General features: G+C 41.1%; 3 protein-coding genes and 1 long non-coding RNA gene across 12 annotated transcripts in view; 1 reads left to right on the plus strand and 3 right to left on the minus strand.

The window, feature by feature from the left end:
- Nucleotides 1-11,282, minus strand: part of si:ch1073-291c23.2 (uncharacterized protein LOC799862 homolog) — a 17,192-nt gene extending 5,910 nt beyond the window's left edge. Inside the window, exons 1-3 of one of the 5 annotated variants that reach the window (XM_061252726.1) lie at nt 11,165-11,222; nt 10,971-11,024; nt 10,435-10,551 (exon numbers count right to left, since the gene is read on the minus strand). In XM_061252726.1, coding sequence (XP_061108710.1) covers nt 10,435-10,551; nt 10,971-11,024; nt 11,165-11,176 — 183 coding nt within the window. In that variant the 5' untranslated portion in view covers nt 11,177-11,222. Of the gene's footprint in view, nt 1-10,434; nt 10,552-10,715; nt 10,828-10,970; nt 11,084-11,164 lie in introns of those variants that run through there. The other 4 variants (XM_061252728.1, XM_061252730.1, XM_061252729.1 and 1 more) reach the window with 4 other exon arrangements.
- A 30,735-nt stretch (nt 11,283-42,017) lies between these two features.
- Nucleotides 42,018-113,888, plus strand: LOC133134730 (carnosine synthase 1-like). Of its 4 annotated transcripts, none has more exons than XM_061251064.1 (10): nt 42,018-42,109; nt 58,336-58,510; nt 58,696-58,785; nt 98,145-98,638; nt 100,324-100,522; nt 101,751-101,810; nt 102,683-102,768; nt 103,032-103,263; nt 111,146-111,435; nt 111,630-113,888. In XM_061251064.1, exons 1-10 carry the CDS (start codon nt 42,068-42,070, stop codon nt 113,091-113,093), a joined length of 3,132 nt encoding a protein of 1,043 aa, XP_061107048.1. In that variant the 5' UTR covers nt 42,018-42,067; the 3' UTR covers nt 113,094-113,888. The 4 variants fall into 4 exon arrangements, with proteins under 4 accessions (XP_061107048.1, XP_061107050.1, XP_061107051.1 ...); XM_061251066.1 differs by having other exon boundaries at nt 98,145-98,596; XM_061251067.1 differs by lacking the exon at nt 101,751-101,810.
- On the minus strand, nt 80,452-84,031 carry LOC133135545 (uncharacterized). The gene is made up of 3 exons (XR_009709407.1): nt 83,848-84,031; nt 82,777-82,876; nt 80,452-81,767 (listed from the first exon to the last, which is right to left on the minus strand). It is a non-coding gene; the product is annotated as an uncharacterized LOC133135545 (long non-coding RNA).
- A 4,036-nt stretch (nt 113,889-117,924) lies between the features above and the next one.
- Nucleotides 117,925-138,022, minus strand: LOC133135783 (uncharacterized). Of its 2 annotated transcripts, none has more exons than XM_061253058.1 (7): nt 137,916-138,022; nt 135,842-135,920; nt 128,273-128,653; nt 126,393-126,515; nt 124,287-124,328; nt 120,942-121,010; nt 117,925-118,122 (listed from the first exon to the last, which is right to left on the minus strand). In XM_061253058.1, exons 1-7 carry the CDS (start codon nt 138,003-138,005, stop codon nt 118,046-118,048), a joined length of 861 nt encoding a protein of 286 aa, XP_061109042.1. In that variant the 5' UTR covers nt 138,006-138,022; the 3' UTR covers nt 117,925-118,045. The 2 variants fall into 2 exon arrangements, with proteins under 2 accessions (XP_061109042.1, XP_061109044.1); XM_061253060.1 differs by lacking the exon at nt 137,916-138,022 and adding an exon at nt 137,655-137,813.
- Between the last annotated feature and the right edge of the window lie 6,157 nt (nt 138,023-144,179).

Genomic DNA, 144,179 nt, shown 5'->3' on the forward strand with positions numbered 1-144,179 from the left:
AGTAATAATGAACGTAATTGACAAAATACATTTACTAATCAGCACATGCACACTGATTAATTAATTTACTTATTAATCCGTTAGGAAAGTCGTTTGGTAGCATGCAGTCCTCAGTTGAAAACTGTAGCCTATTTGTTGTTGCTGCATCATTTACGTTACTGGGAACACTAAACGCAGAAGTCAAGAAATCAAGAAGTGCGCGGAATCCCCCCAAATCTAATGAACAAGCAAATGATTTTAAAACTTTAAGTAGCTATCCGTCTCCCATTCCCTTGTAGCCTACTTGGATAGCCACTTCTGCAACGATGACGTTGGCACATAATTGATCATTGTCTGTCATTCTCTTCTGAATATCACTGATTTGGAGCTTCTACACTGTGTCTCATGAAACTATTTTGGTTTTATTATTATAATATTCTCACCAATGTGAAGACCAAGTGTAGGCTATGTATGAAACGAGGCATAGGCTACGAAAATACGGGATAAATCAATTGAATCAATGAGGGACACAGCAGGGACAGATCTAGGAGCTGACGAGGTCTGGGGCTTAGCCCAGAGAAAATTTTTGGGGTTGTGTCTAGAAAGTAACCAGTTTTGCGAATCTGTTCAAAAGAGTTCAAAACCCAATGGTGGAATAGCAGCGATAAAGCAACATATTATATATCCATCCATCCATCCATTCATTATCTTAACCCGCTTATCCTGAACAGGGTCGCAGGGAGGCTGGAGCCTATCCCAGCATACATTGGGCGAAAGGCAGGAATACACCCTGGACAGGTCGCCAGTCCATCGCAGGGCACACACACCATTCACTCTCACAGTCATACCCACAGGCAATTTAGACTCTCCAATCAGCCTAACCTGCATGTCTTTGGACTGTGGGAGGAAACTGGAGTACCCGGAGGAAACCCACGCAAACACAAGGAGAACATGCAAACTCCACACAGAGAAGCCCCGGCCGACGGGGATTCAAACCCAGGACCTTCTTGCTGTGGGGCGGCAGTGCTACCCACTGCACCATCCGTGCCGCCCATTATATATATATATATATATATATATATATATATATATATATATATATATATATATATATATATATATATATATATATATATATATATATATATATATATATATATAAAAAATGAAATTAATATATTAATATAATATATTTAAAAAATATATATAAACAGTGGTGTGAAAAATTGTTTGCCCCTTCCTGATTTCTTCTTCCTGATTAAATATTAGTCAAAGACAACACAAGTAAACACAAAATGCAGTTTTTAAATGAAGGTTTTTATTATTAAGGGAGAAAAAAAATCCAAACCTACATGGCCCTGTGTGAAAAAGTGATTGCCCCCTAAACCTAATAACTGGTTGGCCCACCTTTAGCAGCAACAACTGCAATCAAGCGCCCAGTCTCTTTCTTATGGTGGAGTCATGAACACTGACCTTAACTGAGGAAAGTGAGGCCTGCAGTTCTTTGGATGTTGTTGTGGGGTCTTTTGTGACCTCTTGGATGAGTCGTCGCTGCGCTCTTGGGGTAATTTTGGTCGGCCGGCCACTCCTGGGAAGGTTCACCACTGTTCCATGTTTTCGCCATTTGTGGATAATGGCTCTCACTGTGGTTCGCTGGAGTCCCAAAGCTTTAGAAATGGCTTTATAACCTTTTCCAGACTGATAGATCTCAATTACTTTCTTTCTCATTTGTTCCTGAATTTCTTTAGATCTCGGCATGATGTCTAGCTTTTGAGGATCATTTGGTCTACTTCACTTTGTCAGGCAGGTCCTATTTAAGTGATTTCTTGATTGAGAACAGGTATGGCAATAATCAGGCCTGGGTGTGGCTAGAGAAATTGAACTCAGGTTTGATAAACCACAGTTATGTTTTAACAGGGGGGGCAATCACTTTTTCACACAGGGCCATGTAGGTTTGGATTTTTTTTCTCCCATAATAATAAAAACCTTCATTTAAAAATTGTCTTTGACTAATATTTAAATTTGTTTGATGATCTGATACATTTAAGTGTGACAAACATGCAAAAAAATACGTAATCAGGAAGGGGGCAAACACTTTTTCACACCACTGTATATATATATATATTATATATATATATATATGTATATATATGTATATGTATTTTTTATATATTAATTTCATTTTTGTGACACACAGTTTATCAATTATCTAATTATCTAATTGCTTTGTTGAACCCATTTTCAGTGGTACATCAACATAAAAAAGGACAACAGATTAGTTTTGAGCGCAGTTTGTACATTACATCAAAGAGAGAATACGCCATCTCCATCCATTTGTAGTGGTATTTAGAAAGTGGTATTTGCCTTCTAGTATGTTTTATTCAATCACTCAATGATGTGATAACATCCACATAGTCACATTACCAACCCCACTTGGTACAAAGTAGCTTCAATGTAGTTAGCTAGCTACTTTCACTAAGTAACCTTTTGAGGGATAGCTTTGTGTAGCTCAGTTACTTTTCATGAAGAGTAACTAGTAGCTTAGCTAGCTACATTTTTAAAGTAGCTTGCCCAACATTGAGAGTGAGACTAGCTAATTTAGTCTAGTTAGCCTTAGTAAAAGCAGCTAGCTGGCAGACAGACTGACTTTTTTTCTGGCACAAAAAAAGGCTAGCTTGCCAAAGAAGAAAACAGCACAACATGACTAGCTAGGATATTCTCAATCTAAACAGCACATACTATTCTTTTTCATTAATTTTCTCATTTACTTTCTTACCTTGCACGTACAACAAAGTGCATACCCATAACCAGGGATAAGTGCGCTGAAAGACCCGACAGGGAAGTACAATTTCAATTGCTACCCGTACAACAAAGATAAGGACCAGGGCCTATCTTTTTTTTAAACAAACAAATAAACAAACAACAAAGCAAAAGTGACCAAACTTAACTATCCAAATACTGCTTACCTAGCCAACTAAAACTACTGAAACACAAAGTAAATCACAAAGACAAGAATGAAGGTTCACAGGGAGGTAGGGAGGGATGGGGAGAGGTGCTGCTTGAAGAGGTGCGTCTTCAGTTTGCGCTTGAAGGTGGGGAGAGATTCTACAGTTCTGACCTCAACGGAGTTTGTTGAGCGTGAGGTGGAAGTTCGGAGAGGGGGAGGTGCCAAGCGGCCTGTGGAGGCTGAACGAAGAGGTCTGGCAGGGGTGTAGGGTCTGATGATTTTTTGTAGGTAAGCTGGGGAAGACCCCTTAACTGCTTGGAAGGCGAGCATCATGTTTTGAATTTGATGCGAGCCATGACAGGCAGCCAGTGGAGGGAAGTAAGCAGGGGGGTGACGTGTGAGTATTTGGGAAGGTTGAATACCAGACGAGCTGCTGCATTCTAGATAAGTTGCAGGGGTCTGATGGTGGACGCTGGGAGGCCAGCCAAGAGGGAATTGCAGTAGTCCAGGCGGGATCAAGTTCCATAACGATTTCATACAACGGTTACCTGCATTAACGTCAGCTAGCTTTCAAGTTACACCAGACGACACTGACACACACAAGTCATTGTTTTTGTTGTATACGTTTATCAGCCAGGTCTGCCAGGGCTACCACTGATCCAGAATGCTGCAGCCCGTCTGGTATTCAATGTTCCCAGACATTCACATGTTACCCCCCTGCTCAGCAACCTCCACTGGCTGCCTGTTATGGCTCGCATCAAATTTAAAACTTTGGTGCTCACATACCAGGCAGTTAAGGGATCAGCCCCTGTATATATTCCCCCTCGCCACACCTGCACTTCACGCTCAAGACTGCTGTCTGTCCTGGTCCCACGGTGGTGGAATGACCTCCCGGTGGATGTCAGAACGGCAGAGTCTCTGACCTCCTTCAAGCGCAGACTGAAGACTCATCTCTTCAGGCTACACATTTCCCTCCCCACCATGACTAGCCTTAGACTGTAATGCCACTTATGTATAGATTGTATAGATATTGTTACTTGTATAGATATTGTTGTTTTTTATTGGGTGTTTTATTGCTGTACTCAGGGTATTCTACCTGCCAACTGTGGTATGCTAGTTTGGAAGTTGATTGTACTCTTCAAGGGTTCTGATTATCTGTATGTTTACACTAGGACTCGGAACTGTACTGTCCTCTCAGGTCCTCTTCGCACTTATACTTGTGTTTGATCTGCACTTCGTTGTACTTCACTCTGGATAAGAGCGTCTGCTAAATGCCATGTAATGTAATGTAATCAGGACACTGCCAGATAATGTGCAGGTATTGAAATAACATGTCGCTATCATAATAATAATAATAATAATAACTCGAAAAAATTCCAGGGAAATTTTAAGTGTGCTGCTGCTGGTGCCCATCCCTCACACAAACACAGATGTAACCCACAATTTGGTCCTCACAAAAATGGAGAACCTCATCTATACACTTGTGTGTGTGTGTGTGTGTGTGTGTGTATTTGCCCTTATGATAAGTTCATAGGCCACACACACACACACACACACACACACACAGATCTAAAACAAAATTTGGTCCTCACAAAAATAGACATCCTCATCTATACACATGTTCTGGGCAGTTGCTAGGGTGTTCTGGGCAGTTGCTAGGGTGTTCTGGGCGGTTGCTAAGGTGTTCTGGGCGGTTGCTAGGGTGTTCTGGGCGGTTGCTAGGGTGTTCTGGGCAGTATAAGGGTACAATTCCCAAGGTGGCGTTGTCTGGCTAAGTATGGGTTGCTCAACCACACCCACCCTCCTGTTACAGTTAGCACAACCATTAAGACATGGACATAGAAATAAAACAGTTAAAAACCTCGGTATTTTCATATAATGTGGACAGGATGGAGTCAGTCAGTTAGCTAGTTATTTAGTTAATTATTCTTATTAATTACTTAGTTAGACGTGTTAGGCAGAGGCAGAACATACATACAGTTCAACAGCATCACAAACTACAGATAACAAACAACCAAATCAACACCTCTCTAAAATAATAACAACTTTATAGAATATTACACTGCATTAGTTTTGGTAAATATAAATTACAGTGACAGTTCACTAATCAGCTGAGCTTAGTTACCCAGTCAGCTGACTAGTTAGCCAGTCAGCTAGCTAGCTAGTTAGTTAATCAGTCTGCTAACTAGTTAGCCAGTCAGCTAGCTAGTTAGTTCGTCAGTCAGTCAGCTAACTTGTTAGTTTGTTAATCAGTTAGTAATAGTCACTTAGTTAATCAGTTAGTCAGACCGTCAGTTAGTTAAGCTAGCTAGCGCCGAAGCTAACGCTAACTAGCGCGACGAAGCTAACGCAAGCTAGCGCCGAAGCTAACGCAAGCTAGCGCAACGAAGCTAACGAAAGCTAGCACCGAAGCTAACGTCAAACAAATCGCTCTATCTTGAAAACTATAACTCACTTTTTTTTTTTTAATCATTTTGAGTGAACCGAGACTTCAGTGGCGAGATCGATCTATGAGATGTGTCGGTAGGATTTAGAATGCAGGAGTTGTGGCAGTTTAAAAATCGCCATATTTTATTTATTTTACTCTGCAGTTTACCACTCAGATAACATGGGAAGCTAGCCAAGGCTAGCGCTAGCTTCGGCTACTTCCGGTTCTATTCCGGTCACAGGCTGTGAATGCGAGAGAGTGTGCTGGGCTTGTGCATGTTCTGTGTGTGTGTGAGTCTCTGTCGGTTTTTTTTCTGACATGCTCGGGTTTAAACGCTTCTCTTTCCAAAACTATACGTCATATCTCTTAGATATTTGAATGTGAGTGACAGGGTGAAAATATGAACAGTTTGATATATATAATATGTCAAGGTAAAAATTGAAAATTGAAGGAGTAGCGGCAGTTTGTGTGTACAACTTTGTGTAAATGTTTAACTGCGTACAACTTTGTGTAAATGTTTAACTGCTTACGGCCTGAATGCTAGTGGTGAAGCTAACTGGCGCTGGTGCCGAACAAATCCATGTATCTTCAAAAGTATAAGTCAGATCTAATTTATTTTTGTATTTTGAGCGACCCAAGACTTCAATGGCGATTCCGATCTATGAGATGTGTCTGTAGGATTTGAAATGCAGGAGCGGTGACAGTTTATAAATCACCATGTTGTGCCTACTTTACGTGGCAGTTGACGCTTCAGATAACATTGGAGTCAATGAGAGCTGGATCCGGCACTCTCTGCACTTTTGGGCGATTTATTAAAAAACCGTGAGTCCTATCTCAATGGAAGTAACATTGAATGAGAGAGGACAAGTTTCTCTACATTTTGATGTATAAATTGTTGTTGTAGAGTAGAAGCTGTGGGAGTAAGATAAGAATGTCTTGAATATTTTTGATACAATTTAGAAGGGCTGAATGCTAGAGTGGGTGATGTCATCGCAATCTAAAGCCACGCTGAAAATCTGAAAATCTCAAAAATTTCATAAAACATAAACTGTGATTTTGTAAAAACCGTAGAAGATATCAAAAAGTGTCTTCAGACCAACACAGTTCAAAGTCTTGTGACCCGTTTAAACCTTTAATCACGTTTCTGCGACAAAGTATGACGAAGTGGTGTGGCTCCAAAGAGGGGTGGGTTTGATCAATTTGTGAGATTTTTTTTTACGAATTCTCATTCATTCCTATGGGCAAAAATCGGTCGGTTTTTCGGATTTTGGAAGAAAACGAGATGTCGCAGACTTGAGAAAAGTCTTTCCCATCGATTCCCGTCTATTCCGGTCATTTTGATATATATCTTGCTATATCAAAGCTCTGCTTTGTATTGCAATGCGCAGCACACAATAATAATAATACCATTTATTTGTATAGCACCTTTCATACAAGAAAATGCAGCTCAAAGTGCTTTACAGCAGAGAAATTAAATGTCCAGAGTGTTTCACATGAGTCATCATTTGCTTCGCTGGGGTTTGGTGGTCTTGCTGGTATTTCGATCCGTTGCCTAAAAGTTGTGTTCCTGCTCCTTTCCAAATCAAAGGACACTTTAAACTCACTCATTTTATTTTACTTTACTTTGGTAAGCTACTAGAAGCAAGATGCTGATAACGCTAAGTTCGGTTACAAAGTAGATAACGGTGATCTACAAATGCAGAGTAATTTTTAAAAATTCCATTTAGCCTTGCGTTGGCATGGCTGGAACGCAAACTGACGAATAGAAACAATGGACCCGACCTATCCGTTTTATAATGTCGGGTTAACACTAGAAAAGTGCATACTGCCGGGGCACCACCTACCATACAGGAGCGTAATTCCGGGACCCACTTGCAAGTTGCTTACCCGCGTGAGAGAACAAAGCAACACCACTCATATGCCATTTCATTTCAGAACAGCCTTGGATTTATATATATTAAAATTTAAAAAATTCAATAAATAAAAAATTCATAATTCTAAATTACATTCGGTGCTCAAGCCCCAGTAGCCACCCCCTAAGTCCGCAGCATTTCATTTTTCAAAAAGGGATGATCCCGTCTAAGGGACGGATGGCAACTCTACTTGCTGCAGTAGCTATATCTGTTTCGTTACCATCCACGCGTCAGTCCTCGCAGCTTCGTAAGCAGCAACTCTACATCGCGTGGGCTTAATTGTATCAAGCCATTTTTCTAAAAAATCAACTAGCCTACTAGTTAACGTTGCGTGTAAATCAGCGCTACAACCACCTGATTTCACTATTTATTTTACCTGCTTGGTTAAGGTAAGCTAATTAGTAAAATCAGATGGTGTAGCACACGGTTGAAGAAAATGCCTGCAGACACTGCGGCCCGCAGGACGAGGAGTTGAGTAGCGATGGTGTAAGTAATGACCATCTGAATGGTTTTCTAGCTTTCGTCAACGCGATCCATCTGCATTTGGAGTTTTGCTTGTCGACGACTGGGATCAATGAAAAAAGGCGGTTTCTTTTCATAGATCATCCACAAAGCTACTTTTAGTCAGTCTTTCGTGTTAAAGGGATAATTCGTATTTTCAGACTCATGTCCGAGTGAGTTTCAGCAAAAATTTGAAGAATAAATTGCAATCAATGCACTCCTATATCGAGTTTGCATGCCTCACTCTCCGTAAGCCGTTAGCCCAAAACTAGCCAAATAACATTGATTTAACGGGGGCCTATAAAAACAGCACCTGTCAGCTATTTAAAAGAAACAATAAACTAGACTCAAATAGACATGCTGTCATGTGTTTATTTGTTTGCATAAATAGGCTACATATCCTGTAAAGACACCGTGCCAATATAGCAACAACAAAAGTTTTTTTAAGTTGGTTTTGGACCACTTGCCTAAACCAACGGGAAAGATACGTTGCTTGGCTACTCTTGCTGAATGCATTTACTGCAACGACTTCTCAGGATTACCTATGATCGCTGCACCACCAGTTTTAGTCTACCTTTTCCTTCGTCTCACTGTCAACTGATATGCTACAGCTTCAGCGAGTTGCGCTGGCTCTCCTTTAGCCCATGCCCTCTCAATCTGTATATTCGGGCTGAAACATGTAACCCTCAGTATCAGTTGAAAAATGATTCTAGCCTAACCACTCAAAGTTATTTAACCACCGTTTATAGCCAAATTAGAGAGGCTAGAGGCTAAATCGGCCCACACTTAAATCTGCTTACACAGACCACTATTTGACAATTTAACAGTTAGTTAACACAAAGCTGGAACAGGACGGTCAAATGCTTAAAAGAAGGCTGTGACATCTGCCAATAGGCCTAAGTGTTGTTCATATTATAGGCTACATAAAATTAATTTAAATAAATAATATTGTTAATCAAATTCACAAATATGGTAATGACAATGGGCCAAAATTATGTGAAAATGCATAGGTTTTCATCAAATAACATACATTTTCTGAACAAAATAGCCAAGGCTGCCCCCTTCCCAGTGCCACAGCACCTAAGCCCTCTGAAATGCAAGTAAGTAATTTTGTTGTGTTTGTTTTTATATGTCTTAACTAGCTATATACTTACTTGATTGCAATTTGTATTGAATGTGTTTTTAAATAAAGACTTAGAGCTACTGTGTTTGCTGAACTTAGTACTTTACTGAAAAATAGTTTTCCAGCAGTAATGACGAATAGGCCTACACTAATAGTGATTAATGAGGAAACAAGCAGAATATAAGGAGTAAATGAGTAGTTTCTAAAGAGTGATTCAACGGGGATGTGTAGTAAATGAGAAGTAGGCTAATGTGTCGTGACTCAATTAGTGAAAGTCCAGTAGATAGTACACAGTACTGGGTAAACGGGTAATTAGTTAGTCATGGACAAAAGTATTGGCACCCCTGCAATTCTGTCAGATAATGCTCAGTTTCTCCCAGAAAATTGTTGCAATTACAAATGTTTTGGTTTTAATATCTTTATTTGTTTGGCTTGCAATGAAAAAACACAAAAAAGAATAGACAAAAATCCAAATCAGATATAATTTTAAACACCTAAATCAAAAACAAAGCTCTACTTTAGTCTCATCTGTCCACAATGGAGTTTGCCAAAACTTACCTGAGGAAGCCAAAAACCTTTTGGGAGAACGTCTTGTGGACAGATGAGACAAAAGTAGAGCTTTTTGGTAAAGGATATCAACGCAATGTTTACAGAAAACAAAATGAGGCCTTTAAAGAAAAGAACACAGTCCCTACAGTCAAATATGGTGGAGGTTCCAGGATGTTTTGGGGTTGCTTTGCTGCCTCTGGCACTTGACTGTGTGCATGGCATCATGAAATCTGAAGACTACCAAAGAATTTTGGAGCGCAATGTAGGGCCCAGTGTCAGAAAGCTGGGTCTCCGTCACAGGTCATGGGTCTTCCAGCAGGGAAATGACCCAAAGCACACTTCAAAAAGCACTCAGAAATGGTTTGAGGGAAAGCGCTGGAGAGTTCTGAAGTGGCCAGCAATGAGTCCAGATCTGAATCCCATAGAACATCTTTGGAGAGATCTCAAAAAAGCAGTTTGGAGAAGGCACCCTTCAAATCTGAGTGACCTGGAGCAGTTGGCAAAAGAAGAGTGGTCCAAAATTCCAGTAGAGAGGTGTAGGAAACTCATTGATGGTTACAGGAAGCGATTGTTTTCAGTTATTTTTTCTAAAGGCTGTGCTACCAAATATTAAGTTGAGGGTGCCAATACTTTTGTCCGGCCCTTTTTTGATTTAGGTGTAAAATTATATCTGATTTGGATTTTTGTCTATTCTTTTTTGTGTTTTTTCATTGCAAGCCAAACAAATAAAGATATTAAAACCAAAAAATTTGTAATTGCAACAATTTTCTGGGAGAAACTGAGCATTATCTGACAGAATTGCAGGGGTGCCAATACTTTTGTCCATGACTATGTATTATTAATTATTATTATTATTATTATTATTATTATTATTATTATTATTAAAAGCATAAATAAATAACTAGCGACCTACGTTTACTACATGCAACAGCATCAAACAAATAGGGTTAGTGTAGTGATTAGCTATATAGGCTAGTAGTATCGCGGGTCTTACCCCAAGACATTTGGGTTCTCCGTTAAGGAAGCGGTGGAGTGGTTTTTGGTCTCCAACCATCGTTTCACGATTCTTCATCTCGATATCTCCCGTCGTCTCTGTGGGTGGGTCCATCTTCTAAAGTAAATAAATAAACAAATACATACATATTTTTTAAATCACAGTTGTATTTTCCATATGCGCTGTGCTTAACAGGGTCCAGCACAGAAACAAAGACATGCCGTGGTCCAATCATCGTACATGGGGAGAGAAACACGGGAATAATTCAGAACAGCGTGTACCAGAAAATGAGACAGACAAGCCTTGTGAGTCAGTCATCTGAAGGGAGCAAAGTCATAAGTAGACATGAACAAGTAAGTTAGTGAAAAAAATAACCAGACAGAAGAACACACGGTGGTTATAAACGATGTTGATCAGGGACACACAGCCATGCTGAGAAGTGTGCGTTGAAAGGGCAAACAACATATAGCTGGTATATAGGCTATATTGAAAGCAATAACATACAAAAAGGAAAAGGAGAACATAATGTCACCCACCCTTTTCTGTTCAGTGCGATTTCTTTCTGTTGAAATTGGAGTTGGAAAATAAAGCTGAAAAACAAGCAGGGTGGAGAAAGAGAGGGGGGTGCGAATGTTTTGAGGGACGGGGGTGGAAGATGGAAGAGCCCCGATGGGGATGCAACTTTTTCTTAAAGAGAAAGTAAGAGAGGTTTAATTTCAGTGATACGAACCATTCTTTGCATCCAAAACCCGTGGCGTCGGCTCGTCTAATCCAAATAGAGAATAACGATTTACACCAATCCGCTCTACTCGATCATTTTTGATAGATATTTTTGCCTCTTGTATGTTGTGAAACCAAGGAGTGACGAATACGGAACGTTCAGAAATGTGTTAGCAGCTTGGTACGCTGATGCATTTTAAGCATTTAAAAATTAGGATAACGTAGGTTAAACGTTTACTGAATAATCAAGTCGACTTTTAAATCTCCAGAGAGTGTGCCATCCTGGAAATAGCTCACTTTAAAAGCATTTGGCAGACTGTCTTTTATGCTCTATTTGAAATAACTCACTTTAAAAGCATTAGGCAAACTGTCTTTTATGGTTTATTTATTTCAATACAGCCCTATTGGGACTGGGAAGCGATCCAAGTCGATGCATCTTTCTCTAACATCGCAGCCTACATACGTCATAATTATCTTTTTAAGGCAATTGTCAAACCAAGAATAGAGCATCACCGCCATCTGAGTGTAGGCTACTATATTGCTTCTCTTCTTATTTATTTCTTAAACTCACAATCTTTACCATATATCAAATTCCTTGACTAAACCTGAAACCTTTTCTCCAATATTCCCTGAATTTCATCTCCCTTCACATCAGATACAGTATACCAAAAGTCTCTCTAGTTGCGTCTACCACAATTCTAATCCCCAATTCTGATTTTGTTTCCATCTTACTAACACAGTTCATAACTATTGCAATAAAAGCTACATATCTCGAAATGTACAGTTTGTGTCATATCAACCTTGTCCTTTCCCCCCGTCCCAATCACGCGGTCAATGAATAACTACTATTTGAATAACTATTTTCAGTGAATGAATCACACCTTCAATGAATCATTGAATCACACTTTTATTTACATTACATTACATTACATTACATTATTGGCATTTGGCAGACGCTCTTATCCAGAGCGACGTACAACAAAGTGCATACCCATAACCAGGGATAAGTTCGCTGAAAGACCCTAGAGGTAAGTACAATTTCAACTGCTACCTGTACAACAAAGATAAGGACAAGGGCCATTTTTTTTTTTTTTTTTTTTTTTTTTTTTTTTTGAACAAACAAACAAACAGAGCAAAAGTCACCAAAGTTAACTATCCAAACACTGCTTACCTAGCCAACTAAAATACTGATACACAAGTCACAGAGACAACAATTAAGGTTCACAGGGAGGTAGGGAGGGATGGGGAGAGGTGCTGTTTGAAGAGGTGTGTCTTCAGCTTGCGCTTGAAGGTGGGGAGGGATTCTATAGTTCTGACCTCAACGGGGAGTTCGTTCCACCACCGTGGAGCCAGAACAGACAGTAGTCGTGAGCGTGAGGTGGAGGTTCTGAGAGGGGGAGGTGCCAAGCGGCCTGTGGAGGCTGAACGAAGAGGTCTGGCAGGGGTGTAGGGTCTGATGATTTTTTGCAGATAAGCTGGGGAAGACCCTTTAACTGCTTGGAAGGCTAGCACCAATGTTTTGAATTTGATGCGAGCCATGACAGGCAGCCAGTGGAGGGAAGTAAGCAGGGGGGTGACGTGTGAGTATTTGGGAAGGTTGAAGACCAGACGAGCTGCTGCATTCTGGATGAGTTGGAGGGGTCTGATGGCAGACGCTGGGAGGCCAGCCAAGAGGGAATTGCAGTAGTCCAGGCGGGACAGAACCATCGCTTGGACCAGGAGCTGGGTCGAGTAGGGGGTGAGAAAGGGGCGGATTCTCCGTATGTTGTATACCTCACACCTTTACCTAAGCAACAAACCTATGATAAATAATACATTTCAGATCTATTTGTTTAATTGTATTTTTTTTTCAGAAGCACTGGCAAGTGAGCTTCAATTAAGCCTGTTTCATTTCCCCCCTAATGAACAGGCTTGTCTTTCAAAAGCATTCATGAAAACATGGCATGACATTCCCGTCATTTTACAGTGGCAGTGTATGTGAAGATTAGCCGAGAAGATAAATGAAGAATGATACATTCCCATTCAGTTTCAGAAGCCAGGCCTTGATAAGCATTAATGGCAGATTACATTACAGGCATTTGGCAGATGCTCTTATCCAGAGCGACAGTTGATTAGATAAAACAGGAGACAATCCTTCCCTGGAGCAATGCAGGGTTAAGGCCCTTGCTCAAGGGCCCAACAGCTGTGTGGATCTTATTGTGGCTACACTGGGAATCAAACCACCGACCTTGCGGCCCCAGTCATATCCCTTAACCCCTATGCTACAATTTTGCCTGTTAGCTATCTGGGCCTATGCCTCATGGAAAGAGCACAAATACAAACTGTATACTGTAAGTTGCTGCATACTTAGTATTCAGAATCAGTAATCACAGATGTCCAGGAAGAATTCTAATTTATTGACCACAAGAGGGCGGCAGTTACTTGCGTAATTCATTTTTTGCAGCCCAGCAAATGCTGTCTATTGTCACGTCCTGTGCCTGTGTCTTAGTTTATTTCCTGGTTTCTCTGTTTCTATGTGTTTTATGTGTTTGCATTCAGTTTCATGTTTTACCTTCCTCACAATTTCCTGTCCATGCCCCCCCGCACCGGATATGCGTTTCCTCTGTTGTAATCGTCTCACCTACTTCTCGTAGTCTAGTCATTAGTGTGGCATATTAACCTGCCTGTTTCTTTGCCTGATTACCTTGTGCCCTGCATTCATACTTGTGTCCTTGTACTTTCCAGTGATGTTCCTGCATGCCTGTCCCGTCCCGTCCTGCTCCAGCCCTCCTGCCTGTCTTACTCGCCTCATCCATGCCCTGCTCCAGCCCCCTAGTTCTTGTACCTGTCTCCAGCCTATCCACCTTTCTGTTCTCCAAGCCCAAGACATTTGTGTTCTCCATTAAGGAAACAGTGGAGTGTTTTTTGGCCTCCAACCACTATTTCACGATTCTTCAACTCGCCATCTCCCGTCGTCTGTGTGGGTGGGTCCATCTTCAAAAAAATAAAAAAATAAATATTTTTAAAATCAGTTGTATTACGAAGAAATGCCGCGGCCCAACCATCGTACATGGGGAAAGAAACACAGGAATAATTCAGAACACCATGTGTTGATCTCCTGGCTTCGACCTCCGCCTGTTCTGGACCTCACCCTGCCTTCTCCTCATTGCTCTGGTTACCTGGACTCTGACCCACTGGACTTGACAATTAAAGCCTGTTATTTGTTACATCTTGGTGTCTGCTTGGTTCTGATTCGTTCTCCTCACAGTCTATTAGGAAAGTTATGCTTTATAGATTATGTTGTGGTGGTGAATTTATACCTATTTTACACTAGCCTACAGCAAATACAGGTGATCAAATGGCAGGCAACAGCCAGCTACTGAAACGACCGGAATATAGATAATTAAAAACACACACACACAAATATGAACAAACAAGCAGTGTAGGTTAACTTAGTTGCCCAACAGTGCTGGATGTGTATAGAGAACAATAATTTACAATTATGAAAAATAACTAGCATATGCTAGAATTTTCTACAGTAAATTACTAATTTATATTTTCTGAAAATAGTGTTTACTCATTATTTAGATTAGTTTGAAAAAATAAAAAAGATTTTATTTTATTTAAAAAAATGTCAGAAGATTTGATGTCTTTGGTATTGCCCAGCAGATAATATCTCTTTAGAAATAAGCAGGAAGAACTTCTATAATCCTGTTGTGATTATACAAAGAAGCCGGAATTCTGACAGGCTCTCCTACCTTTTGTTAAGTTTAACAAGAACTCTTAATTTTAATTAATGTCCCACTTTCTTTTTGTCTGTGGTGTTACTCGTTTATAACATGGAGTATAGCTATTGGATGGCTAAAATGGCTGTATGTTAGCTTTGAAGAAATTATCATACTTGTGTGCAGTTTTGGTGTTACTGTCTGTTACTGTTACCGCACTTCACGGTTCTGTGGTGTTACTTCTCACACCACTTTGTAACATAAATGATGTATTGTCCGTGGTGTTACCACCCCACATACATGAAATAAATTACATTGAACATCTGATCCCTACATGCATTTCTTTTACTTTTCGGCACAATAGAGACTGAAGGTACACACTTTAATGTGTTTTAAAAAGCGGATTCATTTTAAAAATGGAAAATAATGAAGCTCTGAAATTTGTGGAAGAAGAGTAGTAAGATGTTGCCAAATATATATATATATATATTTTTAAAAACATTTTCTCAGCTGGTTTGCAACAGTTAGCAAAGAATCACCCTTGTATTGTCAGATTTAAATTGACGAACTAGATGGCAAAAAAACACAACCGAATAAACCTAATCATAATATCTTAAATAAGATAATATCATTAATGATACTACTTCTAATAATGGACTTAAATGTTTTTATTTAACAATTGTTTTACTATTCACTTCAGAGAGATGGATCTAGGCCAAAGAAGTCCACTGTGGGCCGAGTACTCCGTAGGCTACTGATAACCTGAACTTCAATGCACCTCAGGGACGTTAGCTAATTGTTAGCTAACATTAGCAGCGAACAGAAAAAAGTTAGAATATATAACGTTAGCTAACAATTTGAAAAGGTAGTGCGCTGCGAACAGAATTGGCTGCTGATGGGGAAGGCGTGGAGAGAACAAATGATTATTATTTGGCTCTTATAATACACTTTAATCAATGTAATATTTGTTCTTACCTTAAAAATAAATCACTGATAAGCAAGGAATCAGCTAGCTAGCATTCTGAAATCTAAATCGCATCCATTTGTATTCAAAATGCATTGGTGGCGACTGTTTACTGCAAAATCGTTCACTGTGAATGTTTGCTGTCTTGAACACACCAGGACATATTCACTACTACATTTTAACATTGAGACAGAATATCACAAAATAATCCACAATAACAACATCATATACATTTTATAAATTTAATATCATATTTTCACATGAAATAAGTATTTGATCCATAGAACAATAGGACTTTAATACTTGGTGGAGAAACCTTTGTTGGCAAGCACAGAGGTCAGACGTTTGTTGTAGTTTTTCACCAGGTTTGCACAGATCTTGGGAGGGATTTTGGTCCACTCCTCTTTGCAGATCCTCTCCAAATCCTTAAGGTTCCGAGGCTGTCGCTTGGCAACTCGAAGCTTCAGCTCCCTCCACAGATTTTCGATGGGATTTGAGCCACTCCTGCCATACTGCCTTGGCCGTATGTTTTGGGTCATTGTCATGTTGGAAGACCCATCCACGACCCATTTTCAGTGCTCTCACTGAGGGAAGGAGGTTCTCGCCCAAAATTCCCTGGTACATGGCCCCATTCATCCTCCCCTTGATACGGTGAAGTCGTCCTGTCCCCTTAGCTGAGAAACACCCCCAAAGCATAAGGTTTCCCCCTCCATGCCTCACAGTGGGGATGGTGTTCTTGGGGTTGTACTCAGCATTTCTCTTCCTCCAAACACGGCGAGTTGAGTTGATGCCAAATAGCTCTATTTTGGTCTCATCTGACCAAATCACCTTCTCCCCAGCCTCCTCTGGATCATCCAGGTTTTCTTTGGCAAACTTCAGACGGGCCTGTACATGTGCTTCTTCAGCAGAGGAACCTTGCGCACACAGCAGGATTTCTATCCTTCACGGTGTAGTGTATTACTGATGGTTCTCTTCGTGACTGTGGTCCCAACTGCCTTCAGGTCATTAACAAGCTCCTCCTGTGTAGTACTGGGCTGATCCCTTTCTCATGATCATTGATATCCCACGAGGCGAGATCTTGCGTTGAGCCCCAGACCGAGGGAGATTGGCGGTGACTTTGTGTTTCTTTCATTTTCTAATAATTGCTCCAACAGTTAACTTCTCACCAAGCTGCTTGCTTATATTCTTGTAGCCCATACCAGCCTTGTGCAGGTCTACAATTTTGTCCCTGATGTCCTTAGACAGCTCCTTTGTCTTGGCCATGGTGGAAACATTGGAATCTGATTGATTGTGTGGACAGGTGTGTCTTTTATACAGCTACATAATGATGTAACGAGTTGACACAGGTGTTTTGGGTCATGAGTTGAGATTAGGAGTGCTTCTTAATGGAAAACTAACCGGTCTGTGGGAGCCAGAATTATTGCTGATCGGTAGGGGATCAAATACTTATTTCATGCAAAAATACGATAAATTTATAAAATTTATATGATGTTGTTATTGTGGATTATTTTGGTGTCCAGCAGTGCCATCAGCTCAAAATTGGCAGAAACCAGGGGGCCCTACTGTGCGGAGAAGTCTGGTCAGAAGTGGTCTTTGTGGAAGAATTGCGGCCAAAATAGCCATACCTCCGACGTGGAAACAAGGCCAAGTGACTCAACTATGCACGAAAACACAGGAACTGGGGTGCAGAAAAATGGAAGCAGGTTCTCTGGACTGATGACAGGCAGATACTTATCCATCATGCAATACCATCAGGGAGGCATCTGATTGGCCCCAAATTTATTCTGCAGCAGGACAACGACCCCAAACATACAGCCAATGTCATGAAGAACTATCTTCAGCGTAAAGAAGAACAAGGAGTCCTGGAAGTGATGGTATGGCCCCCACAGAGCCCTGATCTCAACATCAAGTCTGTCTGGGATTACATGAAGAGACGGAAGCATTTGAGGCTGCCTAAATCCACAGAAGAGCTGTGGCTAGTTCTCCAAGATGTTTGGAACAACCTACCTGCCGAGTTCCTTCAAAAACTGTGTGCAAGTATACCTAGAAGAATTGATGCTGTTTTGAAGGCAAAGGGTGGTCACACCAAATATTGATTTGATTTAGATTTTTCTTCTGTTTCTTCACTTCTTCTGTTCATGCATTTTGTTAATTGATAAAAATAAACTATTAACATTTCTATTTTTGAAAGCATTCCTATTTTACAGCATTTTTTCTCACTTGCCTAAAACTTTTGCACAGTACTGTAGTAATTCAAATTTGCAACATTCAAAAATTGTGCTGAAAAGGAAGAAGTTCTCTTTCTGTTTGTATTGTGTACATGGTCCATCATGAAAATGTAGAACAGATACTTGTGGATATGTAGCTTGTGGATAATTCAGCACCGGATTCATGTGTTCCCATATAGCTGGGGGGCTTTTGAGTTTGGAGGGTGACACTGTGCTAAAGCAAATCGGCTCTTCTTCACCACCTATGTATAAAACACCAGTGTGCAGCGAGTGGCTTGTTGGTGCGAGGAACCAAATTGGATTGCTTGAATCTCTGAGCAGTATTTGTGTAGTTCTCAGTGAAGTCAATGTAAATCACTGCCTCCTCTCGCAGTAAGAGTACTGTTGATTTATGTTGAACGTTTGCCTTTTGAATTTATGCAGAAGTGTGTGGAATAACTCCCACAAGAATTGTTTTCTTCACTGTGATCTTGTACGACCTTCCCTCGCATCTTCTCTTTCTTTCTCTGCTGTGGCCCACTGAGTGAACGCAACCTTTGCCAAGCCATCAAACCTGGAGAGCTGAACAGTCTTGTGTTTGCACTCTTCATACTCATCATACATGCACATTTTGCTGGAGCTGTCACAGGTTATTAGTTTGGTCTCGAGATCTGAGGTATCTATGAGTCTCAAATGATGCAACTTCTGAACAGCAAATCTGAGATTTTAATGGATCTTGAACAGGCAGGTGTTGCGGTTAGGGATATACAGCCCAAAATGGCCGAAGCTCATAGAAAAGGGAGTATGCATTTTTTTTATTTGTGTTTTTAGCAAGAAATTTAATGTGGAGATTTCTAATTGTATCAACCAGAAACGTTTTCTGCTTCTTCACCTTGTTCCTGGTAATTGTTTGCTTTCATCCTGTTGTTATCCAACTGACATCATCTCAGGTGAAGAAGGTTTTGACTTTGGACTTGAAAGCAGTGGTGAACCTGTTTGTGGGATGTCTGATGTTGATACAGTATTCAACGGGATGTCTGATGTTGATACTGAGAACACTGCGGCCCTTCTTCAAGAATCCTAGGACATTCTCTGCAAATCCTTGTAGCCTATACCTCCCCCAATCCTCCCCACTGGTACTTTCACGATTAGTTTTTTTTCTTTTTCCTTTCTAGCATGACAGTACTTATTCTTTATATCTTCAATCAAGACTTCATGATAGAGTACTGTTTTTCGGATTCTGGAGCTTGTTCTGCCTGTCATTTACTTTTGAACGAGGATTTGATCTTATTTAAGCGCTTATATCTTTTTCTGTATTTGTCATTTGTCTTTCCTTCTCTAGCAATTTATTTAGTTTTTCAATATCTTTGTGTAGTCTGTGTCTGGGCTGTGTCGAAGTGTCCCTGAACAAGACACCTAACCCCTAAATGCTCCTGACAAGCTGGTGCCTTGCATGGCAGCCAATCACCGTTGGTGTGTGAGTGTGTGTATGAATGGGTGAATGAGAAGCATCAATTGTGCAGCGCTTTGGATAAAGGCGCTATATAAATGCCAACCATTTACCAACCATTTACATCCCTTACCACCGTGTCACAATAAAACCTGTGATGGGGTGGTAAATTTCATCCTAAAATGGCCACAGTTCATGACCTTACATGGTATGCAATTTGAAATATAATTTTCTTTGCATTAATAGTGTCAAAATGTTAATAAAAAAACTGTTTTCCCTATCTAATGGGTGCGACGGGGTAGTTGGGCTGAGCTTGACTGACCCCATCTAACATAAAATACCAACAAATAAATAATGTAAAAGAATGTTTGAACTTGGCTGCTTTTCAACCTGGCTCCTCCTAAGGCAAATTATGTAATTTCCTCTTTGTGATGTCACTTAAAGCAACTGTACATTATTTATAGACAAGTGATTAAACCAGAGCCAAGGTATAATTGCTCATACAATCGAATCATAATCTTCTAGCAAAATCATATCAATCAGACCCAAGGCAGAATCACTCATACAATCAAACTATCGTCTTCTAGCAGAATTACATTACTGGTGACCATTATATGTAGTACATCAGTGCCAACAGAGGTTGAGTGCAGCTGAAAACCTCCACTTATGGAAGAGACGGGGGTTTGTAATTAAGGAAAGGAAATTATGAGCATATGTAGTCCGAGAGCAACGCGAAAAGCACAACGAACAAAGAAAACATTAGTGTATAGAAAAGATGTGATGTAAACCTATGGGAAGAGTTAAGTTTAAAGGTCACAACAGTCTTTTCTTACTGAAAAGATGTTCCGCTTTTGACTGGATACAGATTATTATAGCTGTGGCTTGTGTGCTTAGAAATGCAATGGAGCCAAGTCACAACACTGGACAAAACTCCTTTCAAACTTGAGAATAATATCACCAAAAATGAGGATTCTGCATTGTTTTTTCCAATCTACTGTATTTCCAGGCAGTTTTCCAAAAATGACATTTGGAGACTCGAAAAGGAGACATGGAAACAAAATGATATTATGGGTCTCAAGAGGTGTAAAATACTGTATTTCACTTATTAAATAAAATTTGGTTTGCTGGACCTTCGCCTACGTGCTATTTCGACAGTGCCGCAATACACCTATTTCACATCACCATGGTAAAAGCCTCTGCTCCAGCAAAGCAGTACTGTAAACTAGAGCTAGCGTAGGATTGTACAGTTGTATTTAGGGCAGCTAAACTACACAAGACAATCTAGGTAAGTAAGATGATGGAGTTCACGTCTTCACTTCAAGATCAACCAAAAAGCCGTCTCAATTTTTCCCTCTACGTAGTGCCAGCGGCCTCTTGCCCCGAATACCAGATGCTGTAATTAACTTGATTGTCTAGCCTCCCTTTTTTTCCCTGACCATCGTAGCTTGGCCCCACCCACCATCCGAGCCACCACCTCAGGACCGTCGCCTAATTTAAACTAATTTCATTAATGTGAACAATGACTGATTGGCCGGGTTGGTCATTAAAACCCATAACTTGAGCCGGTCAGAGGAGGAGGGCTCTCCCTTTGAGTCTGATACCTCCAAGGTTTCTTCCTATCGGCCATCAGGGAGGTTTTCCTCATAATTTATGTGGGGGATTAGGCCAGGGTTTCTGTGAAGTATATATGACAATTGTTTGAGAAATGTGCTATTTAAACATTTTGATTTGATTATTTATTTGAACACTGTGTTATGCACTCTTGCAATATGTTCCCATGACTTGTTCAGATGTTGTGTAATGTTTTCAATGTTTTCTGACTGTTGTTCATGTCGTCTCATATGTATGCATGTACCTTTACTTTGAAATTTGCTCTAGATGATGGCTACATCTAAGTGTCTTGATTTATACACTTCTGTAACTTGATGGGCCCTGTCTTGAGTGGATAAGCAAAATATCCAGCTCATAAAAGCTTGTAGAGAAAGCACTGAATTGCAATATATCTTAGTAATTCAATAAAAAGATATTTTAATTGTGAATAATCTGACTGATGTGATCTGTCCTTTTTAATATTTCACAGGTGAGCATCGTCTGATGAAACAGATCCAGTAAAAACACAACAATAGCTATTCTTCTGTTTAACTTTCGTATTTATTTGCAAAGAAATGACAGAAAGTGAGAAAGCTTACTGGCTTTCTGATTTGCATCAGACACAGTAAGACACTTATACACACTTTTCCAGAAGGGGGGGCTTTACCAAAACAAAAAGACATGAAGCTGGCCACAAACATTTATCAGTATTTTGTCTTCTCAATACCCCTTGTTGACCTTGCTGTAAGACCAGAATGTGCTAGCTGAGAAGCAGAGACATTAAGGTCAAAGGCTGTCTGTCTGCTGAAGAGAGACAGAGAAAGATAGTAAGCATTTAATTCAGAAAGTGGTCTAATAGTAATAAGGATTATCACTAAAAGGTTATTTGAAATCATGTGATTGTCTTTATGTTAACACGCATTGTCAATTAAGAAAATTACCCTTACATCTGTCAATTTTCAAACAAATACTGCAGTACATTGTCAATATTATCTTTTAAAATCTGATGGTAAATATATAGTAATAGATAAAATTGTCATCACATGAATATTAAAAATGTAATAATGAGTATTGATTACAGTGAGAATAATATCAACATAGAACATTGGTTTAACATGAGTACCAATACAATATCAGATCTTAACATAGCACAAAACTTTTTTTTTTTTTTTTTAAGAATGCGACACCCTTTTAATTTTTTATGCATAAGCTTCCACCCCTCTGCAAAATCTCGACATGTTCCTGCATGCTGTTCACGTCACTACAAACTACGGTAAGTATCAACATGTTGGATTTGGAAAGCATAAATGTCCAAAAGTATCGAAGCGAAGTATCCAAGTATTACAAATAGGGTTATTTGAGTAGCCATTTGGAATACACCGAAATAATCGTTATTTTCTATATTAATGCATTGTCGCGGTTGTATCATTGTTCGGCACCATCTTCATATTTAGCACAATGTATTACGGGAATTGTAGTTCTTTAGCAAATACATTTGCAATAATTGTCCAGTAATGACACACTAATATAATATTTTTAGCTGCCAAAAAAAGTACTTATGCTAGGTACATTCAGAACACAGAGACAGAACAGAGATAGTAAACACAGATAATCAAAAAACTCGGGTGACCCTGAACTGTTGGTCTTCATGTGGCAAGTGTATAACCACATGAACTCTCCGCATTCTGCACTGACCCAATGGCCAAAATTATACCACTCATTAACTGTGCTCCAGTCTAGCTACATTGGTGGCTAATCTGTGTAACCTAGACCACACTAAAGCGATCACTAAGGTTCTGAGTAACTAGGTCCGGGAGTAACCCGGTATTCCCCACTATCAGATATTCAGATGAATGCATGAGGAGACGGTGTACAAAAATAATGCACCTTAATTGCTGGTGTATTTTGGTTGAAGTAGCATATATATCAATAAATACTTTGTAATTAGTAATTGACATGCACGAGAAACGTAAGGTAACATGAACACATGATTAGTTTGTTAGTTCTACCCAATCCTGATCTAGCGTTAGTAGTTTTAGTAAATAGACAAATGGAAACAATTAGGGTGTGAATGACAGAAAGAGAGAGAGAGAAAAGGCGGAACGCAAGGTTTGCGGAAAGACATGTAAAAGTGTATGTTGAAAACAGTAACCAGTCTCCGTAACAATAAACATAAATCAAAACAACACAAAACGAAACTAAGACGATGACCACTCAACATAACAAGGTAATATAATCGTAACGAAACATAACTAGACATGACGAGAAATAAACGAAACAACATGACGAACCTAGACTAACATAATACATGATAAGACAATATAAGACTAAGACAAAATGAATAAACATAAAACATGGCGAGACAGACCTGAAACATGACAGGACCCCCCCCTTAACGACCGACTCCTGGCGGTCCTTTGAATTTGTCAGGGTGGTCACGATGGAAGTCTCTGATGAGCGAATTGTCCAGAACGAGACTGGGAGCGACCCAGGAACGCTCCTCAGGACCATAGCCCTCCCAGTCAACCAAGTATTGCACCCCACGGCCCCTCTTACGAATGTTCAAGAGTTTTTTAACAGTGAAAGCAGGGTGGTTGTCAATAATGTGGGGGGGAGGTGGTGGGGGATCCGGGGGACATATGGGGTGAGAGGATACAGGCTTCATACAAGAGACATGAAATGTGGGGTGAATCTTAAGGGAAGCAGGGAGTGACAATTTTACAGAGGAAGGGTTGATGATACTGTGAATCTTAAAGGGACCAATAAAGCGGGGTTGCAGTTTGTGGGAAGTGGCTTGGAGGAGAATGTCCTTGGTGGACAGCCAGACGGAGTCACCTGGTTTGTAGGCCGGAGCTGGAGTGCGGTGGCGATCAGCAAAACGCCGATTACGGTCTGCCGTGCTTAACAGTGCGGCCCTGGCATCCCTCCAAACCTTGGCGCACCGTTTCATGTGGATGGCGAGGGAGGGAACAGCGATCTCGGCCTCCTGGTCAGGGAACAGCGGAGGTTGGCCCAGGGAGACCTCAAACGGTGATTTCCCGGTGGCGGCGCAGGGTAAGGTGTTGTGTGCGTACTCCACCCAGGTAAGCATCTTGCTCCATGCGGCAGGATTCTTGGCCGATACGCAGCGTAGAGCGGCCCCCAGGTCCTGATTGGCCCTCTCCATTTGGCCATTGGATTGAGGGTGGTAGCCTGAAGAGAGGCTAGCTGTGGCCCTGAGGGCCACGCAGAATGCCTTCCATACTTGGGAGATGAATTGGGGGCCGCGGTCGGAAACAATGTCCGAGGGAAGTCCGTGGATGCGGAAAACCTCTCTTACAAGAACATCAGCGGTTTCTTGGGCGGTGGGCAATCCAGCCAGGGGGATGAAGTGTGCCGCTTTGCTGAATCGGTCCACCACAGTCAGGATGGTGGTGTTGCCCTCGGAAAGGGGAAGTCCGGTCACAAAGTCCACTCCGATGTGGCTCCAGGGTCGGCTGGGCACCGGCAATAGTTGAAGCAGTCCAGCAGGGGACTGGTGAGATGCTTTGCTTCTGGCGCATGTGGTGCAAGCCTTGATAAAGCGTCTGGTGTTGGGGATCATGGAAACCCACCAGAATTTCCTCTTCAGCACCACCAAGGTGCGGGTAAAGCCGGGATGGCAAGAAAGGAGGGATGAATGGGCCCATTGCAGCACCTGTGTCCGAGCGGCTGAAGGTACGTATAGGCGTAATCCGGGGTTGGATCTGGGATCGGGTTCCTCCCGTAGAGCCCTCTGGATCACCGACTCGATCTTCCAAGTGACTGACCCCACGGTGCAGGAGGCTGGCAGGATGGTCTCCGGAACCTCACGCTCAACACAGGTGTTAAATTGGCGAGAAAGCGCGTCAGGTTTAACGTTCTTGGAACCAGGACGGTAGGTGAGAGAAAAGTTGAACCTCCCCAAGAACAGTGCCCATCTGGCCTGTCGGGATTTCAGCCTCTTGGCTGTCTGGAGGTATGCCAGGTGTTTGTGGTCAGTCCAAACAATGAACGGCTTCTCGGCCCCCTCCAGCCAATGTCTCCACTCCTCCAATGCCAGTTTGACTGCCAGCAGTTCTCGATTACCAACGTCATAGTTCTTCTCCGCCGGGGATAGCTTCTTGGAGAAGAAGGCGCAGTGGTGTAGTCGGTTGTCCGCGGCCGCCACCTGAGAGAGCACAGCTCCCACCCCCGTGTCGGAAGCATCCGTCTCAACCACAAACTGGCGGGTGGGGTCGGGGTGTACCAGGATGGGCGCGGAAGGGAACAGTCTCTTGACCTTGGTGAAGGCCGTCTCAGCTTCGGGGCTCCACCGGAATGGCGCCGCAAGGGACGTGAGCTTGGTTAGAGGGGAGACCACTTGACTATAGGAACGGATGAATCTTCGGTAAAAGTTGGCGAATCCCAAGAAGCGCTGGAGTTGCTTACGTGAGGTGGGTGTGGGCCAGTCGGTGACCGCCAGAATCTTCTTGGGATCCGCCCTGATCCGTCCTCTCTCAAGAATGAACCCAAGGAATTCAACTGTGTCGGAGTGGAAGACGCACTTCTCCGCCTTGACGAATAGTCTGTTCTCCAGGAGTCTCTGTAGCACTTGCCTGATGTGTTTCTCATGATCCTTGGCATTAGTCGAGTAGATTAGAATGTCATCCAGGTAGACGAACACATGGCAGCCCAACAGGTCCCGAAGAACATCATTCACCAGGGCCTGGAACACAGCAGGACCATTGGTGAGGCCGAATGGCATGACCAGGTATTCGAAGTGTCCAAGGGAGGTGTTGAAAGCGGTCTTCCATTCATCGCCCTCACGGATACGGACCAGGTGGTAGGCGTTGCGGAGATCCAACTTGGTGAAGATGGTGGCCTCGTGAAGAGGGTGGAACGCGGAGTCCATCAAGGGCAGAGGATACTTGTTCCTCACCGTGATGTTGTTCAGCTCCCTGTAGCGGCGTAGGGAGCCATCCTTCTTCTGTACAAAGAAGAATCCTGCACCGACGGGAGAGGAAGATGGGCGAATTAGTCCGTTAGCCAGGCAGTCAAGGATGTATTTCTCCATATCCTCCCTTTCTGGTCTGGAGACGTTGTATAGGCGACTTGAGGGGAGTGATAAACCAGGAAGGAGCTCAATGGCGCAGTCGTAGGGTCGATGAGGCGGCAGTGACTGAGCCTGTGTCTTGGAGAACACCGTGCCCAGGTCATGGTAAGGAGTGGGAACGCTCTCCAGGGAGGGCTTGGGGGTCTGAGGTAGAGCTGGTACTCCCTCTGCTGGTGGTGGGGCGGAACGCAAGCAGGAGAGATGACATTTCAGATCCCATGCTTGCACCTGGTTAGAACTCCAGTTGATCATGGGGTTGTGTTTCTGGAGCCAGGGTAATCCTAAAATGAGTTGGTCATTGGGGGACCGGATGACGCGGAACTGGATCATCTCCCGATGGTTTCCAGAAATGACCAGTTGTATGGGAATGGTGATTTGTGTCATGCGGCAGAAGGTCCTTCCATCCAGCGACCGTGCGTTCTCAGGGTGGGGTAGAGGAAGGGTGGGAATGTTCAGTTCGGACACCAAAACTTTGTCGATGAGATTGGCGTCCGCTCCAGAATCCACCAACGCGTTAATCCGGGTTGTTCTGTCGGGAAGAATTAATAGCGTGGTGAGCATGGGGCGATGGTTGTCTCCGTTAGAACCCTCATCTCTGTCGACTGCTCTCACCTCCACTCGTCGCCTGGTCCTGAAGGGGCACCGAGCCTGGGTGTGACCTGGCCCCCCACAGTAGTAGCACGAGCCGGTGGTTCTGCGGCGTGCTCGTTCCTCGGTAGAGACCCTCGTCCCGGTCCGGGACAGATCCATGGGTTCGGATCCCTCAGTTTGTTGCTCCTCTAGTCGAGGACTTGGCCCCTGCCTGGGGTACGGGTTGCCGGGAAGGACCGGTCTCTCTGACCGACGTTGTCTGGCACGGTTGTCGAGGCGGATCGTGGTGCGCACGAGTTGGTCGAACTGGGTGATGGGGTCCAGTCGTGCCAACTCGTCCTGGAGCGTCTCGCTCAGGCTGGCCAGGAAGAGATTCGCCAACGCCGCATCGTTCCAACTAGTAGCCGCCGCAAGGGTGCGGAAGTTGATGGAGTGGTCTGCCGTGGTCTTCCGCCCCTGGCGCAGAGTAATCAGTCTCTGGGATGGCTCCTGGTCGCTGGATGTGTGTTGGAAGACTTTCCGGATCTCATCGGCGAAGACTGGGTAACGAGGAAGGAAAGAATCCCCGGACCACACCGCTGTAGCCCAGTCCAACGCCCTCCCCTTGAGTAGTCCCATCACATAGCCAATTCGACGGTCGTCGCTGTTGTAGGTCTGGGGCTGTTGCTTGAACACAAAGTCGCATTGGAGTAGGAACGCCTTGCATCTCTCGGGTTCTCCATCGAACCTCTCCGGAGGGGGTTGTTGGGGCTCTTGGAATTGCCAGGTTCCCGTGGGGTTGAACGCCGGGGATGCGGGTGAGTGGGTAGGCTCCTTCCGTGGTTGTTGCAGAACCGCGACGGCGAGCCTCTTCATCTCTGCACACAGTTCACAAATCTCCAGGTGAAGCTCGGAGATTCCTTGGGAATGCTGCCGGACGATGGCTCCTTGTTCCTGGAGGGCGTGGAACATGGCAGTAGAGTCAGCAGGCTCCATTGTGGCGAAATTGTTCTGAGACAGGTGCGTGGGAGTTGGACCCAAAATGCACGACTCAGAAACAATGGTTAGATAAAGTCCTGTCAGGGCTTTATTCGGGACGAATCCCAGGGGCGTAGTCAAAACAAGCGATGTCCATACACGTAGATCCAGCCAAACAAACACAAAACAAACAAAAAGCACGGTGCCGAGGGAAGAGGCAAATTCGTAGTCGGTAGACGTGCAGGAAGGTCCGGTAGCAGGAGAGCTGTCAGCGGGGCAGAAGTACAGGCGGACAGCAGGCAGGGTCGTAGTTGAGGGCGATGCGGAAGTCGAAACCATGAAACAATCAGCGAGGTAAAGGTACAAAAACGGTAGGCGAAGACGTGGTCAAAAAAACAAACGATGGTCAACGAAACAGAAATCAATAAACAATAGTCGGTAAACAGGCTTGGATCTTAACGTGAATGAATCAGTAATAATGCTCAAGAGTTGCGTAGTAAACTAGAGGCAGACAATTTCGCAGTGAACATTAGCGCGACTGGGATATAAATGCAGGTGTAGACAGGTGTAGACAATTAGAGCGTAGCAGGGAAATGGAAAACAGGTGCGATGGATGACAAGTTTAACAAGGTAATTAGTAATCGTTAGTAATAAACCTATCCTGCCCTAGCATTAGTAAATTAGTAATTGACATGCACGAGAAATGTAAGGTAACATGAACACATGATTAGTTTGTTAGTTCTACCCAATCCTGATCTAGCGTTAGTAGTTTTAGTAAATAGACAAATGGAAACAATTAGGGTGTGAATGACAGAAAGAGAGAGAGAGAAAAGGCGGAACGCAAGGTTTGGGAAAGACATGTAAAAGTGTATGTTGAAAACAGTAACCAGTCTCCGTAACACTAAACATAAATCAGAACATAACACAAAACGAAACTAAGACGATGACCACTCAACATAACAAGGTAGTATAATCGTAACGAAACATAACTAGACATGACGAGAAAATAAATCGTAAAAAGAACTAAACAACATGACCAACCCAGACTAACATAATACATGATAAGAGAATATAAGACTAAGACAAAATGAATAAACATAAAACATGGCGAGACAGACCTGAAACGTGACAAATACATAATCATTCCCATAAGGGCGAGGAAACAAAAGGGGAACGCCAGCCGAGATCAGAATCACCCAGAGGTAACAGCCAGCTATATACTATACCATAGATGTGCTATAGTCGGCTTAGCCGCACACACCAGTTAGGTATATACTACACCATAGAGTGCCACAATCAGTTCTGTTATGCACAACACTTAGGGAACAATCCACTACAAATCCTCCGATGAATTATTACGATTAGCCCACTACAAATCCAGCACAACCAGTAAAGTTACTGTGTCACACACTTAGTAGAAGGCCTCACCAAAGACAACACTGCCTATGACCACAGCAGACTGGCTGGACTGGCATGTATATTACCACCCCTCTGCATTCCCCCGGCCCCGGCTGGCAAAGAAAAGAAAAGAACAGGCCTCGCCAAACAAACAAAAAGATAATAAACAAACAAACAAACTTGGAGGTGGTTTTACACACTAGTAAGGCACACAGAGTGACTTCCTACAACCTAGCTTTGACCCACATTGGCTACAATTCGCTCCTGAAAACAACAACACTACATTAGCCAATGTACAATTGCAATGTAGACTGGAACATATTTTTAGCATGGACAACTACAAAGACAATGAGTGCATATTCAATACCCAGCAGCGCATACATTTCTTGTTTGAATTGATAAATTACACTGTTTAATATACATAACATTTACCTTCCTAACATCCTCAATCAACATTCACACCGCTAGCCATCCTCCGTTCTGTTGGGTCGTGACGTGAACGAGGGAGCTACAATTTTAAACCGCAATAAACGGCCGGACCAAAAATCCTTTTTCTTTTTTTAGTACCTGAGAGTATTGGTGCACCATGCACGTACTACAGCCAAAGATGACAACCAGGCACCAGACGACTGATACACTGTCATGTTTTAAACATATCACGCAGTTACGGTATGTATTGACGGATCTATGCATAAAGAATTTCGACAAAGACGCGGTTGAGACAAAGGCGCTTCCCTTACCCGCTTCGTATTAGATGACCGCCGGCAGAATCTGTCGTGAGCCACGGACCCCTTGCTGAGCTCAGACCTCACGTTCCCACGAGCAGTACCCCACGAGGAGGTGTCTCGGGGACGAACTCTCTTTTCCTTTAAGTACTCCGAACGTCCTGGAGCCCTGGTAAATTCTACTGAACTTCCTGCCCAGTCTCGAAGTGAAGGGTGTGATGCAAATCTGGTATACGATTTCCTGTATTCACTGTATTCCTCTAAAAGAACCTTTCTCACATATGATTATAGTCAGATATACTTTATTATAATCAAAAGAATCAAAAGAATAGAGTTATACAGCTGACAGGTTAAATATCATCTTTCAGTTTGCTAATCACATACAAGGTTCATATAACCCATTTTGCTCTTTCTAATTCACCTTTCCACCAGATGTTAAATTCAAGGTACACCCCTCAAATATCCATCCTCTTTGGCCTTTACCTTATCCTATAGCTCCCCCTTCTGGAAGTTAAAAGAAACTATTCCTAGAATATTATGTGAATCTACACTCTATAAAACTTTTCTACATTTTTTCTGCCTTATATAGTGTCTTAATGAAAAATAAAAGACATAAAAATGAAAGGAAACTTATTAAACTTCTATGTGCTACTTTTCCTACTTAATATAGTAATATAGATGATAATTACCACTCAAGCATGATTATAGTTGTTCTGCATTGCTCTTTCGACATCAGTCCTGTTGCCACAACTCTTGGGCTGAGTCCGCACCGCGTACATCACTCCGTTCTCCATATCCATATCCTGGAGTGGCGCGCAGAGGGAGCGCGCCACTCCAGCTTGACCACAGCTGTCCTGCGTTGCTCTCTCAACAGCCCTTAGATATCTTCAACAGCAAAATCCTAAGAGGGTTTCTTCTTTCTTCTTTTCTGCTTTCTAACGTTTTCAACTTTTTTAATGAGCCTATTCATCACTGTTATTTGTCTCCCTGTCATAATCGCTCCTTGGACTCTCTCCAAACTTTGACGTCATATACCCCTCCAATAGGGAGTTTCCACCATCTCAATACATTCTTCAGGTGCTCTTTTTTGTGGCGCCTTAAGGAATCTACAAAGGACATCCAATTAATAGCCAAGTGTAATTCATCACCCAACTCCTCTACAGTCAGTCCTTTGAATCTATCCAATAAATTCTCAGATTATCATTTCCCCATCATCTATATTGTTTTCCTCATCTTTTTGCTTTAACCAGGCATTATGTTCTTCCCCTGTAGGGTTGGGGTATTCCCCGACTGCTCGCTCAGCTTGTTGAATCTCCTCCAAGGTCATGCTGGAACTCATTCTATGCATGGCCTCAGTCAGACCTTTAACCTTGCTCTCTAGAACCCTAAATCTAAATCCCCCGACTTCAGACTCCTCTGCTGACAATTAGGGCTGCTCATTAGCTCTGAACCACATATTTTTCCTCTTACGGGCGTTCTTAATACCACCTCAATGGTGTGTGCGAGGGGTTAACAATGCATTCCTGCCTAACTGATCCCTGTCAATCTCTCATCAGGCGGGCCTAGGGCCGGGTCCTCGACAAATCCCTACGCAAACAGTGCTCTCACCACTGCGTTTGTCGCACCAACTACTTTCAAACAAAGAGTGGCTGCCCGGCATACTATTCTACCTGCATTACTTCTGGTCACATGAGGAGAAAGCATCAGGTCACTCATTAAACCTGATCATGTGAAATGAAACCAGGTGTATCAGTAAATATTGTATATTAAGTCAGTAAATTGTATATTTCCATGGTTTCACGTTTTTTTGGTCTTTTTTTTTTCATAAATAACATTTGTGCAGAGAAGATAACTTTCAGAGATAATTTACCCTAACCACCTAACTAATATCAATTCACATGCAGGATTTACTTTATGACTGTGCTTTATTTTAATGTCATGCAGGAACAAATATTTAGTATTATCTTTTAGTTGATGGTTTACTATTTACGATTACGTGTGACGACAGACAACTGCTTCTAGTGAAGCCGGGGTAGATGGTAGATGGATTATGTTTTTGTGATCTTGATCCTGCATCATGATCGAAGCAGTTGCGTTGTATGTATCAAAGGTACGTTTAAAAAACAGTGAATAAAAATTAGTGTCAATTGTGAGGAACTAAGTTAATTAATGTTACGTTACAAAGTGAACTTATGAACTTACCTATTACGTTAAGTAGATATGTCTAAATTAGTTTGATTGTCAATATATGAGATTGTTTGGCTATGTATTCACCCATTAGTATGCATTATGCGGACTTCCCCAAGTATTTCCCCTCCTTAAAATCTTCATCCGGCAAAAACAAAGCTTGATGTATGTATAGATGGCATGAGTTATATGAATATATGATAGGATATATGATACTTTGGGAGTAACATAATTTGGAGAAAAGTGAGATGAATAAAATACCTACTGCTTATATGGTTATACAAATAAATGTTTCAATCCAATCTCCTGTCATCAGCTCCTGGTTTATTATATTTTCTCATACAGACTGATAAACATTACAGAAATTTAACTTGTAAAGGTAAATTGTAAAAGGTAAAAGGTAAAATGACTGATGATTAATTTTACATAGTGCTAAGAGCAGAAATAAGGATGTGTATCCACCTGCAACAATATAGCAACAACATGGAGCACATAGATGATCCATGTTAGAGTCAAGCAGTGAGAGGTAGAGGTGGTCAATGGAATGGCAGATGATAAGTACTCCGTCAGAGAGGTGGCCTTGTTTCATGTCTTAGAGGTGGTGGTGGTGGTAGGCGGGTTTACGTGGTAGAGGACAGTGTCTTTTCCTGCAAGTGAGGATTTCTTTCCCACTCTGTATCTATAATTTTGTTGCTATGATTACAGTTTTTTTCGATTGCTAACAATTCACTTTTTCATAACTCTTCATACAACTCTCTGCACCAACAAGCAACTTTGCACAACAGTTCATTCCATTCACAAAATGCATTAAAACTGCCAAACCACTGCAAACACAGCACTGTCTCAACACAGCACTAGATTTCTTTTGTCAATCATAATACAATGACTATTTGTAAATTGGACAGTAGAAATGGTGGTTCAGCCTGATATTTTGTAAAAGCAATGAGAAAAACATTCAGTTTGGTTGTCATACAGTGCTCTTGTGGTAATTGTATGAAAAGTTCTAAAAAAGTAAACTATCAAAAAATGCTTGTTTGCAATTGTAAACAAAAACTGTGAAACAAACCCACAGTATATTGTAATTGTATATTTTTTACATTTTGATTTTGTCCAATGATTCCACTCTCTTCTACCGTTTCCACTATTCTCTTTATTTAGAACCACAAGAATAATCATTTTGAAACATGTATCAAGTATTTTTTCCTGCTATAGTAAAGTATTGTAAAAACAACTAAACAGTGAATCTATAGGTATATTTTGTGTGGGCAATCTAAACAAATCTTCCTATAGTATTCAATGAAAAATTAGGAATTTGAACCAATGAGTTTGGAAGTGCAGGATTTCTTCAAAGATATGAATACGTTAAGTAGATATGTCTAAATTAGTTTGATTGTCAATATATGAGATTGTTTGGCTATGTATTCACCCATTAGTATGCATTATGCGGACTTCCCCAAGTATTTCACATGTAATGTAATGTAATGTACACAATGCATGTTTTGAACAGGCGAACAGGCTGTGTTACAAGTGCCATTTGGAGTGTCTAAGATTTTGTCTAAGAAATTGAGCAAAAGTTTGCGAGATTAGCATCGAAGTGATTGTAAAAAACTGTAAAAACTAATAGTAACAATCTGTCCATTCTCTGATCATTGGCTGATTCACAATGATTACCATGTTGCATGGGAAATCCCCCCAAAATAATGAACTTTGTGCATATTAAGAGGATAGATCCATGAAGAATTTTAGCTAGCCACATAAAGTTACATATAGCAGTCAGGATATAACTTTGCCATCAATGCTGGAAATAATAGCCTAAGCCTAATTGTAGAGTATATAAGTGTTGAGCTAACGTTTGCTGTTTTAACTTGGCAGACCTTGTAACCCAGTGTTTTTCAACCTTGGGGTCGCGACCCCACGTGGGGTCCCGTGGAATTGAAATGGGGTCGCCTGAAATGTGTAGTAATTGATTAAAAAAATTTGTATAAAAATGTATTTCCTGATCAGGGAAAATAAAATGTCACTTTGTGCACTAATATGGCTACTCTGTATTTGCAACACAGTATAACAAACATGATCGAGAACTAATTCTAGAAAAAAAAAGTCTCTGGGGTCGCCAGAAATTAGTGATGTCAAAATGGGGTCACGAGCCAAAAAAGGTTGGGAACCACTGTTGTAACCGCTTGGTTCATATCACGGTTCAATCTTGGTTCAATACATGACTCTATCAAACTTCCAGCCAGCTGCTAATAATTCATAATGCAGTGGCACCATAGTATCACTCCCTCATGTAATCAACATAACGGTAGGTTTCACATTTGGGATACAGACAGCTTTACTAACTTGCTGCTGGAAACAATGTTTAAACCATTGCAACCACATTCAAGACGATATAACCAGAGAATAGACAATTAACTCAAACTATCTTGACTCCTCAAAATAAAGAGCGACGGCTTGCTTGTTGAGATGCTGCACTCGTGTCGCAGGGCTGCTCTCATGATCTTGTGAGCACATATGGATCACTCTTAATCACATGACAATTTGCTTGACAACAAGATTTTGGGCCATATTGGAGAACAAACAGCCAACGCAACATGTAGCAACCCGTTCATTTTAGTGGTCAAACACCCGCCGACACACACTATTCCCACCCCAATGTTGCCACACTGCTGCCATCCATAATGACACTGTGTTCATAACATGGGACCTCTTTAAATTCTACTGAAACACATTATTCCATGAAGAAACCACAGATTTCATGGAATCCTGCTGACATGTTTGAGACATAAACCACCTGAATTTGGGGTTTCATCTGTGTTCATTTTCTGTATCTGTCAGGTTCTGTGTTTTTCTGTATCTGCTTTGTCTAAGTTCTTTTTGTTCCTTGTTGCCCTCTGTGACCACCATAGTCTGTTTCCTGCTCCATTCCCTTCATACACTTGTTTCAGTTGTGTCCCATTTTGTGTCTCCGCCTCCCCATTCATTATATGGACTTTCTTCCTGTCTCTTGTCATTGATTCCACCTGTTTCTCGTTTATGGCTTGTTAATAGTGTATTTACACCTGTCTTTTTCAGTTTCTTGTAGCTAGTTTGTCCTTCTGTTATTCTGTTCCCGACCCTGGTTCAAGCTTCCCCGTACCTGTGCCCTTTTATCTGTTTAGTTCTGCTCCGCTCCGCTCTGTTCTGTTTTTGGATTTTATGTTTTTGATCTCTGCCTGGTTTTTCAACTGTGCTTTGGATTTTTTGGATTTGTACCTTTGCTTTTCCTCAGTTTTTGAACTCCTCGGTTTTTGAACTGTCTCACGATTACGCTCTGCCTGCCCCACATGTAACTGTCTGCCTGGATCTCGACCATTGCCTGTTTGTGGATTACGTTTTGGATCTGCCCCTTGTCAATAAAGCCTGCTATCTTATCTTATCCCTGAGTCTGTGATTGGTTCCCTTTGCCTGATTCCTGACACCTACTCCATTCCTCACTTATGCAGTATCAGACGAGAGCAGGCCGGCAAAGTCAGGGTGGCTTCAATGTCTGCTGCAGAAAAGCAGTGTGCATAATGTATATTCATAATAGTAAACTAGTTAATACTAATTACTTTTAGCTTTCATCGGCATTGAGTATCAGTCTGTCAGGTGACTCAGTGAAGTGGGTCATCAAGAGCTGAATGACATGCAGTGTCAACTCACTATTTTCTCTCTGGGACAAGACAGTCTGGACATCTTTGGTCTTCACTTTTGTGCAGAAATACTCCACACTTGCATTTCCGCATTCCTCAGTCGCCAGCTGCAAGGCACAGAGGACAGGCACATCGGTCAGTAACTCAAAATGCAAGCAGTACAAAGCAAATTCTCACACCAGTGACCAAAGCTTTCTTCTTTATCACAGGGTAAATTAACTTTCACATGTCTAAAATCTAACATGGAGGCAGGAAAATGTCTACATATTGTATCAAGTACAAAAGACACTTCACCTTTGATGAAGTCCGGATTCACTGACTACAATTGGTCCTTACTCGCATGCAAGGCTAAATCAAAATAAAATACCAGAAGTTACATAAATTGCCAACTATCAAAGGAAAAATACACCCTCGCTACTGCAGCAAAATACGCTTTGAATTAAAATTGTTATTAGGCCGGTCTTACATTAGTGAGGAAAGTGTATAAAAGCAATCAAACAAAAAAAGTTTAAACTAGACCTGCAAGCAGTTGTCCCAGCACACCTGATAATAATGGTTAAAGTATACACTGTAAAACGTTTAATGTAAAATGTACAGCAACTGGCTGGCAGCAATTAGCTTGTAATTTGCTGTGATTCACTCTACAGTAAAGCTACTGTGAATTAGATCACAGTACTAATGCAGATACTGTAATTACTAACAGCAGTAGTGATATTGATGCTGTAATTAATACAGTAATTTTACACATACTGTAAAAAAAATCACAGTACCCACAAGGATTACTGTAACAACTGACTACAGTAGTGATATTGATGCTGTAATTAATACAGTAATTTTATGCATACTGTACAACAAATCGCAGTACCCACAGGGATTGCTGTAACAACTAACTACAGTAACAACATAAACTACTGCAATTTATACAGTAATATTGACTATTGTATTTTCATTTACAGCAATTCTTCATTACTCTAAAATATCTCAAATATAACATTTAAAATACAGAGAAAAAGAGATTAAAGGTTTAAAACGGCCTTTATTTTAACTGTGCACACATAGTCAACAATCACACTGTGTGTTATCAAAACACTACATGGGTCAATTTCTTATAAACACCAAGGCTAGACAAATGATGAGCGAGCTGAAAACTGCCATTTCAAAAACTCTTCACTCAAAAAACAAAACAAAACAAAACCAAAAAACAAAGATGCTACTTTGAGTGAACAACAACAAAAACACATCTTTGATTTAAAATCAATTACAAGTTGTAACTGAACCCTTATCACGATCAGGTGAGGCCATGGGAGTGTCAACTTGAGTGTTCTGTGCGCCTGAAACAAACAAAGAAACAGAGAAACACAGCAGTCAATTGGTGCATACCATCCAATATACAGTCCTCTATTATAATACTGGTGAATTGGCTGATACATGTGAGCCTGTACCACAGATTTAACACCCTAAATGATGCATTTCTTTAAAAGCCTCTCCCCTCTAGAAGGAATATGACATGCATTAAAAAATGTACCAGTTTCCTCAATGCCATGGACAGCACATGGTTTTCTAATGTATTTCTATTGTAATGAAATACAATGGTTTCCAATGGGAATATAGACATGGGCCTGAAACAGGCAGTGCATCCCAAAATTGTCAATGTTAACATTCAAATTCATATTCAATATGGCTAAACCCTTCAAAAAAGTTGGTTTCGTTGGAAGGTGCAGGGGGTGCACTGCGGACCCCTCTGGTCCACGTCCTATTGGTAATTTGGTGTAAAGCCTGAGATTATGACCCAGATTTACCATGTTCCGCTACATTACAAATGGTCAAGAGTGTTCTGCTTCACAATATATATGCCGAGGTCCATGGTAGCGACTGACAGCAACGTCTCACACACAAAATAAAGCTCCTGCTGATTGACAAGTAGGATGACAATCTCGCCAACTTCATAACCACTCTCATCACCGCCAAGAAGTACCGCCATGCCTTTGCAGTACGTGGTACCCTTGTAGGTGGCAGAGGCAGTTTCTGCTATGAGGTGGTTATAACCACTCACAGCTCTCTGTATGGCATCATTGTATAATCGAGAATCAAATTCATTGCACTGTGCTACCTGAAGCATAGGTGGAAACAAATCACATGAGAGATGCCTGCAATAACTGGTGCCTCTCTGCCAATGTGCTGCCAAGATTTTTGAAATTATGAAGCTTTCGAGCACACTCTTTAAAATATGTGTGCTTACTCTCAAAGCAGAGTGTCCAGAGGCGGATTAGTGGGCCAAATTGCAAAATGAGATTAGGATAGTGGAGGAGATAGTGATGCTTTGGCTTTAAAGAATGGTCAGCAAAGAGTGTAGCTCTGGAATTGACAAATTCCTCCACAAGCACCTTCAAGTAAGCAACCTGATTGGTATGAATCTTGGGAGCACAGACTATTTTGACAATTGTCCTCAACTTGAGGCACAACTGCCAAACCTGGTCATCAAGTGGGTTTTTGATGCGTGTGCCTACCAGAGCTGGCAGAAGACGAAGAAGGCACCAGTTCTGAGCCGCGGTTCCTCCTATCTTCTCTGCATCAGTTTTAACTGTGCAAGGGCAGTTATTAGCATCACTGCCTTTTAGTTGTATCTGACTAATACTCCTGTTTAGCTGTAGAAATGTAAAGTGCTTTCCGGTGTTCACAAGATGGTCTAGAAACAACTTTAGATCTAAAGATACGACCCCCTCAAACAGATCATGGCCTAGAGAAGAAGGAAGTCCTGGCTGGCAGATGTGAAAATTCTCTAATGCATTGAAAACACAATCAAATTTCACTCCAACTACAGACTTTTCGGGTACCAATGTTAGCTTCCTCACACTGTTTGTGTAGCTCTCTGGGGGTCTTGCAGGGCCAAGCCTGGTGGGCTCACTCATGAAAACATTTCTCGTAATAAGGCAGTACCTACAGAAGTGCTTGCTCTTACTAAAGTTCTCGTTAAAGCCTCCAAGGGAATGTGAACCCAGATTGTCATCTACAATGGCAATTAATTCACGGCTCACCTTCACTCACAGCAATACCATATGTTTCAATGTCTTTCATATCTTTCACAAGAGAGGAGAATACCCTCTCCTGTCCAAAATATTCAGAATCAGCCTGCCTGCAAAGCATCACTAATTGAATTGGGTCGATAGATGACCTGTTATGAGGCAGTATATCCCCCAGCGTCAGGTACACACCAAGGAGCTTGTGCTTCTTCTTTCCAGATGAGAGGGGATTCGCTACCTCAAAGGCATCTTGGTATAGGATAATAGAGAACGAGGATGGAGATTCTCGGAGGAGGGAATTTTCTCTAACAGTCTTGCCATCCCACACATCCTCAAGCACATCTGGACATACTGAACAGATTCTGGACAAATTGTATTCCTCCTTTACAGATGGTGAACTCAACAGCACTTTCAGAGTCTCTTTAACCGGCACATACTGACAGAATCGTTCTTTACCAGAAGCATCTAAACCAAGACGGACCTGTACAGGTGCAATGTAACTCTTTCAGTCATTTCTGAAATTCTTCTTGAAGTACGTCTTACGAGTTGCGTCAGATCTGAAATGGCCCTCATTATACATTCTCAGTAAATTTTCCCTTGACAGTCCGTCTATGATCTTATCAATTGCTTCAGCAGCAATCCCTAGTTTGGACATTTCTTTGCGGAGCCTGACAAACATGTGTGACATTGCATTGGTGCAGATTTCCTCAAACTCTTTTACTTGCATTCTCAAGTAAAAGAGGGCCAAATTGGTTAGAAAAACTTGCTTGTCACTCTCTTCACCTACAGAATCAAAAAGTTGAGAACATTCTGCAGCTTCAGCCAAGTTCTCATTTCCAAAATCAACCGATTCATTGTGCTCACTTGCTTCACCCGCCAATTCAGTTATACCAGAGACACAGTCACCCTTATGCTTTCTGCTCACATGCGAAGTAAATGAAGATTTGACTCTGAACTCTGAATCACAACCACTGAAAGACAAGCTACCATTTCCCCACAACTGATATGCAATTTCAAATGCGCACACAGGCTACTGAAATCTGCACATACAACAGGGCATCTTTCCACACGACAAGTAAAATCAACATGTGTCTGCCTAACTGGCTTGGGTGCTGAATGTTTTTTATACATGTGAGTCTGTAATGCACAGGCTGTCTTCAATTGAGAGGGACATTGAGCAACACCACAGGGGAAACAAAAGTTGGCGCGGTTTCGGTGCATTTTCGTATGTTTCACATAGTTAGGGATGGTGTCTAAAGATGACTCGCAGTATCTGCACTTAAATGCCATGTCATGCAAACTCCACAATACCTGATTTTGCGGTGTTCCGGTAGCCTTTACCCTCCGTACCTCTCCTCCTTCTTGCTAATGTAGCCTACCTGGCAAGGGAAAATTTTGACAATTAGCATAAAGACTACACAAGCATTCACAATTTTGACATCAAAATGTCCATGAAATGTCAATGAATGTGCAGTAGGCTAGCTAGATCCTCGTCTGGGATCAAGCAACTTGCTAACTAGCAAGTGGCTAGCGAGACGTAGCTGCCACCCTAGCAGACCACTACAGAATAAAAAAAAACCTCAAAATAAATTGCTATACTTCCTAATTAAACGACTCAAAACCAAGAAATAGGTACCAACATGAGCCAGCCAAATGAACAAACAGCAGTACTTTCTCTATCCAAGAGAGTGAACTGAACTTGCCTGCAGCATGAATGCCTCTACTGGCACAGCACACTGGAGCAGACTGAAGTGAAGTGTCCAACGACGACGGGACGAACGTTAGCGAATACCGTTGTGATCCTCCGACTCCCGCTCAAACTTGCTGTAGACTGATTCACAGGATGAACGAATTTACTGTAGAGTAGATCCCACTTGTCCAAGATCCTTGGCGAGTGGAAATGACAAAATCTGGCTCCACACACACACACCGAGTGGAGGCAGTCAACCAGGAATTACAAGTGTGCTAATTCTGAATTCCGCCCAGGGTGATCGCATCATTTGTCTCAATTGTCTGCCATGTTGGACTTTTCATGAAGTTGACAAGAGGGGAGGAGTCAGACTGCTTTTTACTGCGTTATGATTCACAGCAAAATTTTATTACTGTAGTTTGGCGAATTTGCCAAAGAGGAACGTTAGTACAAGCACTGAAAACTTGCAACAGGCATTTTTTTGTTTCAACAGCCGAACGTTCAGACAGATCAATGCTTACTTCTCGCCAGATTTCACAAAATATAGTAATAAAATAGCCTAACTTTTTATTTATGTGCAGAAAACCCCAACCGATTGTCCGCCAAGTTGACAAGAGGGGAGGAGTCAGATTGATATTTACTGCGTTATGATTTGCAGCAAAATTTCATTACTGTAGTTTGGCTAATTTTGACCATAATCCGTAGCAAAACTACAGCAACATACTCTATTCACAATTACAACAAATATTTCTTCCATATACAGTAGAGATGCTGTGAAAACCATAGAATCTTGTTACAGTGTATGAACTTCCAACTGCTGAAGACACACTATATGAAAATGCACTCTTCTGCACTGACAGATGCTTTCTAATTAATGCTAACTTACTAGCAAGTTAGCATAAATTCTCACACAAATTTGGTAACCAGATTCACAAATGTAATTAAATTTCTCTGGATGATGTTACCAACGTTTTGTTGGTTTCAAGAAAGGAGGTTGAATTATGATTGAATGTTGATTGTTGCATGTGGCTCACTGCTCTACTACTGCAGAAAATAAAATACTGCATTGTACTGTCAAATTTTATGTTAGCCTGCTGTCAACGGTCAATCTTGTTTTGCCATGAAAAAAGCATCAGACTTTACAGTATTTTACCATATTTTGGAAAAACAGTACATTACTGTTGGAATTTAATTAGTTAAAGAAAACAATGATGAAGTATACAGGGGGAAAGGTGCTAGCTAAAGCTAAGTTAATGCTAGCTACACACAGTAGATGCACACATGACTATGTGTAACAGGTGAGAAATTGCCGAGGTGGGATTTGAACCCCGGCCTCTCACTTGTCCAAATTATTTGTTGAACGAACGCGTTACCAGTCAGCTAAAGACGAACTCGCCACTAGCCAAGGGCAACAACGTTCTTTTTGAATTTGAGGGGTACGTCATCGGGGAGTGTTGTCGCGCTAACCTGCTACCAGCCTTCGCTTTCACTGCACTTCACCATGCTTACTAGCAAACTAGCTGAGCTAACCATGCTACATATGGTTCAAAGCCCACCCCTCTCACTCCCATTCATTCGCTCTCTTTCTCTCTTGCTCTGCCTTCGTGTCTCATTTCCCCAACCCCTCCCTCTGTCCTTCTCTTTTTACCCTCTTACTCTTTTACTTTATGTCATTTACAGACCACTGCTTCTGCTGCATATTGACAATGGTGAGTCTGGATGAAAGATAAGAGAAAAGAGTGTGAATGAAAATGTTCTAAAGAAAGAAAGTCTGATGGAGGGGTGATAGGAAATGGATGTGTCTGTCATTTCAGTTGTGTTGAAGTCTCTTTGGGTTCTTTCAATTTCTTGAGAGCACTGGGAAAATGTGTTTAATTGTCATATGAATATTTGTTTGTTTGTTTATTTAGCTTTTCTATCTTTACATGAGGAGTTTAGTTTTGCATTTCACGTGGATGTCATCACTGGTTGTTCCAGTAACCGCTTGATCCCAATTCAAAGAATCATTCATTCATTATTCATTTGTTGACCAAGGCAAAAACATTCAGACCTTCTTTTGGGTCTGTTACTTAGCTCTAAGTATTTTTTAATGTTTCATATTTCCTAAATGTGTGACATTGGCACGACATTGTACTAACAAAGGGTAAAGATATTAAATTGATTGGCACAATGTTGATGAGTTGACCAATTTCCAAGACAAATGAAAAAACATTTCCGTTTGCAATAAAGAAAAGTTTAAAAGTAAAGTGAATCCAAACTGTAGTGAAGGCTGTGAAGGTCCTAGTACGCAGAGATGACTACTGGTGACAAACAAGTCTTTCCACTCATCATTGGAGAAATGACTGACCTTCAAACATTAGCCTCTAGAATGTATTGATATTTGGTGGAATCCATTCTTCCTTCCACAGCTCTCACACAACCCCAAAGCATAATGGATTCACCTCCATGCTTAACAGTTGGCAAGGTGTTCTTCTCTACAAAAGCTTCACCCTTTTTCTCCAAACATACCTTCTTTGGTGGTGGCCAAAAAGTTTAATAATAAAAAAAAAGTTTAAAAGTCCAAAGCACATTGTTCCAAAAGGCTTCAGGCTTCTCAATGTTTTCTTTGCATATTTCAGATACTTGATTTTGTGTTAAAGTCCTAGGGAATGCTTCTTTCTGGCATCTCTGCCATGTAGGTATTTGATGTTTAAAGTATGTTGTGTTGTTATCCTGTGAACAGCTAGACTTCACACCGTTACTTGTTCTTCTTTGTCTTCTAGACCTTGCCTTGACTTCAACTGTTTCTGATAGTTTGAAATGTTGAGACAATTTTTTGTAGCCTTCTCCTTCTTGGTCAAAATTAACCATCTTCATTCTGAAATCCTTGGACAACTGTTTAGAGGAACCCAGGGTTGTTAAAACCAGACAGAATAGCCACTAAACTTGGATACTTTAGAAGATATGGAGTTACTTCAGAATAAAAAGTTAGGCTCTGGAATTCTATTGACCTGACTCATTGAAACCCTAATGAGAAATTACCTGGGTCTGGGCTTTTTTTAAAAGTCAAAAGAATAATCCAAAAAGGGGTCCAAAACTTTTGTACAGGACCCTTTTCCATTTTTTCATTTACAAACAAAAAATTAAAATGAAAAGCAATCATGTTTTAAAATCTGCATAAATGTCTAATACTGTATGTATGCCTGTGTGTGTATGTGTTTCCATGAGAGAGAGTATATGTGACCTAGTGTGAGTGTATGTGCGTGAAAGTGTGTCAGTGTCTATGAGCGTGTGTGTACGAGTGTGTGTATGTTTGTATTTCTATTACTGAGACTCTGCAGCTGTTACTCCTGTAAATGGAGTGGGCAGTCACCTTTGCAGTCATGGTTACGCTGTCAGTCAGAGAGAAGGGTCACAATGTTGGGTCACAGAGTTTCAGTGGTCCTAAATTAACAACCACTCCCCTGCCTCCTTTTCTCTCTCCCACTCCACTACTTTCAGCCATCTCAATTACAGGTCAACTGGGTAAAATGAAAACCAAAAGGGCAGATTCTTCCTGGGCTGCAGCAGTTACTGCGTTCAGGAATCGAAGCCCCTTGAATGAAGGGCACATGGGATACCACACTCCTTCTAAAGCTGATATCAGACTGTGTGACATTAAAATTAACACACCAATCGCACAGTTCACTGTGCTTGCACTGTACGTGAAATAAGACACGGAACATCATGCACACGAATACCAAGTACCCTGGGAACAAAACCTGCAACCTCAAGCATGCAAACCAAGGGCCAGATTTACTAAGGAAACAGTTTGCTGCATTGCGACTCTACTGACATTTACAACCAATTTATCCAGTCAAATAAAAGAAATTCCCAAGGAAACGAATAAAACATCAGAAATATGGCATGTTTCTACGTCCAGATTAGGTGCTGAGAAATGGTTATGAAGCTACCACAACAAAAATAAATCTTAAATTTACAGATGAAGAAATATAGGTAGCCTGATGGTCAATAGGGTATACAGTGGCAATACAAAGTATGTGAACCCTTTTGAATGTCTGGGTTTTCTGCATTAATTAGTCATAAAATATGATCTGATCTTCATCTAAGTCACAAGTATAGACAAACACAATGTACTGAAGCTAATAACACACAAACAATTATAATCTGTCTTGTCTTAATTGAACATACCCATTAAACATTCACATTGCTGGTAGAAAATGTAAATGAACCTCCTTTGGCAGTAATACCCTCAAACAACTGCTTCCGGTGACATGCGCAATGTTCAGGAGGAATTTTGAACCATTCTTCCTTATGGAACTGCTTCAGCTCAGCCATATTTTAGGATTAAAGATGAAAGATGAAAGATTAAAATGTCTTGTCGTTCTGAAAAAAACCTTCTAAATGCTCTTCTTACAAAGATGGCTCGTTCGTCGATAAGAAGCTGGCTTACAACAGCTGAGCTAATTTTTGTTGTCTGAGTGTGATTTCACCAGGCGGTTTATAAAGACTACATAGATGTTATCCTCCTAAATTAATCTTAAACCTAGGTTTTTGCAAGCACTTAAGACACTGTCTATTTTCCACCAGGGTTGTCCTGAGAATAAGAGACAGAAATTGCACGCTATACAAAGAAATCCATGTTTAATACTTTTTATCTGAGTTGTGTATAAATAAAAACAAAACTTAACCATGATCCATTACATTACACTACATTACATTATTGGCATTTGGCAGACGCTCTTATCCAGAGCGACGTACAACAAAGTGCATACCCATAACCAAGGCTAAGTGCGCTGAAAGAACCTAGAGGGAAGTACAATTTCAATTGCTACCCGTACAACAAAGATAAGGACCAGGGCCTTTTTTTTTTTCTTTTTTTTTTAATCAACAAATAAACAAACAACAAAGCAAAAGTGACCAAACTTAACTATCCAAATAGTGCTTACCTAGCCAACTAAAAATACCGAAACACTACGTAAATCACAAAGACAACAATTAAGGTTCACAGGGAGGTAGGGAGGGATGGGGAGAGGTGCTGCTTGAAGAGGTGCGCTTGAGTCTTCAGTTTGCGCGTGAAGGTGGGGAGAGATTCTACAGTTCTGACCTCAACGGGGAGTTTGTTCCACCACCGTGGAGCCAGAACAGACAGTAGTCGTGAGCGTGAGGTGGAGGTTCGGAGAGGGGGATTCAAATGTGCTTCCCTCTGGCACATATTTTAGTACTGTTGGCTACTTCCGGAAGCAGACTTTTCAGATCTTTCATGATAATTAATGCTTCTTGTGATGAAAAAGGGCACTGCTGCCACCCTTCTGTCAGAACCTGCAAGTATGTCAGACTACTGGGGCGACATTGGCTCAGGCATTAAGAGCCGTCATCTCGCAGTCAGAGGGTTGCCGGTTCGATCCCACCCTGGGTGTGTTGAAGTGTCCCTGAGCAAGACACCTAAGGACCCCCAAATGCTCCTGAATGCCGGTTGGTGCCTTGCATGGCAGCCAATCGCCGTTGGTGTGTGAGTGTGTGTATGAATGGGTGAATGAGAAGCATAAATTGTACAGAGCTTTGGATAAGGGCACTATATAAATGCCAACCATTTCCTACTGTGAATTAGTGTGCTAACATATGCCACCTGGTGGTGATTGTGTGAACAACAAGTAATTACTGTGGAAAAAAACTACTAAAATTATTGTGGTCTGCCTGGCAGACCTCCCGAAGCAGAAGTGCCAAATGAAACATGAAACCATTATCTAGAGAACAACATGTATAAATTAAGTTCCCCTAGTGCAGAAAATATTTATTCCTTTTTTAAATTCTATTGATTTACCAACTGTCTCAGAAGAAACAAGAGCAGATAAGCATATTTCAGTAGAGGAGGTAATGAGTGCCTTGAAAGGTAAAACACCAGACACCAGACTACCCACAATTTTACACAATATTAGTTTTTACCCCTAAACTGCTCCCATTTCTTATGCCAATGATTGATAAAGCCCTTGAAGTGAAATGCCTTCCTCCCCCTATTGCGACCATCTCTTTATTTTAAAAAAAGGTAAAGATCCTTTACAGTGTTCCTCCTATAGACCTATTTCTGTTTTATAATGTTATAATGCACCTGAAGCTATAGTTAGAACAAAAAGACAATTTTCTTATCCTTTTTTGTTAAGTAGTGGAAGTAGTTACCTGCCTCACCCTCTTTATTTGCCTTAGCTATAGAACTACTTGCTGTCTTTATAAGAATCCACTCAGAGCTCAACGGCGTTAGGATAGGCGATGAAAATCATATTATTTATTTATACACTGATGATATTTTGTTGTATTTAAACAACCCCTCAGACTCTATCACAACACTTTTATACTTAACAACTATGGTTCTGTTTCTGGCTATAAGGTGAACTGGTCAAAAACAGAGATAATGAACATCTTTAAGGGTCCAATACATCTATTAAATACTTGGGTGTGAATATCCCTTCCAAAATTTGCGATAGTTACAACTTTACAACTTGAATTATCCCCACTCTGTAATGTTCCTGTATTTGTCCTGTGTGTATTTATGTTTATTCTTGTTATTTATTCATTTTTGATATTGGTTAGTGTTTTCCATTACAGTTCTCATTTGTCATCCCCTGTTATGTCTGCGTCCTGTTATGTTTACCAGTCTAGTCACTCCCCTGTCTGCGTGTCCCACTATTCTGGTGGTTACGGTAGTTTTCGGGTTTTCAACATTTCTTCTAAAACTCGCGATTCTTACTTCCTGCTTTTTCTTGGTAGTTAAATGTTGTAAAGCACGATTCTTACTAACTACAACTAATCTAGGTTTTGTACAGTACTAATCCGATTAATACACTTACTGTCTGTCTAACTAACTAACAATCACTTTTATTGGGTAGTTTAGAAATATTCAAGTAACTAACTCACTAACGCAATCTCTTAGTATTTCTGCACTGTTCTGTAACTCCGCCTCCCTATGCTATCCCTGATTACTCGTTTAGTTTCAGCGAAGTGTTCGCACTTGTCTCTAACTATCACTACGTCTTCAAACTATGCAAATGTCTGCTCCATATCCGCATTTTCGTCTCCCTCCCTTTTTACTTTTATTTCCTTCGCTTTTTTTTTTTCCAACAAATAAACAAACAACATAGCAAAAGTGACCAACTTAACTATCCAAATACTGCTTACCTAGCCAACTAAAAATACCGAAACACTACGTAAATCACAAAGACAACAATTAAGGATCACAGGGAGGTAGGGAGGGATGGGGAGAGGTGCTGCTTGAAGAGGTGCGTCTTCAGTTTGCGCTTGAAGGTGGGCAGAGATTGTACAGTTCTGACCTCAACAGGGAGTTTGTTCCACCACCGTGGAGCCAGAACAGACACCCCTTTGCCTTTCGATTTCCGAGCCTGCCTTGCCATTTTGTTTTGTTTGCCTTTCTGCTTTTCTGGTTTTCGCATTCAGCTTTGTTTTCTGGTTTTGATTCTTTGATTCTTTTGTACTTTAGCCTTTTGATTTTCTGGATTTTTGACCCCCTCGCCTGTGTTTTTTTTTACTATTCGTTTGCCTTTCGTTTTTGTCTTTGTATTGGATCTCTTGGCTACGATTTCAGACTATTAATCACGATTTTTGGATTATCCTGTGGTCTGCGTTTGGGTTCTCAGAGCGGTACATAACAGTACGTTCTGACCACGACACCACCAGCCCCAGTACGGGAACCTCGCCTTCCGCCTCCCGAGAAGTACGCCGGAGAACCTGGAGAGTGCCAATCCTTCATCACCCAGTGTCAGCTCCTCTTCCAGCTGCAGCCCTCTACCTTCCCTACTGAGCGCTCCCGAGTTGCCTATGTCATCACGCAACTCACAGGACGCGCTAAGAAGTGGGGAACGGCTGCCTGGGAGGCTGGACTACCTTGCATCCAGACCGCAGGGCTGTTCACTGAGGAGACCATAGGCATGGTCACGAAGCAGCGCGTGAGATTCTGCGCATGCGTCAGGGGGAACGCAGTGTTTCCGACTTTGCCAGACATCCTGTGGTTGGGCTAGTCAAGCCCTTTACGACACCTTCCTTAACGGCCTGGCTGAACGGATCAAGGACGAGTTGCTGACCTGGGAACTACCCGACGACTTGGAGGGACTCATCGCTTTGGCCATCCGGGTGGACTCTTGCCTAAGTGACCGTCGCCGTTTCCGGAGCCCAGTTCGTCCTGCTCGGTCTCGAGGGGAGACTTCCTCCCCCATCCCGGGAGGAACGCCCTACCCACACCGGAGAGGTAGAACCCATGAGGGTGGATCGTGCCAGGCTGTCCTGAGAGGAGAAGGAGCGGAGGATGAGAGGCCGGCTATGCCTCTACTGCGGCCAGGAGGGGCACTTCATCTCGTCATGTCCAGCAAAAGCCAACGCCCACTAGTCACCGGGGGACCACTAGTGGGCGTGACTCCTGTTGAAGTCTCCTCCAAACACCGCACCTGTCTTCCTGTTACCATCTCCTGGGAAGGGAAGACGAGGAAGATCTCTGCCCTTATCGACTCCGGAGCTGAAGCAAGTTTCCTGGACCGCGGGGTGGCCATCAGGTGGGGCATTCCACTTACCCGGATGCCACAGTCCCTGGTGGCCAACTCACTCGGTAGTCAGAAACTGGCCAGCATCACCCACAGAAGCATTCCCCTTAAGATGCTGATCTCCGGCAACTATCAAGAGTAGCAGGTGCTCCACATCATAGATTCCCCACATTCTCCCATCGTCCTGGGCCATCCCTGGCTCGGGAAACACAACCCTGAGGTGGACTGGGAAAGGCATGAGATTTTGGGCTGGAGCCCATTCTGTTCTGCTCATTGCCTTCGCCAAGCCCACATCCCTATCTGGAGAAGGATTCCCGAGAAAGTTCTGGATCTGGAAGAGATCCCACCCGAGTACCTGGACCTTGGAGAGGTCTTCTGTAAGTCCCGAGCCACATCTCTGCCTCCTCACCGACCCTATGATTGTGCGATCAATCTCCTTTCAGGAACCACCCCGTCCAGAGGACGGCTGTTCTCCCTGTCCCGTCCTGAGACTGAGACCATGGAGAAGTACCTCAGTGAGTCTCTATCTGCAGGCATCATTCGTCCCTCATCATCTCCTGCTGGAGCAGGATTCTTCTTTGTGGGCAAGAAGGATGGATCCTTACGCCCATGTATCGACTACCGAGCCCTGAACGACATCACCGTCAAGAACCGCTACCCTCTCCCCCTCATGGCCTCAGCATTTGAACAGCTACAGGAGGCTACCATCTTCACAAAGCTGGATCTATGCAATGCTTACCATCTGGTGCGTATCCGTGAGGGGGATGAGTGGAAAACAGCATTCAATACCCCTACTGGCCATTGGGAGTACTCTGTGATGCCGTTCGGGCTAACAAATGCATCTGCCGTCTTCCAGAACCTGGTCAATGATGTGCTGGGGGACATGATTAACAAGTTTGTTTTTGTCTACCTGGACGATATCCTGATTCACTCGAAAACCCAGGAAGGACACATCATACATGTTCGTAAAGTTCTCCAACGTCTGCTAGAGAATCGTCTGTTCGTGAAACCGGAGAAATGCGTCTTCCATTGCTCTACTACATCGTTCCTGGGATACATCATTTCGGCCGGCAACATCCATATGGACCCCAAGAAGGTTACAGCAGTGGTCGAGTGGCCACAACCCACCAATCGCAAGGACCTGCAACGCTTCCTGGGGTTTGCAAACTTCTACCGCCGATTCATCCGGAACTACAGTACCACAGCTGCTTCCCTTACTGCACTCACCTCTAACAAGCGAACCTTCCAATGGAACGAGAAGGCCAATCAGGCATTTCTAAACCTTAAAGACCGATTCACCACAGCCCCTATCCTGATCCACCCAGACCCTACCAGACAGTTCATAGTCGAAGTGGACGCCTCTAACATCGGGGTAGGGGCTGTCCTATCACAACGCTCCAGCAAGGACAATAAGGTCCACCCCTGCGCTTTCTTCTCTCGCCGCCTGTCACCCACAGAAGAGAATTACGACATCGGCAACCAGGAACTCCTGGCAGTTAAACTGGCCCTAGAAGAGTGGAGTTCAAGTCCCCTTCTTGGTGTGGACCGACCACAAGAACTTGGAGTATCTGCAAACTGCCAAGAGGCTCAACTCTCGCCAAGCCAGGTGGGCATTATTCTTCTTGAGGTTCAATTTCACTCTTGCCTACCGTCCCGGATCCAAGAACGTCAAGCCTGATGCCCTATCCAGACGGTTCGAACCCTCCAGCAAAGAGGAGAAACCGGACACCATCCTACCAACCAACTGCTTCGTCAATGCTGTACAGCTGGAGATCGAGGACATTGTCCGCACTGCTTCCAAGTTGTCTCCTTTTGAGTGCTGCCTAGGTTATCAACCCCCGTCGTTCCCTGCCCAAGAGGAGGAGGTGGGAGTCCCGTCAGCTGAAGCCTTCATCTGGCGCTGCATCAGGACCTGGAGAGCTACCTGCATCAACCTGCAGCGTGCCAGTACCTGGACGAAGGCAACAGCCGACCGGCTTCACCCATTTCATTGCGAGCATCCTTTTTTTAAGAAAATTGACAGTGCATTCATTTCATTTCTTTGGAAAAGTAAATCTGTACGCGTTGGTATAAAGACATTGTATCTTCCATACAATTAGGGATTATATTATCTTCCAGCACAGTTGTCCCAAATGAGAAAGTGTTTTTCACCCTACTCTTGTGCATGGTCAAAAATGAAATTTTTGGATTTTAGTCCATATGAACTTAGCCTTATTTTGACATGCAAAGCGTAAAGGAAATAAGACAAAAACCTATTGTCCCTAATAGTGTTAATGTTTGAAAGAAATCTCAAATATGTTATAAGCAAACCATTTCCCCCTTTACTCATACCTGGTCTCCCTGCTTGCTTCAATGATACATTTAAAAGATGGTATGAAAAGGGTATTTGGGAAATCCAGCATTTACAGTCCCCTCCGAAAGTTTGGAAGAGCAAGGCCAATTCCTTTGTTTTTGTAATAAAATGAATACATTTGGGGTTGAGATAAAAAGATGAGCACAAGACAAGAGTTCATTTCAGCTTTTATTTCTGTTATGTACGGTACTGAGGACCCAAAAGCAGACCAGAGGATATTCCAAGTACGTTGTCTTTTATCAGTCCGAGTTCAAAGCCAAGAGATCATGTGACAACAGCCAAACAAAAAGCAAAAGAAACATCACAAAAAACAAGCAGGGGTCTGAGACGGGTGTGTGGGGGTTGGACCCAAAATGCACAACTGAGATGTAATAAAGTCCCGTCAGGGCTTTATTCAGGGAATGTCCAGTGAGTGTAGTCGAAAAACAAGCAAAGTTCATACACGTGAAAATCCAGCCAAAACCAAAGTACAGTACCGAGGGAGAAGGCAGTCTCGAAATTGGTAAACCATGCAAAAAGTCCAGTAACCAGCAAAACTGTCAGCGGGGCAGTAGTGCAGACGGACAGAAGGCAGGCTCGGGGTCAATGACGGCACAAGAATCAAGACCGAAGTCCGCTCTGCGGGGCAGAAGCACAAAGACAGCAGGCAAAGTTTGTGGTACAGGCAGGCAATGGTCAACAAAACAGAAGTTAATAATCTTTGGTTAATAAACAGGCTTGATCGTAACGGGTAGACAGCATGTGAATGGAAATCAGGTGTGGAGGATTAACAAGAAGTTAACAAGATAATTAGTCATCGTTAGTCATAAACCTATCCTGCCCTAGCGTTAGTAAATTAGTAAATAACATGCACAAGAAACGTAAGGTAACATGAACACATGGTTAGAATGTTAGCATTACCCAATCCTGATCTAAAGTTAGTAGATTAGTAAGAAGACAAGGGAAATTGAAACAATTAGGGAAGCGTGAGTGACAGAAAGGGAGAGAGAGAAAGCATGAATGCAAGGTTTGCAGAAAGACACAAAAAAGTGTATGCTAAACAATGAACAGAACATGAAAAAACATAAATCGTGACATAACAAGTTTGTGAAATGTGACATGAATAAACTACATAACGTGACATGACAAGACAGAAAACGTGACAAGCATGAAACGTGACAGGGTCGATATCCAGGAAATCAGAAAACAGAGGTACAGAAGGGTTAAGGCAAAAATCAAAGTCAAAGTCGTAGTGAATAATCCAAAACCAAACAATCAGAAGGCCGGACAAAACAAGAGGGCAAACTAAACTCGAAAAACAAGGCAAAGGGTTGTCGTTATGAACCTCAATAAAACAGGCGTACAGGTATCTCGGCACTGAATTATGATCAACGTTCTGACAATGAACACTGCGGAGACTGTGGTTTAAATACATGAGGGAAGGTGACAGTCTAGGCTCAGGAGAAAGGTGGACTAAACAAATATACAACAGGTGGGAAACTATTATATCAGGGATATAATAGGAAGGCGGAGTTAAAGAACAGCTTGGAAAATAGGACATAACATAAGTGAGTTAGTTACATGATTAAATCTAAACAACCCAAATTAAGTGACTGTTAGTTCATTAGTTACACAGACTGTAAGTGTATTAATATGATTAGTACTGTACAATATCTAAATTAGTAGTAGTTAGAATCATGCTTTACAACATTAACTAAAAAGAAAGAAAGAAGCCGGAAGTAAGGAATGCGAGGTTGGAATAAATGTTGAAAACCCGGAAACTACCGAAACCACCCGAATAATGAAGCACACAGACAGGGGAGTGACTCTGGCTCAGAGACATTCAGACGCAGACATCACAGGGGATGACGAATGCAATAACTGTAACGGAAAACAATAAACCAGATAAGAATGAATATAATAAACAAGAAAAACACGAAAACAAACAGATAAGCTCAGGAACATTTACACCTTGGTATTTACACCTAGATGTGTTAAACTACTTAGAACAACTACTTAGCACCTTTGGTTCAAAGGCTTACCGGGCTCGAAGTGGCGTGTAGCCAACCCCCAATGGAGATCAAGTCTCCTCCCAGGATCACCTTAGAAAAAAAAAAAAGGAAAAATAACAAAGGTAAATAACAAACTATGTCCCAATGGAATGATACAATCTAGCTGTAGATACTCTAACTTTACCGGAGTCACTATACAGCAAGCATATCAATGTTAATTATGATCACGTTACCTGAAGTTAGCGAACTGTTCAAGAATGTGTCAGAGCAGCCATTAGTTAGCAAGCCATTGGAAATGGATCATGATATAGGATAGTAGTAGCTAACCTTAGGGATTATGTAGCCTATACTATGGTTTTATTAATCTAACGTTTGGGGTTGAGATAAAAAGATGAACATTAGAGTTCAGAATTTCAGCTTTTACTTCCTGGTATTTACACCTAGATGTGCTGAACTACTTAGAACATAGCACCTTTGGTAGCAGACCACCAAATCTTTAGGTGGGGCAGTAAATAGCACTCAATATTTGGTAGCATATGCCTTACTTGAAATAACTGCATCAAGCCTGCAACCCATTGACAGGGGCATCACCAAGGTTTGAATACATTTGGGGATGAGCCATGTATCATATATCCATATACCTCATGTCATCTATGTATACATCAAATAATTACATGTAATAATTCCTTTTACACTTTTCTCATGTTCACAAAACAATCTTATGAATTGTGTTTGTCACGTTTCAGGTCTGTCTTGCCTTGTTTTTATGTTTTATCATTTGTCTTAGTCACTATTTGTCTTATCATGTATTATGTTAGTCTAGGTTCGTCATGTTGTTTAGTTTGTTTCTTGTTACGATTTATTTTCTTGTCATGTCTAGTTATGTTTCGTTACGATTATTTTACCTTGTTGTGTTGAGTGGTTATCGTCTTAGTTTGTTTAGTGTTATGTTTTGATTTATGTTTATTGTTACGCAGACTGGTCATTGTTTAAACATACACTTTTACATGTCTCTCCGCAAAACCTTGCGTTCTGGCTTTCTCTCTCTCTGTTTCTGTCATTCATACCCTAATTGTTTCTAATTGTCTATTTACTAAAACTACTAACGCTAGATCAGGATTGGGTAGAACTAACAGACTAATCATGTGTTCATGTTACCTTACGTTTCTCGTGCATGTCATTTACTAATTTACTAATGCTAGGGCAGGATAGGTTTATTACTAACGATTACTAATTACCTTGTTAAACTTGTCATCCATCGCACCTGTTTTCCATTCCCTTGCTGCTCTCTAACTAATCGTCTACACCTGTCTACACCTGCATTTATAGCCCAGTCGCACTTCTGTTCTTCGCGAAATTGTCTGCCTCTTGTAGGTCAAAGCAACTCTTGAGCATTACTGTCATTGATTACACGTTACGATCCAAGCCTGTTTACCCACCACTGTTTATTGATTTCTGTTTCGTTGACCATCGCTTGTTTTTGACCACGTCCTCGCCTACTGCTACCCTACTACCTCGCTGTTTTTATGGTTTCGACTCCCGCATCGCCCTCGACTACGACCCTGCCTGCCGTCCGCCTGTACCTCCCCCCCGCTGACAGCTCTCCTGCTACCGGACCTCCCTGCACGTCAACCGACTACGAGTTTGCCTCTTCCCTCGGCACCGTGCTTTTTGTTTGTTTATTGTTTGTTTGGCTGGATCTACGTGTATGGAGCTGCAAAGAAAACGCGTGCAATACCCTAGGTTAGCCTCATTATGTCTTTGTAACATAGTGGCACTTACTTTTATTATCTGTCTTATCGTATATGTTTTTAAACGTACCTTTGGTACATACAACTTTACGGTGTAATGAAGCACCTGCTTCGATCATCACGCAGTGTCAAGATCACAATAACATAGCTAATGTTGCTAATGCTGGGCAAATCCATCGAACCCGACTTCACTGGAAGCAGTTGTCTGACGTCACACAACAATCGCAGCACCCAAGAGGCACACATTGTAAATAGTAAACCATCAACTAAAAGACAATGCAAAGTATTTGTTCCTGCATTACATTAAGTGTCATGTGAGTAAAGCCTGCAAGCGAACTGATGTGAAACAATGTTGCCAGTGTTATTAGTTAGCTGGTTATGGCAAATGATCTCTCAGAGTTATGTTCTCTGCACAAACGTTATTTAGGAAAATGTAAAAAAACTAACAAAAAAAACAAAATGTGAAACCATGGAAATTGACCATTTATTGACTTTTGCAGATTTGCTACCAATGTAGCTAGACTGGAGCACAGTTAATGAGTGGTATAATTTCTGCCGTTGGGTCACTGCAGAATGTGGAGTTCATGTGGTTATGATACACTTGCCGCATAAACACCACCAGTTCACGGTCACCCATGTTTTTTGTTAACGTTTGCTGTCATGCACCTGAAATTCCGATCTCCGATGGAAAATGGAATGCAGCATAACTTCCGGAATTGAGTCTGCTTGAATCGTGGGGAAACCATAGGGAGAAATATTACAAGGTTGGAGAAGTCTCAGACAGCCCGCCCACAGTTACATTCTCATTGGCTGTCTGCAATGTCAATCACAGGAGTGTGGATGAAATAGGTGCTCATGTTTTTATTTGTCAGTTGGGAAGTTGGCAAACAATTCTGCACACAGAACACTCAAAATATTTGGGGCTTGTCAAAAAAGATTCCCGGCTGAAGCCCCGGAAGCCTGATGCTGGTGATGCCACTGCATTTAGATCACATTTTTTCCCCATTCCCTTGATGGTTTATGGAAACATTAACTGAAGCTCCTGATGCATATCTACATGATTGTATGCATTGCACTGCTGCCACACAATTGACTGATTAGATAATTGCATGAATAAGTAGGTTTAGGCACAACGGTTTATAACTAGACCTACAGAAAATTATTTCAGAACAATCTTGGATGTTGTGTGTCATGGCATGTGAAAAAACCCAATTAAAGATTTGAGGGAAAATGTGATCATCACAGGTTTTTGTGTGGTTCACGAAGGTAAACCCATCGGCATTCATGTTAAGCAAAATAACTCTCACCTACCTATTAGCAAACTTTTTGTAAGCCTATGCAGCAAGCTAAGAATCAAGCTAACTAACATTAGCTCAGCTAGGCACTCCACTAGCTTGGCTAGCTAGCTACTAAAGCAAACTACTCAAGTGCTCACAAGTAACTGAAACAGGTGCAGTTACACAGTAAATCAAGGATCTTGTTCAATGTTATGAACTGAAATGGGGAACTATACAGTTGCTTACGTCAGGAAAGCAAGGCATTCTGGATAATTTTGAAATGGCTGTCAGGCACACATTGATGACATCAGAGGACAATGATTGGTTAATAGGAATGTTGTTCCTACAAAAACAATCGTGATGATGATCCAGGACCATATCCTAAATCACGTTGTGTGTTCACATCGACCATCAGAATGGGGAAAAAATGTTTCTGTTTTATTTTATTGTTCACATTTTTAGGCTTCCAGTATCACACAGTTGCAGTTTTTACATATGTGGGTGCAGGCCTAGAACACTACTTACTTCCACAAAAACCAAGGGTTAATGCTTAAGTTAGCTCGCTAGCCCTATAAGCTTTGTCTTACACCCTGATGCTTACTTCAGGGGCTATTTGCCTAAAGTTCCCTCTTCAGCATATGAAAAGCAATTGTATTCAGATTTGTTGACTGAAAATGTATAGGCTAAAGTGCGGTTATTCCTACGCAGTGAAATGAAAATTTATAAATGTGAATTTTGAAGTTTGACAGAGTACAGAGCCAAGTCATGTCAAATGTCTTTGTCCGAAACATTATGGAGCTCACTGTATATTCTTATTTTTTTGTCCATGTATTTCAGTGCCAGCCTTTTTCAATTACAAGTGTGTGGTCACTGAGCCTATACTTGGTCAGGATCTGTCTCTGTTTTGTATCTCTTTGTGTTTTGGTTACAACATCCCAATGGCCAGTTCATGGTTTACTCTGATTTATTAGACACAGTGCTGGTATGAAGCTTGTCTGTATTTTCTGCTAGTTGGGCTATTCGGTTTCATTGCCAGCTGACTCTTTTAATGTAAAAGCTCTGGGGCTTTCATTGCATTCAATTGTTATGTGTTATGTTATGTTATGTGTTATGTGTGAGGTGCATCCAGAATTTATTGCTCTTTTTTGGATATCATATGAACTGTTAAAGGAGCACTGTCACACTTTTTTCAGTTGAGCTTATATGGATTATATGGATTGCTTAAATTATGTGTGTAGGCATTCTTTAAATCACCGTCAGTATAGCCATTTCCTAAATATGGGGCAAAACTTCTCAAAACAAACATGTCCAGTGATGTCACTGGACGTGTTTGGCGTGAATCTCCAGCTTGTGTTTCCCAGAAGGTAAAGGGCGCTCAAACTCCACCCTTGAATGCAGAGATTGGTTGAGCAAGAGAGACAAACAGTGGAGGAACATAGACAACTGAACACCCCATTACCTTCTGGGTAACTCAGGCTGGAGATCAAGCCAAACACGTCCAGTGACATCACTTGAGTGCTATTGGGGACACCACATTTGAGTGGACCCCAATACCTCATTTCCCAACAGCACAATTGGATAAGACTGTCAAAGATTTTTAACCATGGGAGCCGCGGTGGCGCAACAGGCTAAGATGCAGCAGACTTGCGGTTGCAGTTTGCTGCAGTTGCACACCGGGGACCGGGGTTCGATTCTCGGTCCTGCCAAAAGCCAAGTTTGGCCGGCTCACGTGGGGCTGCAATAATTGGCTCGCTGCTCCAGAGGGAGGGACTTGGCAGGGTTATTAGATTGCCGCACAATAAGCACCTCGGGTGCCTCGGAATCACAGCAATGGCGGTACATCTAATACGACTACCTCCAATTGAATCAGACGAGGTACAATTGGCTACCAAATTGGGAGAAAAAGGGAAAAATCTGAAAAAAAAGATTTTTAACCAGCTTTAATTATATAAGTATAAGTATAAAAACATTTTTTAAGTTTTTCTTTTCATAGCATAGACCCTTTCACATTTTTCTTTCTTCCTCTCTCTCTCCCCAGCTCTCTGTCAGTTCACTCCCCAGTACTGTGCTTCTCAGCTGTCCCAGCATGCATCAGGAAAGCAGCTGTGTGATGTCAGATTCAGACCAAGTGGAATGGGGTCTGTATCAGACACTACAGGAAGTACTGAGAGAGATTGGGCTTCCCAAAACCACACATAGTGGACTTGCACCAGGTAAGAGTTTACACAAAGCAACCAACCCACCCCCCTCCACTCCCCCAGACTGGAGTTTTAAATGCTTTTAAATTTAATTGAGGCAGGCAGTGTTTGACCTGAGGTTTCTCTCATAGTTGTGATGGTTAAACTGACAATGAAAGACATTCTTTCCAAATCTCTAAAAACAATTTATCTGTGAGCAGGTGAATCCTACTCAGAGCTGTGTTTCTGTGTGTTGGGTTCCCCACTCCCCCATCTCTCATTCCTGTTAGAGGCAGGTCAGGTAAGCCCAGGTAAGAACCACTAAAAGTAAAAATAATGCCACCCACCAAACAGACACACAAATGCACACACACACACACACACACACACACACACACACACTACCATGCGGTAATTCCAATGCAAAGCTTGTATTATACTACCGCTCAATATCTCAGTATCTCATCTGTTTCAAGACCAAACTCGATGTTATTTCACAGGTCTATTACAATGGCAATGGGCTCTCCAACTACTGATTTTGGTATAACTACATTGCGTCATTTCTGTTATGGATACCCAAAAAATAAGACTTTCTTGTGCAAGAATAACTCCTTTTCAATTCAGCAGATCCCCACACAAGACCCCTCATTCTGACCCTCATTAGACACAATAACTTATGCTAATGTCGCTCTGGATCAGAGCATCTGCTTAATGCCTTGTAATGTAATGTAATGTCTCCAACTTTTAATCATTCTGAATTCTAAATTAACGTGACAACAATGAACCACTGGGCCACTGGGCATATAGTCGCTTCTTTTAGGACAGTGCCTGAAGATGAAAGTGTTTTTTATGGATGGCAAGTTTGATAAATGCAGTAACAGCACATAGAGGTAGCTTTTTTTCTTCAAAAACGTCATTTTGATATAACTTTCATGTAATGTAATGTAATTTAACTTTCGTACTGCAAATACATTTTTAGCGACATTTGCTTCTCGGGCATTTATAGCTACCGTCTGTAGCTATAAAGTTTGTAGTTTTTCTGTTTGTAGGGGGGTTAATTATCTATATTCTAAAAGTTACCTGACACGATAATAATAATATAATAATAATAATAATAATAATATACCTTTTATTGAACCCCATGGGGTAATTTGGCTTCTGCATTTGACCCATCCTAGTTATTAGGAGCAGTGGGCAGCCACAGTGCAGCGCCCGGGGAGAAATGTGGGGTTAAGGGCCTTGCTCAAGGGCCCAACAGCTGTGCGGATCATTTATTGTGGCTCAACCGGGATTCGAACCACTGACGTGGCTCCCAGTCATGTACCTTAACCACTACGCTACAAGCCGCCCCATAAAATAATGCCGATGGCATTATTTTCAGCAGGTGATTGACCAGTGTTTATTTGGTTCATTTATTTGTTTGATGCATATTGTGACAGCATATAGCCTAGCATTTCCCCCCCAAAGTTACACTTTAAGCCTACCAGACAGGGATGAGCGAGTACGGCATTATCTGTAATCAGAAGTAATCGGTGTGGCTTAACCATGTGGGCGGAGTTTTGTCAGGTAGCGGTTTGATCATAGCTTTGTATGATAACTTGTGAACCATTTTACATAGTGATTTTCCGTGAAATGCATTGTGAAGGCAAGATTTTAACTGCCATTTGAACTGGGTGGCGGGGCGGCAGACTCTGTTTGCTCACCTGGGCAGGGTGGTGGGGTGGCAGGCTCTGTGTGGCATATACCACCCAAAATAAGGTAATGTCAGTGTCCCTTTCACAGCAAGGGTCCAGTGCACCAAATGCATAATAGTTTCTAATTCAATAATGCAATAATGCTAACTCAGACAAACGTCCATAGAATGTCCATTGTGTACTTAGAATTTCTCTGGAGGAATTATCATTGTTGGCAGTTTCACCGTTGCATACTTCTACAAAAGTACTTTTGTGCTTCATATGCACTATAAATGTGTTATGTTTTGAGTATTTGTTAGTTTATGTGTTTATTTCTTGTAATTTATTATTTTTCATCATATCTGGTTTTCTGTTTATTATCCATTACTGTTCATTGCATTTCGTCATCCCTTGTTATGTCTGTGTCAAGATGTTTCTGACCCCAAGTCACTCCCCTGTCTGCATGTGGCACTATTCAGGTGGTTTTGGAAATTTCAGCAATTCCTTCTCAGCCTCACATTTTCGTACATCCTGCTTTCTCACTAGTTCATGTTGTGTAGCACTAAACCTACTAATAATGACTAACATAGATATTGTACTGTACTAATTATATTAACACTGTCTAAGTAATCAACTAACAGTTGCTAGTTTTGGGTAATTTAGATTTAAGCACGTAACTAACTTACTAACGTATCTCCAGTTTCAATTCTGCTCTGTAACTCCACCTCTCTATTCTATCACTGATTACTTGCTTTGATTCAGCAAAGTGTTCGTACCTGTCTCTCATTATCGCTATGTCTCCTAACTCTATGCAAATGTCCACGCCCTAATCCGGAGCTATATGACAGAATGTCATATGGCCTTTGTAAGAAAGTTGATAAATTTTCAGTAGCTGATTACCAGTAAGCCTGATTATTTGAGATTCTTGAACGACACCCTTTTGCCTTAGATTTCGAGTTTGCCTTACCCTTCCTGTTTTGTTTGCACTTCTGATTATTTGGTTTTTGACATTTTTCTTCTGTCTTCGTCGGCTTTGATTTTGCCTAGCCCTTTTGTACCTCAGCCTTTTGATTCCACAGATTTTTGACCCCCGCTTTGTTCTTGATTATTCTTTTGCATCTCGATTCTGGCATTATCTGATCTCTGAAGGCGTACCTGGCTTTGATATTGGACTGAATAAAAGGCAATGTTTTTGCATACTCCCTGGTCTGCGGCTGGGTCCTCTGAACAGTACATCACAAAATGTACACAAGAATGGTATTGTCTATGTTTTGTACAGGATCTTTGGAACAAGAAGAGCCCATATACAAGCTTATCTGACAAGTATTGGTAATTATTTTTTCACAGTAAAGGCGTGATCCCCATCCGTGAACAAAAAATACAGTATAATTCAGCCTAGAACTGGCTAATGGTAAGGTATTGAAGTAACGACTGAGAAGCATTTCAGCTAATGCTATTATGTTTCCAACAGTTTATAGTTTGTTAGGCTTTCATGAAATAAAATAAAAAACACCATTTTTTTGCCTGCATAATTAAATTGTAGCATTTTCTGAGACTGTTACGCTTTAGCAAAAACAGTTTTTGAGATTTTAATGGCCAAAAAGTTTGAGGTTGAAAGTTTTACAACAAAAAGTACAACAAAAAAATTATTTTGTGATGCCTATGTCTAAATAAAGGACCCTCTAGCCTCTCCAGAATCCCCAAGTGAATATTTCTGAGGAAGACCTTGAAAACACCTTTGGCTCCAATATAGAGGGTATTTTCATTGAGATGATCCCATTTTATATCATTAAGCATTTAAATATATTCTCAAATTATTTTGTATGCTTATAAATGAGGAAGAAGCCTGCTTTTGAATTATAAATAGGATGTGAAATTGTGGAATATGTTTGACAAAAACAATCAATGGACCTCAATCAATATATTAGTATACAATATGTTATTATTGTGACAATCCTCTCTACCTGTTTCTGTCCGAGGAAAGCACAAGATATCATGATCTGTGTTTTTCTGTTCTACAATTTCTGTGCAAGTCCCTAGTGCTTTTTGTTACCTTCTGTGTTTTCCGTAGTGTTTTCTGCTCATTCATTCCCATTGATTCATTTCACCTGTTGTTACTTCCTAATTATTGCACAAGCCTGTTTCTCGTTTTCCCCTCATTATCTGTCTATTTAAACAGTTTTGTTAGTTCGTGGCCAGATTGCATCCAGCGTTTTCTCTGTCTGATCTGTTCGCATTCTGCCCCTTTTCGTTTTCGACCACTACTTTTTGGATTCCCTTCTGATCCTTGCCTGTTTAACCTGCCCATTTACCAGTAAAGACTTTTATTGGAAACACTTCAAGTTTGCTACTGGTTCTATTGTTCTAAAGCCTGACAGAATAATCTGGGCAACCAGCAAACTCAACCTGAGATGCCCTGCGACTCCTGGGGCAGAGGCTGGGCGTGCACAAGATGACACCACCAGATGTCTACCCTGACATCTGGTCAGTAACTGCCTAGTTAAAGAAAGACGCCCTTCAGTGAATAAGGGGATCCTGATGGGCACTTCTATTGACCCAACCCCCTCCACCTCCCGGTCTACCCTGCTCGCTGCTCGCCACCAGGTGCGGGTTCTCGTCACATCGGGAGCCGACGGCAATTGTGCCTGCCCCACTCTAGTCTGTCGGCTGGGAGTGCCCATGACTACTCTGACGCAAACCCTCTGGACTAACACTCTAACAGGCGTCCCATTGGCTGAAGTTAACACCACGTCAGCCTCCTGATCTCAGGGAACCACCAGGAGGAGATCACCTTTTTTCGTGATGAAGTGACCCCTGGTTCCTGTGGTTTTGGGCAGACCTTGGCTTCTACACCACTACCACAAGTCCTGTTTCCAGTCGGTCTTTGGTGAGTCCACTTCTGCCCTTTGATTGAAGAAATGCATCCGGATCTATCATCCGTTCCAACCGTCTACCACGGCATCGGCCAAGTCTTCAGCAAGTCCCAGGCCTGCTCCCTGCCTCCGCACCTTTCATACAACTGTGCCATAGACCTGCTTCCTGGCACCACTTCCCCAAGAGGTTGTTTGTTCTCGTTGTCTGCTCCAGAGACCCAAGCCATGGAAAAGTACATTGGGAGGACACAAAAAGTAGATACTCTGGAATGAAAGCATTAGAATTTTTCATTTCATCTTCATTTTCAAGTTTACTATTTGTGGTATCAAACATATATACACTTGACAAAATTGCAGAGGATATTTAACAACTTGAGGCTTTTATTGATAGATACTCCAATGTAGCCATGCCCAGTAAAGCAGGTCAGCCTGATGCCAAATGAGGCAGAGACATACTTATATTTATAAACTACTTTTTCAGCTGTGGCCTTGCTTTGACACAGTCGAGAGTACTCTATGGTTTTATTGGGGGAGTTGGCATTGGAGGCTCAAGACATATGGTGTAGGAAAGTGGGGGTAGGGGTTGGATGGATGGAGGGCACAGTTTGATGGGAAGGGGGACAAAATTGGAATGGGGATGGGGGACAACCAATAGCTTATTTTATTCAGCTATCTTTTTCTCCTTTTCCCACTTAGGCTATATTCTGACATGCAATCTTTCCTTTGCCATAGAGGTGAAACATGAATCTCTTCTTTTAAATGCCCCAAGGAAAATAAGCTTAGCAAGTTATAATGCCTGGCCAACTGCAAAAGCAAAGAGCTGTGTTTTAATTAGGAAAAAAGGGAAAGGGAAAAAATGTACTTCAGCCATGGACTGAGAAAGGCAAGGGGCGTTATGATTCTATTTAATGATATTGATTTTAAGGTTGATGAGGCTAAAGTTGATACAGGAAGATGGCTCATACTTAATATAGAGGTTAATGAGAAAATAATTTCTATTATTAACATCATGATGACCCAATCTTTTTCAAAAGTATACTGGATAACATTTTACATTTGCAAGATAAAATATATTCGACCATCATGGTTGGGGACTATAATACGGTATAATACAAAATAACTCAGATAGAAAAGGTAATCATTCAGGTAATCAATCACTCAAAATGTAATCAGCTTTCTGAAAGATATTGTATATAAATATAAATACATGACACAAAAATATTTTTTTCTTTCACAATTTAAAATCTGCTGACCCACTAATTGTTTGGGATACTTTTTAATGTGCTGTCTGGTGTCACCCTATTCAATATTCATCTTTAAAAAAACAAAACAATATCAGACTAAAGAAAAAAATGTAATTGCAGAAATAGAAAAATGTACAATACTGGCTGACTCAACTAGGGACAGTGGAACTATGATAGCGTTAGAAGAAAAACTAAAAGAAATAGAAGAACCAATTGAAGAAAGGGCCATTAACACATACTACATGAATAAAGCACAATGGATGGAGCTTGGAGAAAAATGTACACATTTCTTTCTGAAACTTCAACATCAAAATTCTAATGAGAAGAATATACAAAAACTAGTAACAATGGAGTGAATAGTAATCGATCTCCTGACAAAGTCCTTGAATAAGAGACCAAATTGTTATGTTCCTGTGTTCTGTGTGTTAGTGTATCATTGTTTAGTATTATTTATTCTTGTAATTTATTATTTTTCATATTTCATGTCTGGTTCTGTTTATTTTCATTAGTCTTTGCACTCGTCCTCCCCTATTATGTCTGCGTCTGAATGTTTTCCAGTCGAGTCACTCCCCTGTGTGCGTGCCCCACTATTCGGGTGGTTACGGTAGTTTTCGGGGTTCAACATTTTTTCTAAACTCGCGATTCTTACTTCCTGCTTTTTCTTGATAGTTAAATGTTGTAAAGCACTGTTCTTACTAACCACTACTAATCTAGGTTTTGTACAGTACTAATCCGATTAATACACTTACTGTCTGTCTAACTAACTAACAATCACTTTTATTGGGTAGTTTAGAAATATTCACGTTACTAACTCACTAACGCATCTCTTAGCATTTCTGCGCTGTTCGATAACTCCGCCTTCCTATGCTATCCCTTATTACTCGTTTGTTTCAGCAAAGTGTTCGCACCTGTCTCTTAACTATCACTACGTCTTCAATCTATGCATTGTCTACTCTCTAGTCCAGAGCCGTTTGTTTTACATGTGTGTCTTTGTGAATCCAGTCCGCGTTTTCGTTTTCCCCCTCGTTATTGTCCTATTACCCTTTCATGTGTTTCACCTGATGTTCATTTGTTAGACCACCCTCACTCCCATGCCCCGCCTAGTTTGTCTCATTTCCCTGTGTATTTATACCTGTCCTTTTCAGTTGCACGCTGCTAGTTCGTCTTGTCCTGTTTCTGTTCCCGAGCCCTTGATTCCTTCCCCAAGTTCTAGCCTCCTTGTTTCCTTGCCCTTGCCCTTGCCCTTGCCCTTGCCCTTGCCCTTGCCCTTGCCCTTGCCCTTGCCCTTGCCCTTGCCCTTGAGTCCTTGCCCTTGGATATCTGCTTATCTGGTTTTCCTGTTTTGACCCCTGCCCCCCTGGACTATTCTTTGTGTTTTGTGGAATTCTGTACCTCTGCCTGTTTGGACTGACCCCCTGGATTTTGACCTTGGCTTGTTTTGTGACTACGCTCTGTCTGCCCCATCACCTGTGAGTAAACTTGCCATTTTCCACACCCCTGTGTCTGCTTCTGGTTCCTCTGTCCTCCCTGCCGTAACACAAATACTTTCAGCAAATCTATTCCTTCAAGTCACCTCCAGTTCATTTGTGTGAGGACGACTGCTAGTAATGCTAAATGCAGAATTATTACAAGCTTCCTTCTCTCTTTGGGTCTTTAAAAAATATGACATTTACATTCCTGTGCTCTCTGCCAATTAGATGGACAGATGCTGATATAGATCTGTTAAGAATTCGTATTCCAAAGAACTTAAGTGAGCTCTCAATAATAAACTTTAAAAGAAAGATACCGCAACCATGACAATGCAATCGTTTGAGTATATATGGCAAAACAGCACTAGTAACCTAAGAGTTTATATACTTATTTCATAGTCTTTACCTAGTCCAGGTGATTCCTTTTCTAAAGTATATTTAAGAAGATATTAAAATAAATGGAATGGGAAACCTAATAAAATCAAGCAAACATAATAAACATGACAGTGGAGGGGTATAATTATTGAATATTAATGTATTCAATTCTTTGAAATCATCTCTAATTTGGAAACTTCTCAAATCTTGAATGGTTCAGTTGGTTACTTGAACAGGCCCCTTGTTTTAGGGTGGCCTTTTCCCATATTTACAGCTTAATTCCACTTCAGATGGTTCAACAAAGAAATGCATTTCGATTTGTCTGAAATTCTCAGTGAATCCATAGAAAGCTGGTTGCAATTCCAATATCATCCAAAGTTGACCATATATCTCAACAGATTATACCTTTATTAGGTATTTATTGCACTTCTGTAGCCTATCCACTTAGAGTTAGGATGCATTGTGTGTTCAGAGATGCTTTTCTGCATACCACTGTTGTAATGTGAGGTCATTTGCGTTAGTGTCTCCCTCCTGTCAAAGCTGACAGGAGGGAGACACTAACGCAAATAACCTCACATTACAACAGTGGCCACATTCTCCTCTGATGTCTCTCATTAACAAGGAGTTTCTGTCTGCAGAACTGCTGCTCACTGGATTTGTTTTTAGGTTTTTTTAGCACCATTCTTTGCAAACTATAGACTAGTGTGCATGACAATCCCAGGAGATCAGCAGTTTCTGAGATACTCGAACCACCCTTTATGCCACCAACAATCATTCCACGGTCACAGTCACTTAGATCACATTTTCCCCATTTTGATGGTTGATGTGAAAATTACCTGAAGCTTGTGACCCGTATCTACATGATTGTATGCATTGCACTGCTGCCACACAATTGGCTGATTAGATAACCCCATGAATAAGTAGGTGTAATAAAGTAAAAATATTCCTAATAAAGTGCTCGGTGAGTGTAGTTCAATACAAGTACAGTAATTGGTAATAAAATTATATTTATGAAAGAACAAATGATATTTTAAATGAAGAAGGTAAAATTATGTCATATGAAACTACTAAAGTGTACAGACAGGTTGGTTCCATGCAAAGTTATAATCAATTAAAGCATCTGGAAAAGTATTGGTCTGCAGACCCTGTATTAAAATAGTAAATTGACAAAAACTAGTAATATTAATAAAGAAAAAATAAAGGTGCATTTGATATCGCATATAATATACAATTACATACAAATGGGAACAGCTTTTCGATGCACCCCTCCCATGGAATGTGATATATTAATCTACTGTATATAATAAAAAACTATTGATTCTTATAGGCGAGCCTTCCAGTTAAAACTATTGTATAGAATTTTAGCCACCAAGGAAATGTTATATAGATGGGGTATTATTGAACAGTATGTAAATTATGCCAAGATGAAACCAAATCTCATTCATTCATTCATTATCCTAACCCACTTATCCTGAACAGGGTCGCAGGGGCGCTGGAGCCTATCCCAGCTTACATTGGGCGAAAGGCAGGAATACACCCTGGACAGGTCGCCAGTCCATCGCAGGGCACACACACCATTCACTCACACATTCATACCAATGGGCAATTTAGACTCTCCAGTCAGCCTAACCTGCATGTCTTTGGACTGTGTGAGGAAACCGGAGTACCCGGAGGAAACACGGGGAGAACATGCAATCTCCAGACAGAGAGGCCCCGGCCGACGGGGATTCAAACCCAGGACCTCCTTGCTATGAGGCTACCCACTGCACCATCCATGCTGCCCTGAAACCAAATCTATTCACTATAACTTTTGGTACTGTCCCATAGTGGGCCTTTTCTGGACTCAAATTCAGATGTGGCTGTAATATCAAGGCTAAAATGAACATATAGACTGTTCTGCTTGGGGATTTCAAAAATCAGAATTTTTTGTAAATGTTATAAATGTTCTTGGCAAAATATTTATTTTCAAGTCTACCTCAGAAGAAGGGAGCATTTTAAATCAATTGTAAAACATGACAGCAGAATAGAAACCTTGGTATCTCAGAGAAATGATAAATATAGTTTGTACGGTTCAAGGTGGGAAAAAATCTGGTAGGCTGAGGGTTGGTGATTGGCCACATTAAGAAAAAAAGCCTAAAAAAGTTGTCCCCCAAAGTGGGGTGGTGGTGGAGGGATGAAAAAAAGTAGTACAGGTCAAGCCAGATTTGATTTTGTGAAGCCAGGTTACACAAATAAACCCTCGGTATGCTAAGCTCCCTTTGTAGTATACCCAACTGTTTTCTTCTTAGGGGGCTTAGCCTCCCCAAACCTCAAATCCCAGCTATGCCCCTGATCTCATGGAAGCTGCATGGGTTGTGCAAGCATTAGAGACAACGTCCTAGGCCTTACTCTTGCTTACTTTTACTAACCTGGTGGGGGGAAAATTATCTTCACAACTGTGCTGTGTGACTAGCAGTAAGAGCACGGCAGACTGCCAGCTGGCTGTTGGAACTCACAATGTCTCCACAAATCAACTGCCATGTAAATGCAATTTGAGATTCCAAAATTCAGAGTGAAACAACCTCAGCTGTTTACCCCTGGGCAGGATCTGGTTTCTGTTTAGTGCAAGCAAAGTTGCTCCGTGTTCCATTTGTAAACTGGTGAAAGGTCTTTGCCTTTCACCAGTTTATACCTCTACAGTAAATACTGACCAAGTCATTTTTTTTTTTTTATCACAAGAAATGGGACCCGTTCTATCCAATAATGCCCTGCACATATCCTGGGCCATCTGCATGAAAAGTGCATCTATATTTAGTGAGCAATGTCAGGTTTGTCATTTGTCAGGTCATTAAATTGGATTTGACATTTAGACCAAAATGTCATGGATGTCACACACAGCAGAGAGCAGCAGTTCCTCAAGGTCTTAATTCATCCAAACATCATCCATCCACCCACTGTTAGGGACTGAAGCTTCAGGACGGTGTAGGAACTCTCCATACAACATGCCGCAAAACATGTAGCCCAGGGACAACAGAATGTTCATTGTCCCTGTGAAATTAATTAAAAGGAAGTGAATGATTTCTGTTATAACACTAGCCTGCGGAAGGTGACACACATTTACAGTGGCTTCAGAAAATATTCTGACTTAATTTACATTTAATTTTGAATGGATAGAATTGCCATTTTTGCCAATCAGAGACATAGTCAGAGACATATTCCAAACAATATGCTTACCGGTATCTAGTCTAGGCTTTTGATTGCCATTGGAGTCTGATGTCAATGAAGGCAAGTGTGCCAGCACCTGTGGCAGCACCTGTGGCAGCCATACATGCCCAAACTATAACCTGTTCTTAAATGAGTGCACGTGCGTGAGGATTATGAAGTAGCATAACTGATGCCCCAAAAATGCCATATAAGGCTAGGCGTGTCTGGAAGATTAATTCATAAAAATGGAATCAAACCTGCCTGATGTCCACTTTATTTATTTTATTTTATTTAGAAGTTTATTTCAGGGACAACGTACAAAAAAACATTAGTCTCCGAAGAGAAAAGATGCATTGCACTAGATTATAGCTTTTGCTATTTTACATCTCCAGTCCCTTGTACATACAATATAAAACAATACAATAAAAACATACAATATAAAACAATACAATATAAACATCCAATAACATTTTAGAAGAAAACCCTACGGTCAATGAGCCTACTTACACAGAACCCCCCCCCCCCCCTAAGGGTACCCTACTGAAAGTGGGAACAGAATTGACTAGCTAGAAATTGTCCTTTCAAGTGAACTTTGAAGGTGTCAATTGAGCTGCACCTCCTCATCTCTTCTGGCAGACTGTTCCAATAAGTTATTGCGTTTACAGAAAAAGATGACTGTCCAAACACAGTGTAGCGGAACGGTTTAACGCAATCAAGTGCTGACACTGTTCTTGTAGCTCTGATGGAATTTGTAGGACGAATGTGTACAAAGTCGCACAGTGGAGGAGGTGCCAACCCATTAATGATTTTGTAGACCATACATGAGTCTGCTAGTTGTCTAAGGTGTTCAAAGCTCAGTAGCCTGTGTTTCTCGAGTATCTTACAATAGTGGAAGTGCATAGGCTTTTTGTCTAAAGTTTTCAGGGTTTGCTTATACAAAGAAGCGAGAGGTCTTGTACCTGATTCACTAGCTTGTCCCCAGCATGTGATACAGTATGCCATGTGGGAGAGAATCATAGTGTGCATAAATGTCTTAGCTGCATCTAAGGAAAGACAATTTCTGATGTGTCTAAAATTAACTATGTTGTACTTTAATGTTTTAACCATTTTTTTTTACATGGCTCTTAAAGTTTAAATTGGAGTCTAGTACCACACCAAGATATTTAAAGTCAGAGACTACGTCAACCTTGACACCTTTGATCAAGATGTCCGCTGTTGGAGTCATCTTCCTGGGTTTCTTGTGGAAGAACATAGCTTTTGTCTTAGATACATTGAGACTTAGGCCTGACTCTTCTAGCCATTTTGTGATACTCTCCAACGCAGCTGTTAACTTAACAGCTGCTAGCACGGCTGTTGCTGCATAAGTCCACACAACAGTGTCATCAGCATACATCTGAAGATGGATGTCTTGAGGACAGTGTTGTGGGAGATGGTTTATATACATGCTAAATAATAGCGGCCCCAACACGGACCCTTGTGGGACACCCATTGTACAGTTCATGACACTAGACAAAGTATCACCCACTTTAACACATTGATAAGTATGAAGACATCCATGTCAGTGCTGTGTTTGAAAAATTAAAATGAGACAACTTTGACAGCATGACAGCATGGTTCACTGTGTCGAAAGCTTTGCTCAGATCTAAAGACACGGTACCAGCTACAGCTTCCTTATCAAGCCTAGATTTGACATGCTCTATAAAATGCAAAGTTGCAGTTTCAGTGGAATGGTTCACTCTGAAACTGAACTGCATCCGATGCAGCCCAAACTCACTTGTGTTGAGGAAAGCAGTCAGCTGGTCAGCGCCCACTTTTTCAGCAACCTTAGAGAGTATAGGCAGTATACTTATCGGTCTATAATTACAGGCATCAAGGCAGTCTCCAGACTTATGGATAGGTGTCACAATAGCACATTTCCAAGCATCGGGGAAAGTACAGTGTTTAAGAGACAGATTGATTAGATGTGCAATGGGGGCAGCTAGAAGATCTTTATGTGCTTTGATGAACACAGTGTCGAATAAGAACACATCTCTACTTTTAGAGTTTTTCATGGAACAAATTATTTTGCGTACCTGAACCTCACTTGTTTCAATCAATGTAAAAGCCTGCTTTTTGTCATCATGCTTCATGAAACCTTTCGCCAGCTCATTTACAGATTCAAGAAAAAAGTTATTAAAAACATTGGCAACCGTGCGGTGGTCTTCAATTAACTCTCCCTGAACTTTGACTTTAAGATCACCTGATAATTTTGAGTCCCTCCTTGTAAGATTATCTATATTCTTCCAAATTAGTTTACTGTTCCCTTTCGCTTCATGCAGTATACGAAGATAAAAGTTGGATTTAGCTTGTCTCAGCTCCTGAGTGACTTTGTTCCTAAGGCCTTTATATAGAAGGATGTCAGTGTCTCTCCTGGTCTTAACAGCCTTCCTCAGTGCAGCATCTCTAGATTTCATAAGCTTCCATAAACCAGGGTAAATTATTTCTCTTTTTCTTTTTGGTCTTTAACCTTACCGTGAATTTCTCCCTCACAGAGTTAATTCTGTGAGTGAACGTGTCACATCCAGTTGCCAGATCGTCAGAGGACAGCAGGTCATCCCAATTTAGGGTGGTAATTTCGTTGGCAAATTGGTCCTGTTTAGCTCTGGGAATACACTGAATGATCTTCCTTTTTGTTGTAATATTACTAAACCTATTTTTGGTCAGTTTTCTTGCACATAAGGTAAAGTTGTGGTCGGAGAGACCGGTAATTAAGTTATCGTGTTTAATTATTCTTTCTGTCTTGTTGGAGAACATCAGATCGATCTGCGTGCTAGAGCTTTTTGTTATTCTCGTCGGACCGTTGACTATTTGTTCCAGGTGAAATTTATCAGTAATCATTTTTAACCTTTTTCTCTTGGATTTGTCCTCCCAGTTCACGTTGAAGTCACCCATCAAGATTAGTTCCTTATTCAGATTACATTCTTTCAGGGTAGCTTCAAGTTGATCGTAAAAAGCATCGGTAGCAGATTGGGGTCTATAAATACCTATGATGTTAAAAGACATTTGTTGGGACAGGATAATTTTAACACCAACATATTCCAGCATGCTACCGGCGTTGTAGGTCACACGTTCACATCTGATGTTGTCTCTTACATAAAGAAGCACACCACCCCCCCTTCCGTCTGGTCTATCTTGTCTAAAACACTGATACCCTGGCACCATGAATGTGTCCACGGGAGCCGTTTCCTTCAACCAAGTCTCAGTTAGACAGAGAAAGTCCAGGTTTGAGTCAGACAGGAGATGGGATATTTGGGTGCTCTTACCAGTAAGGCTTCTGATGTTGAGGTGCCCCCCAAATAGACCCCTAGGTTTCACAGTCGGGTCCCACAGGACTTTAGCATGATTAACTATTTGTAAGAGACGAAACAGCCTCTGCTTTCTCACGTGCAAGCCTAGTGGTGGCGTGTGGATCTCAGCTGCTGATGTTGCTGGGGGCCCCCTGCCGCTGGGGCCTGAGCCCGGCCTGATGGTGGATGGGCTGCTGCTGCTGCCACTGGGGCCTGAGCCCGGCCTGGTGGTGGACGGGCTGCTGCTGCTCCTGCTGGGGCCTGAGCCCGGCCTGATGGTGGATAGGCTGCTGCTGCTGCTGCTCCTGTTGGGGCCTGAGCCCGGCCTGGTGGTGGATGGGCTGCTGCTGCTGCTGCTCCTGTTGGGGCCTGAGCCCGGCCTGGTGGTGGATGGGCTGCTGCTGCTGCCGCTGGGGCCTGAGCCCGGCCTGGTGGTGGATGGGCTGCTGCCGCTGGGGCCTGGGCTCAGCCTGGTGGTGGATGGGCTGCTGCTGCTGCCACTGGGGCCTGAGCCCGGCCTGGTGGTGGATGGGCTGCTGCTGCCGCTGGGGCCTGAGCCCGGCCTGGTGGTGGATGGGCTGCTGCTGCTGCCACTGGGGCCTGAGCCCGGCCTAGTGGTGGATGGGCTGCTGCTGCCGCTGGGGCCTGGGCTCAGCCTGGTGGTGGATGGGCTGCTGCTGCCGCTGGGGCCTGGGCTCAGCCTGGTGGTGGGTGAGCTGCTGCTGCTGTTATAACTGGGGCCTGGGCCTGGCTTGATGTTCGCGCTGGTGATATTAAGCCTGTTGCTACTGGGGCCTGGCTTTGGAGCCAGGGTCCCACTGCTGCCACCAGCGGCCGAACATTTCCTACCCCGCCCAGAGGGCGGCCCCTCGCTGTAGGACCGGGACTTCCCCAGAGGGAGGTGGGGCGCACTGGGTGGATTGTGGGGGGGGGGGGGATTGGAGCAGGGCGTCAGGGGAGCCCAGGGAGTGGGCGGTTCTGTGAGTGGCTCCGTCAGATTGATGGCTAAAGCCTGATGTGTCGAATCTATGCAGAGCCTACAGTGTAGCCTACGTCTAGCCGCTGACGTGCACCTCCCCAGAAATGTAACTACATGTAGCAGCGACGCAGACCTAAACAACTGTGATTGGTCCACTTGGTAGCATTGCATTTCTGGATCTTCTGACATTATTTAAGTGAGACCACAACAACCATGGACCAATTCGAAGAGAGGTTAAGGTCCGTAGATATGTACATTTGTATGACTCTTCTTCGTTACATTATAAAGACTGCCAGATGGCAGCAAATTAAAGGAAAGAGATTTCCACAAACAAACATGGAAGAACTTGAGGCACAAGTACATTCGCCTATGAAAAAGACTTGCTACTAGGAGCGGGGACCCAGTTGGGAAAAACGTGCTGGCTTTTTATTTGTTTCTTTCCTGGCTGGCACCGCTTATAAAGCACTGGGTCAAATTAAGTCAAATTAAGTCGACAACAAGGCAAATATAACATAATGTTCTTTGTATCATAAACCTCAATGTTATAAGTGTTTAGGCTAGCTAGCAATGCTGTCAAGTTTTAAAGTTGTAAACATGACATATTGATGTCAGAATCAAGTAGTAGTGAAGTCAACCATCACCAGACCGCTCAGCCATCTCCTCTATCCCCCCAGCCATCTCCTCTGTCCCCCCAGCCATCTCCTCTGTCCCCCCATCCATCTCCTCTATTCCCCCATCCATCTCCTCTGTCCCCCGGCCCAAAGATGGCACAGAAGAGGAAGATAAAGGAGCAGGGTGACTTACATTTACATTTACACTTTAGTCATTTGGCAGACACTTTTAATCCAAAGCAACTTGCATAGGTGCATAGGTTCTTCCACAAGTTAAAGCAACACATCCATAACTAGTAAAATAAACATGAACTGCTCTTCTAAACATACAGTCATCATAACTGCTATTTTTTTTTTTTTTGGGTTAGACAAGAGGGATAGGGATATTGGAAAGGGGGTGGGGGGGTGGTTGTCGGGGTAAATCAGGAGGGAGGACTAAGGTACAGTTTGAAAAGGTATGTTTTTAGTCTGCATCGAAATAGGGGGAGGGATTCTGCTGTCCTGACAGTGGTAGGTAAGTCGTTCCACCACTGAGGAACCAGAACAGAAAACAGGCGTGAACGTGCAGCTCGACCGCCAGGTGCTCGTAGTGAGGGAACCATAAGGCGACCAGAGCTGGCAGACCGGAGTGGTCTAGCTGGGGAGTAGGGAGTGATTAAGGATTGTATGTAAGGTGGGGCAGTCCCCTTAGCAGCCTGAAATGCCAACACTAGGGGCTTGAATCGGATGCGTGTGGCAATAGGAAGCCAGTGGAGGCCAATGAGGAGTGGGGTGACATGAGCTGACCTGGGCTGACTGGTGATCAGGCGGGCTGCAGCATTCTGGACCAGCTAGAGGGGCTTGATGGTACAAGCTGGGAGACCGGCTAGGAGGGAGTTGCAGTAATCCAGGCGGGAAATGACGAGCGCCTGGACTAGGAGCTGGGTGGCTTTCTCCGTCAGGAGATGACGGATACGGCGTATATTGTGGAGGAAGAACCTGCAGGTTCTGGCAGTGGAGGATACTTGTGGACTGCTGCAGACATGCTGCAGAGGCTGCCGGAGGAGCACAGGGCAAAGGCCATGTTTGATGTGTACAAACTACCGTTTAAGAGGCAGCAACAACAATAAACCGTTGCATAATTTTTTGATTTTGTCAGTTCACATTTATTCATACTGTTTATACACTTATTGTAAATACGAACAATTATTTAAGTACAGGATCTGAATATTTCGACCTCTGGTTCCTGTTTATACACTCACTGTTTATGCATTTTATTTTTTGACACTTGATTTAACATAACAAGCTTTTAAAATACAATACATTAATTTCAATAAATGTTCAAATGACCAGTACTTTTACAATTTACAAGTTACAATTTACACACTATGTTGTTTTGCCATGGCACAATTCCATGGGGTGGTTGAAAGAAGGCCATCAGATAATTCCGTACACCAATTGCAGCTCTGGTGGAACTGCAACTTGAAAGGTAATGAGGATCGAGAGCAGGGGTGTCAAACTGAATCCCTAAGGGGCTGCTGGTTTTTGAGGTTTCCTTTCAATCAGCTGTCAATTAAGGCCTCCAGAACAAGGAGTGTCGATTCTTTAGCCAATCAATGACTTAAATGCACCACAGGTTCTGAGAACAACCCGAAAACCAGCAGACACTGCGGCCCTCCAGGACTGGAGTTTGACACCTATGATCGAGAGGTTCCAAAAGATTTGTGTCCCCTGCTACCAATCTTCGTAAAATTAGCAGGGATGTATCTGCTCATAGTTCTGTTCACTTCATCAGTGTAGGCCAAGAAGTTTTGATAATGTTCAGTGCTTTGTCAGGCAAAAATTCTAGTGGTCGCCCGAGGATTCGCCACCGTGCTACCAAAATGGCAAATGTGTTGTCAATCACCTGCCTGGCTCTGGAGTAACAGTAGTTGTAGGTCTGCTTTTCCATGGTTATGTTCTTCCCTATTTAGCAAAACGTAAAACATACAGACTATTAATGAATAGGAAATAAGTATGTGCCAATGTACAGTATCTGTGAATACTACAAACATTTAGGAATATATATATATACAGTGGGCTCAAAAATTATTGGCACCCCTGACAGAAAATGAACAAACAATACTCAAAAAAATTCCAAACAATATATTTATAGACAAACTCGAAATATCAACATGTGATAAATAATGTGCTATATTAATGTTTCAATGGAACCAACAAAAATAATTTACTGATTTAATTAAAAATCAATTTCCTCCAAATCAATGTTTCACAATTATTGGCACTCTTAAAGATTATTGTAAATAACACCTACCAAAATTAAACCAGGTATTAAATTCCACTTATTTAAGTTTATCTATGTGTTAAGGAACTATATTGAGTAATTACATCACTTCCTGTTTCACTAGGGTATAAAAATGAGGTAACACACATGCAATATCCCTTTGTCATCCAACACCATGAAGAATTGGCAGTTCAAAAGAGGCAGATAATAGTAGACCTTCATAAACGTGGTAATGGCTACAAGAAAATTCACAAACAATTGAATATACCACTGAGCACTGTCAGAGCAATTATAAAAAATGCAAAAGATATGGAACTGTTGAAAATCTCATGGGTAGAGGACACAACTGCATCTTGCCCCCCAGGATACTGAGGAGAATGGTGAGAGAAGCAACAAAATCCCCAAGGATCACAGTGAAAGAATTGCAGGCCTTGGTGGCATCTTGGGGTCACCAGGTTTCAAAAAGCACCATCAGACGCCACCTCCATAACCACAGCCTCATTGGAAGGGTTGCCAGAAGAAAGCCTTTTCTGACCACAAGACTCAGAAGAAAGCGCTTGGAGTTTGCCAAATGTCATTTACATTATGACTGGAACAAGGTTCTCTGGTCAGATGAGACCAAAATTGAACGTTTTGGTCAGATACAGCATCGGTATGTTTGGCATAGGAACAGAGATGCATACAAGGAGAAGCACCTCATACCCACAGTGAAATATGGTGGTGGGTCAGTCATGTTTTGGGGCTATTTTAATTCCATAGGTCCAGGGGCACTGGTTAGGATTGATGGCATAATGAATTCCAGCAAGGAGCAGGCAATTTTGGCTGAAAATCTGGTTCCCTCTGCCAGAAGTCTGGGACTTGGTCGTAGGTGGACTTTCCAACAAGACAATGACCCAGAACATGACAATGACCCAGAACATACCTCAAGATCCACACAGAAATGGTTCTGTGACAACAAAATCAACGTTCTGCAATGGCCATCTCAGTCACCTCAATCCAATCAAAAACCTGTGGGCTGAGTTGAAGAGGTCAGTTGATAAGCACAAACCCAAGAACGTGAAGGATCTTGAAAGGATATGCAAAGAGGAATGGTCTAAAATCCCTCCAAATGTGTTCCTTAATCTTAAAATTACAGGAAGAGACTCCATGCCGTTATCCTTGCCAGAGGTGGTTGCACTAAGTACTAGGTAAAGGGTGCCAATAATTCTGAAACCTTGATTTTGTTGAAATTTATTTTTTATTAAATGATTGTTATGATTTTGGTTGTTTCCTTTGAAACATTAATAAAGTACAGTATTTGGCACATGTTGGTGTATTACCTTTCTCTAGAATTATATTATTCTTTTTTTTTAAGCCTTGTTTGTGCATTGCTGGTGAGGGGTGCCAATAATTCTTGAGCCCACTGTATATATATATATATATATATATATATATATATATATATATATATAGAATACATTTTGTCTGTGACATGGCTAGAAAGGGGTGCATGAGATTGTCGGGAAAACGAAGCATCACCAACGATTACAAGCAGAATTTTGACTCCTGTTCCAGGAAGACTGGCTGGTGGGGGCAGGTTCAGTTTGTGTTCATAGAACCACATCTGCTCTCCCTGAAGATGCCCCCATCACTTCCCCGTCTGTATTCCCCTACATCCACCGTGATAAACCGATATCTGCTGTTGCTGGACAATGGAGTGTGCGCATTTTTAGTTGTAGTAGTCACTCCAGCGTACGACAATGCCTTGATGTTCACGTGTTTTCCATCTACACTGCCGACACAGTTTGAAATGTTCCATAGTCTCCAAAAATCTGCTACAAAAGCTTCCCAGTGCTTTCCATAAAGCTTTACAGACCTTGGAAACGATGGAGGACATTGTGCTTGACGCCAGTGTGTAGCTAGATGCTACAGCCTGTTGGTTTCCACCTGAAGCTAAAACTCGAATGGTGATTGCCAGTCTCTGAGTTGATAGGCATAGTGTGTGTACACTGGTGCAAGACAAATGGTTGCAGACGATGAACCATATCGTGAAATCTACCTGCTGACATCCAAAAATACTTCAAAGGCATTTCCTCATCCACGTCTCTCAGTGGCCGGACAAGCACAGAAAATTCACCCTCCTTCTGCCACGATCGGTCCAATAGTTGTACATACTCCTCCATACATGCAGCAATTTCAGTAAAACTAACTGTTCTTCAATATTTACTCACTCCAACTCCATGATGTGCTCAGTTTCAGTCGCCGTTGTACAGGAGGAAACTGGAAGAAACACAACACAATGGGCAAGAAACCCCATCGCAAACTAGCATTTTGGCAATATAATTGCAGAGCAATTGTAAACACAGACACCACAACGCACGTAAGTATAAATGCCCACAATGGCGTGGGCCACCTCCGTAGGCTAAGCCATAGGCTCTGCATAGATGTAAATCAACCTTAATGGGATCAATAAGAACATGAAACAGTTTACCATGGAAAACTGCCAGCACCTGGTTGGGTAGACTGCGTTCATCAGTTTTGGCAAAACATAACAATATGGTGTGCCATTGATGAACTTTCCTAAACACTAAAATACATTTCTGAAAATATTTGAGTTGACAAATAAGCAATGCACTTGCTGAATCTTGATTCATATTTGATCTGCCTTGTTTGAAAGTTTCATTTGAGATTTGAGATCCTATATGAGGCCCATTGTTCTGCTGGACAATCCACCTATGACTAAGTCTCACCTTCCTAGCAGAGACAACCAAATTTTCTGCCAAGATTTCCTGGTATTTTGGTGAATTAATTATGTTGTTGGCCTGAAATACTGCCCCTGGACCACTGGCAGGAAAACCCACGAAACGAGAGCCGCAGTGGCGCACAGCTAAAGTAATGGACCTTCATGCAGGCATCAGTTTGTTGCAGTTACACACTGAGGACCTGGGTTTGATTCCCGGTCCTGCCAACGCTGAGTTTGGCTAGCAAACATGGAGTGGCATAATTGAGGTTAGTGAGATCACTGCATACAACAGCATCCTGGGTGCCTCAGAATCATGGACATGTTCTCAGGATCATCTGGGCCACTGATGGACAGGGTATAAGCCGTGTATCCCTGACTAACACACAGGCAATTCAAGATCTGAAACGAATGTAAAAAAAAAAAAAAAATCCCCTGCCTCCTTAATACAGTAGGTTTGAGGTGCTTCTCCATATATGCATTCCTCTTTTGCCACCAAACATGTTAATGGTGTGTATTAGAACCTTGGATCGGGATTGGAATCCTGCAGGACCAAATTCCATTAAACCATCGGCCTGCCTAAATTACGACTTGTGAGTCTGGCTGCAAGGTCCATAAAAAAAAAAAAAAGCCTAAAAACTGCAATGGTTTTTGCTTTAAAAATTGCCACATTGTGTACCCAAACAATATACCTGATCCCCAAAGTTCTTTGGTGATGGCATGTCAGATCTCTACCACTGAACTATAGTTCCCCCTTCTTTTAAGCCCCTTTTTTCATAGGTAGTTTTTGAGGGTCCTACATGAAATGTTAATCCTGTGATAGGTGGCCAATAAGCTGGTTACTTTGTTGTGTGTGCCCTTTCTGAAAATACATGTGTATAATATCCAGGAGTACTACATTTTCTGTATCTGTATCCATATCTGTAATCGGAAGTGGGTGTAGTTTAAGAGAGAAGATTGTTTCATCAGTCCAAAGATTTTACATGATAGGAAAATGCTGAACTGCTGCCTTTCCCCATTGGTTTTTTTGTCTGCACAACTGGAAGTAAACAGGCAGTAGTGCATTTCAGTAGAAAAAGTAGTAGTCATTCGCTAACTTGAAATTACTTGGTAACTCCAACTTATAGTTATATGGCTTGCATCTACCCGGCGCTAGTCTGATAAAAAGTTGATTTTCATTGGATTGTCAAAACCATTATGGGTTGTAGGCAATTGTACTGGGTCCTGACAACCTAAGCATACATAATGCAGGAGAAAAAGGAATACTTTTTTATTTAGTCTTTCTAGAAATTACCCATTTAGCGAACTGTTTTGGAAAAACCTCATTGACCTCCATTTATTCTGTGAGCACCAAAATATGTAGTACCAGTACCAGTGCAAACGTTTCAGACCCAGAGTGCGGCATCTCGCTCTTCCTCTCTGGATCAGTCCTTTCAGAATCAACAGTCATTTCCATAGTCCAACCAGGGGCATTGCTATTCAAAATTAGAATCAGTTGAATTTTTTGCAATTGTCGGGAAGTTTAATATTGCAGAAAGGTACAATGCAAATTCAGTGGAAAGTCAGCAGAACGGCAAAAACATGGTAAAAAAAAGAAGTCAATCCATATGAAAGTCATGGTGTGAAAGTTATAGGCTAGAACGGGCACAGTTGAGCAACAACCCAGCAAACCAACTATTTACAGAACAGCCTCAGAAATGACAACAGTAAAACATTTACAAAACAATGTGTTTTTTCTATAAAGCATACAGTCAGCTCCAGAATTATAGGCAACCTTTATAAAAATGCTGCATACAATGAACACAAATAATAATCGTATGCCCTGTAATTTTATTATTATTAACTAATTAGTCAAATTAACTGTTTTTACGAACACTCTTTAATTCACTGTGCAATGTATTCAGGATGTTTCGGTGCAAGTGCAACATTGTACAGGAACCATCACCTTGTTCAGATCGGCACTGGTGCTGTCTAATTTTAAACGGTTAAGCCCGCTGATGTTGTTCTTATAGCACCTGCATTAATTATACTGGATATTCGCTTTAGTAGTACTAGGACTGCTCTGATTGGGGGAGGGGGTGCACTTTTAATTTAGGGCACAGTGCTTTTTGCCTCTGTACCCCTGCGTTTGAAATTAAACAATGAATATGATGTTACAGTGCAGACGGTCAGCTATGATTTGCAGGCACATGCACAGTTAGGGTCCAAGCCCCTGGCCTTTTACCCTCATAAGTTGACAACATTATAGAATGAACACTGCCTGCTATCATGAACCTGGGGAACTCCTGTGGCAAGGGGCTGAGGTGTCAATACTGTACCAGCCCAGGAAACCTGGAAGGAGCGACCAGAGATGTAGGACTTGATCCAGTTCAGGGCTGTGCTACAGATCCCTGTTGCTGACAGGGAGGACAAGAGGATGTTCCATAGTGTCAAATGCAGCAGAGAGGTCTAGAAGAATCAGGACAGAGGAAAAGGTGGCTGCTCGTGCGGCATGAAGTGATTCACTAACGGAGAGGGGTGTGGTCTCCGTTGAGTGGCCAGGTCTGAAGCCAGACTGGTGAGGGTCCAGCAGGTTGTTCTTGGAAAAGAAAGAACAGAGTTGGTTAGAAGCAGCTTGTTCAATTGTTTTGGATGAAAAAGTAAGAAGAGATAACGGAGGGGTCCAGGGTGGGATTTTTCAGCAGAGAGAAGAGGGGATAGGCTCAAGGGCAGCGGTGGTAGGGCAAAGGGAGAGCAGGAGTTGGGAAACATCGGAGTCTGTAATAAGGGGAGAGAAAGTGGAGAAATAGGGGGCGGGTGTAGAGGGAGGAAGGGGCACAGAGCGGGGGGTGTGATTGAGAAGGAGCTGCGGATGTCTGCAGTCTTCTCATCGAAAAAAACTGCGAGGTCATCAGCAGAGAAGGAGGACTTAGGTGGAGGAGGCCTGCTGAGGAGAGAGGAAAAAATGAGGAGAGAAGAAAAAATTCCCTATCAATCTAACAGGACTCAACTGAGCAACAAGAAACACCTGTCATTCACATGTCCGAATATAATTGGTTGGTCTGATACAAAATGTGATATGTTCGAAGTTCAAATCTAGATAAAAATACCAGGAAAAAAAGTTTAAATTCAGATCTGTCAGCTCCTGTTGGAGGAGACTGTAAATGCTCACATTGAGGACATACATTGGTGCAATGTTTTTGTGAATAATAACTGTTTAGACTTTAGAAAAAACAAGGTTTAATTGGTGCATCATTCATAAATAGATGTTCTATGCTTCTGTTGTAATCACACCAGTGTGACTGTACGCATCAAAGGGTTAAAGGCCTTTTCAGCCACGTTAGAAGTAGCAGGTTCCTAGCCCGGCCAATATCACGTGTTCTGTCTAATCATACAGTTTATCAATCACACACACACACACACACACACACACACACACACAGAAATACACTAATTACTCTTAGTACAAGACAACACTGTGAACCCGTTACCACTGCCCCCCCCCAATATCCTTCTTGTTATTCTTATTTTAACTTCAGTGCTGCACTGATTTTTGGAAAGCTGAACCTTTCACTGACCTCAGTAGACTTGCCAAGAATGTCTCTCACCCAGTTTGACTTTTGACCTTTCCCTCAAGGATGGCAGACTCTTTCCCCTCCTCCTCCCTCTTCGTCTTCTTTTTCAGATCACACAATGAAACCCGAGCTTCTGCAACACACAGAACATGACAGGGAAACTTATTTCTGATACCCCTTTCTCACAGAAAACCCAGGATATACACAGGATATTGAACCTGATATTGAACCGCGTTTGACCCATTCACACTGCATGATGGTCCTGGGTCCTTGCCATTCACACCAGATCCTGGACTTTCCCAGGTCTGCAAGTTTACTTCCATATAAGTCAATGCTGAACAGACTGTCTTGTCTCAAAATCATTAAAAGTGTATGTTATGTTCCCATTAATTGATCTGTAGGCTATGTTTTATTTGCTATAAAAATAACGTACATACATAAAATAATGAAAGCGCACACAATCGCTCAATAATTTTAATGCTACCAGCAAATTGATATTTACAAAAATACAAAAAATCTGCTAGTTAAAAAGTTGCATTGTGTTCTTTATTGTAACAATAAAAGACTGTGTACGAACTAGCATTATAGCGATTGGCTGGAGAGATATTGAAATATATTTTTAAAAATTACTTTGGGTGCACTTTGATACACATTTCCCAACCCCAATTCTAACCTTAACCATTGTAGCCTACAATAAAATGTGAAACTGATTGTGAACATCATTTGTGAAATGACAGTTATCGCACAGAACAAAGTGATGAATATTTCTCATATTTTGTAGAAGGCAGTTTTGGAGGAGTTTTCTTAAGGAGACTATTCTTAAAAATATGCCTATATTAAAAATACGAGCTGCCTAATACTAGAAAGGAAAAGTAGTAAAGCCATATGTAAAATAATTTTCTTAAAATAAAGAATGACACAACTGATTTAAAATGAAAACACAATTTAAAACAAAATTTTAACGAACACCATTGCCGACATACTAGCGTGTCAACTTATGGGAATTTCAAGATTGCCTGAAAAAATACCAGATCATGCGCACCGTCTGTCATGTTGAGTAACCTTCCATACCAAAGCCGAGCCGTGTCTATTCCAAGTAATTACCAGGTCGTGAGCAGGGTCGCAGTCCCAGGACGGATATCCAGGGTACCCTTTAACACCAACAGCAAACACGGCACATTCCTGGGTCGTTGCTCCTGTGTGATGGGTGTAAACCCCTGTTGTCTTTTTAACAGCCCTGCACTATCCCCCACTTCCCTTCTGGATCTCCAGCCCTCTCACCTCTTTAACCCCCAACCCTAGGATGAAAAGTATAAATGACACTGAGGGTGTTTGCATATAGCTGAAACATAATACCAGATACTTTGGCATTGTAAACCCCAGACAAGATGTTTGCCCCTTGCTGTTTGGTAGCCTTTGATCACACCCACTCTTAAATCCTGTGTACTGTCTAGTGTCCATCCCCAGTTTGTTATGCCAGCCTGTTTGAGTCATATTCACAAAATAACCGGTTCCTGTTACTCTGATATGGGTATGAAAATTTGATATGAAATTAAATGGAAATAACCAATGCCTGTGGTTATTTTGTAGCACCACATTTTTGCGTTTGCTAGCCCACAATACTTAACTGTATTTAATCATCTCACCTTAACCTGAGCCTAAAGTGGTCATGTTTCATATGGTTAAAAATCATAATGAACATCATGAGATAATCAGTATTTAATCATCTCACCTGAACCGGAGCCTAAAGTGGTCATGTTTTATATGGTTATAAATCATAACGAACATCAAGAGACAAAGCTATCTCATAGACCTTGATCAAGTTTGTTTATTATGTTCCTAAAAGTGTTGTGACTGGGTATTAATATGAAGGCGTGTACTCCAAGCAACCAATAGCAGCTTAGACATCCCCCCCCACCAGGTATTTTAGGTAGCCAACCCCAGGGGCTCCCCATTCCGCTTTCCACTTTCTTTACTCTTTTTTGCCCAAACTTTCACTGATAGAAACCATCTAGCTCAGAAAGTGTCATATGTGCCTTCACTATTACAGTATTTTTCTTAACATTGACATCCTCAGAGAATTCTGATGTTTTGGACCCGTACAGCTGTATTTCACATTTTGAACCTCACACGCCTTGCATGAACTGGGCCTTGGCGATCCTCCATTTTTATGTTTCTCTTATTTACATTCATAAAGTAACTCGCAAGCAACACCGTAATTTTAAGTTCAGCCCCCTTTAGCGATAAGTCATAGCTACCTGAGCATACCCCAGTGTGAGTTGTGTGATTGTAATCCATGTTATTTTTGTATGCATGATTGATTGTGGCTCCTCTCTCATGCTGACGGAATGATCCACCAAACAAAGTTAATAAGAGACATATGAATTCATAAGGGAGAATTCAATTCTGTGGAGGGAGAATTCACCCTGAATAACATTGTGTGTTCTCAACAGAGAGAATACAGTAGCCAAGATAATGCAAGCTTCTTGAACCCTGCCGTCAATATCTACTTCCCTTAATTATAAGATTCTTGAGTTTAAGCATAAACTTTGGTGTGAGTTTGAGAATAAACCTTTTACCTAAACTTTGGAGAACCATTTTGTGTGAGTCCCTGGCCTAAATGTCTTCACTGATAGAAACCATCTATCTCAGGAACTGTCATCTGTGCCTTCACTATTACAGTTTTTTTTGTTAACATTGACATCCTAGGAGTTTCTGTCCTACACAGCTGTATTTAACCATTTTGATTGTATGCCACTCAAATGGCCTACGGCCCGAGCTGCAGTGCTTGGCTGATTTTTGCATACAACGCCACTTTTACAGGAACGGGTACAGCTCAAACCCTGAGTATGTTGAACTCCCTTTGTATTACACCCCTGGTCTGAACTGGTCAACCAGTTACCAGCTGTTTCAAAATCTAGTTTCAGCTGTTTTTTTCAGGAGGAGGGTTCAGTATTCTGGACCACTAGCAGGGTAGCTGATACCCACTATATGGTATACTATAAATCTGGGCCAGCTTGTGAACTTAGTCACCATAATGCATATACAAAACTCCTATTACTGTTAACAATGCTATGAACGCAATACATTCTGAAGAGGGCAATCTGATCATTACTTTAGTGGAAGTATATTGCATCAAACTTAGGTTCAACAAAAGCAATGGAAAATCTCTAGATGAGGGTAAAACGATAGTGATCCTCTGAATGCAAGTTAAATGCGAGTGCAATTCAACCAGACAGGAACATATTGCACAGCACGTCACCTGTATAATTACTAAGGACATGTTAGTATGCTTGGCAGTATGCTTGAACTAGCCTTTAAATCTGCGCTCCTTAAAAATAAATCCATATTTAAAATATTTTATCTGAGTTTTGTATAAATAGAAACAAAAAATAACAATGATTCAAATAATTTCCCTTTGGTGAGTATTTTGGTAATGTATTTACTTCCTGAAACAAACTTTTCAGCTCTATAATGATAATGCACACTCCTCATAATGAAAAAGGGCACTGCTGTCCCCTCTATTGTCAGAAACCTGCAAGTATTTCAGGTTACCATGGATTTGAGTGCTCACATATGCCACCTGGTGGTGTTACTGTGGAAAAAAAATATATATATGCCAATTTGTCGCTGCCCAGCAGATCTCCAGAGAGGGCGGCAAATGAAACATGAAATTACTGTACAGCACAAAGACAAAGCTCTCCAAAAATCACATCTTTCTCTTATTATTGCAAAGTCTTTGGTTGTGTCTAATTGAATTCTGCAACAGAACTTTCAGGGCTTTACCCAGACTCTGTGATGTGACTGAAAAAAATGTGTGGGTTGACAATTAGAAGTCAGTTTAATGCAAACAGCCTGCTCAAAAAGGCATATTTGTGCGTATACCCTTGATTACAGCCCTGGTCCTTGCTTCTGACATGTCACTGTGGTAGGCTACCAAGAACCCTAAGTAGTTTCTGAAACTATTTGTTTATTTGCTACATAATGCACTGTTGATAATGAAACCAGCCTAAGCTGGTTTAAGCTGCATTTTACCTTGCTTTACCTCGTGATGCTTTTAGCTGGTCCACCAGCTGTTCATCAGCTTAACCTGCTTTGGCAAGCTGAAGACCGGCTTTTAGCAGCAATGACCATCTAGGAGTGTCGAGAACACAGCTTCAACCATCTAATCCAGTTAGAAGTCCAAGCTAGTCTATCATTCAGCTTGTTAACTATATTTCTCTGTTGTTTGGCTCTAGGGAGGAATAGCTAGTGACGTTGTTGCTATGAAAATGTTTATGACAATGATCATCCATTATCTCCCTTGCTATTGAACAGATACACGAGGGAAGATAATTAACTGCCAATGGCCCGATCAGGACAGTGTGTTTTCGAGCCACCATTACTGTTGAACACTGTAAGTTTGAAAGATCACCGATTGGGTGATCAACCTACCAATTTAATGTGCTTATCTGCCCTCATTAAATGTAGCTGAAATAGCTGGTAAGATAAGTAACGGATGATCACTGCCATACATTTTAAATAGCTACTACACAGCCCAAGTGCAAGCTGTCTTAGTCTTCAAAGTGCATTATGTAGCAAATAAAAATATAGATAGTTTAAGGAATAACTACTTTTGTGCTCTCAGTAGCCAACCGCAGCGACATAGCTGAGGCCAGTAAACTTGTTTGATGTTTATAACTTTAGCTAACATTCACTCGATACCTATTTAGATTAAAGGAGCACTGCTGCCAGACAAGGTGATTCTAATTATATTGAACAATATAATGAGTAGAGATTTTAGTTGTATATAAAACAGTTTTTGCTATACAGGGATTTCTGTTGTGTCTCGATTGGAGGAATAGATGTATTCCCCAGGACGCAAGGGATCAAGTACCCGTACGTTTTGTGAACAAAAAAGATAAATAATAGTTTTGCGCACACCTTCAGGTTGTGTGTATGCTCAAAGCCTGGAATTTTTCTCAAAGGCCAAAAAAAATTGTTTTTTTGGGGAGGGTCTGTAAAAGCATACGGCAAAATAATTTCATGCACAGAGCTTTGGGCTGCACACACAAATTCAGTGCAAGTAGATTTGGTTTTCTCTCTCAATTAAAAAAAAATTAGATGAAGATCTAAACTCCCTGATGGGAATAAATCTTTGATCACAAGGAATCCCAGCTATAGGGTCATGCCCATCCTCCGCTAGCCTATAAGTGTAATACTATGAAATTAGTATGTAAACTAGAAAGTCCAAATGGAGGGATGTAGGGTCTAAAATACATAGCTATATACTAAATATGATGTGATTTTGGTTCATAAAAAGTCAAGTTTTTAGATCGTGGCTAAAACTCAGCCTCCCATAATGCTTTCATAGTGAGGACCTTTCCACAATTGGACCATCATAATGCCACCGACAGTGTGTCTGTATTAATTTATTGTCCAGAAAAAAAACTGACTTAGCTGGCATGATTCTAGCATATAAACTTGATTACAAATAGGATATGTTTGTGTAATGTCAGTGACCTATCGATGGCAACCTGCAACTGATGTTAAGTGCGAATGTGTTGACGCATCCCGTAAGATTTTGTGGATGATCTGGAGCCATGTAATTTTGCGTTTGTAGAACGATTTAATGCGTCATTTGCTCATATAAAGTTGTTGTTGCTGTCTATGATGAAATCCGCTACCATTCAACAGGTCTTCCAATTAACCTTCCAATTGCGTCGGTTCTCCCCTACATCATTATTTGTGAAAAGACGTTATCCTAGTCCAACATGTTTTGCCATTATTGATCATACATTGTTACAGTGGACAAAATGATGGTACAAATATGATAATCATCATAGCCTACATCTAGCAAATCTGTACAGCATCTACCAAATCTGTACAGGCACAGCTGCTTTCATCTGAAAAGATTTTGACTGACAACCCTTCCTTTGTGAACAATGCAATGGAAAACAAGTCATCTTAAAAGATACATTTCGATATACGCTCTGATTGAAAATATAGGCCTTCTCTGTTGATGTTTGCATGTGTCTTCATCATTGCTCTCCCTATGGTTTAATATCAAAGATTGTGTCAACAATGTGCTACTATCCCACTACTCAGCTCTGACTGCTGACGACTGTGAATTAATTTAGTTTAGCATTTTTGTTTGTATTAGTCTATGTTTATTAACAACTTTAATTCCATGCGGTTGCACTAACATTATTGTCTCTAAGTGTAATCGTATCATATTAATGTAGGCTAGAACAATAATGATCTTTGAATTCTGTGAACCTTAAAAATGTGAAAATACTGAGCATATTTAGCATTATGGTTCATATTAATTGTAATACGAGTTAAGTGAATGGATATTCTACCTAGTAGAGTAGAGTAGCATTTAGTATTACAATTCATTACATTACATTATTGGCATTTGGCAGACGCTCTTATCCAGAGTGACGTATAGTTGATTAGACTAAGCAGGAGACAATCCTCCCCTGGAGCAATGCAGGGTTAAGGGCCTTGCTCAAGGGCCCAACAGCTGTGCAGATCTTGTGTCCCAGTCATTTACCGTAACCACTACGCTACAGGCCGCCCTGTATTCAGTGTTGATACCCAGCACTCCTTCTGCTGTCATGTGCAGGAATTGTGAAGTAAAACTTGTCCAAAATTTGGGTCAATAGCAAAATAGTTCCGTACAGTATGAAACATACCGGGTAAAAGCAAGAGAGGGTACAAAATCATGTTATGTAGGAATGAGCTTTTATGTCTCAGACCTAAAATGCAGGTACCTGTCCCTGATTGGGTGACAGGCTGACGAAAACACATTATTTTATATGCATGTGATGTGAGGAAGGAAACCAAATGGGCATTGTTTCATGTGTGTGTGTGATGTGGAAGAAAACCAAATGGTCATTGTCACCAAAGCAAACAGTACAATTCTGAACCAATTCTGGGGGTACAACAGGCACACCATTCTGGACCAATCACGGTAATTTGGTGGACTGTTGCAACTACTGCTAATACTATGGTGTTTAAATATTAGAATTTATAAGCTGGTGTACCTAATAAAGTGTATATGAACATTTTGCTTCTCATTGGCCTCCACTGGCTTCCTATTGCCGCACGCATCCGATTCAAGGCCCTAGTGTTGGCATTTCAGGCTGCTAAGGGGACTGCCCCACATTACATACAATCCCTGATCACTCCCTACTCCCCAGCTAGACCACTCCGGTCTGCCAGCTCTGGTCGCCTTACGGTTCCCTCTCTACGGGCACCTGGCGGTCGAGCTGCACGTTCACGCCTGTTTTCCGTTCTGGTCCCTCAGTGGTGGAATGACTTGCCTACCACTGTCAGGACAGCAGAATCCCTCCCCCTATTTCGACGCAGACTCAAAACACACCTCTTCAAACTCTACCTTAGTCCTCCCTCCTGACTTACCCCGCCCCCCCCTTCTGATACCCCTATCCCTGTCTAACCCCCCCCCCCCCCCCCCCCCCAAAAAAAAAAAAAAAAAATGATGACGACTATATGTTTAGAACAGCAGTCCAGGTGTATTTTCCTAGTTCTGGTTGTGATGCTTTGACTTGTGGTAGAACCTATGCACTTGTAAGTCGCTTTGGATTAAAAGCGTCTGCCAAATGACTAAAATGTAAATGTAAATGTGTGTAGCGGAAAAAATGAGAGAAAAAAATTCCTGTCAACACTGTAGAAACTAAACATTCCACCATTCATTCCTATGGAGTATACACTCACTGAGCACTTTATTAGGTATTTATTAGACTTATTCTGTCGACTTCTACTGCTGTAGCCTTAGAGTTACGATGCGTTGCTCTTCTGTATACGACTGTTATAATGTGAGGTACTGTCACCTTCCTGTCAGCTTTGACCAGTCTGGCCATTCTCCTCTGACGTCTCTCATTAACAAAGCATTTATGGCTGCAGAACTGCTGCTCAGTTTTTTTGTTTTTTGCACCATTCTTTGCAAACTCTAGAGACTAGTGTGAATGAAAATCCCAGGGGATCAGCAGTTCAATCATTCCACGGTCAAAGTCACTTAGATCACATTCTTTCCCCATTCTGATGGTTGATGTGAACATTAACTGAAGCTCCTGACCAGTATCTACATGATTGTATGCATTGCACTGCTGCCACACAATTGGCTGATTAAATAATCGCATGAATAAGCAGGTGTAATAAAGTAAAAATGTTCCTAATATGGGAGGCAAAGGCTATTGTGACATCACAGGCTTCCTTGAGCATACAGCTTATTTGCATAAATGATGTCTGAACTGCAGAATGTCTGTTACCGTGAGGCTAGTGTGTGAAAAAAGCTGTCCTCAAACAAATGCTCATAATTCTAAAAGAATAAACACTAACCAAAGTGTGAATCAGTATGAAACACTAAACATTTTGATGTATAATATATGTATGTAGTCCCAGAATTGAGCGAGTAATGGCAGTTTAAAAAAAACAAAATGTTAATTCCAGCAGTCACTATTCTAGAAACGGAACATTGCTTCGCAATCACACAAATAAACTTGAATTTTGAATAACAGTAGTGTGTTGCTTCGCAATCACTAATGAAATGTTTTCTTGTTTATCTGACTCCAAAAGAGAGTTTAACCACTCCTCTGTTCAACAAAAGGAACTGCAAATGTCTGTCAATAGTGTGGCTCTATATGATCACTATTTATTTGTAGACGCGGACGTGTCTTTGGCCTGTATAGCCTACAATGATTAATTATGTGTCTTGTGACAGCACAAGTGTATAGGCGAATGACTACGAGGTGCAGGTATCCTATGTTATCTTTGTCTGTTAGGACTCTAAACTGCTAGGTGCGCAGTGGTGCGAGTCAAGAAGGATACATGTTAAATTCTGTGCAATGTAGAAATAGAATGCCGATGTGGAAAGGTGGAATATGAATGGCTCTACGTGAATGGCACACTGAATGGCGAGTCTCCTCAAACCATTTCATGTTTCCCTCTGACAACAATGTTTCTGCTGATGTTATCTCTGTACATCTCAGAACCCTGCTGACTCATATGTAACTTGTATAACCTGTGTTTTATTAAAGGCCTATAGCAGGCAGTCTTTGGCATAGTGGTTGAGGTAAATGACTGGGACACACAAGGTTAGTGGTTCTAATCCCAGTGGTTACTTTTTGAATTATTTAACTTTTTATTCAGATTTTCCTGATATTGTTGTAGGAAAAAAATATATATATATTTGCAGCCCAGGAATGTGATTCAGCTGCTGAAATAATATCCCAGTTAAGTCACAGCATTCCACCATACACAAGTTTTCAATTCCCATTCAATGCCATATTCCTAAATGGCATTGCGAAACCTGAGAAACGAGCAGCAATTAGTTAACAAAAATAAAACAATTAGCTAGCTCAAATAACTGGTTAACTAAGCATAGTTTACGATTTGGCTACTCGCCATTTCATTGTTCGTATAGGCTGTGTAAATGCTTCTGTTAGCTGACAAACTGCTATAGGCTACTCCCAAAAGTAGGCTAGCTGCCAAGACAGTGAGGGAATTCGCTGCACCAACTGGCCCAGAGTTGCTTGCTATTTGGGTGTATGGGCTTCTCGATAAAACTTTTCATTGTTCTATATAGTCTAATGTTACCAACATTTAACTTAAATTTAACTTTATAACTGAAGTTGCCAGCAAGCTAGTTAGCTGTAAGCCAATTGCATGTTAGCTTGTGTAGATCTGTTATTTGCAAGCTATGTGCAACAGAGGCCTCCTCACATGATGAAACGAGGATGCAACTACGGCCACATGAGCCCCTGCCTCAACCAATCAGAGATCAATTTGCTTACTCATCGCTGACTCATTGCATTGATTTAGTGATTTTTCATTATTTTTTATTAGCTCTTTTTTGGTGCAGCCTAGAAAAGAAATTGACCCAGGAAAATTGTTAAATTATATTGCCTGCTTCTATTGATGACTGAAATCTGAGTGTAGAGGTTGTAACTCACATTGGTACGAGTATGATGAATTTAGACAACAATCATAGAAAATGAATGGCATCATCAGTAATTCTATTTCCGGACAATGGCAGCCATCTTGCGGCCACATTTCCTTTCTAGTTATTCTATTCTATTTCAGTTCAATGGTCATAACTGACTGCATACTGAAAAGACTGAAGTGCTTTCAGGGGGCCAGGGTTTGCCATTCTCTGAGAAGCTCGCAAACTCCAGAGGTTACTCAAGGTATTGTAGTTTTGTGAGCCAAAAAGCACATTTCCCCATTGAAGTCCATTATTTTGGACCATACTTTTGAACTCTAAACTTTTCTCAGACTGAACTAATTAATCTCCTGATTTCTTTTCTGAGCTATACCGAAGAAGATTTAGTCCATGGTTTTTCCATTTAGCATGGTTTCACGTCATACTGCACGCAACTGTTCACGGGCACACCTGTGCATGAACGAGCATGAGCATGAGGCGTGATTGACTCATCGACTGATATGCTGAAAAGGGTTCAGCGAGTGAAAGTTCCCTACACAAATCTCTGCTCAGCCCAATAAATGGTTGTTATTTATATAGCGCCATTATCCAAAGTGCTGTGCAATTGATGCTTCTCACTCACCCATTCATACACACACTCACGGCGATTGGCTGCCATGCAAGGCACCAACCAGCATTTGGGGGTTAGGTGTCTTGCTGAGGGACATTGCATTACATTACAAAAGATATCAATATGAAAATTAATATTTTGATATTCCATTCCTAAGCAAGCTGAATAGTTTAAAGTTTAAACAAAGTTTCTAGGTGAAAGTATGGCGTAGTAGTTCAGTGCTTACAGCTAGGCCATTACATTACATTACATTACATTACATTACATTATTGGCATTTTGCAGACACTCTTATCCAGAGCGACATACAGTTGATTAGACTAAGCAGGAGACAGTCCTTCCCTGGAGCAATGTAGGGTTAAGGGCCTCACTCAAGGGCTCTTATTGTGGCTACACCGGGATTAGAACCATCGACCTTGCGTGTTCCCAGCCATTTACCTTAACCACTACGCGACAGGCCGCTGCTACAGGGACACTTCGACATGCCCAGGGTGGGAATCAAACCAGCAACCCGCCGACTGCTCTTGCCGCCTGAGCTAATGCTGCCCCAAAATGTTCCTAATAAAGTGCTGAGTGAGTGTATATAGACTCATATTGATATATATAGGCTTCATAGATTTTCATTAAACATATATGCTCATATGCTTCATATACTTCATATATGAATAAACCAATTGCCTTGCATTATACAATAACACCTCATGACTTTGATCGGCTGTTATAAATGCCAATCAAACTTTGATTGACTTTGACTGGCTGTTATAAATGCCAACCATCAACCATTATGAATACCTAGCAACAACCTAGCAACTGACTAGTAATACCCAAGGAACTTATATGGGCTTACCGTAAATCCTCAAATTGTGGCCGGGGTCTTTTATTTACTTAGGCTGCACAAAGCACAGGCCTTTATTTGGGGCAGGCTTGTATTCGAGGCAGGCCTTTATTTCTTATTAGTCTTCTGTTGTAGAATTTTATTCTTAGAATTAAAGTAAAAGGCTACACTTAAAGTGGGCCAACACTGTTCAACACTTCCTGTAACCATTCAGAAACGCAACTTGAGTAGTTAAACCATTAATGAAAGCCAAAACAGATGCGTCTTCATAAAATACCAACTTGCCAGACACGCCTTCATGAAGAATAACAAATAAGCGTAGACAGCAAGTTAAGGATCTTTTTTTCCTAAAGTGCGTTTTATTGTGAGACATGCGTTTCGTTTGGAGCAGCATAAGATTTTCGCTTTGGTTTGGGATTTAATTTACTTTTGGACTGTTTGATTCAATTGCTAAATGTTGGGACTGATGGGCACTGAAATTTGGGGGGTATTTGGTAGTTCACTGTTAAGTTTTATGTAGTTGAAAGAGTGTCGGGATTTCCACCCGTCTGTTTATTGCGAGCCAAGGAAGCTGCTTTCATTCATTCATTGAACGTGCGCTGTGCTGTAAATACATGGAAACCTTATTGCGTAGCCAAGTAGCCTAAATTGAGTTAATTTTTAATTTTGCCTGATTTACTTTTTATTAAATTCGTAGGCTGGAATGCCTGGCGGCAACAATTGTGCTTCAATGTATACTGCTTGAGCTTTTGACAAGCTACTCAGAGGGGGCAGCAAGCGACTGGTAGCTTGAGAGCAACGTGTTGGAGACCCATGGTGTAGGACAACGATTTTTCATTGGCAACAGTATTAAACCAACCAACAATATAAAATATTAAGAAGAGCTCTTTTATTTCATTGAGTTAAATCGAAACAATGTCTTCTAGTGCTCATGGACTGATAGCCCTACTGGTAGGCAATATTACCCCGGCTTGTATTTGGGGGCCGGGGTAATTTGTCCAAATTTTGTTATTTGTCCGAATCGACCACGCCTCCGGCTATTATCCGAGGCCCGGCTTCAAATAGAATCTCGGACGCAATTTGAGGATTTACTGTAATAGACTTTCATGAAACATTCATGTGTAGATGGTTGAGATAGTTCCATTAAATCAATTGTCTTGTATTATGCAATAACACCTCATGACATGATTGGCTGTTATGAATACCTAGCAACCACCTATAAACCACCTAGCAACACCTTAGCAACCACCTAGCAACACCTCAGGAGCCACCAAGCATCAACCTAGCAACCACTGAGCAACACCCTAGCAACCAGCTAACACACCTTAGCAACCACCTAACAATGCCCTAGCAATGACACAGCAAAACCTTAGCAACCACCTAGCAATGCCATAGCAACCCCTGAGCAACCACCTTGCAACCACCAAGCAACACCCAAGCAACTGCTTAGCAACACCAAAGCAACAACCTTGCAACACCTTAGCAACACCTTTACAACCACCTAGCAATACCCTAGCAACCACCTAGTAGTAGTACTTAATTATGAGCCTTTGTTTGAGAGCAGCTTACTTTAAGTTCTCGTATCACTCGACCAGACATTCTGCTGACCACTGCAGCAGAGATTCTTTAGTTCAGCCAATTTTCTATTGATATGCAAATGACCTGTGTGCTTATGGAAGCCTGTTTTGTTACAATAGCCTCTGCCCTCTAGGAGAGTTCATAACTGACTTTACACAAGAAAAGCATCATATGCTACCATGAAACTGCTACCACACCACTGATCGGTTGTTAATAATACCTAGCAACCACCTAGCAACTGAATACTAAACCCTAGGAACCTATATGGACTTATATAGGCTGACTGGACTTTCATTAACCTTTGACCATTAACTTTCCTTCACTTCATCCACCACCAAGCAACACCTTAGCTACCACCTAGCAACACCCTAGCAACAACCTAGCAACCACCTTGCAACACCCAACCAACCGCCTAGCAACACCCTAGCAACACATAAGAAACCACCTTGCAACACCCAACCAACCACCTAACACACCTTTGCAACCACCGAGCAACGCCCTAGCTACCACCTAGCAACACCTTAGTACCCACCTTGTAACACCCTAACAACCACCTAGCAACACCTTAGCAACCACCTAACCCACCTTAGCACCCACCTAGCAACACCCAAGTAACCAACTATAACACCTTACAACCACCTAGCAACACCCTAGCTAGCAACACATTAGCACAACCTAGCAACGCCCTTGCAGCCACCTAGCAACTACCTAGCATCAACTTTGCTACCACCTAGTAACACCCTCACAACCACCGAGCAACACCTTTGCAATGACCTAGCAACACCAGGTCATAGTTGAGGTGGTCCTGCTGGAGACAGAGGTGGTGCAGAGGGGTACAGTTTCCATCCGAAAAAAGCTGACAACATTCCTGGAGTCTGACACTTTGAGGCAGGCTGACAGGCTGTGTGGCAATAAAGATTGGAGTAATTAGCCATCTGAAAGTTAGTTACGGTTCCCAGAATCTTAGCATTTCAGCGTCCAATAGCTACAATAGCGACTAAGTAACACAGTGTCAAGGAACATAGTTAAATCCCGATGTAGGAAAGCCGCCTGCAGTGCATGAGTGAGCACCATGGTCTAGGTTCAAATCCGGCAGTCCCACGGGAGCAATACATAATTGGCTTTGTGCTGCTCATGAATATAGGATGGATGCCATCATCATGGGTAGAAATGTTAATTCACCCCACTGACTCCTACTGGCTGCTCGGCAAGCACATGAATCGGTCTCCTGCCTTTGTTCCATGCTTGCAAGTACACATAGTTTGTGAATTGAACATTATATATTTTGGTGGGATTGGAGATGCCAAATTAAAAAAATTACATTTGCAAAAAAATTCAGATGAATAGGTCTAATATGCAAACTGAACTACACATTTTCCAATATATTTCCATTAAGGAAATGTTGCAGTATTTTGACCAACAGAGACTGCAAGTCTAGATTCTGTAATCCTGATCTTGTGGTATCTGGATCAGAACGATCCTATCTGAAAATTATTTGAAAAATCGGGACCAAACCAAAAAGATCGATTTGATCTTGGATAGAAAAAAAACCAGATTTAAAAATCCGAATAATTAATCTAGATTAAAAGTTTTGAAATATTGGGCCCAGTTGATCAGTGAAATACTACTAATTTGTGCCCCTGTCTCCTCTATATTCTCACCCACCCATTTACGATATAAGAAAAAAAAACTACACAACAGAGTGCCTGCGTCATAATGCTGTCAATATGTAAAACATATTTAAACTCAGTTTTGCAATCAATACAAAAACTGCATTCACTGGCAATTATGTGGTGCACACTGGTACTGCAGAATTTTCAGTTTGTACAGCTGTAAACATACCTCCAGACTGTGGATGGTTTTTTTTTCAACCCTGTGTGTCATGTTGAAGGATCATGATTTTTTCTAGTGGAACCACGGACACTGTGGGGAATGGGCACACAACAGTTCTGGAGTAGAGTGCTCACATTTGCCACCTAGTGGTGGTTGTGCAAAAAACTACAAATGACTGCTCAACCTGTAACCGGGCAAAAAGAAGAATAGATGTTAACTGGGAATTTCATTAAAGGCATTCCTCAAATTGCGATAACAATCATTATAAATCAAGAAGCATGACAACTAATATTTCCCCAGCTAAAAAAAGCAAAGGTTTTTTCCCTAAATACAAATGATATCTTCAAACCAGAGCTAAGCAATCCTCTATATGTGACGAGACACCCCTTGCCGCAGAAGCAAAACACAAAATTAAACACGAAACCACTGCACGTCTAGCTCCTAGAAGGAAAATTAAATGTTTTGGAATGTCCTTAAAGATGGCAGACCTTTCCAGGTCAGGAGCATGGAAAAGAAAAAAGAAGAGAAAAATAAGTGATTGTAATGAGTCCTGCTCTCTCGCTTTCTGGCTTTGTCTCACTCGCTCTCTCTTTCTCATCAGGTGATTCCCTCCTATGTCTCTCCCCTTTTTGGGTCTCTCGTGACTTCACATCACTCATGGTCCACAAAGCCGTGGCCTTCGACCTCGGGGGCCGCACCACCCTCCTCACCTTCAGTCCCCCCCGCCGGATAACTTACCTGCTGACCTGCAACCCCTGGGCTGGACAGGAAGTGACGCGGGAGGTTGACTGTCCAATGGGGGGGTCTCAGGAGCTGGATCGTTTCTGGGGAGACATCCTGACCACGAGGGTCCTGCTGCAGAAAGCCAAAATCAACTGCCCTCCAACCCTGGCACTCCTCCTGCCCCTGGGACAGAACAGCATGGGGGAGGGGCGCACAGGGGTAGTTGAGGTGGTCCTGTTGGAGACAGAGGGGTTGCAGAGGGGTACAGATTCCGTCCGAAACAAGCTGACAACATTCCTGGAGTCTGACGCTTTGAGACAGGCTGACAGGGTGTGTGGCAATAACCAGATTGGAGTAATTTGCCATCGGAAAGTTAGTTACGGTTCCCAGAACTTTAGCATTTCATAGCTACAATGTATGAATGCCACTTGCTGCACATGAGTGAGCACCATGGTCTCGGTTTGAATCTGGCAGCCCCATGGGAGCAGTGCATAATTGGCTTTGTGCTGCTCATGGATGTAGGATGGATAGTCAGGAGGGATAGAAATGTTAAGTCACCAGACTCCTACTGGCCTTTCGGCAAGTACATGAATGGGTTTCCTTTGTCTTTGTTCTATGCTTGCAAGTCCACAGCAGGGCCGTATACATAGTTTGTGAATTGAACATTCTATATTTGGGTGGGATTGGAATAAAATAATTACAAAAATAAAATAATGCAAGTCCACAACAGTATAGTATAATGCTTGGGGGATTGGGTTTCTAGCTTGAAGGTTGAAGGTTTGATTCCAAGTTGGGGTGTAGCCATTCTACCCTTGGGCCAGGTTCTTAACCTGAAAGTCTTCAGTAAAATATGTACAAGTATGTACAAGTTTAAGGACAATAGAGGGCTAAGCTAAGTAAGGGAAAATATGTAGAGACCTATCTGACCTCTCCTTGCAGTGGCGGCTGGTGGCAATTTACATGGGTGGGGTGCCATACACATGCGCAAAGCAGGCACACAGACACCAGTCCTCAAAACATAGATGTATGTAAATACGACAAACTGACAAAAAATGAATCGCAAACCATTGTGAATTGTTCTTAGCCCGCTCTAGTGAAAACACAAAGACGTGACACAAGACCCATTTCCTCCAATGAGGAAGTTCATTATGTTTGTAACAACATGCAGTAGCCTACTGCGCACAAGAAACTGCCTGGCTTGCTTGCCATCTAGCTAAAGAAATACACACAGCAATCAATAAAAAAGAACTACTTATGATGATAACACCTTGTGATTAAAATACAGTGTTAAAATACAATTGCAGGTTTTGCACACCGTCGCGGAAAATAATCAAAAGTTACATTTTTATATTGTATTGGCTATATCCTAAGTTACATGTAGCTACAACACTTTTTTAATTTTTTTTTTTAATGAGCTAACTTTAGCTAGCCAGCAATCTAATTATAATTCAGGAAGGATAAGTTCATTTAAATTAACTGGTTAAGTCTTGGCAGAGCACAATAGCCAGTGTATAAACCAGTGCATTTAAGATAGAACTATGGTAGTTATTTAATGAATAGCCTACACAAAGTAAGGTTAGTTGGATAGTTAGCCAGTTAAGTTGCTGTAGCTACAAGCATTATGCTCCATAAGCAGCAATGAAGGCAGAGAAAGTCCAGCCATTTAAGATGGCTAAACTAAATAAATAAATATTTAAACATGAAATAGATAAATCACTTGCCCTCTGAATTTCTGTGAGCAGCTAATCAGCGTCACCTGAGAGAGAAACCGTGCCCAGCCAAAACTGACAGATATGAGAGAAAACACTGACTTTAAATATTATGTATTTATGTACACAATTTTATGTTATTTACACAATCAGCGATTTAGCAGACAGAAAAGCCAATATTCAATGTTACAAAGATTTTTATGAAAATATTTTTTTTTCTGCACTGACCAATCAGTGGGGCGGTGCCCATTGCGCCCATATTGACCGGCCACAACTGTTTCTGGGACTGTATGGATCTCACAGCCTTGCTGTGACTTCATGGCCATCCTTTTTTTGGGTTGTTTGCAGGTGATCTTGAGACGCAGTAGAGGTGGAACAGGTGACAAACTTCTTCACCTGCCCCGAGACAGCAGAGAGGAGGTGTGGATGAAGGTGACCCAAATACTGCCCCTCCTAATGCCTGGAGAGGCCATCCTGGTTGAGGCCTACTGCCCTCCACTGAAGCCTAGACCTCGAGTTGAAGATCACACCTGGGAGCAGTACTCCAGTAAGGGCTAACATCCATCATTTTTAGCCACAGATATTCACTGGAAGAACATTTTTTCTTTATTATACCCACTTATTCATGCGATTATCTACTCAGCCAATTGTGTGGCACTAGTGCAATGCATACAATCATGCAGATATGGGTCAGGAGCTTCAGGTCATATTCACAACCATCAGAATTGGGACAAAATGTGATCTAAGTGACTTTGACTGTGGAATGATTGTTGGTGGCAGACAGGGTGGTTTGAGTCTCAGAAACTGCTGATCTCCTGGGATTTTTATGCACGCTAGTCTCTACTTCGCAAAGAATGGTGCAAAAAAAACAAAAGAAATCCAGTGAGCAGCAGTTCTGCAGACAGAAACTCCTTGTTAATGAGACACGTCAGAGGAGAATGGCCAGACTAGTCAAAGCTGACAGGAAGGTGACAGTAACGCAAATAACCACACAATACAACAGCGGTATGCAGAAGAGCATTTCTGAGCACACAATGCATCATAACTATTACGTGGATAGGCTACAGCAGTAGAAGTCTAAAAGACAAGTCGAATAAATACCTAATAAAGTGCTCACTGGGTGTAAATATCAGTAGCAACCATTAATTTTAGTGGTCAAACTAGGCTTTGATGTTATTCATTAAAAATTATTATGATGGTTGCCAGACATTATCAGTTCTCATACAATGTCCTCCATAATGTTTGGGACAAAGACCCATTATGTCTGATTTGCCACAATTCTAGACTTCAAATCACACAATTTAACAAGTGGTTACAGTGCACATTCTCAGATTTTATTAAAGGGTATTTTCATACATTTTGATTTCACCATTTCAAAATTACAGCTGTGTTTATACATAGTCCCCCCATTTCAGGGCACACTTTCCCGATCAGCTCTATTTCAGCAACAATGAACTGCGCAGAAATGAACCATAATGAATCTGTGTTATCACTGTATTTATATGCCTTGCAGTTGACCTGAGAGTTAAAAAAACTTACATTCAGTTGAATGGACAGGTTGTTCTCCAGCGTTGCAGATGAGTCAAGGCCACAGGGCATTTTTGATCTCTTCATCTCTTCACTCGTGCTCAACCCTGTTCGCCCTCCCTGACTGTGCCTTTTATTTGCCCTTCTGCTCGCCATATAGTGGCTCTAGTAAAATTGGTCAATTGCATCCTTCCAACGGGACACTGTTTGTTATTTTCCTTAGTTTTTTTTATTTATTATTTTTGAAGGCGATCCTGGGAGGAGACTTGATCTCCGTGGGGTGTTGGCTACAAGGCACTTTGAGCCCGGTAAGATTTTTAAGACGAGCAAAGTTTTATTTAGGTTTGTTTAGGCAGACAGGACTAGGGTTACTCGTCGGTCTGCATTGTTCGTTTCGTTCCCCCTCCCCATTCTACACTTGATCTTCCTGTCCGTTACCCTGTCATGGCCTGACCCTAGACTGGGTCGTAACACACGCCCACTGCTTAAGTCGGCACACACTCCTGGATGGCATTACAAATCAGTCCAGGAGTTAAATGTGCTTCTGTCTACAGTAGGTGGCAGAGACTTGAAACACATTGGGTGAGAAAGAGCCGAGACACCCAAAAGCTGTAAAGTTGCAAGCCCCAAGCCAGCTGAAAAGCTACGCGAATCTGGTTATTTTCTTTGCATTTGTTTTAGCCCGGATCCTTTTGACGGTGAAGGGTGAAGACTTTTGTTTGTTTTTTTGTTTGGGCATGCGCTCTCCCTCCCTCCAGTTTCGACCAGTCCAAATAAAAGGCCAGTGCAATACAGAATTTCCGTAGCTCCCTGCGTACAGCTCCTCTGTCCTCTCGGGGCTGTATCATGGCGTGTAACAAGTTTTAATCTCGACAGGTCACTTGGTGGAGACAATGGTGTGGATAGGAGCATCTGCCAAATGCCATTAATGTAATGTAATGTAGAAATGGTTGGCGTTAACCATAGTGTAGCAGTAATACTGGCTTTTGTAGTGGCAGCAATGGCAGCAATACTATAGAACTATAGCAGTTTTACCACCATTAGGGTTTGCTAATGAGTGCTCTTTTATTATTCCAGTATCTAGCTCCAGCCACTCAAGTGCTTTTTTCCCCAACCCTGCATGTCATTTGTGGGTGTAATTAAAACAATTTCTCTCATCCCCCCCCCCCTTCCCTGTCAGATTGCAGGCCCCAGGTTCCTAATCTGTCATTCAGGATGTGTGCCACTGTCACCCGCTCCCCCCAAAACGTCCCCCTGCTGTACAAGGTGAGGAGGGGGGGAGGAAGATCTGGTCCCATCCTTCTTGCTCATGGTTCCATCCTTCATGCTCATCACTACAAAGCAAATAGCAATCGGTCACTGTGGCAAGAGAGCCAGAACCCATTTGAACTATTTTCAGACCCCAGACTGTGTAGAACTTTTACCAACATGAGAAAGGCATCATAATGTCTACATAATATTTGTCCCTCTAAACATTACTGCCATTTCCCTCTCCCCTTTTTAAAAAAGATTTCTCCCTTCTTCCACAGTTGGAGTGTAAAGTTCGACCGATGGGCACCCCTCCATCTCAATATCACTCCATCTCTCAGTCCTTGGAAACCACCATGTCTGACCTTGCCTACTGTGACCCGTCCATGACCGCCTCCCTCCGGCGCCTGGCAACTGATACCGCCCAGGCCTGCCTCCAAGTTGTCATGGAGACAGAGTCCAAGATGTCACCAGAGCAACGGGGCGGGATGTATGCTCAGAGCGATGTAATAGGTGGGCGAGTTGCTCCCACAGTTACAGTGCAGTCTGTATGTATTTGGAAAGTCTAACATTTGTTGTTTTGAGGACATTAGATTTTAAATGAATTGATGAATATGAGGTTACAGTGCACTGTCACCTTTAATTTGAGGGTATTTACATCCCTATTGAGTGATCCGTGTAACAATTGGCCCTTTTTATACATAAGACCCGAATTTCAGGGGACCAAAAGTAATTGGATAGTTGGCTTCTCATCTGTTTCTGATTTGTGAGGTGTATTCAGTTGCTTCTACTGTTCAGGTATAAGAAAGCTTTCAGGATCTAGTCTTGATTCTGAGATTTTTATTGCCCTTGGATTCTGTTATTGGGATTTATTAACATGAGGATCGGAGGTGTGCCAATGAAAGTCAAGGAAGCCATTACGAGTCATCATTTTGGTAAGCCTAAAATGGGGGACTATTAAATATGGATGCAAATACCCACAAATTAAATTTGCACTTTAATCTCATATTTATTGTTTAATTATCAGATTAAATTATGCAAATCTTTTTTAAAACATTGTCTTTTGGTAGGCTTTGTTAATGGAACTTCGCATTTAATGATGTTTGCACAGTGACATATAGACTCCAAGAAATAGGCCTGACATTGCTGTAATAATGACCAAGTCATTCTAATAGAAATACTTAGGAATCCTGTTTAATCCCTTAAACCAGAGTGTGTTATTTCCATTCAATCATTTTAACAGTGAAAGCCACAAAGCTAACGGTTCTATTTCTACTATTTTACGATACCATTGTTTTAGCAACGACAGTTTCTTATTTTATAATATGTGCGGTCACAGAACAAAATCTAGCAGTTTATACTGCAATTAGTAATCGGTCTCATAAAATTACTATTATCTGAAATATCTAACCGCAAATTTAGTATTTAAAATAACCAATATTAGCGATTAAACATACCGACAACCTGAAGGTTGTAGTTCTTTGGAAGTCGAATTTGACTAGGCTCTCATGTCATGCAACACCAAAACAGACCCCGGGTTTAATAAAGTAATTTATAAAAAAAATAAAATACAAACACAGAGTAGACAAGGACTAATCTAATCACAGAGAATGAATGTTAACAAAGACTGCTACATGGAATGCTTAGAAAGGAATGTGTGTGCGTGTGCATGTACATGTACGCGTGTATGTGCGCTTTGTAACTACGCGTCATAACCTCTGCGTAGCCTATGGTGTAGGGAGCACGGCTACACACTGCGTAGATTCAACACAGAAGTATAAATAAGGCTTAACTCTTGTCTCTGGTGTTAGGGAAAAATGCCCTTTTTAACATTTCACAGGTGAGCATCGTCTGATGAAACAGATCCAGTAAAAAACAACAATAGCTATTCTTCAGTTTACCTTTCGTATTTATTTGCAAAGAAATGACAGAAAGTGAGAAAGCTTACCGGCTTTCTGATTTGCATCAGACACAGTAAGACTCTTATACACACTTTTATTTGTAACCACGTGATTGTCTTTATGTTAATACACATTGCCAATTAGGAATCAAAAATTACCCTTACACTGGGCAGAGGGGAGTGTGTTTGTGTAGTATGCTTTAGTGGTTATTTGTTGAGTTTGTAAGAATTAGTTGTGGTTAGGAGTAAAACACGTGTGTGATTAACTCCTAGGTTACATATGCGATAGCAGCGAACCGATTCTCATAAATAAGCTACACAGCTAACAGTGCATACTCACATAATAAAGTGAACTAACTTTACAAACAGAAAACATATACATTCACAGCAGACGAACCACAATTAAGACTAAACTAAATAGTAGTTAATGCCTGGGATGTTTGGTCAGTCTTACTGAGTCCGTTTACACGTTGCTGTTTCTGGTCGTGTATGTCCTGGAGGAATGGAATGGTGAATGATGAAGCGACGTGATGCGTGGTCCGGTCCTCTGAAAGATGGGTGGTGGTGACGTTGGTTTCAGGCTGCAAAAGTTTGATTAGCTGTTTGTGATACACGGGGTGTGTACCAAGTTACAGGTTGGTTTTAAAAACGGCACTGAGTTGCCAAGGAAAACTCTAAACAGAAATTATCCCCGTGATTCCCACTCTTAAAGCTGCATACTGTCATTTACCAACAACGGAAATGATCCAGAGAACCAAAGCCATAATAGATTTTAATTCCAAAAACATTTAAACGGCAGAGAAACATCAATAAGAAAAGAAAAATTTGGTTTCATCTGAACTGTTCCTTTTTTTTGTATTAATCCCGCCACCACCCCCACTCTTTAGAGGACATCATTATTTCCAGGGCAAATACATTACGATTAAGATGGACAGACATACTTGACAAGACACGATGAGACCAAGCAGATGGATGGACAACAGACAGACAAACAGATAGATAAACATGACAGGACATGACAAGACAAGACCAAGCTTTGCCTATAATGGGTTGTAATAAAGATTAAAGGGGTCGTTTATGTTCTGATATAGGAGAAATGAGATCGGAAAGTAAGATGATGAAAGGAAGAGAATAAGATTATGGTGAGGGTTTTCTAATGTGTGTGTGTGTGCGTGTGTGTGTGTGTGTGTGTGTGTATGTGTTGGTATTAGTTAACAGGGAAATCTAATGAGATGATGGAGGGGCCCCAAACTGTATGAGGTTTGGTGCTGGAGTGTAATTTGTTCCATGGATATGTATTCTCTTAGGAGGTTTAACCATTGTGTAATGCATTTCTAGTTTTCCAGTTTAGGAGGATAGTTTTCTTGGTGCCAATGAGTATAGGTTTATAATTTTAGATTGGTGGTTTTATTTCTGAGAGATCTCCAAGTAGGCAAAATGATGGAGATACTGGAATGCTGGAGCTCAAAATAAGATAAATTATTTTGGTAACTTCTTGCCAGAAACATTGAGTTGGTGGGCAATTATCTGGTCTGTTCAGTGTGCAATGTTAGCATCCTTCTGGGTCTGTGAGTCTCATCCTATACATCTTGAGCTGAGTGATATGTGCTCTGTGGATTACCTTGTGCTGTATTAGTTGTAAGCAGTGGCATCACCAGGGGCTTCAGCTGGGAATCTTTTTTGACATGCCCCAAATCTTTTCGAGTGTTCTGTGTGCAGAGTTGTTTGCTAACTTTTGTCCACACAAAATCGGTGTCCAAATGCTACTTTCCATTTTCCTTTGGAGATCAGAAAATCACAGTTTAAATTTCTTCTTTCAACCTCCAAGCATTCCAGGTGCACAACGCCAAACATAAACAAAAAACATGGGTGACTGCGAACTGGTGGCTTTTATGTGGCAAGTGTATAACCACATGAACTCTCCGCATTCTGCACTGACCCAACGGCAGAAATTATACCACTCATTAACTGGTCTAGCTACATTGGTAACTAATCTGCAAAAGTCAGTAAATGGTACATTTCCATGGTTTAACATGTTTTTTTGGTATTTTGTACATTTTCCTAAATAATGTTTGTGCAGAGAAGATGACTTTCAGATTTCATTTGCCCAATATTGTTTCACATCAGTTCGCATGCAGGCTTTACTACATGACAGTTAATTGAATGTCATGCAGTAACAAATACTTTGAGTTGTCTTTTCATTCATGGTTTACTATTTACGATGTGTGCCTCCATGGGTGCTGCCATTGTTGTATGATGTCAGGTAACTGCTTCTAGTGAAGTCAGGATAGATGGATTTGCCCAGCATTAGCTATGTTATTGTGATTTTGACACTGTATGATGATGGAAGCAGGTGCTTCATTACACTGTAAAGTTGTACGTAAAGGTAAGTGTCAATTGTGAGGGACTTTATACAAAGACAGAATGAGGCTAACCTAGGGTATCGCTAGCGTTGTTTGTTGCAGCTAGCTAACGTTAGCTGATAACTTTACGGCATTTTACTTAGCGGGCTATGTAACTAACGTTAACCTTAGGTATATATTTAACTATGTTCGTTTGATGGTCAATATATGAGATGTTTGAGATTATATAGCCTACATTTTGTTAAAACATTTGGTTAAGAAAAATATCTTAAATAGTATAGTGGCCACCCAGTAGGTGGCTGTGTATGCACCCATTGCATTATCCAGACTAAGTATTTCCCCTCCTTAAAATCTTCATTTCACAAAAACAAAGCTATCATTCTATAACTTCGATAAAATTCTTTACATTCTTACAAACAACACAATGCATAAGACTGTTTTGTGAATATGAGAAAAGTGTAAAAGGAATTATAAGGTTATTATTTGACGTATGCATAGATGACATGAGTTATATGGATATAAGATTGGATATATGATACTTTGGGAGTTGCTAACATAATTTGGAGAAAAGTGAGATGAACAAAAGACCAACTGCTTAAATGGTTATACAAATAAGTATTTCAATCCAATGAACTGTCAACAGACCTCCTGCTTAAACGGTTATACAAATAAGTCTTTCAATCCAATCTACTGTCATCAGTCTCCTTGTTTATTATATTTATACATACAGACTGATAAACATTACAGCAATTTAACCTGTAAAGGTAAACACACTTTCACAGCTCAGCCCCAAATGTATTCAAACCTTGGTGATGCCCCTGGTTGTAAGTTAGTATTGTTAGTCATTGTGAAGGTGTTCCTCCAGATTTGGGTCCAGAATTTGGTTTTGGTGGTAAATGACAAGTCTTTTTCCAATGCTTTGATTGGGAAGGAAATTGTCTATGGTGGATATTAGTTTATATAATTTTGAAAGAATTTTCAAAGGTACTGAAGGTATTTTTCTTTCCCGACATTGAACTTCTGGACCAAATTCAGAAAATTAATTAATTAGTTTTTCTGGAAGAGGTGTTGGAGGTCTGTGATCCTTTTTTTTGTTGAGTAGAAAGTCAGGGTTGTGCTGTATTGGAGTGTATTTACAGGGTTTTGTAGATTTTCCACCAGGCTGTCAGGGTTGTTGAAATTACGGTGCTATTAAAGCAATTATGGTGTTTTATTGTGGTGTAGAGAAAGGGTAAATCGGAGACTGAAATGTCTTCACAGTGTCTTTGTGATTGTTCTATTCCTAACCATGAGTTGTTTGGGTGAATCCAGTTGGTGATATACTGTAGTTGATTTGCCAGATAATAATTCTAAAAATTGCAGCTGCAAGGGGTTCGATGAACAGAGCAAAAAGCAATGGAGAGAGTGGGCATTATTGCCTGGTACCCCTGTGCAGTGTGAAACTCTGTGATGTTAATCTGTTAGTAACAGATGTGGCCATTGGTGAACTACGATTCTCTGAAACCAAATTTGTGTAGCGTTCCAAATAAAAACTTCCAGTTTACTCTATCAAAGGCCTATCTGTGTCTAATGATACAATTTTTGGTTTCAATTTGTTTTGTTGTGGTACATTCATTTAATTGGATAATCTGCGCATGCTATTTGATGAGTGTCAGCCTTTGATGAATCCGGTTTGATCGGGATGGATTAGTGATGAGTTAATGGTTTCCATTCTGGTGGCTAGTGCTTTACTGATCATTTTTACATCTGTGTTGATGAGTGATAGGGGGCGGTTGCTGGAGCAGAGGGTTGGGTCTTTACCAGGTTTCAGTCGTACTGAGATGAGGGCTGTGTTAATATGTGGAGGAATTGTTGAGTTATGTTTAATAGTAAGGACCATTCTAAAAAAACAGTGGTGTTTTTTGTATAACTTGGCAGGAAAGGCCATCAGGTCCTGGAGCTTTTTTGGTTGGCATCTTATTGAGTGCTGTATGGAGTTCCTTGGGTGTTAACAGTGTGTCGAGTTTGGCTTGTTCTTTATTAAGTTGGGGTAATTCTATGTTATTTAGGAAGGTGTTAATATCTATTCCTTGTCAGGTTCCTTGTAGTTTGCTGTAGAATTCACAAAATGTGTCATTTATTTTTTTGGGTGTTGGCATGGGTCTTCCCTACTGATTTTCCTGTTCCTGTTTTTTCTTGTGTGATGTGTATGATATAATTCTTCCTCTCAATACTACCTTCACTGTTTCCCAAGTACAGTGGATGAGTTTATTTCCATGAAGGTTAAAACCGACAATGATGTGTCTTTGGCATAGGCTACTATGAATACCAGCAAATATTTAATAAAAATAAATACCTTATCTCCTAGATTGTAACATAAACTCTCAATATACTTTAATACACTTTAATGCAGGATCAATCAATTAAATCACACTAGTTTATAAATTGTATGCTACATACTGACAAGGTTTGTTGTTGGTAATAAAGCATGCTTTAGAAAAGTGCAAAAGAAGTATATTGCCTCTAACTTCTAACTTTAATATGAAAAATTGCCAATACACTTTACAGTGCACTATTCTAAGATTATGAATTCTTTGAGAGGTTTGAATCTTAAATAATCTGCCCAGTTGTGAGCATATGTTGTTTGATGTACAGTAGACATTGTACATGGCTGTAGCATGTTGTCAGAGATCTGTGCTGATATCTTGATGGAGAGCAGGCTGATGTTAGCATTAGGGCTGATCTGTTTAATTTTGTGGCTTTTGAGGCTTTCAGCAAATGCAAACATTTGACTTAAAACATTTTTTTAAATTATTAATATGCTTATGTCCCAAAAGGGTCCCAACACCTGCCATTAGTGATATATTACATTCTGATGATGTATGTCATTATGTTGCCAAATAATTGCCAGAACATTGTAATTGAAGTTAGCTCATATGAATCACATATTCAATACATATAATTTTATTCAAATTTCTAAAGACAGTCCAAAGTTATTCAGTTTTTGTCAGACAGTCCAATTTCAGCCCCTACAGCATGGAAAAGAAAACTAAACTTCATTGATGTCGCTTCATTGGCTGTTGCTATCGGGAAATTTCACAGAAGGCAAGGGGTGGCTAGTGAACAGTGGCACCAGAGCTGGGGGGCCAGGAGGCCTTTTACCTTTTCTGTATCACCAGTAATTCCCTAGTAAAGTTGCAACATTTACAGTGAAAATACTTTGCATGCATTCCCGTCCACTCTGACAAGAGGTAAAATGAAGCATGCAAACAGAAAAAGGAAGATTAGTCATGTTTTAATCAAATCCAGTGTCCATTGTCACACAAATTTTTTCCTGCAGAACTGCTGCTTACAGGATGTTTTTTGTTTTTTGCGCCATTCTCTGCAAGCTCTAGAGACTGCTGTGCATGAAAATCCCAGGAGATCAGCAGTTTCTGCGATAATCAAACCACCCTGTCTGGCAACAACAATCATTCCAAAGTCACTTTGTGATCAAAGTCACTTTGATCACATTTCTTCCCCATTCTGACATTTGGTCTGAAAAACAGCCGAACCTCTTGACCATGTCTGCATGCTTTTATGCATTTAGTTGCTGATTGGCTGATTAAATACTTGCATTGACAAGCCTACAGGTCTGCCTGATAAATTTCCCACTGAATGTACAGTACTTTGCAAAAGTTTTAGGCAGGTGTGAAAAAATGCTGTAAAGAATGCTTTCAAAAATAGAAATGTTAATAGTTTATTTTTATCAATTAATAAAATGCATGAACAGAAGAAGTGAATGAACAGAAGAAAAATCTAAATCAAATCAATATTTGGTGTGACCACCCTTTGCCTTCAAAACAGCAATGATTCTTCTAGGTACACTTGCACAAAGTCAGGGATTGTGTGGGCATATAGTCAGGTGTGATTAACCCATTTTACCAAACAGGAGCTAATGATCATCAATTTAATACGTAGGTTGAAACACAATCATTAACTGAAACAGAAACAGCTGTGTAGCTAACACACAAGCATGCATGTGATTGCTTAAGTCACCCATTAAGTGTACAGGGTCTTCCACACACCCTTTCCCTCTTTACTCCTTCTTGCAGTTCTTCACTTTCTCCTCATCAATTGTTTCATCCTCTCTCTTTCACTCTCTCTCTCTCAGGAGTGGACCTACTCATCACTCTCTCTAATTTGGTCATCTCCCCCGTCGTTGTGGGGCTGCGCCCGTCTCCCCAGCTGAGGCCCCACTTCCTGGAAGGTGGCATGGGTGGCTGGGATGGCAATGGCAGAGGTACAGGGTGGAACAGGGAGGGCTGTTTAGGTAGCCTGCTGCATTCCCCCTTGGCCCGCTCGCAGTGCTACCTGATGAAGGGGAAGACAGTGTTGATCATCGGGGCAGGAGGGTACAGCAAGACGTTTGTGTGGGAAGCAGCCACTCAGTATGGTTTGAAGGTAAGAAGTCCCCAATTGAACATTACCCCAAATTGCAAACCACCACCTCAGGCCTAGGCATCGCTCTGAGTCATAAAACACCATCCTCCCATACTCTCCTCCTCTACTTCTTTTTGTCTTTCTCTCACTTGATCTCATCTCACCCCCTTTACTCTCCTTCTATATCTCCTCATCCCCCTCTTTCTCTCTTTCAGATTATGCTAGTTGAATCTGATTCCTCCCACTTCGCCTCACGCCTGGTGGAATACTTCTTCCCCCTACCGGACCTCCCCGACCATGGCCGAGATGACCAGCACTGTGCGCGCATCTGCGAGTGGGTGGAATCGTTGAGGCTTCAACCAGACGGATGTGTGTGTTTCTGGGATGACTGTGTGGTGCTGGCCTCCCTGGTCTGCAAGAGCCTGGGTCTCAGGGGTGCTCCACCCGAAGCTATCCACATCGCCAAAGAAAAGAGCCGCACCCACCTGCACCTACTGGGGCTCCAGGAACCCACATCCAAGAGACCAGGACCCCATGAGGGCAGCCAGCCGGCAGACTCTGTTGCCATAGAGACAGTGTTGGAGTTAGAGGGAGAAAGCCTGAGGGCCATGATGGATTTTGACAGGAGGGAGAAGGTGGGCCTTAAGGGGGATGCAGCGGAAAATCATGGCAATGGCAACTCAGATCACTCCTCCCCCTCGCCAGGTTCCTTCCGGCCCTGGGTACCCCACCTTTCACCCCCACCCGCTGCTTATGGTGTGCCCTGTGCCCATGTAGAGAATGCCCAGGACCTGAAGGATGCAGTGCAGCAGGAAGGGGTGAGATTTCCCGCTATTATGAAGCTGGAGTACGGCGCTGGGGCAGTGGGTGTGAAGCAGGTGGGCTCACTGGAGGAAGCTGTAACACACCTGGAGAAGATTGCGGGAGACCTACGGGAGGAGACTGATTACCCAGGTATTGGGCTTGGTTGGGGGAATGCCATGACCCTGATGGAGTTTGTTGGCGGTACCGAGCATGATGTGGACCTGCTGCTCTTCGACGGCCGGCTGGAGGGCGCCTTTGTTTCAGACAATGGCCCCACCCGATTGCCTGCCTTCACCGAGACAGCTGCGCAGATGCCCACGGGCCTGGCACCGGACAAGCGGGATCAGCTGATCTGCGCTGCCTACCACAGTTGCCTAGCCTGTGGATTACGTGATGGCGTCTTCAACGTGGAGCTGAAGATGACACTTCTGGGGCCTCGCCTCCTCGAGATCAATGCCCGCATGGGTGGCTTCTACCTGCGCGACTGGATCCTCCAGCTCTATGGCGTGGACATCCTACTAGCTGCCTTCATGGTAGCCTGTGGCCTGCCACCCCGCCTGCCCTCAGCCACCGGCCTCCCGCCGCAGGGCCACTACGCCGGCATAATGTGCGTAGTGTCACAGCACCGGCAGGCGCTGAATACCACAGCACACCCCAAGCGCCTGCGCTGGCTCCACCAGAAGGGGGTGCTGCGGCTTAATGAGTTGGAGGAGGAGCTTATCTCCGGTGAGTATGAGGAGCCCTACTGCAACATCAGCGTGAGGGACTCCCGGGCAGATGATGCTCGACAACGCCTGCTGGCACTGTGCCAGGGACTCGGGCTGCACTGCCCGCCCCGCTATGACGTGGGCTATTTCCTGTCCCATTTTAAATAAGGAGCCTCCTTCCTGTTTTACTTTCAGTAAACAGCCTACTTCCTGTCCCGCCTTAAATAGAAAGCCTATTTCTTGTCCCACTTCAAATAACGGGCCTATTCCTGTCCCAGTTTAAAGGAATACACCAACATTTTGGGAAATATACCTTTTCCGACTTACCCAGACGAGATGTTTTGTGCATTCACTGGCTCGGTTTCCATGTTAGCATAATGTGTTAGCACCTTACAGCAACTCTGAAGCTGTCTTATTTACACAAGTGCATTTGTGCATCATGTGCATTTGAAATACATGTGCAGGATTTTTTTTTTAAACAAGAGATGATGTTTTCAGAGAAGTTAGACTGAACACAAATGCTTCCTTCTGTCTTCCACTGGTTGTTCAGAAGGTATGCGGATCACACAAATCTTCCCCGCACATGTATTTCAAATACACGATACCTCATGCAAATAAGACAAAGTTGCCGTGAAGTGTATTTCTTCACTTTGAAGGTAGGCTACTGACTCCTATAGGCTTCAAAACTTTATGCTAACCTAACATGTTATGCTAACTTGGACACCAAGCCAGTGAATGCAGAAAAATGAAAATTAAATTAAAAGTCTGGGTAAATTGGAAAAAAGGTATATTTCACAAAATGTTGTATTCCTTCCTTCCTGTCCCACTTTAAGTAAGGGCCTACTTCCTGTCACATTTCAAAGGGAAATTCCAGCATATAGAATACCGGAGGTAAGAGTGGGGCAGAGGAGATACATATGTGAGCTGATATGGATATTCTATGCATTACAATAAATTATTTGACAAAAATATCATGCTTGTCTCTTGTTTGTTTATTGCCATTTTTCTGGCTTTTCTTAACAGTGCATCAACAGCAACCTGCTTCACTTATCATCTTAGTGGAATAAAGACAGAAGTAGCCCAGACTATGTGGGTCTGAGAATTCAATAAATCAATTTGCAGATCTATTATGAGTTAAACTGAAGGTTGAAAACAAAATGTTTTCAATGTGGCTTATATACAGTTCATGTGCAGTTACACTGTCTACAAGGTTCAGGTGGATGACTTACCTCCAACAGCACTGTCATTCTACTGCAAGCATAGCTTTTCAGTTTGTTTCAGTGTCTGTGTTGTTCTTTAACACATGCTTCTGATGCTTTAGAAGCCATCACACAAACAACATAGCTAAATAGTCCAAAGTATATTCTACTTTAGGAATGGTTGGTAATACAAATTGAAATTTAATTTTCTGAAACCACCGCACTGGGCTGTCCTTCATAAAACTGAATGATAATAATACATGTCATTTGGTGGATGCTTTTATTGATTTTGATTATACAGGATGCAATCCTCCCCTGGAGCAATTCAGAGCAATTGCAAACAACAGCTGTGCGGATCTTATTGTGGCTACCCCAGGGAACGAACCGCTGACCTTGTGGACCTTAACCACTACGCTACAGGCCTGAGGTATGAGGAATCAACCATGCCTCGCGAGTATAGCCTGTCAAATTTGGCATTGTACATCAGGCTTAAAAAAAGCGTCACACCAATTTGGGTTTGTGCATGTGTGGTTTATTACACCTAGTGATTGATGGTACAGCAGACATGGAATCAGGGGACAAGGGATTCTACCCAGAAGCTTGCAAACTCTAGAACTTACTGGAGGTATTGCAGCTTATTAAGTCTCTGTTGCCAAATACTATTTTAAACACAGAAGATTTTCACATAAGTAATTAGGTCAGAATAATATGTTGGTTGTAAAATGCTCTAGAATCACAAAAATTATAAATAGTAGTTTTGAACATGGGCACATAATAATCTATTGTAACAAGTGATCTTTGGATCACTGAAATTTGTTCATCTAGGTCTTGGGTATCAAAAGATGACAAAATATTGTAGCAAATACAATTATAAATCTAAAATAAATTAGAAAAACCTAGTGTTATTTTTCAGCTGTAGTTGACAATGGGAGGGCTAATGGCCTTTCTTCAATTAATATTTATGTGGTATGCGGTCCTGCCACCTAAGTAGGCTTTTCACACCTGGCCTGACCCCTCCCTACCTCTAAGACAAAGCCTTTTCAGAAAGTAATACTCAGTGAGCCATTTAGAAGACAGAAACAAACACATTTTTTGATTCAGTAATTTATTGAAATCACCACACAAACTACATACAATGAAGATGCCATTCACAAACACCTCCAAGTTTTGCGTGCCATTTTTCAAAACAGTTCATGTTGAGCTGCAAGTACAAGGGGGCATCACACTCTTTGCACTTTCACAGTGTTATTTTTTTCCCCAATGTCCATCCTGCAGAGCATGCACGTCTTGCAACAATGCAGAGCTATTATTTAGAGATGTAATGGTTAGAATCGTTCATAAATTCAGAACAGAGTGGTAACTTAGAAACGCACATTACTAGATATTCAGACGAACACAGAGAGAAGTTGCAATACAGCATATGTATTTACCAATATGATCATAAGAAATACACTTGCTCTTGGAGTCGGTCTGTTTAGCAAAGTTATTTCAGCTTTTTCCTCAAATGTAAATACAGTATGCTAATATCGATTGTGCGAGGACACCCAGTTTTAGAATCCTGGCTATGCCACTACACATCACGTATGTATTATTTTGAGATGCAATGGTTAGAGTGTGGGTATTTACAAACACGCATATTGCTGAATATTGAAACGAAGCTGGAGAAGTTGCAGGAGACACAGAAGAAATTCACTTATGACATCCAGTCATCTGTGCCATTTTCCGTAATGAAACATGTTCCGTGGTGAAAAATGTTTACCTCAAAAGAAGTAAATAGCCTATGTTTCTGTATGTCATTGTATCGTGCTTTACAGTTGGCATTCTCACGCATGGCATTACCCCTCCCCTGCCAGAGAATAATTATCAACTTGTTTCAATTTGAATGAAATGGGCTGGAATTCATGCAAGGTGAAACTCACATATTAATGAGTAAAGATTAAGTGGTCTTATTCATCTAAGTTCATTGCATCTGTATGGAAAAATCTCACAAAGTGAATCATCCAAATAGAAAGGAAAGTTGATCTGATCTTGTCGATGTCGCCGGCGACACCGCCGACCCGAGAGGGTTAAGCGGCTTCCACAAGAATCCAAGTATTTCAACAGCAAGGCCAATTCCTTTGTTTTTGCTGTACACTGAAGCAAATTGAGTTTGAGGTGGAGAAAGAAGGGATCTGTTCATGATCCAAAACATACGAGCTCATCTGTGAAGTATGATCATGATCAAGTGTCATGCTGCAGCATGACTGCTTCTGGAGTCGGCTCACTAATCTTTATTGATGATGTAACTAATGATGGTAGCAGCAGGATGAATTCTGAAGTCTACAAAAATATTCTGTCTACCAGCTTCGTCATGCAGCAAGACAATGACCCAAAACACACTGCCAACACAACAAAAGACTTCATTAGGGAGGAAAAGTGGACAATTTTAGACTGGCCAAGTCAATCACTAGACCTTAAACCAATTGAACATGCATTTCACCTGAAGAGGAAATTGAAGGGAAACAAACAACTGAAAGAGGCTGCAGTAAAAGCCTGGAAAAACAACACTGATGGTGATTTCAATGGGTCACAGACTTAATGCAGTTATTGCAAGCAAGGAATATGCTATCAAACATTAAGTGTTACTTTGTTTCATTTACGGAAATACTCTCGGTTCCAATACTTTTGCTCGCCTAAAAAGTGGCTGGTCTGATACCAAACGTGCTATGTTTAACACATCTAGGTGTACACATACTTTTGGAGGGGATTTTAATTCTACTTATCTACGTTTTGTTGGAAGTTATTCAGTCAGATCAGGTGTCATACTGCTGGGCTACTGGAAAACCTTGCAACCACACTAATGTCTCCTGCTGTCATGGTTTCTGTAGAGAAATTCCGGGTTTGTAGGCCACGAGAGGGCTCTCCGGCCATGTTTTATCATGATGATTGCGTCACGCATGCAAAATGCAGCCCTAAACATTTCCTATCTCTGAGTATAGAGCTATAGGCTCTATACTCGGGGACTGGTACTCCTGTTTTTCCTTGGTCGGGTGGGTCACCCTGCCTCATCGGGAGTAGCTCCTTTTCTGTACTGACTCTCTCCAACGCCTTTTATGGGTTGATTTCTATTGGCGAACCGCTGGGGAGTGTTTGATTCCTTTTTCTGTTATTCCCACAAATAGATACTCGTACGTCTCCTAGGGAGTACCGAGTTAGTCTGCATAGACTCTTCAATAGCTTTTACGGTTTCATTTCGCTTGCCATTTGGCCAGGGAGTTTTCAAAGCTTTCTCAAACTTTTTACAATTCTACAGGTTTACATTTCACAGTCAGTGACATTTTACATTTATGTAAAGACTTGAGACTTGTAATTAACATAGGGGGAACTAGTTTGAGAGTCCCCAACCATTGTCCTGCAGAGCCACAGGGTCTGCTGGTTTTCATTGTTACTCAGCACTTAATTGATTGATTGATTAGTTTATTGCACACTGCACCCAGATTCTTTGGTATCAGACTGTAGGACCAGGGCTGGTGGCGCTCTCTTGTGCTACACATGACAAAAACAGAAAGTAAAGCGGGGGGTGCAAAATACTGAGAAGGTAGTTAACAAGAGTGCTGGGACATGTGGCATACATCACAATGTGTGCAGAGAAGAGACCAAAATAACACAAACACAGGAAGCCATGTGAACGGCAGAGGAAAACCGCATCTCTGCAAGTAAAATAGCAGAGCTTGCCTTACCCTTATCACGTCTTCCTATAATGCCATCTTTCATCTGTAAGCTTTGCTCCCATTCCTCTGATCGCTTTCAATCATACACGGTTGTTACTGGGTTTTTTTTGTCTTTATTACAGTCTCAACATTTACAATTTAAAGCAAAAATGAAGTGATAACAATGTTATTGATCATTATGATGACAAATACAAAGCACAATATAGAAAATTCAGTTATATGAATCACAGTCACTGTGCCGGTTTGAAGATGTTTCCTGACTGGCATTTACAGCTAATCGCTCCAGTGCTGTGTGAGAAAGTGAGAAATGGTTAATACAGAATAACACTGTTTTGTATTGATGTTCTAGAACAGAAGAACAGGGTAAGTTGTCAAACTGTACATTCCTCCAACACTTGAAGCGGTACTTTTTCTGGTATGAATGTTCAAAATGATAGTTTTGTACGGAGTACAAAGGGGAGAACAAAGTCTGTGTAATTGTGTCATCAGAAACTTGGGCTGTGTCTAAAATTGCATGTGTTCTTAAGTTAAGTTACAAATGCACCACCAAGCCAACTACTTATAATGCAAGAACATAAAAATTCTGTTAATTTCAGACGCACTTGTACTATAATGTCATCACTCTTCTGACCGCAATCTGAAACGCATCCGACTAGCAGCAGCGACAGTAAGGTACCTAGTGACAGTAAGACTGAAGTGACAGTAAGGTACCTAGCTAATGCTAGGAACATTTACACCTACTTATTCATGTGATTTTCTAATCAGCCAATTGTATGGCAGCAGTGCAATGTAGTAAATCATGTGGATACGGGTCAGGAGCTTCAGTTAATGTTCACATCAATCATCAGAATGGGGAAAATGTGATCTAAGTGACTTTGACCATGGAATGATTGCTGGTGGCAGACAGGGTGGTTTGAGTATCTCAGAAACTGCTGATCTCCTGGGATTTACACGCACACTAGTCTCTAGACTAACTCTAGAGTTTGCAAAGAATGGTGCAAAAAAAAAAAAAGAATCCAATGAGCAGCAGTTCTGCAGACGCATTGCTAATGAGAGACGTCAGAGGAGAATTGCCAGACTGGTCAAAGCTGACAGGAAGGTGACAGTAATGCAAATAACCACACATTACAACAGTGGTAAGCAGAAGAGTGTCTCTGAACACACAACGCATCATAACTCTAAGTGGATTGGCTATAGCAGTAGAAGTCTAAAAAATAGGTCTAGTAAATACCTAATGAGTGTATATTGGCATAGTGTTATTTATAAAGTAAAAAATAGCTCCATAGTATGTATATTAAGATTAAGAGAAAAACATGCTATTTGCAGCTAATGTTAGTCATCTCCAGTCAGTGACACTAGCTAGCAAAATGCTTTGATGCATTTTTAGCAAGACCGCTTGCATTCGTTTATATTTGATTGAATATTTAAAATTCCAATTCTTGTTTGACGTCAGCTCTGAAAACACAATGATTATTGGGAACGGAAAGTGTGCTTCGAAGCAGACTTAAATTTTTGGTCCTCCCAAGTCCAACAAGAACAGAACTTCCGGTGAAATGACTGTTCTCTTACACACTTGATTTACGGACTCAAGTCCACAAGTCCCGAGACACGCCCTTAGTTTCTTTTCATTGTACTAATGTAATTGTAAATGGATTGTTAGAAATAATTCCATACCCTCTACATATCATTTAGAGCATTACACATATCCCAGGACTACACAAGACAGACAGGCTTTTTATATGTGCCAGAACTGTGAAGTACGATTAGTCAGATACACAGTATCTGCTGTTGTTGGGGGGGGGGGGGTGTAAAAGTGTTCAGCAGTTTGTCATGGGGATTGTTGACGATTGCAGTGGTTCACAGCTGACAATAGTGGGGGTTCCAGCAATTGTGCTTGGGGGCAAAGCACCTCCCATATCCGGGCCTGCTGGTTCGTTGATAAATATATTATATACAGCATTTATATGTATATGATATATGTAATATTTTGTTTAGAATTTTAAATTAATTTTGTTGAAAAAAGCCAATGTGACAACTTACCCCACATAGTGTGACAACTTACCCACTGATGGGGCAAGTTATGAGAGTGCATAAGTCTATAAGACTGTGCGTGTGAATGTGTATGAGGGAATGTGCATGTATGAGAGTATGCATGAGTGTGTGTGAATATGTATGGGTGTATATGTGAGAGTGTGAGTATGTGAGTGACAATGGGTATGAGATTGTATAACAGTGAAAACACAGTGAATGTGGCTTCAGCTGGCGGTGGCACCACCTCAATTCATTTTCAATGGGGGAGGGGGGGTAAGGTCGTGGTGCGTTGCTTTCCAAGCAAGTGATGTTGGGCGGCGTAGAAAGCTGGGAAAAGTTTATCTCCAGGCGTCTAGCGATACAATCCCACCTCGCAGCAACCAATCAGATTTCAATTCCGACTTTCAAATTTTAGTTCCCCACTTTTAAGTCGCATTGTCAGGGAAGACATTAATACGATAGCCTGAATTGCTACCTGTGAGTTTCACATTTCATTGAAGGGAAAACTGGCACTAAAGCTGGCTAGCTTATTGTAATCAATATGAACAGCAACGTTGCTATGCTGTAACAATCAGCACTAGTTTCATGTTAAACGTAATGATACCAGCACTAAAGCTGGCTGGCTGGCTGACCTCTTCTGATCAATAGGCTAGGAACGGTAACATGGTGACCACAAGCTTCTTAAACGAATCAATGCAGACAATAATCAAACAATGCTATTTTATGTCCCTCTAATTATCAAAAATAAAGTGGGAATGTAACCTAGTTGATATAAAAATGAATAAAATGTATGAATGAAGTAGGCTATCCCTATCAACAGTCTCATAAAACACAAAAATAGGCAATAATATAGCCAGCTCATACCATATATAAAATGCAATCTTATATTTTAGTGATTTTTAGATTTGATTAAACTGGACAATGAAAACATAACATTGAACCCAGTTGAAATTTAACAAATGACACTGTCAGTCAAAAAATGCGTTGGACGCCCACAAGCAATCAATTGAGGGATGCGGGTTTTGCCACGTTCAGTGTGTCTTCACCGTAAGAGTTTGTACATTTGGAATATTCACCAGGGTAGGACGTTCTCTTAGATGTGCTGTTGTTTGGGGGGACCCCTGCCTGTACCCTGTAAAATGACACTGAGAGACAGAATGAGATGAGAGAGGAAGGAAGAGTGAAAAAGAGGAGAGAGGGAGAAGTCAGAGAGGTGAGAGGTGATGGAGTGAAAGAGAGGGAGGAGAATATATTTAGCCAAATTTAGCCATCTTCATTATCACGCATTGCATCCTACCCAGAATACGGAATGTCAGTCTTTGTGGCTCATATCCTACAAACAAATTTGGTAATTTAAAATGGGGAAGCAGGTTTATATATTTGTTTGTACATGAAACCAACATGACTCTAAAGAAGCACGGCAGCTACCATTATTTCAGTATGTGAACATGCATGGATGAATTTATTCAACAGACCGTTTCCACATACATTTACATATGTATTACCAATAAATTTGTTACAGTGGGAAAGAATTGTTTTTCAATGTGAACATATAACATATGAAGCACCATACAGGCTAGGCTATGTTTCATTAATCTATAGAAATCAGTGGCGGCTGCTGGCCAGAATGTTTGGTGAAAAATCAAACCCGTTACTGCCATGCTTTACCTGCTGACCCGGGCCATTTTGAGGTGATAAACACTGACCACATTAAATTGGCAACCAATCACAATGATCATGCCATTTAAATTGAACCACCTTCTCTTAGATGATGAACACAAAACAGAATACAATGACAAGTAGTCATGTACTCACCTAACTATCCATCCCCTATGAATATTCAATAAACAAAATAATGTAACATTGTAATCAGGTGTTATATTGTAAAAAACAAACACTGTAAGGGGGCCATCTGACTCACCACTGACCTGTAGGGATGGAGATAATTCAGATTTTATCCATTATTTATTTGCCATTATTGATTGTGCTTATTCTTTTTTGTATTTTATGGAAAGAAGTCACATTTTGAATAGCATTGCCATAGCTTTTATTTCCCAAAAATGAAAATAAATTTTTCTAAGCTATACGATTCTTTTTAAACAATAGAATCCGTCTTTACAGAGTAGTCCAAGAAATACCGGGTAATTGCAGTGTATCGCCGGTAACAAGTCACGTAAACATTCTATCAGCTGTCCACGTCTGTGTGAGGTATTTTGTGTCAACAGATTCAACAGGAAAAGTAACTTAAAACATACAGTGTTAAGTCACGGACATATTAAAAAAGCTACAAACAAAACAATGTCCACTGAAGGGGATCGGGGAAATAACAGAAGTGGGAATCGTATAATTTTTAAATAGCCTATCAGACGTTTCCCGTGGAAATTGACGATAAGTTTGCCTAGCTACAGTCCGTGATGTAAACGTTTACCGAACTATCATGGAAAGGCCATGGGAGTAAGGTGAACAGAACAGCAAGTTACCTAAAAAATAAAAATGTAATGTAGACAAACGGTGCAACTTTCATGAGGAATAAATGAGAAATTAGCCTACTTCCAGTGACAGTGTGGTGTGGTTAGCTGTTGCTAACGAGAGACTACGAACCAGGCAGGCTTATCCGTCCCAGCCAGAAGTGTTCCTTGTAAAATTGTTCAGGCACGTACACACATCGTTTTATATAGACACTATCTATTTTTAATTAAGACTAACCAGATAAAGATTTAATAGAGGTTTTCCTGCATAACGGAGTGCAAAACTGTAGTAGTTGTGCTTCAGGTGCTGTCGTCGTAACATCGTAAATAGGTGTTTGGAACATTGTGAGCTAACACTGTTCTATAATTAAGTGTTTTAGCTAATAGCCAAAAGCCAATAGCCAACCATAATCATAAACCACATTCCTCAGGAGAAAAACTACCATTCAACGGACGTTAATTTCTGGTGGAAGTGGCCACTACTACAAATTTTAATTTTTTTCATTTTCAAAAAATTTAAATGGCGGCGCAAGTGCCGACTGAGTTGAACTGTGATGTTCTGATTGGTTAGATTTTATGTAAATCATCATGTCGAGAACGAGCACAAGAGCGCGCATGATTAGAAGACATGAGTGAAGCACGTTTCACGGGTGGGCTTAAAAACGCGTCATAAATCTACAAATATCCAATAAATGCCTTTCATGCCTTATAAGGTCTCATTGAAATATATAGGACTAGTGAAGCAAACATGCGTTTGCCTCATGAGCTGTTTTCCCAGAGCAGACATGATTTTGAACAGAGGCAAAATCACAAATGGAACAGTCATTGTTATGATAATTTAACATTAAAGAAATGTGTTATGTATGATATGCATGTTCTTCTTTTTTCTTTGCTGAAGCACTGCTTCACCTGTTGTCTTAGAGGAGCCTCCACTGATAGAAATGTTTCTGAATTAACGTATGTGAGATGAAACTGACAAGAGCTCAGATTGGACGCATTGGTAAATAGTTATGTTTGTATAGATTTTTACTTCGATCCAATGTTGTTGGTTACATATTCCTGAGGCGAACCGCAATGCCAAGCTACAGTTCCCTCCAAAAGTATTGGAACAGCAAGGTGAATTCCTTTGTTTTTTGCTATACACTGAAGATAATTGAGTTTGAGGTCAAAATATGTACATGAGATGACAGATCTGAATTTCAGCTTTTATTTCCTGGTACTTTTATGTAGATTGGAATATATATCATTTTGTATCAGACCATCCCATTTTTAGGTGAGCAAAAGTATTGGATCATGTGACTGACAAGAGTTTCTTGTGATGTGGCATGTTAGATTGATTGTTTAAACAATAAATAGTTTTGAATGTCCACTGTTGGTTTTAGCCTTGGGTTTTGCCTGGGAAGACTGCATTTGTGTTAGAAAAGATAGACCAGAGAGCTGTCTTTGGGAGAAAATCAAGCCGATTTGAAGCTTAGAAAAGAGGGAAAATCAATCAGTGTCTTTGCACTAGGCATAACTTGTACAACCACTTGGAATGTCCTGAAAAAGAATGAAACCGCTGGCGTACTGATTGAACAGGTTAACCAAGGAAACAAACAGCAGTTGATGACAGAAACGTTGTGACAGCTGTGAAGAAAAATCCCAACACATCAATCAGTGACATCACAAACAATCTCTAGGTGTAAATACCAGGAAATAAAAGCTGAAATTCTGAACTCTTCGCCTTGCTGTTCCAGTACTTTTGGAGAGGACTGTATTTTGTAGCTTTAAATGGGCTATGGGAATATCTATCTCACTCCTTTGCTCCACTCTTTAACTCCACTCCTTTGCTCAACATATTTCCGCTGTAGTGGAGGTGAGGTAGTCGGGGAGTGGAGTAAAGGAAGCTGGAGTGGACAATAAAGGGATGCACCCAGGGAAGAGAGGGGCAACAGGCTGTTGCTGCTGACTCACCACTCTGGCTCTGTGCGGGTCCAATCCATGTGGAACTCCGATCTAGCACAGCAGCACAGAGACATTAAAATTACACACATATGGAAAAAAATACACATAAATGCATGCACATACACACATGCACACAGAATGCAATTACACAGAGTGCAATTACACAGGCACAACCACTCATACACACAAGCATGCACACCTACACAAAGAGAGACTGCAATTCACACACACACGCACACACCCACACAGCACAGCACAATTACACTGCACAAGAATGAGTACAATTACACGCTGACACACACAGACACACGCCTACGAAAATGTATTTATTGAAGGATAGCCCCTTGAGAATAATAATCTGATTTTCAAGGGGTCCAAAAACACAGATGCACACACAGTAAATTACATTAGATTAAGCACTGTCGGGTTTTAGCCTTTTAGATTTCATCATATCACATTAACTGTTTTACTCAAAGTGGTTCTTGGTTTACCTTCATTTTGTATACACATCCACAAACACACACCCACACCTCACACAGACACGCAGAAATGCAGGTACACATAGATATACATGCACTCACTCATTAGGTGTTAATATTGATGCTTAAGTAGGATATTACAGGAACCACAGATCAAAGGGGTTCACACTAGCAATGGGACGTCTGGGTGCACTGTAATTCCTTCATGAGAATGTTTATGCATGCCATTTGTCATGTGTCACACTCCCCTAACCGGGCTACTTAAACCCTCTACTTAAAATGTGACAATTGGACACATTTCATGCCTATCAAGTCGGTAAGGCAGAAGTCATAGGGAAGAGGGATGAAAACATGAAGAATTCAAATATTTACCAATGCATTTAGAAAAATGACACGCAATTGACCAGCATGCCTGCCCTGGACGTAGCCTTCGCGGCTTTAACAACAGATTGCTGGACATCTGTGAGCACAATGTAAATGTAAATATTTAATTTAATTATCTGACTTACAATGTTGATATTTATTGGAACTATTTAAGATGGCCCAAAATAAAGTTTAAAAATGCAATTACGTTTTTGTCAGTATTTATTATTTATTTTTTCATAAATAAGATACAGCCCCAACTGTATAGTGGAATAAGCAGTATTGGTTACACAGTTAGCCATTTACAAAACAGCATGGTAGGCATTTACAAAACATTACATTACATTATTGGAATTTGGCAGACGCTCTTATCCAGAGCGACGTACAGTTGATTAGACTAAGCAGGAGACAATCCTCCCCTGGAGCAATGCAGGGTTAAGGGCCTTGCTCAAAGGCCCAACGGCTATGCGGATCTTACAGCGGCTACACCGGGATTAGAACCACTGACCTTGCGTGTCCCATTAATTTAACTTAACCACTACGCAACAGGCTGCCCCGAACCATCAAACACAAGTCAAACACATTCACAATTTCTCATGCTATTTATTATTCAAAAAGGCTGGCTCCTTATTTATAAGCATACTGAATAATAATAAAATATTTTGAGAATGTAATTAGATGCTCACCGATATACAATTGGGTCACATCATTGAAAATGCCCTCTATTGTGGAGTGAAAGGTGTTTCCCCTGTCTGCCTCAGAAATATTGACTCAGACCAGAGATTCCTTGGAAGTCCTCCAATGGAAGTCCTCTATTTTAAAATAATTATTTGGTTGTAAAATGTCAACCTTTTTCGGCATTAAATCTCAAAATCTATCAACTTTTCTCTGAGTTAGATTTTTAGAATTTGAAACTATAATGCATTCGGTTCGCTGGACCCTTGCCTTGAAAAGGACACTGACATTACCTTATTTCTTGAAGTATGTGCATTTCCAAAAGGCGAGGTCCCTCCATGTTTGTTTTGCCTCCCACATGTTACAATATAAGGAACTGTTGTTGCTTAAGCACTGGCATCTTATAATTGGCTATACAGCTAGAACTGTGAATGTTTTCCACTTTAAAACGGTATATCCTGTTACCATAGTGATTGAAAATTGCTCCATGAAAAAAAGAGGTTAAGGGGTTAAGTTTACTTCAGCCAGGTTGGAGTGGTATAGTAAGGCTTGGATAAATGAACTGCTGTGTGAGTGTATGAGCAGGGGAGGGACTCACATCTCTTGCAGATGAAGCTATACATATGAGGAGCAATCCTGACCAGGAGAAAGAAGAGGAAAAGTCCCAGTAGCAACCAAGTCACCACCTTATACACCTTCAGCTCCCTGCTGTCACCAGGAGCTGAAGAGACAGTATTATTCTTGTTAAGACTAGTATTATTACTTGTACTAATCATAATAACAATATAAAAAATAAAAAAAGTAAAATCACATTAAGAGCAGAAAGCAACAATTATGAATTTTCAAGCTACAAAGACACATTTCATTACATTAATGGCATTTGGCAGACAGTTGATTAGACTAGGCAGGAGACAAGGGCTTAAGGGCCTTGCTCAAGGGCCCAAGGGCTATGCGGATCTTATTGTGGCTACACCCCTACGCTACAGGCCGCCTGTTGGATGACTGGTAAGAAAATGATATTCCGTAACATACAAGCTGCATTATGACCTGCCATTACTAAAGCTCTCACATGCCCACTGACAAGTGATATATTTTTTCAAAATGACTTAATAATTTCACATGCAATTGGAGACGGTTTCAATTTGATTGCTCAAATGTTTGGATAGATTTAGCTTTTAGCTTCTTATCGTGCCACCTATTGGCAAAATATGTGTGCTTCTGCAGTATCACCTATTGCACTCGCTTACCAAATTTGATGAGACAAAAGCATTCACAAGCTATAGCTGTTATTGTATAATTGGCCGCACCCACAAAAAATGTAGTTGTGGCAGCCAATTGTTGTTGTTTGCCATCAGCCAATTTGATATCAAAGTCCATTTGACAGGCTTAGTAATGGGCAATCATCATGAAACGTGGTGCCTCTTGACTTGGTACTAGTGTAAGGACAACAAAAACTGGACACTCTTCCAGTTTCCAGCTCTACAGTGCCCAATTTTCAGGAGATGGAAGCACTGGATGCCATAAAAGCCAAAAGGCACTCCAATCAATGGACAATGGACAAAGAAGAAAGTTGCTCATTGTCTCTGGAACATGACAAGGTTAGCTCTGGGACTTTTAGACCCAGAACCATTCTTTGGCCTTTGACACCCCTCGGTCTGGGAAAACATAACAAAACATAATGACGAGAACACGCCATTCAGCCCAGCAATGCTTGCCTTCTCCTACCATTAACGTGTACCTACTTCTTAGTTCGCCCAAAAAACAAAATAGTATCTAGCACTGTATCAAGCCTGGTCGGGAAAACCCCCAGTGTTTCTGCCACCACTACATTCCCAGGCAAGCTATTCTACACTGTGACCAGTGCAGTGTTTCCGATACATATACAACTCTGTGGTGGCTTTTACCTAAGTCTACTTTTCCCAGTAATGTTAACTCAAAAAGAAACCCTTCTACTATCTAGGTAATATTTTATACAATATGTCACAGGACCAAATACAGCCAACAATTTATTCGGAATCTCCACACCTACATTTTCCAGAAAAAAGTAGATGAATGAGAAATGATTGAAATATGAGAGTGAATGTATTGAAATAAAAGTATATTGTTTTCCCATATGTTTGACCATAACAGCTAGATTACTATCTGTGTTGTTCATAACATGCAGTCTTTTTTAAATTTTTTATTAAGAGTGCCAATAGTTCTGGAGCCCATTGCATTTATTAAATTCTAGAGCTTTGTTTGAATTAAAGCAGTTCTGCAATAAAGGTTGACTAAAATTCCTCCACAGCAATGTGAAAGATTTATATAGGAAGCGCCTGATTGCAGTTATTGCTGTTAAAGGTGGTGCAACCAGCTATTAAGATTGAGGGGGCATTTCCTTTTTTACAGGGGCGATATGGCCGTTTGATAACCTCTTTCATTAAATAACTTAAATAGTAATTTAGTTCCCTTTGTCCAAACACAAACACACATGCTCACCTTTGCAATGAATCTCTAGTGCTCTGCAGGTGCTGGTTTCCAGACTACCATTACCATGGATGTAGTACCCCTCAATGTGTCTCTGGGTCTCGCTTTGCTGATGGTACCCTCCACACCCGAGCTGCCTGCACAAGGTCCCCCTGGGGACTCTCTGGGCACTGTCACTGCAGAGTGGAAGGCCATATGAGCCATTCAGCCCCAGGTAAACCATGCCCCTGCAAGTGCTGCTGTCACCTTTCACCTTCAGGAGCCCCAAAACCGGGGGTGCAGGAGGGGCAGGCAAAGTGGCCAGGGGGGAGGTGACAGGAACGTACGGTGCACAGGTAGTGATGTTGGGGCATGCTTGCTGCGTTGGGCATGGGGCGGCAGAGGGGTGGGCACCTGTTATGAGAAGAGGATGATTGTCACTTCTCAGTACCGGTCCCAGAAACCTGGAGGACAAGCAGGTACAGTGAGCTCCATTATTTTTCAGCTTCATCCTACAGCAAGACAATGTTCCCAAACATACTGCTGAGCAACAAACAAGTTTTTCAAAGCAAAAACTGGAGAATTCTCAATTGGCCAAGTCAATAACCCAACCCAAATTCAATTGAACATGCATTTCATATGCTGAAGAGAAAACTTAAGGCAACTAACAACCAAAACAAGCAGGAGCTGAAAATGGCTGCAGTAAAGGCCTGGCAGAGCATCGCCAGAGAAGGTACTCAGTGCCTGGTATAATGCCTGTTGGTCACAGACTTCAAGCTGTCATTGCATGCAAAGGAATGTGACAATGTACTAAACCTGACTACTTTCTAAGTACATCTCAAGCATTATGGTGCCCTGAAATGGGGGGACTATGTATAAAAAGTTCTCAAATGTTTACATGGTGAAACCAAATGCATAAAAATAATACAAAAAATAAATAAATATAAGCTGAAAATCTGCACTTTAACTACATTGTTTGATTACAAATCTAAAATCGAGAAGTACAGAACCAAAAATAATGTTTTTGTCCCAAACATTGTGGAGCTCACTGCATATCTTTGTTAATCAGTACTCAATTGATCAATTAAAGCAGGTTAATTACACAGATAATTCACCTTTTCAACTAATTCAAGCCAAAATTAAATGAACACAATGCTCAGGAGTTCATCTTTTTTTTTTTTTGAAGAAATTTTTTTCTTTCTTCTTTTTCAGCTTTATTGGACAGTATATAGTATAGAGAGACAGGAAGAATGGGAGCGAGAGAGAGGAGAAGACATGCAACAAATGTCAGACGGTCGGATTCGAACCGACAACGTCGCGGCTCACAATGAGCATGCGGTCAGTGCTCTACAGGCTGCGTCACCAGGAGTTCATCTTTTACATTACATTACATGGCATTTAGCAGACGCTCTTATCCAGAGCGACGTACAACAAAATGCATAATTAGTGGGTGGGGAATAATGTTGTGGTTTTTCCCAAATTATCCAAGGTGGGAATAGCTCACTGGTTTTTTGATTCATTCTGTAATGTGTCCATTGCAAAGCACTCTTATCCCAGCACTCTTACTCCTCTCTGTGCGGAGTTTGCATTGTCTGCATGGGTTTCCTCCGGGTACTCCGGTTTCCTCCCACAGTCCAAAGACATGCAGGTTAGGCTGATTGGAGAGTCTAAATTGCCTGTAGGTGTGAGTGTGTGAGTGTGTGAGTGAATGGTGTGTGTGCCCTGTGATGGACTGGTGACCTGTCCAGGGTGTATTCCTGCCTTTTGCCCAATGTATGCTGGGGTAGGATCCAGCCCCCCTGCGACCCTGTTCAGGATAAGCGGGTTAGGATAATGAATGAATGAATGAATGAATGCTACGCTCTGGAAACAATTATTTTTTTATCTGCGTGTTCAGTTTTTGTTGGTAACGATTCCTTGAAATTCTGGAATCTGTTAAGGTTAGAGTGCTTTCAAATTTTACCATCTTCAAAAAAGTTTTTCAAATGCATATTGCCCTGACAGCACAGCTACATAGGGCCATCTGTGGAAGGTAGTCTTGATGTGTGGTGGTAGTTTGCCCATTACTAAGATGTAGCAGCTACTTTTGCTTACCACAGAATCAGATTTGTGTCAGAATTATCAAATAAAATATTTCTGATTCAGAGCATAAATATTGCTAAAATATTGATTTCAAGAAGACCTTAAATCTTAGAAGAAAATGGAAAAACACTGTGATACAAGTGATACTTGAAATAATGTTTTGTTTCAGAATTTTGACACACATCTGATTCTATAGCAGAGCAGTGATAAGCAACATTGCTACATTTTAGTAATGGGAAAACTACCTTCACACTGTAGGTTGCAGCTACATCCCATAGACGGAAAGCAGTTCATCACACAAACTAAGTCCTGTTTTAACGGCTTAAGTCTCAGCAAGTCTCAAGGTTTTTTTTTGTTGCATCAATTCCTTTTTTCAGAGCACAATTTAGTTTCTCATTTTTGGTGATTATTGGTCCTCAAATTTGAAGGGGGATTTGTGTTGTGACTTCGCTCCATTGTGTTTCTAAGCGTACCAGCCACCGCTACAATAATCTGTATCCAGTCAAAATCGTAAAATCTTTTCAGTGAGAAAAAAAGTATTACGTGGACGAATAATCTCATACTCGTTTCATTATAAGAGCAAGAAATGGAAAATCATTTAACAAAAAGTTAAAGAATTTAAAAATGTGCAAGTTATCCCACACAATATAATTTCAGTGAACTAAGAAAACATGTCATAATACATAATGTCATAATAACAAAAACAAGACTTGCAAACCAACTACAACAGAAAAAAGAAGAAGAAAAAACAGTCATTTCAGTCATGAAGAATACAGCAGGGGAGACCATACATTCACCACAAGAGATCCAAGGCTTTTTACAATAAACTATACTCATCAAACAATGAATCTGACTTAAATAACAAACACTTTTCTAGACATTTTCCAAAACTAAGAAAAAATGGTAAATCGTTCCACACACCCAGGGCGGGATGGAACCAGCAACCCTCCGACTGCCAGACAATTGCTCTTACCTCCTGATGATCAAGCTGACTCATTTGATAGACCATTACCATAAGAACATAAAGCACTTAATCAAATGCCTAATAATAAAGCTCCAGGCCCAGACAGCTTCCCTGCTGAATTTGTCAAACATTTTGGGCAAATCATTTGACCTCTTTAGATAGAATTGGAACTGCTATGCCACTCCTAATTCACCCCAACCAGGCCAGATTAATCAAAGGAAGGCACTCATACAATAATACACACAGATTGTTCAAAGTCATACACCACGCAACTGAGAAAAATAGAAACAATCATTGTCTCACTTGATGCAGAAAAAACATTACATAAAGTTACTGGAAACTCCTGCTCTCTGCATGACAGGAACTTGCTTTTGGAGCCATAAAACTAATAAATGCATTTTCCAAAATATAAAATTATTCCATCAATTGGTCTAAATCCACTATACCAATTAGCAAAGAGAGTTGGAATTTGACAGCCCAAACACCACCCATTCATTTATCCGCTGGCAGATATCTTCATATAAATATTTAGACCTAACTGTCAGACCTGGCCCATCTAAGTTTCAGTCCACTGCTCTAAACCATAGAAGCCTACATGGATAGATAAATCTACCATTATCTCTCATAGGCAGAATAGCAACTATCAAATGATAATTTTACCTCAAATAAATTATCTTTTTTCAATGATCCCAACTCATCACCTCCCATTTGGTTTAACTCCCTGGACTCAATAATATCAATATTTTACTGAAAAAATAAAAAGCAAAAATAACCTTGCTGTAGAAACATAAATGTCAAAGAAGTCTAGAATGACCAAATTTCTATAGACTTTCTACTAAACCAGCTGCAATTATCAATTGGATCTGTCCCTCTGAACAATGCAACTCATGGATCGCATTGCAGAGAAATCAGCATCTCAGACCTTTTATTCATTGCCTTCCATCAAATGCAATAATTCCTTCAAAGGCATCAACATAGTGACAGCTCTGAAAGCTTGGTGGAAAGCTGATAAAGTCACTTACTCAATAATACCACCATGCAATTATTTATTCTGAATCTTTATTCTGAATCTTTTCTGATGATGTGTATAATGATGTCAATGTGTACAATGTTTTTAGTTTATCATTGTTAAGTGATTTTAATTTGTTTTTAATTTCTTTTTTATGTGGACCCCAGGAAGACTAGCTCGTCCCATTTTGGTGACAGCTAATGGGGATCCTTTTAACAATAAACAATAAATGAAAATACACTACTCCATCATGTAATAGAATAGAATATAATAGAAAGCCTTTATTGTCATTATACCATGTGCAACGAGATTAAAATAATAACACTCTCTTCATACTTACAGAAAACCACTAAACTTCACAGATTGGGAACTAAAATGCATTATAGAACTTCAGCGCATTATCCAAAACAACACATTCATGACATAGTTCTGAACACAATATTGGCAACAAATAATGAATTAAATATCACCAACTTAAATTTAAAAATCTCTTTTCTTTTGGGAAAAAGATTTATCGCTCTCCCAAATATTGGCAATTCTAGTGGGATGGATGTGACATTTGGACACAAAATGACAAACAAAATCCTTCTGAAAAATTGCTCTTCTTACATGATAAAAATCTTATTGCATATTATCACAGCACCCACTTGACTGAGGGTAAAAATAATTTCAAAAATATTGTTAAGCCAGAAAAAATGACATTATGGATGTGACGCAAAAATAAAATATTTTCGGGAGAATATACACTTTCAAAAAACTCATGCATTCTAATGCAGTGAATTCTAATGCAGTGAATACTGTTAGAATCTAATACAGAAAGTTTGATATTCCAATGCAGGAAGCTTGGCTGAACATAAAAATAGCAATTTTGAAAAATGTATTTCTTTGTCTTGATTTTGATACCAGTGTTATGGATGTGATGCCATTGCGTTATGGATGTGACACATCTGAAATGCACATTGTTTGGCGATCTACTTCCCAATCAAATTTTCTCATAACACATTTGTTGTCATTTGAAATGGTTCTGAATGTCAGTTTTGATGGCCACCAAATAGCATTATTTCAATGCTAATGGGACTAATAAATACATTTTTAAGCATTTTCTTGTTAGTCTTTTTATCAGAATTCAAAATGGTCACAATCAACTGTTTGGGACATAATAAGTGTAATTAGGAAGTACGTTTTTTTTTTAATGCTCAGGTTGACATTACTGTTGACATTACTGCCCATATGCAAAGACACATTTTCAATGACTACCAGTACTGACTTGCAACTTATTCAATATAGAATAAAACACAGAACACACATCACACAAAACAAAATGCACCATCTTTTAGGCTGCCAAATTGTACTCTCTGCACCTCTCTGTCTACTATGAGACATATGAACAACCACTATCCCCAGTTACCTCATCCAAATCACACTCATTGCCATAACTATGGAAGAGAAAACCATCCTCCTCAACTGGAAAACAAGAAGAAAAAAAAAAAAAAGCATTACACGATGGACCTTCACTCAACATCATGTATCAATGGAAAAAAGGACTGCCCCTATCAACAACCAATTACACCACTTTGAACAAACATGGAATCCATTATTTTTTCATCTCTTATGATTTCCATTCAATCCAACCTTCTTAATTTAGCAATTTGCTCTACATGTCTGTCGCCTATGTTTGCCTAGTCTGTATATGTCTATTACTGCACCCATCACCAAAAGCTATATCTTCTTATACATTCCCTTTGTTTTTGCTATACACTGAAGATAATTGATATTCTCGCTTTCATTTTCTTTAATGCACGGCAGTCTCAGGTGGTTTACCTTCTTGTAATATTTTACTGAAAAATACGCCAACTCTCGTTGTTTCTGGTTTCCTCAACATCTTGTTTTCCATTTCATCCTATATAGGGCTATATACACACTGTGGGCTCCAGAATTAATTTGGCACCCTTGATACAGTCCCCTCCAAAAGTATTGGAACACAAGGTCAATTCCTTTGTTTTTGCTATACACAGAAGATAATTGAGTTTGAGGTCAAAAGATGTACGTGAGATGAAAAATCTTAATTTCAGCTTTTATTTCCTTTTATTTTTATCTAGATTTGTTACTTATAACTTAGAACATATCACCTTTTGTATCAAAACAACCAATTTTTAGGTTAGCAATAGTATTGGAACATGTGACTGACAGGTGTTTCTTGTTGCCCAGATGTGTACCGTTAGATTGATTGGTTAAACAATAAATAGTTCTGAATGTCTACTCTTGGTTTTAACCTAGGGTTTTGCCTGTGACTACTGCATATGTGTCAGAAAAGATAAACCAACATGAAGACCAGAGAACTGTCTTTGGGAGAAAAGCAAGCCATTTTAACACTTAGAGAAGAGGGGAAATCGATCGTTGTTGACAGAAACATTGTGAGAACTGTGAAGAAAAACCCCAAACATTAGTCAGTGACATCACAAACAATCTCCACAGGGCAAGGGTGAAGGTATCACCCTTGCCCTGTGATACCTGTGATTTACAGAGCAGCTTGCATGGCTGCTTCTGGAGTAAGCTCACTAATGTTAATTGATGATTAAGATTGTCTACAAAAACATTCTGTCTGCCAACTTATGGAGAAATGCGTCCAAACTAATTAAGAGGAACTTCATCATGCATCAAGACAATGACCCAAAACACAACAAAGGACTTTGAAAAGTGGAAGGTTTTAGACTGGCCAAGTCAATCACCAGACATTAATCCTATTGAGCATGCATTTCACCCCCTGAAGAGGAGATTGAAGGGAAAACCAGCCAAAACAAACAACAACTGAAAGAGGCTGCAGTAGAAACCTGGGGAACAAAAAGAAGAATGCAAAGTTTGGTGATGTCAATGGGTCACAGGCTTGATCCAATTAAATTCTGAACTCTTGTCTCATCTTATTATCTGAACCCCAAATGTTTTCAGTGTACTGCAAAAAAACAAATTGGACTTACATTACATTACATGGCATTTAGCAGACGCTCTTATCCAGAGCGACGTACAACAAAGTGCAAATCAAACACAAGAACAAGTGCAAAGAGGACCTGAGAGGACAGTACAGTTTCGAGTCCTAGTGTAAACATACAGAAAATCAGAACCCTTGAAGAGTACAATCAACTTTCAAACTAGCATACCACAGTTGGCAGCTAGAATACAACAGCCAATAAAAACAACAATACCTATACAAGTAAAAATATCTTGCTGTTCCAATACTTTTTGAGGGGACTGTATCTTTTTTAATCTCTTTGGTTTTGTCTCGTTTCATCACAGTTTGTTTGCTTAACTTCTTTTATATTTTTGTAATACCCTTCCCTCAGACATCATTTGTATGAAATATAATGACAAATAAACATTATGTTGATCTCCCAAGAGGGGGAGCAGGGTGGTGGTGGGAAGGAAAAAACAAGGCCCTTATCATAATCAATTTGGCTTTTTTTAATGCTTGTTATGGTTACACCCAATACTGATAATAATTGTCTCACTGATTTTTATTAGTTGTGCAAAAGTAAAATATTTTGACACTTACCTGTACAGATAAACAGCAGTGCAAGAACCAAGGTCACCTCCCTCACCATTATTACTGAGTTCACAGGTCTATATTTCACCTGATGAGAAACATAAAATATGATCAACAAAAAAAATATTATTCAGGAAGATTTCATAAGAAAGCAAGAAATCAGAAATCAAGTAATGCATCCTGCAGAAAGATCTGTCTCATTTATTTCTGTGGGATGCATTACATCTATATTTACAGCTACATGTTTAGTTGCATTTTCTTTTTTTTTTGACAATGAAGATTCTTAATTGACAAAAGGTGGATGCTGAGCTCAAAACTGACCAGGCAGAAAACATCCCCTAAAATTGATTACTGGTCTTGACCTGTTTTCAGTCAAGTTTGCCAGTGATCTAAATAATCCATTAGCAGGTAACCACACACCGTCTTTCTCCACCCCAGATTAAATAATAAATTCAATTTAGAAAAATATGTTTTATTCACAAAGTACACAAAAAAGGTAAACTACTGTTAACTACTGTGTTGTAATAACAGCTGCTATTCAAGATTGTTTAAATGATCAAATTTGCGTAATTCCGTGAATATTCATAGGAATACCCACATGAAAAAAAAAACATTTTTAAATATGTAAAAATTGGCAGTTTAATATAATTATTAATGTATTTTTAATGCATGTGAAATGTGCGGTAAATGTTCTATGCACATAAACACATTTCTAAATAGTATTCCAAGTGCAATAAATATGCAAGAAAATGTATTGCATTGCATTTTGAAATACATTTGGAATACTATTTAGAAATATGTTTGATAAATGCACTGAACATTTACTGCACATTTCACATACATTGGAAATACATTTCCGTTTATCTGAAACTGCCAATTTTTTGGACCAGAAATGCATATTAAAATGTATTTATTTTCCGTAAATGGGGACATTTTGTGTGCATATAAAAGAGTTGCATTTCACGTCTTATCTTATTGCTACACCTGATGGTATTGAATACTTTGAGATTTCCTATTGTTGATCAAATAAAATAATTGTAATAAATTGAGACAAATAATTATTTGATAGCAAATAAGCAACCAACCGTTGAGAGAGGCTTGGGACGAGCTTGCAGCTTATGTGCGTTAAATCATACATTTAATTTAAATCTTACTTTTGCTCGATTTCTGAAAAGATACGCTTGGCACACTTGAATTGACATTTTATTTTCTATGAAGCCGTTTGTCCAAAAATGAAAACGGCTCCAATTTAAGGGAATGTGTTTATTTTCATCCGATCTGATAAATGTCGCTTATTCCAGTTCCAACCCAGCTCATAAGCAGAGACTTGAAATTGCAGCTGATATAATTATATAATATAAACGCACTGTATACTAGCCTATATGAACAATCCGTGGCAATTTACTGCGATAGGAAGGGCAATTATCATGAAGAGTGAATTCAATTTAGTATTTAAAATGCATTATTAACACTAACCGCAGTACAGATACTTCCAAAAAATAAACACGAATTAATAATGAAATAAATTAAGAATCCATGTCTCGGTAAATGTTTCGTGCTACCACTACATCCGACAATATACTGGAGTTTGTAACCGTAGACGATTTTACGCACTTGACTCTGTGGCGTGAGTGTACAAAGCGAATTATCATAACACACATTCATGTAATTGTTGAAATTATTGCAAAACGTAAAATGTTTACATTTCAACTATTTCGTATGTATTACTGTAAGTATAACTAAAACTATTCGTAAACAAATTGCAAATAGCCTCACTATGAAAACCATCGCTTTATGCTAACAAAGAGAGCCATTGCCTTACCGTCATCGTGCATTAGAGGGGGGGAATGGAGAAAAACTTAAATGACAAGAAAACTCAAGCTGAAGGAAGTAGGGTGCATGGTGTGAAACTGTTTCCCCTCCCTCTCGCTTTCTCTCTGCACACAATAGCTACAACATTCTCCGAGAAACAAGAAAAACGCAGCGAGAAATATTTGAAGAGAAATGCATGAAGAGAAACAAAAAGAAAGCAAGAGAATCGCAGGAAGGTCACTTATAAGAAATACACGGGTTTAAGGCCCACCTTTCCCGTTTTAAACGTGTGTGTGCCAGACGCAAAGTTGTCCGCCGTCCAATTAATTTCTTGCACTGCATCTACAAAGGAGACTAACATTATGTATGTTAGTCTCCTTTAACCCCTCTGCCTCTAACGGAGCATACTGCAGCAACACCCTCATCGCGGATTGTTTTGCATGCGTTAAACAGTACTCAGTCTTGGTCGTTCACACTTTTCTGTCAGCCTACCTCCACTTTATATTCTCGCTTTCATTTTCTTTAATGCACGGCAGTCTCAGGTGGTTTACCTTCTTGTAATATTTTACTGAAAAATACGCCAACTCTCGTTGTTTCTGGTTTCCTCAACATCTTGTTTTCCATTTCATCCTATATAGGGCTATATACACACAGTGGGCTCCAGAATTAATTTGGCACCCTTGATACAGTCCCCTCCAAAAGTATTGGAACAGCAAGGTCAATTCCTTTGTTTTTGCTATATACTGAAGACAATAGAGTTTGGGTTCAAAAGATGTACATGAGATGACAGATCTGAATTTCACCTTTATTTCCTGGTATCTATATGTAGGTTTGTTAAACAAGTTAGAACATATCACCTTCTGTATGAAAACACCCCATTTTTAGGTTAGCGATAGTTTTGGAACATGTGACTGACAGGTGTTGCCCATGTGTCCCATTAGATTGATTGGTTAAACAGTAAATAGTTCTGCATGTATATTTTATGTATGTATGTTTTTGGGTTATGTCTTTGGGAAAAAAGCCATTTTGAAGCTTAGAAAAGAGGAGAAATCCAAGCATTGGGGATAGCGTGGAAAACAACTTGGAATGTCCTGAAAAAGAAAGAAACCGCTGGCATACTGAGCAACAGACATCGAACAGGTCGACCAAGGAAAACAACAGCAGTTGATGACAGAAACATTGTGAAAGCTGTGAAGAAAAACCCCAAAACATCAGTCAGTGACATCACAAACAATCTCCGCAGGGGTGAAGGTATCTCATTCAACCGTTCAAAGAAGACTTAGAGAGCTGCTTGGGCTTGCATGGCTGCTTCTGGAGTGGGTTCACTAATCTTTATTGATGATGTAACTCATGATGGTAGCAGCGGGATTAATTCTAACTAATTGGGAGGACCTTCATCATGACCCAAAACACAACAAAGGACTTCATTAGGGAGAAAAAGTGGAAGGTTATAGACTGGGTAAGTCAAATACGAGACCTTAACCCTATTGAACATGCATTTCACCTCCTGAAGGGAAAACCCCCCCAAAACAAACAACAATTAAAAGAGGCAGCAGAAAAAAGCCCGGAAAAGCATAACAAAAGAAGAATGTAACAGTTTGGTGATGTCAGTGGGTCGCAGGCCTCATGCAGTTATTGCAAGCAAGGACTATGCTACCAAATATTAAGTGTTAAACATATTTACTTACATACTCTCTGTTCCAATACTTTTGCTCACCTAAAAATTGGGTGACCTGATACCAAAGGTCCTATGTTCTAAGTAGTTTAACGCATCTAGGTGTAAATCTCAGGAAATAAAATCGGAAAATCTGAACACTTGTCTTGAGCTCATCTTATTATCTCAACCCCAATTCCTGACATCCTAATACTTTGTCCAAACACCCCAGGCAAAGATGCTCAGTAACATAAATACAAATACATTGAATAAAAATACATTAAAGAAAAGTTGCTAGCAGAGTAATAATATATACACATAATTCTATAGTTGGTGGAGCTGAAACGGCTACCTTGCAGACATCACTGTGGGAAGGAAAGTGCCAAATGTGAAACCATTTTCTTTTTACCTGTTGCATAGTGCATGTTACTTGCGAAAGAGTTTACAGCTAGGCTTTATTGCCAGGCTTTAGTCTTCCACAGCTCTTACAATTCACTGCTTACACTACAGAAATACACCGATCAGCCAACCACCTGCCTAAACCAGTTTTTCATGATTAAAAATGATTTAACCTGTATACACTTGTCTATGAACACTTAATATTTCATTATATGATATGCGTACTTGTATTAGCAGATAATCATAAATTAATTGCATTCAAAAGCGAAATTTTGAAATTAAAATGGAAGTTGTGCAATTTAATTGGGGGGGGGGGGGGTGTGTGTGTGCACTGTTTCGTTATTTAAATATCTTGGTACGTACTGGTGTTCATGATGACGTCTATCTTCACAGGTGCTCCAGAATTTTTCATATTTAACAAGAAATAAAGACCACCTGCCATTAAAAATGCATGGCACTTAATCCTACATCAGTTTTACCCTTCTTCCCTCCATTGGAATTACATGGTAGTGACTGTAGTGAAATTTATGTCGGAATAGATTTTAAATATAGCGGGTCTTAATCTTTAAATATTAAAAATTCTATAGCAGTGATAGATGTGATCATGAACACCAGTACGTACCAATACATTTAAATAACAAAATAATGCACTATTAAGTCTTTAAAGACAAGTTTATACAGTGTAAAGCATTTTTAAGATGGTGGTTTTAATATTATGGCTGATCGGTGAATGTTTTTGGCTTGTTGTACTTCCATTAACAGAACTTCAATCTCCGCTTCAGGGAAGCTTTTTTCTTTTTATGACTATCTCTTTAAAAAGCCAGAATTCCATATATGGTGATTTAGGGGCGTCAATTTATGCTTATCACTAATTTTGTGCAAGCGCCTTTGATTTATGATGACTTATTTATCATCATACACATGTGGATACAAAAAAAGCTATGCCTACGCATCTTTCATTAATCCGGCAAAAGTTCTTAGGTCGTTTCCGATCACACATATATTTGCACACAGATTTCCGAAAATATTGATAAATGAGGCCCAATGTCCTGCTGAACAAACTACCTATGACAAAGTCCCAGCTTCCTAAAAGAGACAACCAGATTTTATCCCAAAATTTCCTAAACAAAAAAGTTAACCAAACAACACTCAAGTATCTGTTGTGCAATATAGTGCAATATACACCCGTTTTAGTGCAGGCCACAAGTATATATGGGGGACACACCATAACTTCTTTTAAAAGAGGAACAAATAAGCCTGTTATCCAAGGAAATAAATAATTAAAAGATATTGCTCACAAAAATGTTTTACCTTTTCTTCCTAATCTGACAACATTGCTATCTTTTTTAAAATGCATGAGCACTTTCAGCCTAAATTAAGTCTATTGGGTGTGATGATGGCACCTGCATGACCATCCCTTTCCAACAGATACAGAATAGATTAGCATGTTACAAATCATAATAACACTTAAATAAACTCGTCACTCTAAGTGAAAAAAGCATGCTCCAATATAAAAAAAAAAAAATATACAGTACTGTGCAGAAGTCTTTAGCACCCTAGACTTTATTATTATATATGTTTACTTCTTTGTGTGTGTTAGTATAAAATAACTCATCTGAGATTTCCAAATATTCATTTTCCAAAAGATCTTATCTGTACAGAATGTTATACAGGTGCCTAAGACTTTTTCACAGTACTGTACAATTCATGAATTGTTTTCTTTTCCTTAGCTCACTTTTGTTCCACGTTTGGTAGAAATATAAGTTTGTTTGCAAATTATTAGATACAGACAAATTTACAGAACCAAATATCCCAACTGGTTATGAAGCTATGACTGTTATCTGACTAATTTTGAAGTTAATTTTGTAATCAATTCAGCCATTTTCTCGAAAACTATATATTTTCCGGCAATATACCTCAGCAATTGCGGTGTTGAACTACTTCTTAGTGTTGCGTAAATGCATTGCTATGTCATTTCAGCGCCAAACTAATGTAAAACATGGTAAGCGTCTTGTTACTCTTTCCAACAAGGTATAATGTGTCTTATTCCAGAACTTGCTATAGATATACCTGTAATTAGACTGGCGAATTGGGCTCTAGTTAACCTAGTTCAATTTTAAATGTAATAGAGTTTAGCTAAGCATTAGGGTGGGTAATCCTTTTGGAGAGCTTTTTTGACACGTTGGGCATGCTTTATTTTCTTTGTATCAAAGTGGAAAGGGTTAAAACTTTGTCTGCGTATTTTATATTTTATTTTATTGTCAACACACAAAACAAAATGTAGGCTAATAGACTATGAAAGCATGACCTTGGCTATACAGCTTTAAATGAGTGTTTAAATGAGTCTCTCTCTGTCTCTCACACTCTTCAATTCCATGCCGCTCACCACATCACATGAAAGACTTGCGACAGTCAAAAAGAAACCTGAAAGATTGTGTGGGATCTGATAGTGAGTAGACTATAGACTAAACGCACACAACGGCAAGGGGAAATCCAATGATTTTTGGTGAGCCATCAACATATTTTTTTCAAAAAACTTAATTTATGGGAAACTGCTTTGTAAATTAACACAATTCCAGCAGCCGGGCACAGTTCAATTTGTTCCACCACAGTTTCAGAATTAATCCAGATTATTTTTTCTCTTATAATGAACATAAAAGATCACTATACGTGTGCAGGGGATGAGAGCAGGCCTTTGACAGTGACGGTAGTGTATTTTCAACAGCTACTATAAACCATAATCAGATGATCAGATTTCTGAAATAAAAACGGGGACATTTCTAGTTCGGCAGTCAATAATATCAATGAAAGTATTATTTCTGCAATGCAAAATTTCCAGTTTTATGGCCATGGCAAATATAGAACTGTTGAAAAACTCAGTTTGTCTTATGGAGACCTTCAGTAGCCTACATTTCAAATAATACAAAAATAAATATACTGGACTACAGTAGGGTCAGCATAGGATGCCTTTGTGGTTCAAACACAAATTCAGAACTCTGCTTCTAACCCCCGGAAACTTTTCTCCATTTTCTCCTCTCTCCTCAACGCACCGCCTCCTCCTCCTCAGTCCTCCTTCGCTGCTGATGACTTTGCTGATTTCTTCGATGAGAAGGTCACAGTCATCCGCAGATCCTTTACAACCACCGCCCCCCTCTCTGTGCCCTTCCCCCCCTCTAGGCCCATCCCTTCCTTTTCCACTTTCTCCCCCCTTACAGACTCTGATGTTTCTCAACTCCTGCTCTGCCACCGCCCTACAACCTGTGCCCTTGACCCTATCCCCTCTTCTCTTCTCCAAACTATCACACCTGACATTCTCCCATTTTTCACCTCCCTTGTCTACTCCTCCCTGTCTTCCGGCTGTTTTCCGGCATCCTCCAAGAGGGCCCACATCACTCCGCTGCTAAAAAAGCCTACCCTGGATCCCTCCATCATCCAGAACTACCGCCCGGTATCTCTTCTTCCTTTCCTTTCTAAAACTATAGAACGAGCCGCTTCTACTCAACTTTCTTCCTTCTTTTCTAACAACAACCTGCTAGACCCCCATCAGTCTGGCTTCAGATCGGGCCACTCGACAGAGACTGCGCTCCTCTCCGTCAGTGAGTCACTTCATGCCGCACGAGCAGCCTCCCTCTCCTCTGTCCTCATTCTTCTAGATCTCTCTGCTGCCTTCGACACTGTGGATCACTCCATCCTCCTGTCTGCCCTGTCAGCAACGGGCATCTGTGGCACAGCCCTGGACTGGATTGAGTCCTACCTCTCTGGTTGCTCCTTCCAGGTTGCCTGGGCTGGTTCGGTATCGACACCTCGGCCCCTCGCCACAGGAGTTCCCCAGGGCTCAGTCCTTGGCCCACTTCTTTTTTCTCTCTACACTCACTCCCTTGGCCCTGTGATCACTGCACATGGGCTATCCTACCACTGCTATGCGGACGATACCCAACTCTTCGTCTCGTTCCCGCCGTCTGATACGCAGGTTTCAGCCCGTATCTCTGCTTGCCTGAGGGACATCCAGAGCTGGATGGACAACCACCATCTAAAGCTCAACCCAGGTAAAACTGAAATGATATTCATCCCTGCTAATACCTCTCCCCATCTGGATCTCTCCATTTCCCTCGGGGATACCACACTCACGCCGTCACCCAGTGCAAGGAACCTCGGCGTGGTGATGGACAGCAGACTGTCCCTTTCCGAGAACATTGCGGCGGTGACCCGGTCTTGCAGGTTCTTCCTATACAACATACGGAGAATCCGCCCCTTTCTCACCCCCTACTCGACCCAGCTCCTGGTCCAAGCGATGGTTCTGTCCCGCCTGGACTACTGCAATTCCCTCTTGGCTGGCCTCCCAGCGTCCGCCATCAGACCCCTCCAACTCATCCAGAATGCAGCAGCTCGTCTGGTCTTCAACCTTCCCAAATACTCACATGTCACCCCCCTGCTTACTTCCCTCCACTGGCTCCCTGTCATGGCTCGCATCAAATTCAAAAC

The sequence above is a fragment of the Conger conger genome, chromosome 8 (assembly GCF_963514075.1).
Source record: "Conger conger chromosome 8, fConCon1.1, whole genome shotgun sequence".
NCBI lineage: Eukaryota > Metazoa > Chordata > Actinopteri > Anguilliformes > Congridae > Conger > Conger conger.

Bases quoted from the DNA above. Each gene is read 5' to 3' on its own strand.
- LOC133134730 (XM_061251064.1), top strand. From the start codon at position 42,068: ATGTCATTTACAGACCACTGCTTCTGCTGCATATTGACAATG. The intron at 42,110-58,335 runs GTGAGTCTGGAT...CTCTCTCCCCAG, and splicing joins TCTGCTGCATATTGACAATG to CTCTCTGTCAGTTCACTCCC. The intron at 98,639-100,323 runs GTTAGTTACGGT...GGTTGTTTGCAG, and splicing joins GAGTAATTTGCCATCGGAAA to GTGATCTTGAGACGCAGTAG.
- LOC133135783 (XM_061253058.1), bottom strand. From the start codon at position 138,005: ATGTTAGTCTCCTTTGTAGATGCAGTGCAAGAAATTAATTGGACGGCG. The intron at 128,654-135,841 runs GTAAGTGTCAAA...TTCTCATAACAG, and splicing joins ACTGCTGTTTATCTGTACAG to GTGCCCACCCCTCTGCCGCC. The intron at 126,516-128,272 runs GTGAGCATGTGT...CTGTCTCTTCAG, and splicing joins ACTAGAGATTCATTGCAAAG to CTCCTGGTGACAGCAGGGAG.